This window comes from Galeopterus variegatus, unplaced genomic scaffold (genome assembly GCF_000696425.1).
Source record: "Galeopterus variegatus unplaced genomic scaffold, G_variegatus-3.0.2 Scaffold3212, whole genome shotgun sequence".
Lineage (NCBI taxonomy): Eukaryota > Metazoa > Chordata > Mammalia > Dermoptera > Cynocephalidae > Galeopterus > Galeopterus variegatus.
This window is the reverse complement of record NW_007729323.1, coordinates 43,243-187,421: the sequence shown is the minus strand read 5'-3', so window position 1 is coordinate 187,421 and position 144,179 is coordinate 43,243. Positions and strand designations below refer to the sequence as shown.

The 144,179-nt window shown below is 38.1% G+C and overlaps 2 protein-coding genes and 1 pseudogene across 3 annotated transcripts; 1 reads left to right on the top strand and 2 right to left on the bottom strand.

Moving 5' to 3' along the window:
* Positions 1-5,512: 5,512 nt before the first annotated feature.
* LOC103600069 (toll-like receptor 13) lies at positions 5,513-8,432 on the bottom strand. Its single transcript, XM_008584303.1, is given in 6 exon segments — positions 5,513-5,784; positions 5,787-6,259; positions 6,431-7,248; positions 7,250-7,548; positions 7,551-8,351; positions 8,354-8,432. Coding segments are annotated over 6 exon segments (2,742 nt in total).
* Positions 8,433-46,584: 38,152 nt separating this feature from the next.
* On the bottom strand, positions 46,585-119,430 carry ATP7A (ATPase, Cu++ transporting, alpha polypeptide). 2 transcript variants are annotated; one of them, XM_008584297.1, is made up of 22 exons: positions 119,293-119,430; positions 94,732-95,221; positions 93,468-94,193; positions 85,869-86,072; positions 82,328-82,491; positions 77,565-77,726; positions 76,182-76,258; positions 75,752-75,977; positions 74,615-74,848; positions 70,241-70,332; positions 69,113-69,240; positions 67,991-68,145; positions 67,631-67,765; positions 65,703-65,897; positions 63,748-63,930; positions 61,806-62,022; positions 55,049-55,195; positions 53,721-53,863; positions 52,270-52,473; positions 51,343-51,460; positions 49,695-49,797; positions 46,585-49,282 (listed from the first exon to the last, which is right to left on the bottom strand). In XM_008584297.1, the coding sequence occupies exons 1-22, from the start codon at positions 119,410-119,412 to the stop codon at positions 49,006-49,008; spliced, it is 4,500 nt and encodes a 1,499-aa protein (XP_008582519.1). In that variant the 5' UTR covers positions 119,413-119,430; the 3' UTR covers positions 46,585-49,005. The 2 variants fall into 2 exon arrangements, with proteins under 2 accessions (XP_008582519.1, XP_008582520.1); XM_008584298.1 differs by lacking the exon at positions 74,615-74,848.
* Positions 119,431-143,088: 23,658 nt separating this feature from the next.
* Positions 143,089-144,179, top strand: part of LOC103600064 — a 1,428-nt pseudogene continuing 337 nt past the window's right edge.

Genomic DNA, 144,179 nt, shown 5'->3' with positions numbered 1-144,179 from the left:
ATCACTCATTTGCCACTTTAACGACACATTGCCTGGCATTTTAGTTATCTTTTTATGTATATATGTGTTATCTTCTCCTAATTAGATAGCAAACTCCATTAAGCTAGGGACCATATCTTAGCCACTTTTGTAGCCTGCACAGAACCTGGCATTGAGCCTAAAAGTTGTAGCTTTTCACTAAATGCTTGTTAACATCTCTGATCTTAGGAAACAGTTCCCCCAGTTAGAACTCTGCCTGTGTCACTATATTTAGTGATTTTCAATTTGGAAAGATTCCCTTGAGAAATTTTTTGAAAATTACATAATTGTTAGGACTGGACTTACAGCTTCCACAATCCACAATAGCTTTATCCCATTACATGCTCACTTCTTAAGTAAGCATAACATTTGTGACTAGATCCTAAATGCTGTAGGATGCAATAGGCCACCCATAACAGGCTTAAATTCCTCCTGCAGGTACAATATAGTCACTTTTTTTTTCTGGTGGCTGGCTGGTACAGGGATCAAACCTGGACCTTGGTGTTATCAGCACCATACTCTAACCAACTGAGATAACTGGTCAGCCCTTGAGGTACAGTAAAATAAAATCAAAGATGATTGTATTAAGTGACATTATTGGGTCAAAGCCATCTTCTTGATATACAGACAAACCTTTACAACAGTCAGTGTCCAGACACTTCTGCAAACCTGTTTTTATAGTTCCTGAATTATGGGCCGACCCTGTGGCTCACTCAGGAGAGTGTGGCGCTGGGAGCGCTGAGGCCGCGGGTTCAGATCCTATATAGGAATGGCCGGTGCACTCACTGGCTGAGCGCGGTGCGGGCGACACCAAGCCAAGGGTTACGATCCCCTTACTGGTCACAAAAACAAAAACAAACAAACAAAAAAAAGTATAGTTCCTGAATTAATAGGTCTTCTACACTATTCTCACTTTTGCATTGTGTATCTGCATTTTCTTAGGCTAATTCTAGCTCAGTCAAGTTAAGTTGCTTACTGTTTTAAATGAACATATAGGTGACTTCCAGAGCCTCTATTTTTTTTTTTACCTCAACAATTAGAAAAAACATCATTTTATAAATAATAATTAAATATACCCAATAATAAGTATCCCTTCTGGGATTCTATGCATTATTGTATATTTTCATGCTTAGAAATATATCATCACAAATGCACCCAATCTCGTCTGATCTTGGAAGCTAAGCAGGATTGGGCCTGGTTAGTATGTAGATGGGAGAAATATATCCTCACTATATTCTTTTTTATCTCATAATTCTTATATCTTATGTCTATTTTGCACTCATAATTTATTCAGATTTCACTGTACCTATAGGTCATTCTTGGATTTTTCTTTTTTAAATTTTTTTTAGCAGCTGGCCAGTACAGTGAACCAAACACTTGACGTTGGTATTACAAGGCCACACTCCAACCAACTGAGCTAATTGGCTAGGCTTATTCTTGGATTTTTAAATGGCCTTTAGGAAATAGCAATACTGTATTGGTCTAACTTCATATTTATTGGTAGAATGCATTGGTTTAATGGGTCACTCTTCATAGAGGAATCAAGTCAGATCATAGATGTGAAAGTGCTCTGAAAACGGTAATAAACTATACACATGTAAAATTATATTATTGTTACTGTTATTATTTTAAGAAATATCACAAGAAGAGAAATCCAAAGAATATTTAATGATTAAATTTTGACCACTGCATCATCTAAGGGGAGTTAATATTTTAAGATAGAAGAACCTTCCCAGAGATTCCTCAATGTAGGTAATTGCTTAACCCAGTGCCTCTCAAACTTTCATCTGTGTAGGAATCTCCTAGGGTTCTTGTTGTCAGGCAGATTAGTATGGTTTAGTATGTCTGGGGTGGGCCTGAGATTCTGCATTTGTGACAAGCTCCCAGGTGATGCTGATGCTGCTGGTCTGTGGACCACACTGCAAGTGTCAAGGAATCATTTTGACTCTGCTTTTTAAAACCTAATCACTACTCCCATTATTAAGAACAAATGTGTGGTTACAAGGAAACATATATTCAGTAAGTAGAGACATTACCCCTTTCCCACCAATTCAGAAATGGCACTAAAACTCTGGTTTGGAAGATGAGCTTGAAATCATCCAGGTGGGCCCCATATGAATAATTCCTAACAGAGAGTTTTCTATCCCTTTTTTTTCAGTATTCGTAGGGAATAAAATTTTAGTTCCTTTTAATTAATTAAGCTTAATATATTTCTACCTTTACTGGCAAGAAAATTTCTCTTTTTCTCATCTAAATTTCTGTTACAATTTAACCCACTTGTTACATCAGATTGATTGGTAGAGAAATTAGCTGTATAATCATTTCCAAGTATTTTATATGTGTGTGTGTGTATATGTGTACATATACATATATATGTATGTGTGTGTTTGTGCGTGTGTGTGTGTGTGTGTAAAATTAGAGCCCAATGGCTTTGTTTAAAAATGTCTGGAGTTCTAGTAATTTAATCCATGAAATGAGTTTCTCTGTATCCTGGCTAAGTAAAGATTTGATGTGTATAAACATGTAATGCAAACCCTTGTATAATGGGTATGCCTTGAATTACAGCCCCGATCCCTTCCAAAACTAATACAACAGGAATGACAACAGCACCATTTTGTCTCTGATGGTGGTGTACTTTTTAAAAAAAAAATACCAACCACAATTCCACTTCTTTTCTTAGATGACCTCAGAGGCTAGAGAAATAATTTTGTTCAAGGAAATAATCATCCCTTTACTGAATTAATTGATATGTTCTTTGGGAAAATTCCAACTTGTTTCCTACTTATTTAGAGATTTAAGTTGTGAGGGGCAAAGTCGATGTTCCCCTGGGTGACAGTCACAAGCAGGGCCAGCTTTATAGGCATGTCACCAGTGCCCTCACACAAGGCCCTGCACTCAGAAGTTCCATGTGCTTGGTTTATCTGCCATCTCTGTCTGGAAATTCTGAATCATTTTTGAACAAGTGGCCCCCGCATCTGCATTTTATGCTGGGCTCTGCAATTTATGTAGCTGGTCCCAAGTACACAGATGAATACATTGTTCTTCTGGTTTCCTAGAACAGGCCTATACAATTTAATCTCTATTCCAGCATAATTGGCTCATCATTTCAAAAACCAAACCAGTTTGAGTTATTAATTATTCGCCTTTCCTGCCAAGAAGGACAAGAGACTTATGCACCTATGTGTACTTTCCTACTAGGCTTCAGCCATCACCCTCTTCACGGCGTTGTGCCCCTCACATCACACACTGTAGTTTCAAGGAACCCTAGACTGCCATTGATCGGCATGCTGACCAGTCAGTGATCTTAGTCTTCTAGTCATTTTCACTTATTAATTTCATGGCAGGATATTTATAGAGATGTTTATATCTTGTTTTCCCTGCCATGGAGGAATCAGAAAGAATGAGAACTATACCTCCCCCATCCAAAGGGAATGTGATCCTATGCCTGCTGAGCTTGTTTGAATACAACCTCTCTTGCTATCTTAGTTCATTGAGGAGATCATGCCAGGTTTGCAGGGAGGACAGAGAAGAGAGCAACTGGTGGGGTGGGGGAAGGTGTTGAAGCAGCCAGAGAATTGAAGATTATCCAAGACCAAGAGAGAAATGGAGGTCTGCAATTTCCTTTGAGTGGTGGGCACCCAAGACTCAATCCATTCCCAGGAAGGTATCAGGACTTCAGGAAGGAATGGCTGTGTCCAATCTCAGCAAAATTTCAGTGCCAGCAATTTCCTAGAAGCTGCAGAGTCATCACACTCCAGGGATCCAGCTTGGACAATGGGCATACAAGTGGTAATCGATGTGAACCAGACACTGGAGAAAATGCTGCAACTTTTTTCTTCATGTAAGAATACTAGAGGCCAGTAGGTGAGGGTGGGGAACCCAACAATGACTGACATTTAATTTTCCACCAGTGTAGCAGAACAGGACCTGAAAATCAGATTATCATTTGATTTGAAGAAAATTAAGTAATATGGTATTTCTTGCACATCCTAAGTAGTAGGTGCAAATTATTTCCTGCTGAAATGTAGTATTTAACCCACAAACACCTAGCTAATGAGTCACAATTTCCCACACAAATGCCCTTGGAGTTTTTTTGCTAAGAAAAGTCCTGTTTAAAACATGCCTCTCTGTGTACAGGGAACCATTTATGTTACAGAGAGGGCTGACTAGGGCCCATTGAAGCAAACATCTGTCTACCCCAGCCAATGAAAATTCAGCCCTTCAGCATCTTTTCCTCAAGAAAGTCCTCTAGAATCTTAAGGATAATGGGAAAACTGGAGAAAGATACCAGCAACAAAAGACAAAGACTTTCTGGAGAGACAATCAGAAAAAAGCAGTGTTGGTACCCTGCTACTCCCACTATAAGCTGATCTTATCTATGGTTCCTCTTGCTGCAGGCATTTGTAGCACTTTTGCCTAATGCCAGGGCCATGGTCCCTGTGCTGAGCGTTGGTTCCAATACTAAGGTACTTCAAAAGGTTTGTGGAAAAACAGAATTAAAGATGATACAAATCTTTCCATGAACATTTTGAAGATCCCGCATAGGCATTGCCTTCTACATGACTCTGGTTTGCGTCTGGTGCCTAACACATGCAGCCACTGGAATCTACACCCCTGTCTTAAGATGGCTGCCAAAAACTATTCTGTGAAGTCTGTTTTGTCCCAGTTGGGTGATAGTTCTGCAAGCATCATTGCTCTGCTAGCTCATCAAGGCTGCTTCCCACTCAGTAAATTGATGGATCCAAAGTAGGACTCTCCTAGCTCCTTGCACTATGACTTAGAGGAAAAGCTGACCTCTGGAATCTTTATGCCCTAAAGGAGAATACAAAAGAATCCTTTTTTTTTTTTTTTTTTTTTGCTTTTACCGAGTGATGAGAAATACGTGGTGTTTCTGTTGTTACAGTTTCTTAGAAGGAATACAGTTCAATCTACCTCAACAGGAACTGGTTTGGATAAACTAGCTGAACAATGTCCTTAAGCACATATGAGGGCCTTCCTGGTCCCCAGACTTTCAGGTGACTGGTGTTCCAAGCGCTCCCCTTATTAAAACAGATGTGTGGTCCAGTCAAGATGGTGGAATAGACGGTCCCCAGCATCACTCTCTCCCACAAATCAACCAATTTACAACCATTAAAAAGCAATGACAGCCAAGCTGGGGCCGCTAGAGCTCAGGGTAAGAGGAGGAGAGACCTATGGAGGTCATAAAGGCAGGAGAAACCACAATGAGAGAAAGAAAGGTCTGCTCCCACCATTTCGAGCCCCAGTCGCTTTAAGGCTGGCCCTGGTGAGCACATGGAGCAAGAGCTGGCAAAAGCTTCGGCTGTGCCCTTTGTGTGAAGTTGCTTGGAGACAGCAGGGGAGAAGAGGGCCCTGGTGGCCCCCAGGCCAGCAAGACCAGTTCCTGTGGACCCACATAGCAGCGAGGGGCCACAGACAACTGAAAAAAGGAGTCATTCAAAGGCCGGTGAGTCATTGCAAGAGTCCTGTGCATGGCCTATCCCATGGGAACTGTTTGGAGTGTGGGCAGTAGGGGAGACTTATAGTTTGGGATCTCTTCCAAGAAGATCAAAATAATAATATCCTCATGCTCATAGAACATCTTGATGATGGCCAACTGTACTTCAAGCCCACACCATTAACTGTGCAGGTAGTTGTTATTGACCACACACAAAGTTTTCTGGCTGGTGTTGATGGCATTCTGGATGTTCTCAAAGATGTCCATACCTGGTTCAAAGTCCCAGTGGTAAAGATAGAACTTAAAGGTGGGTGGCTCCCTTCTTCTAGGGCTGGAACAAGCTCTTCATATACCCACTGCTCATCAGTGGCAATGAAAGAGACAAAGGCACCATAGATGAACTCCTTCTCTGTCCTGTACCATTCATCTAGGCAACAGGCTCTAAATATATAGAGCCCATACCATAGAGATAAAGTCATCTTGGCACTGAACCAAGAGAATATCATGGTTGTGAGAACCAGACTGAACGAACAGAAGAAGCATATCTTTTCCAGGCCAAAATTACACATAGCCTCATTAAAATCTATCAATAAACTCTGGGTATTTGGCTGCTGACAATGGTAGCTCCAGAGGTAGGGGATATGAACATTTGCTGTGTTTCTAGACCAGTTCTTGAACCACACATTGTCACAGTTGAACTGAAGTTTGTTCCCAAAGAGATCAAAGTACCTCAGAGACTTTGGATTTTCCAGGTGACTTTGATTAATGACTTTTAGGTTGTTGAATCTTTTTTTTTTTTTTCTTTTTTTCGCAAAAGATGACCGGTAAGGGGATCTTAACCGTTGACTTGGTGTTGTCAGCACCACGCTCACCCAGTGAGCCAACCGGCCATCCCTATATGGGGTCCGAACCCACGGCCTTGGTGTTATCAGCACCGCACTCTCCCGAGTGAGCCACGGGCCGGCCCCTAGGTTGTTGAATCTTAAAGACAAGACCTGAAGGCTTGCTAAGCCAGAAAATATGCCAGGGGTCAGTGACTCTAAGTTGTTATTTTCAAGGCACAGCACTTTTAGTCTTCTGAGTTTTTGAAATAAGGAAGTATTTAAATAGAGACTTCGGTCTCCAGATTCTGTTCCTGATATATCTAACTCTGTGAAATTAATCAGGGGGTCAAATTGGAGATAGTCCAGGAATACTGTGGGATTTATTCCTAGGAGTAGTTCCTGCAAGCCATTCAGTCCCTGGAAGAAGTTGGTTGGAGCAACCTGAATCCCATGTATTTGTCCTTCTAGGTTGAGATGTTTCAATGACTTGAGGTTCATAAATGGAGGAAATGACAAGGTCCTAGTGGTTTCATATATAATTTTATTAAAACTGAGATCCCAAACTTCCAGATTTTCAAGGTCCAAGAAAAGGTCTGCATGAAAACTTGACAAGATATTATGTGCAAGATCAAGATTATATACGTAACTGAGGCCAGAAAATGCACTCTTCTCTATAGCTTTCAGGCAGTTCCAGGAAAGAATCAGAACTTGGAGCTTCTTCAGAGATTGAAAGGTTCTGTGCTTTAGAGTCCGAATACTGTTGTCTCCAAGGTCTAAGCTCTCTAGATTTGGAAACTGAGCAAAGCAGAATCTGTCAATTGTCACTATTCAGCACCCAGCAAAGCTGAGCTCTTTCAGTGAATATAGCCCATAGAAGGCCATATTATTGAGTTCTGTGATGGGGTTTCTAGAGAGAAAGAGAGGCTTTAGGTACCTCAAGAGTGAAAATGTCAAAATCTGGAAAACTTATGAACCTGTTGTGGCTCGGGTGTGGGGCTATCAAGTTCTGGAGGGAACTCCATGTCCTGTTGCTGACAAAGGAAAGTTGGCACTTGTTTAGATTCAGCCTTTGGAGGCTGGGCATAGCATTAAACTCACTGTCATTGAGGTGAACCAAATCACTGCTTTGGCTTAGGTCAAGGTACAAAAGCCTGGTGCAGTGGGCAAGATGCTTTATGCCCCCTGTATCAGCGGCATTTTTCTGAAAAACCAAAGTCTCTAATATGGGTAAATTTCTGAGGAGGTGACACAAGTGTTCAAGTTTAAGTGACCACCTCTAAGCTCCCAATTACTGAGGTCCATTTCCCTTATATTCTGCAGTTGTTTGGCTGAAAGTATCTCCAATTTCACCAGTGTTCCACTCAGATTCAAGATCCTCAGTTGGGGCAGAATTTCCAGATATACATTCTGGATGACTCAATGGCCATTCTGAGAGACACCCAGAGAGATCAGATTAGGCAGTGACAAAGCAGAGAAATTTAACCCCATTAGCTTGTTCCCCTGCAGGCTCACATGAGTCAGGGAGACCAATGACCTGGGGCTGTGGTCCAAGGTGATGATGCTATTGTTAGTACGATCAATGTATTCCAGACATGGAAGATGCTGGACTTCTTCAAGAAAATTGGAATAAGTGGTAACAAAGTTTTGAAATAGGCTTAAATGTTTCAATTTGACAAAAGGGACAAAGGCATTTTTGTGAATATAGGTAATTTGATGGTGGCTCAGGAGCAAGGTCTCCAAGTTGGACAGGCACTCAAAGGAGTTGTTCACACTTTGAAACTTATTTTCTACTAAATTCAAAAGGGTTAGATTTTCAAGTCCCCAAAAGGCCCCCTCACCAGTCTTCCAAATGGAGTTCCACTCCAGTCCCAAGTCCACCAGAGCAGACAAATTTGTGAAGCTACAGGGAGGAAGGACCTGAATTTGGTTCTGTGTCAGACTGAGGTGAGTGGTGTAGCCAGGGATGTCACTAATGACATCTGTCAAGTTGCTAATCTTTGGAATGCAGAACACATGGCGAATGTCCAATTCATACTGTGTGCATTTACTGAACCGTATGCCTCTGCCAACATCAGAGAAAGCCCAATGAAAATGAGCCAGAGCAGTTGAGGAGGCAGGAGGTTCTCTGAGCCCATCTTGTCAGCCCCAGGCCTCCAGGTTACTATAAGAAAAAAAATCCTTCCACATGTGTGATCGTTGAAGGAATGCCGTTTCTACTTTGACTGTGCTGCAAAGAAAAGAGAAAGTTTTTTAGTTTAAATTTCTCTCTCCTAGTAAATATTTCATAGGTGCTTCAAGGAAACTAAAAAGCTTTGCCCAAAGTTAACTTCCAAAACAAATCCATTTCCAAAGCACTTTCTGTGTGTAGACTACTGTTCTTTTTCCCACAACCAAAATTGTCAGTACATGGAAGCAGAGAAAGCAATTGATTACTTGATTTAATTTAGGAGAATTAAGTTCCCCAACCTTTCTCTCACCCCTACACAGTGAAACACCTCCCTCGCTGTTTGGGTTGATACTCGAAATTCCACCACTGGAGATGCATTTGGGGATCTATGGATCTCAGTCTAGTTAAGAGATAATCATCTACAGTAGGGACCAAAAAAATCAAGGTATACAGGTCACCTCTACTATAACATGAATGAATACAGGAGTCCTTGACTTAAAGCCACTCATTTTACCATAATTTGCATTTGCATCTCCCAGGCAATTATACCTGTTATCAGTATATGACATTCACAGTAAGCAGAAAAAAATACACCCATGATAAACTTATGTCTATCAGTCTACTTTCTGATGTGTGCTGCCACAGAGGAAGGAGAAAAACAGTATAGTTAAGTTGGGTTGTTTTCTTTCTTTTGTATATATTTTCATATGCACACAAAGATACATGATATGTTTTCTAGCACTGTTTGTAATTCTAGGAATCACAAAACAAATATCCATTACAGAAGCTGGCGATATATGTGTATATGTTGTAAAAGAAAAATCTGAGGAACGGCAAAATGTTAAAGAATTTGAGTAAGAAGCAATTCACGAACTGGGGAACACCAGACCGAAAGAGGTTTAGTGCTCCAGTGACAATACATCAGAGACAAGTATGTGTTGGGAAAATGCGGAAGCAAAGTAAAGAAATGATTTGATTGGTTTACGATTACAGAATTGCCCTTTTTTAGGTACCTCGTTGGAATGTTCCTAGTCACATAATCATGTTAGTTTGCTGCTTGTGATTGGTTGAAGTTTTATTTCTGTCTAACATAAATATTTATCAGAAATGACCCAAGTTAAGTTTAACTTATGTTGGCAACTTAAGCAAGATTTAGGTCACTTATGAGCCCTAACTGGTTTTGTGTGCTCAGGGATTCTTCAGGCCTGGTCTCCATTTTAATTTACTTTAACAATGTATACCCCTAAAAAATGGGAGTTTCTTGGATTGGTACATTTATGATCAGGGCCATATTACACTGGATAGAATCACAAAATGTGACTTTGAAAGGCTTTTATAAGTAATGTAAGCCACTTCTTGAAGTCTATAATATTAAGACTGTCAGGGGTAGTGCCCAAGAGGGCACGTCTGCTTACAAATTAGTAATTTGGTATTATCCTCCTTTATTTTTTTTTTTCCATTCTGGTGGTTTCAAAGTGATATCTCATTATCTTTTACTGACAATGAGATATCACTTAAATATCTCACTTTTTCCTTCTTCCTCCCCTTTTTCTTTTCTGTTCTTCCTCCCTCTTCTGCTATGTAACTGGAGAATGTGTTATGAGTTTAGCTGGACTGTCTGGCTACTTTTTTTACAGATGTTCCTGTCTCCCTTTCCCTCCTTCTCCCTTCCCCTTTTCTTCCTTCATTCTTTCCTTGTAGCACTAAGCATCATGTGGAAGCTTGAGAGAAACCAAAATTAGAGAAAGAGAGAGAGAAGGAAGAGGAGGAGAAGGAGGAGAAGGGACAACAAATAAAAACACACAAAAAGAAAAGAAAAGAAAACATGATGTGAGCTGGTGACCCATGAAGGCAGAGGGGGGAAGGAGGGACAGATAACCATTTTACCTGTGCCGAACCGAGCGAGGAATGGGGAAGCAGGAAGAGGAGGGAGGGAAAAGGAGGAAAAATCAGAAGAAATGCTAAGGGCAGAGGGAAGAGGGGATACAGAGACCACTTCACACCACTTGAGACAAGACAGCCAGGCCAGCAAGGTCCCGCAATGTGATATCTGGATACTTGTGATTTTGAGAATCTTTCCATATATTTGGTAACCATTTTGACTTTTCTTTCAGTAACCTGCTTATTTATATCCTTTTACCATTTTTCTATTGGGGTTTTGTTTTTTCTTGATGGTTTTTGGGCATTCTTATATATTCTGCAAATTAATCTCTGGCTGGTTTTAATGATTTAAATATCTTCTGTCACTTAACATTATCTATCACTTAACATTGTCTATAACGTCCTTTGTTGACCAGAAAATCTTAATTATAACATAGTAAAAACCATCTCTTTCTTGGTTTTATGGTTTTGCTTTTGAATTCCTGTTTAAAATATTTTTACCTGTGTAAATTACATTAGACACTGTACATTTAGCTTCACCATTCCCACTTATGTCTAATCCATCTAAAGTCCACTTTTATATATTGCATAAGGTAGGAATCCAGCTATATTTTCCAGTTAGAGAACTAACTCACTACAAACTAAAAAGCTATGTTGCCTCTCCAAATTTTTGAGAGGCATCTTTATCATATACCAAATTACCACACATGCTTGAATGTATTTCTGAGCTTTCTTTTCTGTTCCTTTGTGTACTTATCAGTTCCTATGAGGGTACCATGCCATTTTATTATTATAGTTTTAAAATATGCCTTAATATCTAATAGGGTGAATTATTTCTCTTTGCTCTTTTTTCTCATGTTGATTTTCAAAGTGATTAGCTATTCATGAAAATTTTTTTATTATACAAAGACATACAAATGACAAATAGGTACATGAAAAAATGCTCAAAATCACTAGTCATCAGGGAAATGCAAATTAAAACCACCTTGAGATATCATCTCACCCCAATTATACCGGCTATAATCAAAAAGAATAACAGTAACGAATGCTGCTGACGATGTGGAGAGAAGTGAATGCTCCTACACTGTTGGTGGGACTGTAAATTAGTGCAACCACTATGGAAAACAGTATGGAGGTTTCTCAAACAACTACAGATAGATCCTCCATATGATCCAGAAATCCCACTTCTGGGTATATACCCAAAGGAATGGAAATCGTAATGCTGAAGGGATACCTGCACTCCCATGTTCATCGCAGCTCTATTTACAATAAAGATATGGAATGGAACCAACCTAAATGTCCTTTGATGGAAAACTGGATAAGGAAAATGTGGTATACATACATGGAATACTACTCTGCCATAAAAAGAATGAAATTCTCCCATTTGCAACAACATGAATAAGCTTGGAGAAACTTATGTTAAGTGAAATAAGCAAAGCACAGAGGGATAAATACCATATGTAATCTCTCATAAGTGGGAGCTAAGACATAAAGAAGAAAGGAAAGAAAGACCACAGTGCTGCATTGGACTTGCAAAAGAAGAGAACATACCTAGGCATACAAAGTGGAGTGGGGGAAAGGGAGATGGGGAGGGAGGTCGGAGATAATTGAGGGGATAATTGGGTGGGGGACATGGGGTATAATCACAATTTGTGGTAATGGGCATGCTGCCAGTATGGATCTGGCCATCACATCTTAGGCACGAGTGGTGACAATTTGCTTTGTACTCCATGAATATTCTTAACCAATAAAAATAAAACAAAACATTAACATTTATATATATACACAATGTACTTGATTTTTGTGTCTCTTTACCAATTCCTCCTTTCCCTCCTCCCTCTCCCCCTCACCCCCATCAACATCATTATCTATTCACTTGTCTTAACAAGTTCAAGGCACTGTGATTGTTGTGTCTTCTTCCTCCTCCCCCACCCCATTTATTTGTTTCTATATTTATTTATTTTTAGCTCCCACAAATAAGTGAGAACATGTGGTATTTCTCTTTCTCTGCCTGGCTTATTTCACTTAATATAATTTTCTCTAAGTCCATCCATGTTGCTGCTAATGTAGTATTTCATTTTTTTTAATAGCAGAGTAGTATTCCATTGTGTAGATATACCACAGTTTCCTTATCCACTCATCTGATGATGGGCACTTAGGCTTGTTCCAACTCTTGGCTATTGTAAATAGCATTGCAATAAATATAGGAATACAGGTATCCCTTTGACATGATGATTTCCATTCCTTTGGGTATATACCTACCAGTGGAATAGCTGGGTCATATGGTAGATCTATGTGTAATTGTTTAAGTAAACTCGATACCATTTTCCATAAAGACCACCATTTTGCAATCCTGCCAAGAGTGTAGGAAGGTTCTTTTTTCTCCACATCCTCACCAGCATTGACCATTCTCAGTCTTTTGGATATTAGCCATCCTAACTGGAGTGAGATGGTATCTCAAAGTGGTTTCAACTTCCATTATCTGAATACTGAGTAATGTTGAGCATTTTTTCATGAGTCTGGTGGCCATTCCTATATCTTGCTTTGAGAAATGCCTATTCAGCTCTTTTGTCAATTTTTTAACGGGGTTATTTATTTTTTTGCTGTTAAGTTGTTTGAGTTCCTTGTATATTCTGGATATTAATCCTTTATCAGATGTATATTTTGCAAATATTTTCTCCCACTCTGTTGGTTGTCTTTTCACTCCTAATTGCTTCTTTTGCTGTGTGTAAACTTTTTAGTTTGACATAATCCCATGTGTTTGTTTTTCCTTTGGCTGCCTGTGCTTTTGGGGTCATATTCATAAAGTCTGTACCCAATCCTACTTCTTGGAGTGTTTTCCCTGTTTTCTTTAAGGAGTTTTATTGTTTCAGGATGTATATTTAATTCTTTAATCCATTTTGAGTTGATTTTGGTATATAGTGAGAGGTACAGATTTAGTTTCATTCTCCTAAATATGAATATCCAGTTTTCCCAGTACCATTTGCTGAAGAGGCAGTCTCTTCCCCAGTGTGTAGACTTGGTGCCTTGCCAAAGATCAGATGGCTGTAGGTGTATGGGTTGATTTCTGGATTCTCTATTCTATTCCATTGATCAGTGTGTCTGTTTTGAATGCCAGTACCATGCTGTTTTGGTTATTATAGATTTGTAATATAGTTTAAAGTCAGGTAGTGTTATGTCTTCAGCCTTATTTTTATTTATTTATTTTTTCCTCAGGAATGTTTTGGCTATGTATGGTCTTTTGTTATTCCATATAAATGTCTGGATAGTTTTTTCCATTTCTGAGAAAAATGTCACTGGAATTTTGATGGGGACTGCATTGAATCCATAGATCACTTTGGGTGATATGGACATTCTCACAATGTTAATGCTCCCAATCCAAGAGCATGGGATATCTTTCCATCTTCTTGTGTCCTCTTTCATTTCTCTCAACAGTAGTTTGTACTTCTCTTCGTAGAGGTTTTTCACATCCTTGGTTAACTTTATTCCTAAGCATTTTATTTTTTTTGGTGGACATTGTAAATGGGCTAGCTTTCTTGATTTCTCTTTCTGCATGTTCACTGTTGGAATATAGAAATGCTACTAATTTTTGTGTTCATTTTGTATCCTGCAACTTTGCCAAAATCATTTATCAACTCTAAAAGGTTTTTTGTAGAGTCTTTAGGCTGTTCTATATATATAGGATCATATCATCTGCAAACTGGAACAGTTTGAGTCTATCTTTTCCAATCTGGATGCCCTTTATTTCCTTCTCTTCCCTGACTGCTCTGGCTAGTACTTTCAACACTGTCTTGAATAGGAGTGGTGACAGTGAGCATCCTTGTCTTGTTCCTGTTCTTAAGTAAAAAGGGAAAAGCTTTCAACTTTTCCCTATTCAGGATGATATTGGCAGTGGGCTTGTCGTACATGGCTTTAATTGTGTTGAGATACTTTCCTTCTATACCCAATTCATAGAGAGTCTTTATCATGAATGAATGTTGAATTTTTTCAAATGCTTTTCCAGCATCTATAGAGATGATCATGTGGTTTTTGTCTTTGATTTTATTGATGTAGTGTATTACATTTATCAATTTGCATATGTTGAACTAACCTTGCATCCCTAGGATGAACCCTACTTGATCGTGGTGTATACTTTTATGTATGTGTTGCTGTTTTCTATTCGCTAGCATTTTATTGAGGATTCTTGCATGTATATTCATCAAAGATATTGGCCTTTAGTTTTCTCTTTTTGTTGTATCTTTGTCTGGTTTTGGTATCAGGGTAATGTTTGCCTTATTGAATGAGTTTGAGAAAATGGCCTTTGTTTCAATTTTTTGGAATAGTTTGTAGAGAATTGGTATTAATTCTTCTTTAAAGGTTTGGTAGAATTCTGCAGTGAAGCCATCTGGTCCTGGTCTTTTCCTTGTTGGAAGACTGCTGATAACAGCTTCAATGTATTTGATTGTTTTTGGTCTGTTCAGTGTTTCTATGTCTTCTTGGCTCAGTCTTGGTAGTTTGTGTGTGTCCAGAAATTTATCCATTCCTCCAGATTTTCAAATTTGTTGGTATATAGTTGTTTATGGTAGTCTCTAATGATTCCTTGTATTTCTGAGGTATCAGTTATAATGTCACTTTTTCATTCCTAATTTTTGTTATTTGGGTCTTCCCTCTTCTTTTCTTAGTTAGCCCTGCTAAAGGTTTGTCAATTTTATTTATCTTTTCGACAAACCAACTTTTTGTTTCATTGATATTTTGTATCATTTTTTGGGTTTCCGTTTCACTTAGTTCTGCTCTGATCTTAATAATTTCTATCCATCTACTAACTTTGGGTTTGGATTGTTCTTGTTTTTCTAGTTCTTTAAGGAGAAGTCTTAGCATTTAATGAGATAAATTTCCCCCTTAGTACTACTTTTGCAGTATCCCACAGGTTTGATATGATGTGGCATTAGTTTCATTAGTTTAAATAAATTTTTTGATTTCCTGTTTAATTTCTTCTTGGACCCATATGTCATTAAGTAGAATGGTGTTTAATTTCCATGTATTTGTACAGTCTCCTGAGTTTCATTTGTTACTGATTTCTAATTTTAATCCATTGTGCTTTGAAAAAATACATGGAATAATTCCAATTTTTTTGAATTTGTTGAGGCTTGATTTGTGACCTAACATGTGATCTATCTTGGAGAATGTTCTGTGTGCTGATGAGAAGAATGAATATTATGAGGTTGTTGTTGGATGAAATGTTCTGTAGATATCTGCCAAAAGTACATTTGGTCTAAAGTGATGTTTAGATCTTGTGTTTCTCATTGAATTTTTGCCTAGATGATCTGTCCAATGTTGACAGTGGGATTTTCAGATCCCCTACTATTATGGTATTAGTGTCTATCTCATTCTTTATGTCTAATAGAGTTTGCTTTATAAATCTGGCTGCTCCAATGTTGGGTGCATATATATTTATGATTGTTATGTCTTCTTGTTGGATAGATCCTTTTATCATTATATAGTGGCTTTCTTTATCTCTTTTTATGGTTTTTGGTTTAAAGTCTATTTTATCTGATATAAGAATAGATACTCCAGCTCGTTTTTCATTTCTATTTGCATGGTATATCTTTTTCCATCCTTTCACTCTTAGCTTATGTGTGTCTTTACAAGTGAGGTGAGTCTCTTGAAGGCAGCATATTGTTGGGTCCATCTTTTTTATCCAATCAGTCAGTCTGTATTTTTGGAGTGGGGAATTTAATCCTTTTACATTAGGAGTTATTATTGAAAGGTGTTGATTTGCTTCTGGCATTTTACTGATTTTTGTTTGGACGTCTTAAGTATCTTTTGTTCCTTTTCCTCTGACTTACTGTTTGTCTTCAGTGTTTGTTGGTTTCTTGGGATGGTAGATAAACTTTTTTTTCTCTTTATAATTAGAATTTTTATTTTACTGGTGGGATTTGTTCTTTCCTGAGTATTCATAGTAGTGATGTTTGTTTTTCAGGTACCAGACCCAGTACTCCCTTGAGAATTTCTTGTAAGGCTGGTTGTGTGGTAGTAACTCCCACAGTTTTTGTCTGAGAAATATACTATTGTCCTTCATTTTGGAAGGATAGCCTTGCTGGGTAAAGTATTCTTGGCTGGCAATTTTTGTCTTTTACTGTTTTGAATATATCATCCCATTCTCTTCTGGCTTTTAGGGTTTCTGATGAAAAATCTGATGTTATTCTGATAGGGGCTCCCTTATAGGTGACTTGATGCTTCTCTCTTGCAGCTTTTAAGATTCTTTGTCTTTGAGTTTTGCCAATTTGACTATAAAATGTCTGGGAGAGGGCCTTTTTGGATTAAATATGTTTAGGCATCTTTGAGCCTCCTGAAACTGAAGATTTGTATCTTTCCCTATGCCTGGGAGGTTTTCTGCTATTATTTCATTGAATATGTTTTCGATGCCATTTCCTTTTTCTTCCCCTTCTGGGATACCCATGATTCATATATTTGAGCATTTAAGGTTATCTGTTATCTCTCTTAGATTTTCTTCAATTTTTTAAATTCTTTTTTCTTTTGTTTGCCTGTGCTATTTCAAACAGGCCATCTTCAAGGTCAGAAATTCTCTCCTGCTTATTCTTGCCTTCTGGTTAAGCTCTTTGTTGTGTTTTTTATTTCATTGAATGAATCCTTCAGCTCCACAAGCTCTGCTACATTCTTTTTCAGGGCATTGGTTTGTTTGTACATTTCTTCTTTCAGGTCCTGTATACCTTTTCTCATTTAATTGTGTTGTCTAACTGAGTCTTCTTGTATCTCATTTAGTTTCCTTAGAATCATTGCTCAAAATTCCTTGTCAGTCATTTCAAGGACTTCCTTTTCTATAGGATCTAGAACTTGAGAGTTATTATATTCATTTGGTGGTGTCATACTTTCTTGTTTTTTTCTTATTTCTAGTATCTCTCCATTGGTGTTTACTCATTGTGGCAGAGGGTTTCATGGTCCACTTGTTCCACCCTGGTGTCTGGTCTGGATCCCACAGGGGCTGCCAATTTGGCGCTGCTGCCTCAGAGCATGGAGGTTGACATGTTGGGCCTCTCAGGGGCAGAGACTCGCCTGGCCTGAATACTGTGGTGGGTGCTGGTTCGGCACTGCTGCCTTGGGCGGGAAATTTTAAATGAAGGAAAACAGCCATCAAACAGTCCTAAGTGTAAATATTGAAAGTCATCCTAGTATCCCAATTTTCTGCCCTGGCAAAGGACAGAAGGGAGCAAGGCTTGTTGGTAGAGGTTCCATGGGGGCAGGGCTGATGGAGGAGGTTTCCTTTACCTGAAGCCACTGGTGGTACTGCAATCAAAGGAGCATCCAGAGCCAGTGCCAGACCAGGAATCTGAGACCTGTAAGCCAGAGAAGAGAAGTTTTTACAGATAGCCAAAATGAAGGGCTTCTGGAAGTAGGTGTGGAACTGGCTTCAGCATGCCAGGGAGATGAGAGTAGAGAACAGACAAGCAAGAGAGCATATAGGGAGGAATCTGTGTAAAGGCCCAAACAGAACTATTTTTTCCAGCTTGATTTCACAGGCCCATCACAATAATGTGATGCATGGAGCCTTTAAAAGGACAGAGCGGACATCATACCTTTTCCGGTTATAGCACTAAAAATTAGGCAAGGATTGTGAAGAAATAAGAACTTTCTACAGCAGAGTCTATATCCTATTTAACACAATTTTATGATACTGTTACTGTGTTGCTCTACCTAATTAATTTATATGCACTTTAAAAAATTTTTACCTAAAGCGACTATATTTTCTGAACCCCAAATCAAGACATGCTAACACATATTTATCTTACATATGGTTAGAATATATTTAAATGGAACTAGCTTTAAAAATTCAGGATGCTTTTTTTGCCATATTTATAAGGTTTAGTCGACAAGCATAACATTTATCACTTGATTAAATATGGTATTTGTGATGATTTTAATAAAAAATTTGGCATTTGACTTTCAGTTTAGAATGTAATCCCTTATTTCTAAAACTGTTTTTTATAAGAAAATAAGGTTTGGTCTATTTCACTTCAACCTAAAACATCTTCCCCTCAAATTTTATATGCCACAGCCTGGATAGCAGATTCTTTATTGAAAAATAATTTTTTAATTTTAGTTTAATTTTCTACAATAGGTGGTAGATGCAGATATATAAAAATTCAAACAGCTCAGAATTGCACACAGTAAAATGTAAGTCTCCTTCTCACCCCAAGCTCCCAGTCCTCCTCCCCAAAAGTAACCACTGTTATCACTTTCTTCTGTATCCTTCCAGACAGAAAATCTCTAAAATACCTGTAAGGAGAGAATATGAGCATACTGGACAAACAGGGCTGGGAGTGGAAGTCTTGATATGGGATAAAAGGTTACACAAAGGAGAGAGGCAAGGAGACCTGAAAGACAAACTTCAACTCATTTATAATTTTGTTATTATTCTACCCGTATTTAGAGAGCCCCAAGTCTAAAGCTTTACTTTCTGCTTGCAAAGCATTCTATATGGAAAGTATCCTGGGGCTGAGCTTCAGATTCCGTGTCCTTAATATTTTCCTCTACAGCAAAAAAAAAAAAAAAAAGGCACAAAAAATGTGTGGATGCAATCTAGCACTAAGCTGCTGTAGAAATTCTAAAGCTCTGCTTCTCAAAATACCTGGAGCTTGGCTTCCCCATAGTCATTTAAGGAGCAAAATATGTGAGAAGAAAAGGGGAAGAAACATCAGCAAATATAGAACATATAAGCTACCTCATTCAAAGGGAAAACAGGAAGTTGGATATTTTCTTCCTCAGCTACCAGATTCCATTCCTGATGCTCTTCTGTCCAATAAACACTCCTGAATCGACATTTGTGTCTGTGTCCTGGGCTATGCATTGGCCTCTTGACAGCCAGGGCACTCCTTGCCCCTCCCCAGTAGGATGCAGCTGCTGTTTTGGATAGGACCCTGTCAAACCAGCCTGTGGAACAAAGTCTGATACCCACGCAGAAGAAGGAGGAGTTGTGGTTCTCTCCTCACTGAAGCCAAGTCAACTAAAAGATATTGCTCTGACTTGCAAGGCTCCCCATGGTATGCCCACCACAGAAACTGCCAAAGTCAGAGGAGCCATTCAGAAAACTGCTCAACCAAGACTTTTTGAAGCATTTGCTGCTGTACATGTGCAGACAAGACTTGGTCTAAAATTAGTACCCTAAAGATTAGCACCCAAAATCCTTTGGTTTTCCTTCTCTTAATCCTCAACACTGTACTTCAGGTTAGAACATTTTAATTGGATGGGAAAAAAAAAACGTAATTACTTTTTCTTAGATTGCACTTTTTATTTCCAGGTAATTGAAGATTCACATACGGTTGTAGGAAATAACACAGAGAGATGCCTTGTACACCGTGCCTGGTTTTCCCCAGTAATAACATCTTGCAAAATCCTTATTACAACCAGGATAACATAATCCACCAATCTTGTTTATATTTCCCCAGTTTTACTTGTTCTTGTGTACAAGTTGTGTGTATGTGTGTGAATTTAGCTCTATAAAATTTTATCACCTATGTATGCTTGCATATCCAACACCACAATCAAGATATAGAACAGTTACATCACCACAAATAACCACTAATCCGTTCTGTACCTCTATAAATTTGACATTTTAAGGATGCTTTATAAATGGAAACATACAGTATGTAATGTTTTGGGGGTAGCTTCTTTTCACTCAGCATAATTCCTTAAAGATTCATCCAGATGGTTGCATACACCAAGAGTTCATTTCTTTTCATTTCTGAGTAGTAGTCCATGGTATGGATGTACCACAGTTGGCTTATTCATCATTCATGAGTTAATGGATGTCTGGGTTGTTTTCACCTTTTGTCTATCATGAATAAAATTGCTATGAACATTTGCTTGCAAGTTTGTATGGGGCATAAATTTTCATTTCTCAGTTATAAATACTAATTCACTTTTAAACTCTGCCTTTTTAGATTTAGAAAGACAAGTGATGTGAAAGTATTACACATACACTGAATTCACTTCTCCAACTATTTGTGTGAAAAAACTAGTCCACCTCTATCATGACTCTAAGTATAAACCCCTAAAAAATAGTGTGTTCAAGGAGGTGAAGTGGCTTGTCAAAAGAGAAGCCCTGAGAAGAACCCACATTTCCTGATTTAACATTGCTTTCACCTTCCACCAGGTTGTCCATGTAGGTTCTAGTCCCACATTGGGTAAAAAGGGCAATGAAAATCCCACTAGAAATGATGTTATTTTGCTAGAAAGATGGCTATCCCACAAACAGGTCTGGATACAAGGATTCCTTCAGGATAAGAACAGTAAAAGGAAACAAAAGGGTTACTCTCCCTTAACAATATCTTTGCCACACTACTTCATATATTTAATACTTATTCTAACCATAATCTCAGCAAATTGATACTGGCCAAAGGCTTAGAAAACTTCTTCCAAAAAGAGACTTCAGGACTTTATGGATTAAAAGGACAGTATATTTGTGGATTAGTCAAACATTTATAATAAAAACTAGTGCTAGCTTTTTACTTTATGGCTAACACAAAACACAAGACTTAGCTATCATTAAATTGTGTTTTTCATTCAGCAGCAAAAATATGTTTAATAATTACAAAAAGTAGTGTTAGGAAGCAGCCTCAGATATTTTTAGGCATAAAGTAACTGTTATTGTTTATACCTCACTTCACCTACAGAGAGGTAATTTAATACAGTGGAAAAAATATGGGCTTCAGAATCAGATTTGAACCACTGTTCTATGTAACATTGCACTAATCATTTAACCCCCCCAGAACCTTAGTTGTGGAAAATTTATAAGTTGAGAATTAATAATCAATACCCCACAAATTTATTTGAAGTATTAAATGAGATAACATTGGTGAAATTGCCTAACACAGGGCTTGGCATGTTATAGGTGCTCAATAAATGTTGATTCTTACCAAGCAGGAATTGAGTCTTTTTAAATTTTATTTATTTTTTAATTAATGTGTATTAATTATATATATATATGGGGTACAGAGTCATATTTCAATACATATATAGAATGTGTAGCGATCAAACCAGGGTAGTTAGCAAATTCATCATCACAAAAATTATCATTTCTTTCTGATGAGAACATTTAATCTCCTCTCAGCTGTTTGACAACATACAATAAATTCTTGCTAATTAGAGATGCCTAGCACTACCATACCAGTAGAACTTATTTTTCTTACCTAGACGTAATTTTGTGCCCATCAACCAACCTCTCATTATTCCGTCTCCTCCCTCCCCTTTCCCACTTCTAGTAACCACAGTTCCACTCTCTACTTCTAAAAGATCAACTTTTATTATTATCATTATTATTATTAATGACCTCCCACATATAAGTGAGAACATGTGGTATTTCTCTTTCTGTGCCTGGCTTATTTCACTTAACATGATTTTCTCCAAGCTTATCCATGCTGCTCTGAATGGCAGAATTTTGTTCTTTTTTATGACAGAGTAGTATTCCATTGAGTATATATATCATATTTTCTTTATCCCGTCATCTGCAGAGGGACATTTAGGTTGCTTCCAAATCTTGGCTATTGTGGATAGAGCTGCGATAAACATGAGAGTGCAGGTATCCCTTTGACATGATTTCCATTCTTTTGCATACATATCCAATAGTAGGATTGCTGGATTATATGGTAGCTCTATCTGTAGTTGTTTGACAAACGTCCATACTATTTTCCATAATGGCTTATTAATTTACATTCCCACAAACAATGTATAAGAGTTTCCCTTTCTCTGCATCCTCGCCAGCATTTGTTATTTTCTGTCTCTTTGATAATAGCCATTCTAACTGGGGTGAGATGATATTTCAATGTGGTTTTGGGGGGGTTGGTTGGTTTTGGGGGGCTGGCTGGTTTGGAGATTTGATGTGGTTTTGATTTGCATTTCTCTGATGATTAGTAATTTTGAGCACTTTTTCATACACCTGTTGGTCATTTGTATGTCTTCTTTTGAGAAGTGTCTATTCAGTTCCTTAGCCCATTTTTTAATCAGATTATTTCTTTTTTTACTATTGAGTTGAGTTCCTTGCATAGGCTGAATATTAATCCCTTGTCAGATGCATAGTTTGTAAATATTTTCTCCCATTCTGTGGGTTGTCTCTTTGCTCTGTTGATTGTTTCCTTTACTGTGATGAAGCTTTTTAGTTTGATATAATTCCATTTGTTTATTTTTGCTTTTGTTGCCTGTGCTTTAGAAGTCTTATTCATAACATCACTGCCCATTACTATGTTCTGGAGTGTTTCCCCTGTGTTTTCTTCTAGAGGTTTCATAGTTTCAGATCTTACATTTAAGTCTTCCATTCATTTTGAGTTGATTTTGGTAAATGATGAGAGGTAGCAGTCTAGTTTCATTTTTCTACACATGGATATTCAGTTTTCCCAGCACCATTTATTGAAGGGACTGTCCTTTCCCCAATGTATGTTCTCAGTGCCTTTGTCAAAGATCAATTGGCTCTAAATACATGGATTTATCTCTGGGTTCTCTATTCTGTTCCATTGGTCCAGGTATCTGTTTTTATGCCAGTACCATTGCCATTTTGGTTACTATAGCTTTGTAGTATAGTTTGAAGTCAGGTAGCATAATGCCTCCAGTTTTATTTTTTGCTCAGGATTGCTTTCACTATTTGAGATCTTTTATTGTTCCATATGAATGTTGGGATTGTTTTGTTTTGTCTTGTTTCTATTTCTGTGAAGCATATCATTGGTATTTTGATAGGGATTGCATTTAATCTGTAGATTGCTTTGCATAGTATGGTCATTTTGACAACATTAATTCTTCCAGTCCATGAACATGGAATATCTTTCCATTTTTGTGTCTTCTTTAATTACTTTCATCAGTGTTTTGTAGTTTTCATTGTAGAGATCTTCTACTTCCTTGGTTAAATTTATTCCTAGGGTTTTTTGTTTGTTTGTTTTGGCAGCTATTATGCATGTGATTGCTTTCTTGATTTCTTTTTCAGCTAGTTCACTGTCGGTATATAGAAATGCTACTGATTTTTGTATATTGATTTTGTATCCTACAACTTTGCTAAATTTGTTTATCAGTTCTTAGAGTTTGTGGAATCTTTAGATTTTTCTATGTATAAGATTATGTCATCTGCAAACAGGGACAATTTGACTTCATCTTTTCCAATTTGGATGCCCTTTATTTTTTTCTGTTGCCTAATAGCTCTGGCTAGAACCTACATTATTATGTTAAATAGGAGTAGTGAGAGTGGGCATCTTGTCTTGCTCTTGTTCTTAGAATAAAAGCTTTCAAATTCTCCCCATTCAGGATGATGTTAGCTGTGGGTTTGTCATATAGGACTTTTATTGTGTTGAGATACTTTCCTTCTATACCTAATTTGTTGAGAGTTTTTATCATGAAGAGACGTTGAATTTTATCAAATGCCTTTTCTGGATCTATTGAGGTGATCACGTGGTTTTTGTCCTTCATTTTGTTGATGTGGTGTATCACATTTATTGATTCACATATTTTGAACCTTCCTTACATCCCTGGGATGAATTCCACTTGATTGTGATGTATAATCTTGAATTCTGTTTGCTAGTATTTTGTTGAGAATTTTCACATCTATGTTTATCAAAGATATTGGGCTGTAGTTTTTTTTTGCTGTTGTTGCATCTTTGATTTTGGTTGCATCTTTTTTGTTGTTGTTGCATCTTTTTTTTATTGCATCTTTGATTTTGGCCTCATAGAATGATTTGAAAGAACTTCCTTGCTTTGATTTTTTGAAATAGTTTGAGAAGAATTGGTATTCATTATTCTTTAAAAGTTTGGTAGAATTCAGCAGTGAAGCCATTCTTTGTTTGGAGATTCCTGATTATGGATTCAATCTTGTTCCTCATTATTGTTCTGTTCAGGTTTTCTATTTCTTCTTGATTTATTCTTGGTAGTTGGTATGTGTCCAGAAATTTATCCATTGCACCCAGATTTTCAAGTTTATTGGCATATAGTTGTTCATAATATTCTCTAATGATTCTTCATATTTTTATGGTATCAATTGTCTCCTTTTTCATTTCTTATTTTTGTTATTTGGGTCTTCTCTTTTTTTCTTAGTCTAGCTAATGGTTCATCAATTTTGTTTATCTTCTCAGAAAACCAACTTTTTTTCATCAATCTTTTGTATCATTTTTTTGGTCTCTCCAATTTAGTTCTGCTCTGACATGTATTATTTCTTTCTGTCTACTAATTTGGGGGTTGGATTGTTCTCTTGTTTTTAGTTCCTTGAGGTGCAACGTTAGGCTGTTTATTAGAAATCTTTTCTGGGTTTTTTTGATGTTAGCAATTATTACAATAAACTTCCCTCCTAGCACTGCTTTTGCAGTATCCCAGAGGTTTTGGTAATGATGTGCTTCAATTTTCATTTGTTTCAAGAAATTTTTTGATTTTCTGCTTAACTTTTTCTTTGACCCATTCATCATTCAGGAACATATTGTTAGTTTCCATGTATTTGTACAGTTTCTAAAGTTTCACTTATTGATTTCTAGTTTTATTCCACTGTGGTCTGAAAAGATACTTGATATGATTTCAATTTTTTAAAATTTGTTGAGACTTGATTTGTGACCTACCATGTGGTCTATACTGGAGAATGATCCATGTGCTGATGAGAAGAATGCATATTCTGCAGTTGTTGGATGAAATCTACAGAAAAGGTTTCATCAAAGTTGGATTTGTGTTTTGACTGTTTTGACAAGACTGGACAACAGGGGACCAAACTTTTAATAGCTTACACAGGCCTAATACAAGTTATTTCCCATTCCATCTCTCAGCAGGAGGGATTGCTAATTACTTGCACATTGCTTGGACCCTAAGAAACTTGGAGACTTTGCATTCTCTAAAACCCGTCTAAAAATCCCAGGGGGAGCACCTGATCTTTTGAACCCTTTCCTTTCCTGGAAAATAAGGAAAAGGTAGGGAGGGGGAGTTATTGGGCTGACCTGACCTGAAGTAGGCTCAATTTTGAAGTCAGCAAAGCCTGGCTTCAAATCCCAGCTTTGTCATTTACCAGATGTGTTCAAGTTATACACTTGTCTCAGCCTCAGCTTCCTCATCTGTAACCTGGAATTCAATTGATGGCTCAATCATTGACAGAGTCACTCAGGCGAAAATCTTATTGCTGAGTGCTGAGCCACCAGCTTCCTGGCCAGCCCACAGCCTTCTCATATTATACCCATCAGATGGAGTTCCCTGTGCTCCTGGAGAAAAGTGAAACTGAACTGAGGGGCGGTGGAGCCAAGTGGAGAGTGGCATGGAAAAACTGGTCTGTGTTGCTGAGAGGGCTACAAAAGATCTTCTTGACCCTTGTTAAATAAAAATTATAGGAGGTCATGTTTTGAAGTAAGCTCCTGCACTAGGCCCCAGTAAACCAGACTAAAAATCAAAATGGAGACACTCATGCTGGGGTTCCACATCACCAAACTAAAATTGAGTTGTCATCTGACCTCTCCAGAAATCAGGAGAGAGAAATAACAGCCTAATTTCCCAGACCAGTTTCAATCAGCGTGATAATGAAGTTCCCTCTGCTTTAGTCCTTACAACAAAAACTAACCTGAAGTAACCTGATGTTAGCCAATCTATTACTTCTTTGTTGTTCTATTCCACTGTTCCTGCCTTACAAGGGACATAACTTTGAGAAGACCTTAAATAACAAGGTTATACAAGAGGCTGATACGGAAAACAGTGGTTTACATAATTCTCAATCACTAGGGAGTTTTCAGAGAAGGTGGGGCTCTGGATACCCTGGTCATTCCCATCCCAGAAGCTAGGCCAGCTGCTTTTAGGTGGGAAAGTGAGGAGTAGAAGTTGGACTCAGGCGGAATAGGACATAGGCTACCACTGCCCTTGATTTCTGCAGGTAGGGTTGGAAAACCCAGCTTGAGAAAGAGGGATCCTGAAATTCCACTAAGTGGGGCCTAGACTGACTGCCACCCATTTGCTCCTTTCCCAACAGAGATCAAGATTTTCTTGCTCTATGGCTTAATACATCCTGGGATCGTCTGCTGATCCCACCCCTAGATATAATCCACTGAACTTTGTTGGCAACCTCGCCTTAAAAAGTAGTTAGAGAATCCCAGACCTGGAAGGGACTTCCTGAGGTCACTGAGATTTTGAAGCAGGCCTATGCCTAACACAAGGCAGAAGAATGCTGAGCCTACTTGTCAAGGTCTCCAGGGAAGGAGAGTCTGCTATGCTCTTGGTGCTTCATAGAAGTGTTTGGTTAGTGGCTTTTCCTAGTCCTGATCTTTCAGCCTTGACTCTGCAATTTAAACCTATCACCTTTTGGCTTTTCTAGAAATGGAGAGAAACTATAGCACACATTACCTAGCATAAATGTAAAAATTACACATGACTATAAAAATAGTGTTATTAATGCAACTGAGGCTCATAAGACATATTAGGGACAAGAGGAAGGACTTCTTAGATTATGTTCTGAACAAGAAGAAGAAGGAAGGTGACATAAGAAGGATGATCGTACATAATTTATCAACCAAATCAGGACACTTTTGAAAGTGAAAGGGGCACCAAAAATAATAGGCATCAACTGAGCTGCAGCAGGCTGCAACATCTGGTCCCCCTGGATATATGTCTAAAAGATAACAAAGATAAACCCAGACTACTTAACTGTATTTTATTTGTAGCTTATGAATTAAAAAAACAACAACAACCAATGTTTTCAAGTTGGAGAGGATAGACCAAATATGGCTAAGAGAGAGCTGAATGCCAAGATAGTTGAAGTACTGGTAAGAGAATATATACCTGTTTTAAATTCATGCATTCGTTTGTTAGTTCATTTCATACACATTTGTTGCGTGCCTACTTTGTTTCAGCTACTATTCTAGGTGATTCTCACATCAGCAAGGTGTATAAGGTCCTTGATCAGTAACTATGTATGTACAGCTAATATTTATTGGTGCTATTTATTGTCTGCTACTTTGTCATGGGAGATCTCACTTAATCCTTATTACAACCCTATGTATAGGTGTTATAGCATTATTCCCATTTTATGGGTGAGGACTCTGAGTCTCTCAGAGTTTAAGTACATAGCCCAAGGCCATAAAGATAATAAACAGGGCCTACTTATTCATTAGGCATAGTAGGTATAGTGCCTAGTGCCTGCAATGCTTTTAGGGGCCCATAAAAATGTTTTGTTTCCCTTTAAAAGCAAAAGAAAAAAATGAGCCCTTGGGTTGAAGGAAATGTTTAAATACATAATATTAATATATTTACCTGTATACCAAAACAGTTGTAAAATCTAATTTCTTTTTTTTTGCCTTTTTGTCTTTTTTCGTGACCGGCAACGGATCGCAAACCTCGGTGTTGCGCCCGCACCTCGCTCAGCCAGTGAGCGGCTGGTCTGTATGTGGGATCCGAACCCTCGGCGGGAGCGCCGCCGCGCTCCCAAGCGTGGTCTTAAACATTATACAAAAAGCAAAACAGCCGAGGGAACCAAAGGAAGGCAGACTCAGAGCATGCTGGCTGTCTTTAGCTGTCTTTGGCTAGTTGAAAGGTGGCACTTCTATGCTCATTTGAAGTGGGATCCGACCCCTCGGCGGGAGCGCCGCCGCGCTCCCAAGCGTGGTCTTAAACATTATACAAAAAGCAAAACAGCCGAGGGAACCAAAGGAAGGCAGACTCAGAGCATGCTGGCTGTCTTTAGCTGTCTTTGGCTAGTTGAAAGGTGGCACTTCTATGCTCATTTGAAGTTTCTTTCCTGCCCATCTGCCTCAGCTGCGCTTGTTGAAATTTTACTCAAGCTTCAAGATAGAGCTGGGTTGTTACCACTTTTTACGATGCCTTCTCTGTACTCCTGCAGCTCATTTTCATATTTATAACATGTACCACATTCTGCCATGTGTAGTAGCCATTGTATGCATGTTTGACTCTTAAGAGTCTGTAAGGGACAGGAAACATGTCCTCCTTATCTTTGCATATAGCGAAATAGAATGGTTTGAACATAATATGAGCTCAGCAAAAGTAAGCTGTGTAATTTTCTTCTCCAGCTCAGTTTAAAAGTAAACTTCTTAACAATCAGAGATGGTCAATACTGGAATGATCTGCCTTTGAGATACTATGCTCCCAGCACTGGAAATGTTCAAGCAGGGCAGGGAGGGGATTGAGGGGATTCCTATATTGGTTGGAAGTTTGGACTGAAAGTCCATTAATGGCCTTTCCAACTCTGAACTGATAGTTTTAGAATTCTGCTTGCAGCCTCAAGGCAGCACAGTACAGTGGCTGAGAGTATGGGGTCTAGAGCCAGACTGCCAAGGTTTAACTCCTGAGTCTGCTGCCTACTAACTTCGTGGTCTTGGGCAAATATTTCACCTCTCAAAGCCTCAATTTATTCATCTGTAAAATGGGGATAATAATTGTACCTACTGCATAAAGTTGTTAGGAATATTAAATGCATTAATATTTGTCAAGTACTTAGAACAGTACATGGCACAAAATAAGAACTATATAAAAGCTTTTCGAATAAATAAAATAAATGTATTGATAATTCTTCTTTTCTACCTCATTAACTTTGTCCACTCATAGTTTGAAATCCAGAGCTGAAGCCTTAAAAAGCCTAGACCAGAAGATGGGGTAAGAGGTGCCTGGAGTATGTCCCTCCCACAGTAAAGGACCAGAACAACTAATAGGCAGCTAAATGTTGTGTGGAGCATCTATGGGAAAACACAGGAGTGCAGCAGGAGACTGGGAAATCTCTGGTGAGCAAGAAAGCCCAAGATGGCAAGAGAGAGGAGAGAGAGGCACATGGCCACAGGAGGGACTTTCCCTTGTGAGGAAAAGGTAGGCAGAGAGCCCACACCAACCCCCATCCTTATCACAGAGGCCTGCAGTTTCTATGGCAGGAGGATTCTACAGCCTTTGCAAGCCCAGAGCCAAGTGTGGGGAGCTGCTTAGAACACATGCACTGCATTGCTCCAGAACAGGAGCACATACTGTGCACTCCCCACCCCCCACCATCTTGAAACCAGAGATACTGTGGGAGCACACCCTGCCCTGGGACCAGTAGTCACTGTGCTTCCTGCCATTAAGGCTCTGCCATCAGCCCAATGCACTCACAAGAGGCTACAATGCCCTGATCCCAGTGGCTTCGAGCCTGGGCAGAGGAGTGGCTGTAACTCCAGTCATGCACATCTGGGAAGCCAACCCCAGGCCTGCTGAACTGACGCACCCGTACATCCCCAGCCAGACATCAGATAGGCAGATCCATCTGTGGTGGCCCATCCTACTTCCTGTCCCTCCCTACTCCCCCCACTCAAAACAGTAGGCAGAGTTCTGTGCACCAGAGCTCCCAACCTGGAAAAACAGACCATGAGTCCCTACCCTAATGAACACGCCTCCAGGTTGGCAGAAATAAAACACATCCACACCCTTCTCCAGAAGCAGCCAGGTGGTTTCAACCTTGACAGTCCCACGTAGTGGCCTTGCCTACTTCCTAAGAAGTGGGCCACCTCTCAGCCAGCCCACCTAGAAACCTGGCCCACTGCCTGAAAAGCAACTGGCTGGGCCACTTCTCTGCAGCCCTGCCTTGAGGCCTCACCCACCTTCGAAGATCAGCTGGCTAGGTCCCCTCTCTGTAGATGCACTTAGAAACCTCACCCACCCACTGGGAAGCAGCTGGCTTGGCCCCCTCTCTGTAGGCCCAACCAGTGGCCTCACCCACTACGTTAGAAGCCCTTGGCCAGGCCCCATTCTGCCGGCCTGTCTAGTGGCCTTGTCCACTGCTAAAGAAGCAGCTGGCCATATTCCTTCTCTGCAAGCCCATCTAGTGGCCTCGACCACTGCCTGAGAAACAGTTCAGCAGCCCTGCCCTTGGCAAACCCACTCCAAAACCACCGAGGGAAGCACGACCTCACACCTGACCCCAAGAAGTAGAGAAGTGGACCAGCCCCCAGCACACCCAAACCTAGCTAGATGAGCCAGTGTGCCTCTAGCCAGGCTCAGAAAAACAGCCCAGATGTCATACCCCTGAGTCTTTGAGCCCTCAAATGCACATGTATCCAAATGAGAAACAGCCTGGCTGATGTGCCCCTGGTGAGCCCACCCCTGGTCAGAAAATGAGCACAGTGACCCTGCCACTGGCAAACCAGTCATGGAGACCCTGACATGCCACACGCCCACACCCCCAGCCTGAGGTTCAATCTAGCAACCCTATTCTCAGTGAACCAGCTCCCAAGATGACTGACCCACACTGTGCACATGCAAACCCCTGGCCCAAAATCCAACCCAGCAAGCCCACCCTCAGCAAAGCTGTGCCACCACCACCACACACTTCCCATGAACAGGCCACTGTCGCTTGCAGACATAGCAAAAGTGGATTACAGCTAAAGAAAGTACACAGAGTCTACACTACTGCACCAATCCAGAACAAAGCCATTGTACTCTGGGCTGGCCAGTTAGCTTAGTTGGTAAGAGCATGGTAGTGATAACATTAAGGTCAAGGGTTCAAATCCCTGTATCAGCCAGCTGCCCAAAAAAAGCCATTGTACTCTACCCACTTGACAACCTAGGATGTATTTGCATGTGAAAGTCTTTCCCCATTCTAGCCACTCTACAAAAGACAAAGAGGTAGCTATTCCCCAGGTGCACAAATATCAACAAAGGGAAACAAAGAAAACATGACACCACCAAGGAAACACAATAATTCTTCAGTAAATGATTCTAAAGAATCAGAAATTACTGACTTGCCAGAAAAGAAATTCAAATTAATTATTTTAAGGAAACTCACTGAGATGCAAGAGAATAAAGACAAAAAATTCAATGAAATAAAAAGATAACTTATTATCTGAATGAGGAATCTAACAAAGAGGTACATAGTATTAAAAAATCAAACAGAAATCTTGGAATAGAAGAATTTATTGAATGAGATTAAAAATACATCTGACAGTCATAACAACAGACTAGATCAAGCAGAAGAAAGAATTTCTGACCATGAAGGCACCTGTTTTGAACTAATCCAGGAAGACAAAAAAGGGGGGAATAAAAAAGAATAGACAAAGCCAAAAAGATTTACAGGGTACTATTAAGTGAACAAATATTCAAATTATGGGCATTCCAGAAGGAGGAAAAAATGAAAAGGTATGGACAATATATATAATGAAATAATAGCTGAGAACTTCCCTAGTCTTGGTAAATATATGAACATTCAAATCCAGGAAGCTCAAAAGGTCTGCAAATAGATTCAACCCAAAAAGGTCCTCTCTAAGACACATTGTAGTCAAATTGTCAAAAGTTAAGGACAAAGAAAGAATTCTAAAAACAGCAAGAAAAAAACCATCATTAGAATAACAGCAGACTTCTCAGCAGAAGTCCTACAGGCCAGGAGAAAATGGGATGATGTATTTAAAGTACTGAAAGAAAAAAACTGCCAGCCAAGAATATTATACCCGGCAAAACTATCCTTCAGAAATGAAAGAGAAATAGTATCTTTCTCAGACAAGCACAAATTAAGGGAATTTATCATCACCAGACAAGCCTTACAAGAAATTCTTAGGAGAGTCTTACATCTAGAAGAGAAAGAATGATAACAACCATCATGAAAACACCTGAAAATATAAAACTTACTAGTAGAGTAGATACACAAATTAGAAAGAGAAAGGGATCAAACCTTTTCAATACAGAAAACCACCAAACTGGTATGATAAACAATAAGAGAGGAAGACAGAAACAAAGCATACACGAAACAATCTGAAAACAATTGATAAAATGACAGGAGAAAGACCTCACATATCAATAATAACCTTGGAGCTAGCTGGTTAGCTCAATTTGTTAGAGCTCAGCCATGTAACACCAAGGTTAAGGGTTCAGTTCCCCTTACTGGTCAGCCACCAAAAAAATAATAAAAAATAATAATAATGATGATAACTTTGAATGTAGTTGGATTAAATGCCCCAATTAAAAGACATAGACTGAAAGAATGTATAAAAAAAAAGATCCATCCATATGCTGCCTACAAGAAACACACCTTACCTACAAAGACACACATATACTGAAAGTGAAGGGATGGAAGAAGATATTCCATGCAGATGGAAAACAAAAGCAAGCAGGAGTACCTATACTTATATCAGATAAAGCAAACTTTATATCAAAATCTGTACAGAGAGATAAGAAAGGGCATTTTATAATGATAAAGGGATAAATACACCAAGAAGATGTAATAATTATAAATATATATGCACTCAACACTGGAGCATCCAGATATATAAAGCAAATATTATTAGATTTTAAGGGAGAGATAGATGCCAATACAATAATAATAGTTGGGGATTTTAACAACTCATTCTCAGCATTGTGCAGATCATCAGAACCGAAAATCAACAAAGAAACATAGGATTTAAATGGTTCCATAGACCAGATAGACCTAAAAGACATTTACAGAACATTTCATCCAACAGCTGAAGAATACACATTCTTTTCATCATCACATAATACATACTCCAGGATTGATCATATATCACGCCACAAAACAAGTGAACAAGTTCAAAAAAATTGAAATCATATCAAGTATTTTTACCAACTGTATTAGTCCATTTTTGTGGCTTATAACAAAATACCTGAAACTGGGTGATTTATAAAGAAAAACAAAATTTATTGCTTATAGTTTCTGAGGCTGGGAAGTTCAAAGTCCATCTGGTGGTGGTGACAGTGACTCAGGGGTCTCATGTAGCAAGATGGTGGAAGCAGAGAGAACAGAGAGAGATAGACTCTTCTCTTCTTTAAAGGCCTCAGAACCATGCCCCTGAGCACCATTTTCAATCCATTCACTATGGCATGGGGCGTGGTCTGACAATCCAATCACCTCTCCAAGTTTCCATATCAAGCATGACCAGCATGATATGTGCTGGTCATGCTAGAGATTAATAGAATTTAGTCTATGCCTTCCACAGGTAATAGATAATAAAAATGGGGAAATGCTACAATGGAAGTATGAATGGTGTGTTTAATTTCAAGAGATCAATCCCAAAAGTATAGTATTGTGGGAAACTGGCTTAACAGCAACCAACATGAAGAATACTTATGGGTTTTAGCTGATTGAAAACTCAACATGAACCAGAATATGACAAAGTTGCCCTCAAAAGCTACTGAAAATTGCCACTCTGCCTGGCATTGGTAAGCCCGTGATAGTTTGAGGGCCACATTTTAAGACAGAGTTTAACAAAATGGGCTTTACAGGAAGCCAGGCAGGATGTTAGAGGGTATGGCAATCACATCACTTGATGAACACTAGGGAAACAGGACACACCCGGTCAGTAAAAGAGACCTGTGAGGTGGGGTGAACACAAAAAGCAGTTTTCAAAAGAGCTGGTATGTAGGGAGAACTTATTCTCTTTTGTTTCAGAGATTTGACTCTACTTAACAAAGCTAGAGGTACACAAAAGAGGTGAAGGGAGATAAAAGTAGTTTTAATCTGATCTTTGTCAGAAATGACAACAACTGTAATAACAACAGAAACTTCCTCTGGCATTTTTAAATTTTTCATTAATAGCATATTCATTATTACAAATCATAACTTTTCTTTATGTCCTTTACCTGACGTATCACTCCCCAAACCCCCTCCCTCTCTCCCCCCACGTCGTCTCTGGTATCCTTAGGTTTGTTCTCTGCTAGAATTTTATTGAGGATTTTTGCATCTATGTTCATCAGAGATATTGGTCTGTAGGTTTCTTTTTTGTTGTATCTTTGTCTGGTTTTGGTATAAAGGTGATGCTGGCCTTATAGAATGTGTTTGGGAAAGTGGCCTCTGTTTCATTTTTTTGGAGTAGTTTGAAGAGAATTGGTATTAATTCCTCTTTATAGGTTTGGTAGAATTCAGCAGTAAAACTTTCTGGTCCTGGGCTTTTCTTTGTTGGGAGATTGCTGATTGCTTGTGATTCAGGTTTTCTATGTCTTCTTGGTTAAGTCTTATATGTGTCCAGAAATTTATCTATTTCCTCCAGGTTTTCAAATTTGCTGGCATATAGTTGTTTATAATAGTTTCTAATGATTTTTTGTATTGTATCCTTTTTCATTTCTAATTTTTGTTATTTGGGTCTCTCTCTCTCTCTCTCTCTCTCTCTCTCTCTCTCATTAACCTAGCTAATGGTTTGTCTATTTTATTTTTCTTCTCAACTGACTTTTCATTTTACTGATCTTTGTATCATTTTTTGGGTCTCTATTTCATTTAGTTCTGCTCTGATCTTAAGTATTTCTTTCTCTCTACTACTTTTGGAATTGGATTGTTGTTGTTTTTCTAGTTCTTTGAGGTGTAGTGTTAGGTAATTTATTTGGAGTCTTTCCATTCTTTTGATGTAAGCATTTATTGCAATAAACTTCTCTCTTAGTACTGCTTTTGCAGCATCCCACAGGTTTTGGTATGATGTATGTTTATTTTCATTAGTTTTAAGAAATTTTTTGATGTCCTGTTTAATTTCTTCTTGGACCCATAGGTCGTTCAGGATTCTGTTGTTTAGTTTCCATGTACTTGTATAGTTTCCAGAATTTTGCTTATTATTGATTTCCAGTTCTAATCCATTGTGGTCTGAAAAGATACTTGGAATGATTTCAATTTTTAAAAATTTGCTGAGACTTGATTTGTGAGCTAAAATGTGGTCTACCCTGGAGAACGTTCCATGTGCTGCTGAGAAGAATGTGTATTCTCTAGTTATTGGATGAAATGTTCTGTAGATGTCCACCAGGTCAAATTGGTCTAAGGTGTAGTTTAAATCCTGTGTTTCTTTGTTGATCTGTTGCCTGGAAGATCTGTCCCATACTCAGAGAGGGGTGTTCGGGTCACCTACTATTACCATGTTAGGGTCTATCTCTCTTTTTAGGTCTAAGAGTGTTCGCTTTACATATCTGGGTGCTCCAGTGTTGGTTGCATACATATTTATGATTGTTATGTCCTCTAACTGGATAGATCCCTTTATAATTATATAATGGCCTTCTTTGTTTCTTTTTATGGTTCTTGGTTTAAAGTCTATTTTATCCAATATAAGAATAGTTACATCTGCTCACTTTTAGCTTCCATTTGCACGGTATATCTTTTTCCATCCTTTCACTTTTAGTCTATGTGTATCTTAATAGGTGAAGTGAGTCTCTTGAAGACAACATATAGTTGGGTCTAGCTTTTCAATCCAATCACCAGTCTGTGTCTTTTGAATAGGAAGTTTAATCCATTTACATTTAGAGTTGTTATTGATAAGTATTGCTTTACTCCTGTCATTATATTGCTTTTTACTTAGATGTTTTAAATATCATTTGTTCCTTTCTTCCCCTTTTATTTTTCATCTTCAGTGTTAGTCGGATTGTTGAGGTGACACATTTTAGCTTCTTTCTTTCTTGTTTATATTTTGGTTTTAACAGCAGGTTTTGCTCTTTCTTGTGAATTCATGATAGTGATTATCATTTTTAAGATTCTGGATGCAGGACTCCTTTGAGAATTTCTTGCAGGGCTGGTTGTGTGGTAGTGAATTCCCATAATTTTTCTGTCTGGGGAATACACTATTTCTCCCTCATTTCTGAAGGATAACCTTACTGGATATAGAATTCTTGGCTGGCAGTTTTTTTCTTTTAGTATTTTGAATATATCATCAAAATATTTCTTCTGGCCTGTAGGGTTTCAGTTGAGAAGTCTGCTGTTAATCTGATGGGGACTCCCTTAGAGTTGACTTGATGCTTTTTTCTTGCTGCTTTTAGAATACTTCTTTGTCTTAAAGCTTTGTTAGCTTGACTATAACATGTCTTGGAGAGGATCTTTTTGGATTGAATCTGTTTGTGGATCTTTAGGCTTCTTGGATCTGAAGGTCTGTGTTTCTCCCTATACCTGAGAAGTTTTCTGTTATTATTTCCTTGAATAGGTTTCCTATGCCTTTTCTTTCTCCTCCTCCTCTGGAATACCCATGATTCGGGTGTTTGTGTGCTTGAGATTATCTGCTAGCTCTCTTAGATTTTCTTCATTTTAAAAAATTCTTTTTTTCTTTTTTTTTCTTTTTTTTTTTTGCCTGCCTGGGTTATTTCGAAAGACCATCTTTGAGGTCTGAAATTCTTTCTTCTGCTTGCTCTATCTTGCTGCTCAAGCTTTCTGTTCTGTGTTTTATTTCATTGAGTGAGTCCAGTTCTAGGAGTTCTGCTACATTCTTTTTTAAGGTATTAATCTCTTTGTAAATTTCCTCCTTCATATCCTGGATATTTTTTCTTGTTTCATTGTGTTCTCCAATGGATTCTTCTCTTAATTCTTTGAGTTTTCTTAAGATCAGAATTCCTTTTCAGACATTTCAAGGGTTTCCTGCTCTATGGGACCTGGTTCTTGAGAACTACCATATTCCTTCAGTGGTGTCATATCTTCTTGTTTATTTGTAGTTCTGGTAGTTTTTCATTGATATATGGTTATCTGGTAGGGCACTTGTTTCTTCTGTTACTCTGGAGTGAGCTAGTAGGGGAAAGCCTTCCTACTGTATTTGTAGGCTCTGCTGGTGACTCTTCTTGTATCAGTGCAGTTGACTGTGTTATGGGCTGCTTCGGATCCCACTTGGGTGGTGGGCAGGCCTCTCTGGGGCTAGGGTGGTATGGGCCAGCAGCAGCAGCAGCATGTGGGTGGGACTGGCACTCAACTGGTCCTGGTCAGGCAGTGGCTGGCCTCTCTGGGGATCAGGTAGCATGGGTCAGCAGTGGTGGCATGCAGGCAAGACCAGTGCTCATCTGGTTTCCTGCTCTGGTGGTGGGTGGCTCCTCTGGCATTTTCAACCGAATCCATGATCTCAACCAAACCACCTAAACAGTTGGCAATCAAATCATATGTTAAGAGCCCAGAAGATTTCAGGATTCTGCCATTTAGCTAATACATATTTCATTATTCTGCCATCTTCAGGAATATTGTTAATTATAGGTCCTTCTCTTTTAAAAACTCATTTGCTCAGTTCAGTTACTACTTCCCTGGCTGTTTTCTAGAATCAGCAAAGTAAAAAAAAAACCTAAAAAAACACCTACATTTCTCATGTTGGGGAGCAGTCTCTGGTTGGCAGGCATATATGGGTATTATGCTGACTAGTAGAAGGGAGCTTCTTCAGGTCATTTTCAGACAGCCCCTGCAGCATTCAGTTGATGACGACAGTGGAGCAGCAAGCAGGAAGGCCAAGCAATACATGTAGAACAGCCCATTAGAAAGTCATCCACTTGACACATTTACTAACCAGGCATTGTGGAGACGAATGGTAAAAGCACATAGCTTGAGCAGAGATCCCTTTCTTCCCAAGAAGAAGTTGACAGAAGTTTCTGTGCTTTGTCTTAAACTCATCTCAACCACTAGCTCCTGCATATCCCCATGGCCGCAGAAGAGGGGCACAGCATTATCTGCACCTTCATAGCTTGTTGGATGCTTACCAATTTGTTTTCTTAGGGAAATATTTTGGCTTTGTCTCTAAAAGTTGAATTCCTTTTTAAATAACTTTGTGCCTAGAACTGCTTTTCTAATGCAAAGAGCTACAGCTAACTAAGCCAATGAATTTCAGAGGGTAAAGATCTTTAGGTAGGATGACTAACTCCAGGAAGTTAAAAATCGGTTGCTGCTCATTTTCATCTCCCCACTCAGTCAGCCATAGGTTAATTACACTTCTGATTTCCAAGCAGCACAAAACAGAGTGGCCAACAGCCTGCAGAGCAGCATGCCCAAGTTTTATTTTGATTACTACATACCTCACCCATGACTCCATCTGTGAGAAAGACACATTAAGTGGAAGAAAACACAAAGAGAATGTGAAAGACTACTATCAGAAATGGATAGAATAGCAGGTTCAGAGCCTGGCTGACCAAACAACAGCTGCATATTTCAACAAGGAGATACCTCCTACTCCATTCGCTTCTCCTCCTGCTGCGTGGGCAATGATCCCATCTCCCTCTGTCTTCCAGGTCTTCCTCCTCCTGAGATGATTCCAGAGGGACCTGCTCCTGGAATGAGGTCACCTATGGGAGTTCACATGTCAATGATACCTGGGCCCCCAGTGATGAGACCTCCCACCCATCCCATGATTGCACTCACTCAGCCAGGAATGACTCAACCAGGCAGATAAGGATAGAGGGGAGGCCTTTTTATATCAGCTTTATACTACTTGTTCTAATTCACCAGGAGATCATGGTGCTGTGACTCTGGGTGTTTTCTAACAGCGTGACAAGGAAGAATTTCTCCCCATTCCTATGAAAGAAAGAATAGTTTCAGAAGGGAGAAATGGGACCAAAAAAAGTGCAGATTTCATTTATATTATGAAATGTGAAAATAAAATTGTCAACTTTTAGTTAAAAAAAAAATTCTGTTTAGCTTTATATGTGTGCAAAGGAAAAAACTGAAAGGACACATACCACAATGTTACTGTGGCTATCTCTAAGTGTTGAATTACGCATGGCTTCATTTGAAAAGAGTAAAACAGTAAGAAATCATCTGTGTACTTATTTAAATGTCATTTACGAGTACAAATGTTGAAGTCTTCCAATGGCAGCTTAAATAGAATGATCTCTGGATTCTTTCTCCCTAAGATTAGCTTCTTCCTTCACACTAGTTTCACAAACTTTATCTACAGCCAAAAAACTTCAGCCCTCAAGCCACTCTGGAGCCTGTGGTGCTTGAGAAAAATGTGACTATGCACATAGTCTCTAGAGCTGCTTGTGGAAAGTAATGGGCCTCTGGCCCTGTGTAATCAGGGCAACCAGCAGCCTTGGGTGAACATATCATTTACCATTACTGTTATTTCTAACCACCAGATCCTGATTTTTTACTTAATCCAGTAGAAACACTGAGCAGGCCACATCTGGTTTGAGCTTTTCTCACTGAGTCTCTGTAAAGCTACACGACTAGGTCAGTTGCCGGGTTGAGGCAACAGCTATGCTAATTGTATGGCTAGGCTAATTATATGACCAGCCAAAATGTTTCATTATTTTAGTTACACTAAGTTTCCATTTGTATTGTCAGGGCTAGGGCTCAGACTCTTCAAACCCATTGTACAGACTGGGTCACAGATCCGTCACATGCCAGGCTGGGTCATAGACCCTTCACACACATGTCCATGCTAGGTAATTGGGAAAGATACTGGGAGCCATTGCCAGATGACATGAGTTCAGTCCTCAGCAGTAACAGCAGCAGCTTACAGCAGCTGTAGCAGCAGAAGCAGCAATGGTGGTGGACTCTCAGGGCATCCTGGGTACACTGACAACAACAGCTTGCAGCAACAGCCTCCAGCAGCAGTAGTGGCCTCCTTGTAGCCCCCCAGGGGCATCCTGGGGGTGGGGAGGCACTGTGGATCAGAGCCACTCGTCCTTTATACTTATGTCGATAACCCAGGACACCTGGGTGCACATGCGCAATTATATTAGACAATAACCAAGGAAGACCTGGGCACATGTGCATATTTACATCAAATGCTCAGCAAGATTCTGAACATCTATCTGAGGGGCCCTGACCATTTTCCTTCAATTTCCCTATAATCTACCCCTTCAAAGTCCCTCACTGTACAATCTACACATTCAGAATCTTCTGCAACGCTCCCTTAGCAAGGATAACTGACCCTTGCATTCATATATTACATATTCCATCCCAACAGTCCCAAGTCTTTAGCTTGTTGCAGCACCAACTGAAAAGTCCAAAGTCTCACCTGAGACTAAAAGCAAAACTCCTTCCAGCTGTGTACCTGTAAAAATCAAAAAGTTTATCTACTTCCAAGATACAGTGGTGGGACAGACATTGGGTACACATTCCCATCCCAAAAGGAAGGAATAGGCCAGGAAAGAGGAAAAACAGGCCCGAAACAAATCTGGTACCCAAACAGGGCAAACATTAAGCACACTGGGGCATCTGGGCCCCCAAAGCATTGGGCAGCCTCGTTCCTACAGCTCTGCCAGGTGCAGGCCATTGAGCTGCCCTGGTGCCTGCTGCTTTTCCAAGCCAGCACTGCATGTTGCCAGCAGCTTCTCAGTTCTGGGCTCCTTGTGGCAGTCCCACTGTCCTGGCTCCACTAGACATTTCCCAAGTGGGGATTCTCTGTGGGGGCTCTGTCCCCACTTTTCTGCTCTATATTGCTTCAGTAGATGACCTCTGCAGCGGCTCCACCCTGCAGCAGGTTTCTGCCTTCTATACTGAAGTCTGGGGGGAGGCTGCCATGCCTCCACAGCTCTCATGTTCTGCTGGCCTGCAAACTCAACACAATGTGAATGCCACAAAGGTTTCCAGCTTGTGCTCTCCGGGGCACCTGCACGAATCACACTTGGGGCCGCCTGAGGCAGGGCTACTCCAGCCAGAGTGGCTGGGATGCAGGGAGCAGTTTCCTGAGGGCAGCAGAACCCCAGGTCTGTCCTCTGGAGAAACTCAGTTCTCTTAGGCCTCTGGGCCTATGATGGGAAGGGCACTCTCCTAAACTTCTGAAATGCCTTCAAGGCCTTTCTCCCATTGTCTTGGCTATTAGCATGTAGCTGCCTCATCCCTGGCTCTCAAACCTGCTCAGCATATGTTTGCCATTTATTCACAGTCTCAGGCAGTTCTCCAGCATTCACCTCACACAGTTCTAACAGCTGCATTTGCCCATTTCATCGAGTATTGGCTGCCCTGCCCCATGCATATCTGTGGCTATTCTGTTACCGCTGCCACAGAGACAGGTGCGTGGTAATGGAGGCTAACTTTACCAGGTAAAAACATACTTGAAGGGCTGGCCGGTTATCTCAGTTGGTTAGAGCACAGCCTTATAACACCAAGGTCACGGGTTCTGAGCCCGGGAGCGGCCAGTTGGAAAAAAAAAAAAAAAAAAAAAAAAAACATACTTGAAATTCTGCAGGGGCACCCGTCCTTGGGTCATCTGCCCACCTGCATGCAGCACTCTTTTCTCTGATTTATGGCACCCGGCGAGCTATTGGGTTTAAGTGGCACCCTCCAAGCCTTCTTGGGTTTAAGTGGCACCCAGCAAGACATTTGTGTCTGGACAAATACAACATGCGTTTACTACCACTTCGTCTCCAGAGCACGTTACACCATCCACCCCTAGGTCCCATAGCTGCAGCAGCCAGGGGCTCTCCCTGTTTCTGCTGCTTTACTGTCTCCCCAAGCCAACCAATTCAACCTGGGTATATGGGACATAGGTAGTGAATTGGGCCACCTGTGAGTTGCCTACTGGTCCACCCAGTCCCATAGGCTGCTCATGCTTCACTTTCTGATGAGCAGGTCATTCCAGGAGACACACAGTCTCCCCCAACTCACCATCAGGTTCGTCACTGTCCCCGGTGTCAGAAGCAGAAGTGACCTGTTGCTATACTTCAGCCTCCAGGGCATGTACTCCTGTTTCTAACCTGTTTGCTTTCTGCTGCAAGTCTTAAAGCTGTGCTGCTTCATGGGGTTTCTGGTCTATGTTGGCTCGCAGTACAGAGAGCAACAGCCAGACCCCAGTCAATAGGAAAGCAGCCACCGGGCATCACATACCCAAGGGTAGCCACATTTCCTCCCCTCCCAAGGGACTTTCTGCTACTTTACCTGCTTGGCATCCTACCCACGCCAACTGCCAGGCTCTTCTACCTGCCTGGAATCCTGCCAACTACACCAATTATAAAGCTACACAACTACGCCAGTTGTCAGCTTGAGGCAATAGCTACGCTAGTTGTATGGCTAGGCATTTCATAACTAAAGCCAAAATGTTTCATTATTTCAGTTATGCTAAATTTCCACTTGTATTGTCAGGGCTAGGGCTCAGACCCTTCAAACCCATTGTACAGACTGTGTCACCAGACCCCTCACATGCCAGGCCAGGTCATAAACCCCTCACACACGGGCCCACGCTAGGTAATTTGGGAAAAATCCCAGGAGGTGTTGGCAGACATCATGAGCTCAGTCCTCAGCAGCAGCTTATAGCAGCAGCAGCAGCATCAGTGGCCTCTTGGGGCATCCTGGGGGCAATGGCAGCAACAGCCTCCAGCAGCAGTAGCGGCCTCCCCATAGCCCTCTCAGGGGCATCCCAGGGGCGGGGAGCACTGTGGATCAGAGCCACTCGTCCTTTATACTTAAGTCCATAGCCCAGAACACCTGGATGCACATGCGCAATTACATTAGACAATAACCAAGCAACAGCTGGGCACATGCGCATATTTACAGCAAATGTTCAACAAAACTGAATATCTAAGGGGCCCTGACCATTTTCCTTCACTTTCCCTACGGTCTCTTAAGTCACTTTACTTCTCATTACCCATGTTTTCTCCATCAATATCAGTTAGCATTCAATCAGAGAAGCACAACTTCTGTAAGCGATATAGAATAAGGGATTTATTATAGGGGTCAGACCTCACACAGCTGCAGAGCTGGTGGAGCAATTGATGCAGGTTGTTGCCTCTGAATCTAGTGTTGAGTCTGCAGTGGCTTTAGTTCAGCCAGAATGGCAGTCAGAGAGAAAAGCTGGTTGTTAATGTGAGCAAGGACAAGCTGGGCAACCTGTGAGGACAAACTGAAACCCATGAGGACAACTGGAACCCAGGAGGACAAACAGAACCCATGTCTGTCTCTCACTTCTCCAATCTCAATGCCGTGGGTGACCATAGGAGAAACTGGCAGCCTTTATCATAAAACTGCACTTTGCACTTGGTTCTGGTCTTAGAGAAGCTGAAATAGGGGAGGTTTGGTGGTAGCTAACAAGCTGCAGGTTCAGGTGCTGTCCCCACCAGCAAGGTGAGCCAGGAAGTCAGCAACTACATGAGCAAGCTACCATGGTGTCTGGGGCTTCGCACCAACTTTCTGAGAGTAAAAAAAAAAAAAAAAAAAATGTCTGGCTGCAGGTTCACTTCTGCCTCTCAACTCTCAGGTAAAATGTCTTTTGTGGCTAATCCTAACCTGATCCATACAGGAAGGGAATTTTGCTAAATATAGTTCCAGTTTACCAAAGTTGGCACAGTACAAAGTCATCACATCATCTATGAGTATGAACCAAGAAACATTGTTTACTTTAGCTATAAACTGCAGATGATAAGGATTATTTTTTGTGAGGATAACAAAAGATATCAGAAAGTGTTTTGGCATATGAGAAATAAAATCTCACCTATTTAAATTGAAAAGTTTTGCATTTTTGAAACACCCAAATTTACCATTTCAGCCTAGACATTTTCCCTGAAATTGAATTTCATATATTCAGTTACCAACTTGACATCTCCTCCTGAATACCTAATATATCAAAATTATCTCTAAAACAAAACTTGTGACCTTTCTTCCTCTTCCGCCCACTCAGAATTCGTGTTTTGCAAATAGGTCTGGTGGACTCCAAAATTGATGTTCTTTCCATCACTATGGGGATGTGGTGGCATTAAAGAAATCATGGATACAAAAGTAGAAGGTAAAAAGCAAAAAGCTGCAAAGAAGAACAGCTTAGGAGAGCTGATCCTGGGGTCTACTTGCCCCCAAATAACCTCTTCCATAATGGCCTATGTTTTTCATTTCAATAGTTATAAAGTCATTTGTATTGGAAAGCACTCCTTTCCAATTATTGCAAATACCTCTGTCAAGATCTAAATGTCATTAGCACTTTAGGATGAATTGAGTTTTTCAGTTTTTGTCCTATACTTGGCAATAATAACCGCAATGAAAAAACTGGAGTTTTGACTGGGTGAGGTCAAGCAAGTAATTCTGAAGTAATGGCAGCACTTCAGTTTATAAACCAGGCTTGGGGAGCAGGAGAGGGTACTGACAATGAAAGGCTTGGGGTTACTTGAGGGCAATAGGTACAGTATGCCAAGGACTACTAAGCCTATTTCAAACTCTTCCAGAGAGAGGAATGACTGTATGGAAGTTTTCAGACTTCTTAAACTGCATGAGACCCTCTTTCTACTAACAACTTCACTTACACCTTGCCCTCAAGAGCCTTGCCTTTAGTCTGTCACTTGCAATTCATTTCTGCAACTAGTGTTCACACCTATGAAGATGAAGCTGTTAAGCAAGAAGGGCTGACTGGCCCTAGTCAAATTTGTGAAAGAGGCAGCTCTATTTCTTTTGTCTCTATTTGAATTCTAGCAGGGCTTTCAATGCCTTAACCTAGCAAGCATTCCTCAACAGGAAAGTTTATGATTTGTTGTTTTGTTTTGTGGATCTGGAAGGTTTTTTGTTCACTTTTTTTATTATTATTTTTTATTATACATACATGTGGGCTACAACGTTGATTTTCAATAATTGTGTGCAACACAATTGGTGGTTAGATCAGGATAGTTAGCTTATTCATCATTACAATACACAATCATTCCTTGTGTCCGTTGACCAATTCCTCATTAGCCGCCCTCCCTCTTCCCCTCCCTCCCCTTCTCCACTTTGTTTTCTAAAAGTTCAATGTATGACAGTGATTGTTGGGGTTTTTTTCTGCCTCTTTTTATTGTTCATTTATTTATGGATTCAGTTCCCACTTATGGGTGAGAACATGTGGTATTTCTCTTTCTGTACCTGGGTATTTCACTTAGCATAATTTTCTCCAGGCTCATCCATGTTGTTGCAAATGGTAAAATTTCATTCTTTTGTATGGCTGAGTAGTAGTCCATCGTGTATATATACCTGGGATGTTGCTATCACTGCACATCCTCTTCTGAGGTTAGTCAGGACACCAACAGAAAAGGGAGGGTGGCCAGCTGAATGGACATTTCCGGGTTTTTACTCATGTTCCCATTTCCAATCCTATCTCATCACCCTGGGTAATCCCAAGGATTTGGGGGGAAACGGAAATGAGTTTTTCCTTACAAATAAGTTTAAAACCTTTTCCTTAACTCAAAGGAGTGTTTGGTATGGGAATGTATCTTGGGCAGGATCTTCAAATACGCTTATAGGGCTCCACAAAGGCAAGAAAAGCTCTTTTCTCTGTTTAGCTCATTTGGGGTAGACACTCTATCAAGAATGTACTGTATTAGAGATTACAAAGGAAAGGAGGACAGTTATATTCCTTTGTTTCTCATCCTCTCTAAATTATATGGTAGGTGGAGTAGAGTCTGAAGGAAAATAGATTTCTTCCCTCTCACCCTTACTGAATGCATGGTGCTGTCTCCAATCCTGTCCCATTGTAGATTAACAGTTGAGAAAAAAAAAAAAAAAACTAAACTAAAAACACAACAACCATAGTTTGGAACTGCTGGTAGAAGGGGTTGGATGATTTAACAAAAAAGACACTGACAAAAAATTTTTTTACAACCCTATAATTATAAAGTTGAAGGCACATCCTTGGCAGAAATGTGATCAATTGCATGCTTATGGAAAAACAAACTATTGAGTATCTTGACACTGTAGATGAATATTGCACAACATCGTCCATTGCTGTTTTGGGTTCCAATCAATGTTTAACAACGTTTAGCTGAACATCTCTTTAACTAAAAACATAAGGCTGAGACGCCTGGTTTTGGCTACAAAAGGCATTTATTATCAATGCCATTAAAGAAGCTCTTTTTATTGAAGAACAAGAATTCATGCTTTGTCCATTATCTGGTTATTCAGACCAGATTGAGGAACTGCAGAGAGTTAGTATAAAAATAGGATAATTTGACATGAATCTATATATTTTTTTATATTTTGGTAAAATAATACTTTTGTTCTTTAAATATAGAAAAGAAATAAAACAAATCAAAAACCCAAAGAGAGTGATTCCAGAAATGTCTTTATTCTTTTAAAAATAACTAGTAACCAGATGCCTCACCCAAAGCAAATAACAAAATAGAGTAAAATAAATATTAAGAAAAATTATTTTAAAGCAAGATCCACAAATAATGGAAAAAATTTTCTAACATACATTTTTTATCTTAAGCTGTGTACAGAAAAGATATGCATGATTTTCTGGAAACATTTTATCTATGGTGCTATTTTAAACATGTACATCTGAATAAAGAATTTTTTAAAAAATTAAAGCACAATATAAAATTTGCTCACAAGGCATCAAATTTAACATTCTAAAATGTTGATACTAAAGTTGGAAAAATAACATTTCTATTTTCACAAGGGACAACCATACTTCTTTAGACTACAATACTAAATAAGCTAGTTGTATTTTAATCTTTGAAATTCAAAAGGCATCTTTGGATATTTAAGTTAATGGTGCCCCATGGTTGAGTCTGAACCAGTACTGGATATCACAATGTCCTTGTTATCTGAAGACTCAGGGCATGGTTGCTGAGTGAATACAGAAGAGTGATAAAGGAAATACAAATAAAGAACTTCAAATATTCAAATATCAAATTCAAATAAAAACCATCTTCCTTCTATATGTGTGTATCAATATGTGTGTACATATATATGTGTGTGTATGTATGTGAATAAACATATACACATACAAACACATTTATAAAATTTGTTCTCACTAGTAGCTAGTTACTTAAAGCTAGTTACTAACTGCAAGCAATGTTTTTGATCCTTCCATAAATCACCTCTCTCCTATGAATACAGCTTCTCTCTGAAGCTAATGGGAGTTCAAGATTGCAAAAGACACTTGTGGCAGAGAATTCAAATGTGGCTACAGATATTTAAAGCAGGACTCTTTCTAAACAGCATGTTTTCTGTTCTTGTAGTAAGAGCTGAAATTATATCCTTGATTATTCCCAGACTATAAGCTGCTACTCCCACACGTGAGGGCAGGAGGACAACTCAAACAGACACATAATAATAAAAATAGTAACTGGCTATGTTCAATTGCTAGAGAGAGAGGGAGAGAGAGAGAGAGACATGTTTCTTTTTTCAATTTGGCTCTAAAGTGAGAAAAATCTATTATACATTTGTCATATCAGCTGTTTCTTCTAGAAGAAACAAGTTGTGTTACGCTGGGCCACTGGAATTAAAATAAGAAACAAATATTAAAACTCAGACTAGAAGCATGGAAGATGGCATAGGCATTGGTCTAAAAAAAGAGCCTAAGCATACAGACTCATTCATATTTCATTAAAATGAGTTTGCCGTTCTAGATTAATAGCACCTTCATCAAAAGATCACAAGTTCCAGCTCTCTCTTTAAGTTAGCTGAGATAGAAATTAGATCTTTTCCAGATCTGAAAAGACAGCACAGAACAATGTTGTAAACGTGTGTGTGTGTGTGTGTGTGTGTGTGTGTGTGTGTATCAAAGGATAAAATAGACAGGGGTTAGGAGAAAAAGAACCTCATCCCCCACCCCAACCTGATTTTGGACTCTGTTCTATAAAAATGATTTTTTATTTTTATTACCAACCTCAAGGGGAGAAAATAACTAACATTCACTGAGTACAAATCCTATGTGCCAGGCATTGTGCTAGCTGCTTTACCTATGGCAATGGAAACAAAATATTAGGAATTTACTTATGAGTTCTCTTCATTTACATATTCTGCATATGAAATCCATCTTGCAATTAACAAGGAAATTTAAATAGTCATACAAGTACCAGATCTCTGACCAGTGTATTAGCTCCCAGACACTCACAGGGGAATTTGTAAATCCATGTGGCAAAGGGAACAAGCCCCTTAATTTGCCAACCATACAAACTAGGCAAGTGCAAATGTTTTAAACTAGAGAAAAGTATATATTTGGCCAAAAGGTATCATAACTTACGGAAATTCTAATTTCTGTATTACAATTTACTGTATTTTTTGGTAAAGGCAGATTTGTGTAATAACATTATTTTAAAATCATTTTGAGAGATTATCTGGAATACTAAAAGATAGTTAAAATCTATTATTAAATTATTTATATTAGCAAAGTGATTGTATTGTATCCAAAAAAAGACAAATTTAGTGAATCCAGGTAATTTTATATGACCCATATATGTTAAAGATAGTGTTAATCTCTGAAAATCTTTTGAGTAGAAGAGACTCAAAGTGTTAAGTTTCTGGACTGATACTGATAGACTGCACTAAGAATAACTTACAGATCAACTCAGCAGGAGTGAATTGAAATCTAGCACAGAGTTAGTGAGGTTGAAGGAAGAATTAATATATTTTTTACAGCAATGGAAAGATGTGAGGCAGGGAACCCTGCAGACCCTTAATGTCTTTTGAGCTACAAAAAAAAGGGAACAAGATATTGGAAAAGTTTTTGCCAGTTATTTTTATCAATGAAAAACCACCTAAACTTGGCTCACTCGAAAGAAGATAAAAGACACACTGGAGCATCTAAGAAAGCAACTGCAAGGACAAGGATGTGGGGAGAGCAGAGGGGAAAGAAAGCCTGCAATAAATAAGGCACATCTATTTTTGAACAGTTTCAACTGTTTCCCTTCTAAAACTACATGCTTTATACAATGATTTGAAAGTCATTGCTCCCCAATGGGGCAGGGATACAGGATCAAAGGTCATGCTCTCAAATCTTTAAATTTTTAATTATCCTCTTTTTGGGCTTTTTTTTTGGGGGGGGGGTCAAATAAAAAAAATATCTATCACTTAGCAGCAATTCAGCAATTTCTAATTGTAGGATTTGTTGTAAATCTCACTGCTCTACCTTATCTGTTGCTAGTGAAAACAAAAAGTACAAGAAATTCAGTTTAAATAAAGCTAGGTTCAGAGCTGATGCCCGGAAAAAGATATTTTTGCCATTAGACAAATGCAACTCAAATAGAATCCCTAATATAAGAGCGTAAGACCAACATAAAATTCTTCAACAATATTTTGAAAAGCTAAGGTGACTTCATGAATACTGTGTCAGTGCATAAGAAGTTAAACTAGCAGTGCTCTCAGCGGCCTTTTACAATGCGGTGTCATCATCTTCCCTGAAGTCTCCCACCAGGAGGGAGTGCTTGTCAGGTTCACTGGTAACAACACTGTTTAGGGAACGTTTATCAGACAACAGTGAGTTTATGGAGGCTCTGCTGTAATTAACAATCCGGTCCAGCAAACCCAATTTAGGAGAGTTTCTTGAGGTGTCATCTATTCCAACATGAACGCTGATTTCTGAAGGACTCTTCTGTCCTATCTGGCTCCGGGCATGCACTTCATAATTCTCATAACTTGGTTTTCTGTAACTGAATACATGCAAACACACACACTAGTTTGAAATAACCAAATGTGGACTAGATGCTTGTTACTCAGAACAAATGAAAGCAGGTGATTTAACTGATATAAAATGCACAAAGGTGGTCACTGCGGGGAAAGTAGCTCAAAATGAATTGTGTGGAGTCAGTCACATGATCAGAAATCCTACTTCTCAGAGCCAGTGTACTAGATTTTACCCCACTGAGTGCTTGTGGTTGCTATACATAAACTACATGAAGTGCGAATTACATAGGTAATTATTATTAATTATTAGCTAACAATAATTCTTATTACTAAGAACCGTTTGGGCTTATCATTGATCAACACAATAAAACCTACCAAGACTAACTATGGATATAAAAGGAATATGAAACACAAACATGAGCAAGCCATTGTACTTACAGTTTAAGGAAGAGAGAAGAAAGTACTACAGAAACAGATGAAGCAGCCATTGCTGCGGATCCCATCCAGGGCTGCAAAACCAAACCAATGGGCATAAAAACTCCTAGGAAACAAGTTTGGATTAGTTAGACAGTACTAAACAGATTATCAATGTGTTTTTAAAACATACATAGAAATCATTTCTGTTTGATATTTCTTCAGCATTTTATCCTCTTGATGGCAATTTATTTTGTTGCCAATTTGTCATTGACAGAGTGTTACTGTGAATATTCTTGTACTTATCTCCCTGTTCCTGTGTTTGAGAATCTCTCTAGGCTATATATCTAGGGGTAAAACTGCTGGGTAGTAACACGGGCACATCTTCAACTTTAGGTGGATGTTCCTCAGTTGTTCTCCAAAGTGGCTATACTAGCTTACAATCCCACCAATAGCGTACAGAGTTCATGTTCTACAAAGTCATCCACACTTGTTTTGGGCATATATTTTAATATTGCTCATATGATGGGAATGAAATAGATTTATTGTACTTTTAAATTTTTAATGTGCTTATTTGTATTTTTCTATCTCTTCTACAGTAATCATATATTACTTGTAGAATTTTTAAAAATCACTTGCTCCACAAATTAATCTTACGGGACTTAGATTGTTCTCTTATTTTTTGTCCTCTCAGCCTCTGTGTCCTTCTTGATAAACTGCTTTATAATTGTTCTCATGTCATTTCATGTCTTTCTTTGGCTCTCAAGCCAGAGAGAACAAGAAGAAAGTGATAGTTATTTCTCTTCTGTCATTACTAACTCCTACCATGTCCCTAAATTCAGGAGATTCTCATATGCATATTCAACAATTCTTCTTTTTTTTTTTTTTCCTTTTTGTCTTTTTTTGTGACCGGTAATGGGATCGCAACCCTCGGTGTCACGCCCGCACCGCGCTCAACCAGTGAGCTGACTGGTCTCTATATGGGATCCGAACCCTCGGCGGGAGCGCCGCACTCTACCGAATGCGCCACCGGGCCAGCCCAACAATTCTAAGTTGCTTTTTCTTGGTCATATTCCTTTGCTCAATATCTCTCTCATCTGCTCTATCAACCTAAGAAAAATACCTGTTGAATATAATAGAATATTAAGTGAAGAGCAGAAAATTCTCAGTATGCTATAATCACAACTACTTAACAAGACAAAAACTGATGCAGAATAAAAAAACTGGAAGGAGATATACTGAACACTAACAGTGATTGTGTTTGGGTAGTGAGATTAAAGGTAAATTTTTTCTCTTCAGCAAAAAAAAAAAAAAATGATTACATAAGTAGATACAAATGTGTGTGCAAGTATATGGAACAACGTGGCAGAATATTATCAACTGGTGAGTTCAGGTGAAGGGTATACAGATTTTCCAATGTACCATTTTTTCCAATGTTTATGTAAGTTTATAAATATAAAGTTGGAGAAAAAAAGAAAAGAAACCCGGCAGGATGCTCATACATGAACACTGCTGAAAATTAAAATTATTGATTTTAACATTACCTGTCACTACACCAGCAGTCTACATATAAAAACTAAGCTCAAAGCTAATAATAAGAAAACTGAAACTTCCAATATGGTAGGTCTCTAATAACTTCAGTGGAAAAAGCCATACTAGTTAAGTCACATACCAGCAGCTATGGGAATTCCAACCAGATTATAAATTAGAGCAAAGACAAAATTTATCCGAATCCTCTTGACTGTCTTCCTTGATAAGTCAATACTTGCCACTACATCCAGAAGATCATTCTGAGAACAGAAATATTTATGATATTAGTAAAAGGCTAAATTAACTAGTAACTTTTGCATTTGATACTCTGCATATTGAAGATTATGTACACTTTCAAGTAATATGTGAATTAACTATGTATCTCAGCTATTGCTAAAACCTAGAGTCAGCTTTGGAAGATGATTTTCAGAAAATTTTTCTCAGGGTTCTGAAAACACTTTTAGGGTTGTATGCTGGAACAGGGATTAAATCTCAGCAAATATTTGTCAAAGATAATTTTATTATAAATACATTCCTAAATCTTATTCTTCCCTTCAGAAGCTTGTAACTCTTTTTTTTTTTTTTTTTTTTTTTTTTTTTTTTTTTTCGTGCCCGGCAATGGGTCGCAACCCTCAGTGTCGCCCCCGTACCGGACTGGGACCGGCAACGGGACCGCAACCCTCGGCGCTGCCCCCATGCCTCGCTCAGCCAGTGAGCGGGAACTGGTCTGTATGTGGGATCCGAACCCTCGGCGGGAGCGCCGCCGCACTCCCCAAGCGGCGCACTAGCGCAGTGCGCCACCGGGCCAGCCCTTGTAACTCTTTTTTTAAATTTAATTTATTTTTTATGTAACAGAGGCTTGTAATTCTCATCACTTGCTTAGCTGGGTTGAGAAAGTCAGGAAGTAACTAGTAAGACTTCCCATACTGCCACCCCAGATTCTCACAGTCTCGATGGTTGGGAACATGGGAATTAGGGCAGCATCGTTGTGCTAGATATACTTTATGACACTACCACTGATGGTGTAGGGCAGTCTCACACTCCTCAGAGATCAGAATACACGACTTACCCTTATTAAAACCACATCGGCTGCTTCAATGGCTACATCTGTGCCTGTGCCAATGGCAATTCCAACATTAGCCATTGCCAGAGCTGGGGAGTCATTGATTCCATCTCCGACCATTGCTACCCGTTTCCCCTCCTCTTGAAGTTGCTTCACTTTAGCAACCTTGTGGGAAGGTAGAACTTCTGCAAAAACTTTAGAAATGCCAACCTACATGAGAAAAATAAACTCAATTTGTTTCAAGAAATGATACTGAATACCTGAAACATAACTAAGCAATAATGAACCATCATTTTTCAACCACCAGATGTCCACATTTTAAAAGACTGATAATATCCAGTGATAGCAAGGATGTGGAGAAATGAGCTCTCTCACACGCCGTTCGTGGATGTGTAAATTATACTGTTTTTTTGGAGGGCATTTGGCAGCATCTATTAAAGTGTGCACATCATTTGGTCTAGCAATTCCACTTCTAGCTACATTTTAAGCAGACTTATACATATACAAAAAGACACACATCCAAGGATGTCATTATTGCCCTGTTTGCAACTACTAAATTTTTAAAACTGCCTAAATGTCCATCATTAGGACAATGATTAAATAAATTATTATACATCCATACCATGGACTTTCAGGCAGCAGTATAGAAAGAATAGAATAACTTTATATGTTCAGACATGGACAAAGCTCCAAGGCATATTGTTATGTTAAAAAAAAAAAAAAGCAAACTACTAAACAATCTGTACAAAATGGTCCAATTGATGTTGAAAATACCAGAACTATGCATTTGTATATGAACATACATGCATATGAAAAATGGGGGGAGGGGGTTAGGACGAGATAGGAAGCATGGGAAAAGGGTGACAAACATTTTACTTTATATCTTTCTGTATTTTTTATGCAAGAGTGTATTCATATATTTCTCATGTTATTTACTAGAAGAGGGGAGAAGGCATTCCAAAGTAGAAAAGATTGAAAAATTTTGGAGGTAAGGCAAATGTGGGAGTCAGGAGCAGAAAAATGGCATATCAAGGTGGTGCCTTAAGAAAATGGTTCCATCAATGGCTTTCAGGGTGGACTAGAGAGGGACGTGTGTGGAGCTACTGCCGTATTTCAGGCATGAGATCACGAGAGCCCGGCTTAGGCTGGCAACACTGGTGTAGAATATGAGCAACATTTTTAAAAGGAAGCATCAACAGAAACTGATGCACAGTGTCACTCAAGAATCCCATGAGCTAAGCAAATACTTTTTTACTTAGACTAGTAACACACAAAGCCCAAAGTCCTTCCAGCATAGCATGCTAATTCTTCCTTAAGGAACCAGATAGGACTACTCAATGTAATGAAAATAATAGGTACTGTGAATTTCTTAGCATCTGAAGGCAAGAAATAAAATGTGTGTAAAGCATTAGAAGTTACCACATACCCCCACCCCAACAATTAAGTAAACCAATTACCTGAGAAGCAATAGATCTAGCTGTTTTACTGTTGTCTCCAGTCATCAGAACTACTTCTAAGCCCATAGATTTCAGAATATGGACAGCCAGTTCTGCTTCAGGCTTCACTGTATCAGCAATGGCTATCAAGCCACAAAGCTCATCTAATTTAGGAGAAGCAGAAAATAAGAGAGTTTGGAATCCGGTGAAAGCAGAATAATATTTTGACTTAAAATTTCAGAAAGAAATGAATTTTAAGTAAAGTTATTCAGGACTTGACTTAACTCAAAATATCTCTAAGCCCACACAGACTTTAGGCCACAAACCCTGTGACAAACCTCTATATTTGGTTACGAAAATTTCACAGAGTAAAGTAGGGGTTACCAATAATGAAGGTGGTAATAGGAAAATGAAAAGAGAGATCTTACTGGATACTAAAAGACATTTTTTCTTTCCTTAGACAGGTATTTGCCAATGGCCCCAAATACTTTAGCTAATTTAAAGGCTGAAAATGAAACTGAAAACCAATACTTTTTTCTTTTTAATGTGTGTGTGGGGGGGTGTGAATGGAGACAAAACTGGCATTTTATACTGGGAAAAAAATTACTGCAAGTATTTATTTTACTCCTTTTAAAAAAACAAAAGTAAAATGGTATTCTCTGCTTCTTCCTGGACCTAAAAAGGCCATAGTAAGATACTGCCTTCTTACTTAACAAGGATTATAAATGTTGAGTAATTAATCTCACAAGTAGAAATTTACCCTAAGAAATAATTTAACAAGAGAAAGCACCTAAAGCTTCAAAGATGTTTATATAGCAACATAGGAAAATATTTATTATTAAGTAAAATAAAGCATGATAAAATAGCATGTGTAAGAGGAATTTTAAATTTTTATTCAACTTTTGAGGTGAAATTTACATGCAATAAAATGTACCCATTAAAAAATAGTATACGTACTACTACTATAATTTTGTAAATATAAATCAACAAAACCAGGAATGGAATATATGCAATTAAAACTGACACTGTTGGGATGATAGGATTATGAATATTATCTTATTTTGCTATTATTTAATGTTATGTTATTTTTAGGCTTTAAAACAATTCTTTACTAGCTTTCATTTAAAACATAGGCTAAAAATAAATAAAAACAAAAATACTAAAATAAATAAATAAATAAAATAAAGCTAGGCAGATACAAGAGAATTTTTAATCAATCAGTAAAAATCATGTGTTGCTAACATTTTCACTTTCCATTCAAGCTGCTTTTGAATTACCTTTTTCAAAACTAATTTTTCTGAAGTTTCTCAAAAATACACATAAAATAATAACTAAGTGGAAAACCTTACCGTCAACTGCCACCAGTACAGCAGTCCGACCTTTTCTCTCATGTTCAGTCATGAAATCATCTATGTCGTTACTAATGATGAGACCATTTCTAATCATCCACTCCCGGTTCCCAATGAGGACTTTGTACTGCTGAGCATTAAGAGCATCTGAAAGTAAGTACAGAAATAACATTCAGTGAGCTCATTTCATCTTTATAATAACCCCATGAGGCAAGTTCTTTCTATCTAACCTCGTACAGTCTCTACACTGTAGTACTGGTAGAACACAGCCTACAACAGTGATTTTCAAATTTTCTAGGAACATACTCTGCTCTGCCATGCCTCTGGGCCTTTGCATATGTTGCTGCCTTTACCTGAAATGTCCTTACCCCTCCTCTCCAAATAGCAAATCCAGTATATTCTTCAAGAGCCAGTTCAAATGTTACTTTTTTGGTGAGGCTTCCCCTTGGACTTCCATAGCAATTCAATTAAATTCAAAATAATTATTGTGCATCGGTAGATGTGGTTGGACAAAAACATACAACCATGTTGATGTCTCATTTTAAACTAACTTTAAGTGGGCCCTCAGTGTTCTCTGGCAATTTGACTATATTTCCCTAGTCCATTCCTTCTCCATTTCTTCTAGATGGCTATTTCATACCTTCTCCTCTCCCTTCAAATCTCCAACTTCTCCTCCCCCATTCTCATACCAGATGATGACTATGCTTCCTACTTTAGAAAGAACATAGAAACAATCAGAAGAGAACTTCCACAAACTCTCATTGCCACATCTACCCAACTACATGTGCCTGCTGTGTCCATAATCTACCTTCCCTTCTGTTATTATAAACTGACCCTGCTCCTATTTAGGGCCAACCTTTCCACTTGTGCACTAGATCGCCCTCCTTTGCCTATTCTAGAACATCTTTCCAACAATTCTACCCTTTCCTGCATAATCAACATTTCTGTCTCTGCTGTACATTGTCCTATCTTTAAAACAAAACTCTCTTGATCTCACCTACCTCTGTAGCTACATTTCTCTGCTTCTGTACTTAGCAAAACTTCTCAAAAGTGTTCATATCTTCCCAGTCCCTTGTGACCCAGTCCAATATGCTTTTGTCTCTACTACTCCAATGAATTGTTCATACAGCATAAACAGTGATTTTTTTCTTTTTTTGGCGGCTGGCTGCTATGGGAGTATGCCAGTGACCTTTACTTTAATAAACCTAATGGTTATTTCTCAGCCTCATCTTACTTGCCCTATTAGCACCATTTAACACAGCTGTTGACTCTTTCCTTCTAGAAACACTTTCTTTGCTTGGCTTCTAGGACACCACATTCTTATCAGTTACCTTTTCACTCACCACTTCTCGTCCTCTTTGCCTGACCTTGTAATTTATAGTGCTGCCTCATCTCCCTGACCTTGTAATTTATAGTGCTGTCAGGCTCAGTCTTTAACTCTTATTCCCCCCTCTATCTACTCTCACACCTGGGGGGTCTTCTCCAGTCTCATGGCTTTAAATACCATCTATACCAGCACTGTTCAAGAAAACTTTCTATGATGATGGAAATCTGCTCTACTTAATACAATAGTCACTAACACACACATGTGGCTATTGAGCACTGATATGGGACTAGTATGATTGAAAAGCTGAATTGTACATTAAAATAAATTTTAATTAATTTAAATTTAAATAGCCACATGTAACTAGTGGCTACTATACTGGACACCATAGATTTACAAACAGATGCCTCCCAAATCTATATCTCTGACCCAGTCTGTTTCCTGGAACTCTAGACTTGTGTAGCCAACTGCCTACTTGATATTTCCATTTATATGACATCTCCACTTGGATACCTAGTAGGTACTCAAACTTAACATGTACAAAACTGAACTCCTGATCTTTTCCCCAATAATACCCCTCCTATAGTCTTCCTCATCTTATTTAAACGGTAACTCCATCCTTCTAACTGCTTAGGCCACAAACCTTGGCATAATTCTTGACTCCTGTTTCTCTCATACCCCATATATCCAGTCCATGAGAAAATCTGTCACCTCTCCCTTCAAGACACACCTAGAATATGACCACAGGCCCCATTGTCTTGCAGCAGGATTATGGCAACAGCCCGCTAACTCATCTCCCTGCTTCTGCCCTTGCTCCCAACCCCCATCTCCACAGTGTACTTTTACCAGAGCAGCCAGAGAAGCACGTTTAAAGCATTAAGTTAGATTCTGTCCCCACTCTACTCAAAACCATTAAATGACTTCCCATCTCAGGGTAAAAACCAAAGTCCTTTCTATGTCCTTACATGACATAGTCTCACACTACCTCTCTGACCTCGCCTGTTACCCCTTTCCCTCTAATTTACTCTGCTCTTGCCACACTTTTCTCCTTACTGTTCCTCAAAGAAGTCAAGCACACTCCCAACTCAAGGCTTCTGTACTTACTATTCCTCCTGCCTGGAATGTTCTCATCACAGATATTCACATAGCTTTTTCCCTCAACCCCCTCAGGTCTTTGCTTAAACACCACCTTCTCAGAGAAGCCTACACTGTTCACCCTATATGAAACGGACCCACTGTTCCCAGAACTCCCTATATCCTTTCCCCTGCTTTATTTTCCTCCATAGCACTACCTCCATCGGACATACTATATTTTCTTATTTATTTTCTCACTGTCTTTGTGTTCTCCCACCAAGAATGTAAGCTTCATGAGACAGAAACTTTGTCTAACCTACTCACTCCTAATGCTTTAGTTCCTTGAATGGTACATGGCACATAGCAGGTGCTCAATAAAAGTTGTCAAAAGAGGAGATCCAATCAAGATGCCAGAATAGACGGTCTGCAGCGCCACTCTCTCCCACAAATCAACCAAATTTACAACTATAAAAATGTAACATCAGCCAAGCCAGGGCCGCTGGAGCTCAGGGGAAGAGGAGAGACCAACGGAGTTCATGAAGTGGAGAGAAACCACGATGAGAGAAAGAAAAAGCTGCTCTGAGCATTTCGGGCCACAGCTGCTTTAAGGCTCAGCTGATGAGCGCATGGAGCAGGAGCCGGCAGGAGCTGCAGCTGTGCCCTTCAGATGGAGTTACTTGGAGGCAGCAGGAGAGAAGAGGGCCTTGGTGGCCCCCAGAACAGCAAGACCACAAATAGGGTTCACGTGGACCCACGCAGGAGCGAGGAGCTAGAGCAAATGAAAAAAGGGAGCCATTCAGAGGCCGGTGAGTCATGGCTAGGGACCAGCGCAGGGCCCATCCCATGGGAAGTGTTTGCAGCACAGGTGGTGGGGGAGACAGGCCCACCGGGAGAACACTGGGACACAGCAAGGACAGCTGATCTGCCCCCCAATCAGCACAGGACCACTCAAAGGAGACTGGTCAGGAATGCAGAATCGCATGCGGTGCAATTTGATGAAAAAACTCAGGCCCAGATCAGAGATTCTACAGAACACAGATCCACCAGGTCTCTAGAGAACCGGAAGTACCTATAAAGTCAACCATTAAACCCTGAGCTGCACAAAAAGCCTTCCCTAGGGAAACAGCAGCAAAGTAGCAATTTAAACAACCACACACTCAAGTACTGGTTCCCACAGGAAGTTCCCCCGTGTTAGAAGCAAGCAAAGGACAAAAAATTAGTTCCGGCCCAGGCACACCAGCAGCACCTTGGGGACTGCCTGGGAACTGGAGGCTTGGATCTGAGGACCGGACCCCATTCTCACTTCCAGGCAAACTGCACCAGTGCCTCAGGGCCAGCCTGGGGACCTGAAGCATGGAGAAGGGGACTGGACCCCCCCCCCACAACCAGGCACACCACACCAGCACCTTGGGGCCTGCCCAGGGACCTGAGGTATGGAGCCAGGAACCAGACCCTCCTCCCACAACAAGGTACACCACGCCTTTACCTCAGGGCCCACCCAGGGACCCAAGGCTAGGAGAAAGGGACTGGACCTCTCTCCCACAACCAGGCACACCATGCCAGCACCTTGGGTCCCACCCAGTGACCAGAGGCATGGAGCCAGGAACCAGACCCTCCTCCCACAACAAGGTACACCACGCCTTTACCTCGGGGCCCACCCAGGGACCCGAGGCTAGGAGAAAGGGACTGGACCTCTCTCCCACAACCAGGGACACTGTGCCAGCACCTCAGGGCCCGCCCGGTCCAGAGGCATGCAGAAGGGGACTGGACCCTCCTCCCACACCAGGCACAAAACGTCAGCACCTCAGCGCCCACCTCAGTACCCAAGGCATAGAGAAGGGGACCAGACCCTCCTCCCACAACCAGGCACATGGCGCCAGCACCTTGGGGCCTGCCCAGGGACCAGAGGCATGGAGAAGGGGACCAAACACACCCCACAAGCAGGCATACCGCCAGTGCCAAGGAGCACGCTAAAAACAGCACCGCCACGTGGGTGGCCCACCACAGCCACCACAATAACCATGGCTGCTGCAAAAGCGGCTAGACGCCACAGCCACCACACTGAGGGTCCGCCAGCCACTGGAGTGCATTCACATGAGTCACCAGCAGAGACAAAGAAAAGAAGAGGCTGTCTCTTTCCAAAAAACCCATTTCAGAATGACAGAAGCAGCATCTACTACTCTATGATAATATTGGGGGATCTGATCACATCTCTCAGCATTGGACAGATCATCTAGGCAACAAGTTAACAAAGTGACCATTATTCTTTCAGAAGGAGAGAAGAAATCTAGGGCAATTAGAGGGGGGAGGGGAAGGGAATGGGAGAAGGAGAGATGTTGGACAAGGGGCATAAAGAATGATTACGATTTGTAACAATATATATGCTAGTAATATTGATTTAATCAACATATCTCAACGTTCAACCCCCAAAATATGTATAATCGATTCTGATTCAATGAAAAAAAAAAAGTTGTCAAATGAATTTCCTATGTGTCAGTGTGCTTGATATTATAAGTTCATAGACAAATAAAGAAATCACAGACTAGTAGAAACAAGCAGGTAAATAATTATCACGCAGTACGCCTAGTACACTAATAGAGATTAAGTATGGTTATTAACTCAAGAAGAAGAGCAAACATCTCTACCAGCATATGTCAGTCAGTGAAGAGAGATGTGAGCTGGGTCTTGAAACATAAGTGTAAGTTCACAAGCCATTTTTGGACAAGAATATTACATAGAGAAAATAGTAAATGAAATAATCTAATAATCAGGAAATGGCACACTGTAAGGAAAAACTGTAAGTAGTTTGGTATGGATGGAACACAGAGTACCTGTGGGGCAGTGGAAAAAGACAAGATGGGTGATGTAGGGAGGCAGGAGACATATCATGAGGAACAAAGTTCAGAGAAACTGAACTTTGTCCTGCAGTAGAGAGAGAACCATTAAATCTGGGATCCTTAACAGAGACCCATAGATGGACTTCAGGACATATGTGAACCTTGTGAAACAAAAATGTTCTGAAGGGTGGGTCTGTAGCTTTCATCATATTCCTCCAAAGATCCATGATTCAAAAATAGTTTATAAGCCACAGTAATAAAAGGTATCGATCAGAAAGTGACAGGATCAGATTTGTATGTTAGCAAAATCACTCAGGCACAAATGGGTAGGGAGGTGCTGGAACACTTAGGTGGGTAGATCATGTTTTGGGGGTAGACAGATTGACCAACATGAAGCCCAGGAAACAGGCCTTGGCTAGAGATATGGATTTTGGAGTGGTAAGTGGACAACTATGGGTAGCAGAATAAGTGATGAGCATGAGATCACATAGAGAGAGTATGCAAAGTGAGAAAAGAAGACAACAAAACCCTGTGGACATCCAACATTTAAGAGCAGGAGAAAAGAGGAATCAAAGGTGAATGAGAAGGATTAGCCAGGGACGTGAGAGAAGAATCTCAAGAAAGCAGCATCATGAAATCAAAGGAGAAAAGAGTTTTAGAAAGGAAGAAATGGTCAACACTGTCAAATGCCTTAGTGAGGTCATGCAGAATGAAGACTGAAAAGTGACCACTAGAGAGGGCACTGAGGTTCATCAGTGGACTTAGAATAGCTTCTATAATATGGATGGGGCAGAAGCCAAACTGCAGTGAACTTAGGCATGACTTTGCAGAGATTAAGTGAATTCAGCAAGCTTAGACTACTCTTTCTAGAAGCTTAGATATAAGGGAAAAGAAAGAATCTAAATGGGAAAGGACAGAATCCAGATGAGAATATAGTGATTTTCATGGAAGAAATATTTATACATTTAGGAAAAGAAGCTACTTCAGAAAGAGATGAAAAATAAAGCAGCAAGGGAACATAAGAGAAAGAGGGAGGTCCCTGAGGAATCAAGAGAGGGTGGGATCTAGAGCAAACAAGAAGAGATTCATTAGGCAAGATGAGGGATACCTCTTCTCCTGAAAAAGGAATAATTCTGGGCAAAAAATATTTAAAAGAACACACGCCCAAGAACCCTAATTTTCTATATGAAAAATAAACAAGGTAATTTACAAAGGCGATGAGGGAGAGGATCACAGGATCTTGTGAAAGATATAAAATGTTGGGAGTAGTTGTAGTGAGAAAAGAAGGACCGTGGAAGATCAGCTAAGGCTAGACATCATCACCTATAGTGGTATCAATGAGCACAATTGGGAAATATTCTCGAGTAACTTGAGTGAAGTGATCAGAAGGCATATGGTAAAATTCAGTTGAGAATGAAATCCTGATTCCAAGTTATGTTTCTTATATAACAGTTCAGGGTTATAAAGTTAGACATCTGTTTGTAACTGCCTCATAATTGGTACTAAAAGTAAATTAGCTTACTTGAGAGCTGGGCATCAATAATCATGGAAGACGAAGTTGATGACTGTTCATTACTTGCATCAGTTTGAACCAGGGATGCATTTTTAATATTATTTTCCTCTATTTTCCAGTTATTCTTATGCAGCAAGCCTTCGATATTGGTGACTTTACAGCTAACACCACAGCCTGGCACAACCTGGAAATCTATGCAGGTACCCAAGGTTTCTGTGTCCAGCTCCTAACAAATAGAAACAGAAGTACTTCCTCTGTTGTTTTGAGAATTCAAGGTCATCCACTAGCAAGATCAAAGATTACTTCTGGTTAATTCTAAATGTTTAGACACATGCTATATGCCTGGTTAATTCTAAATGCTTAAATGCTTAGAATAAAACCTTCACTTATCCTTGCCTACTTGACAGTGGATTTTGATAAGGATGAAGGAATAGAGCCTTGAGCATGACATTCAAAGTTACAGGAGAGCCTCAGAATCCTTTGTTTGAATTGCACTCTCTAAAATTTATAGAAAACATGAAAGGCTTACCAATATTCTCTGCCCTTTCCCGGAAAAAATTACAAGTTAAATTCTTAATTCTATAGTCAAGTTAGGTTTTCTATTCAGTACAGGGCAAAGGGTAACAAAGAATAGGGCCTTTAGTTACCAGAGGGCTCTCTAGTCTGATTCTGTGTTCTTAGTAAGCCAAAGCATTCTGAAGGTCATCACTGTTTCCTGGCTCTTTATATCTTCATCCTTTCTGTTGTGTGATTTGGGTATAAAGAAGCCAGGTCAGTAACAGTTAATACGTAAAAAGGAAAAAAAATAAAGAAATGGTAACACCAATAGTAGAAATTGCCACATATTAAGTGTAAAATTAATGTGAGCTAATTCATAATGAACTTATATAAGGACAAACAACCCTATTGAAAAATAGGCAAAGGATACAAGCGGACAAGTTAAAGAAAAAGAAATTCAAATGCCCAATAAACATATAAAAAGGGACTCAACCTTACTCATAATTAAGGAAATGCAAAGAAAACCATCAACAAGTAAATATTTTTCACTTATTAAACTGGAAAAACCAAAGTATTGGTAAGAATGTGGGGAAATGAACACCTTTTGGTGCAAGTATAAACTGGTATAACCTGTTGTATGGGTGCTGGTAAAATTCATCATATGGGCATTATTAATATTCATCAAAATTTAACTGCATGCATCCTTTTATTAGCAATTGCACTGATAGGCATTTAATATAGAGATAGACTTGCAAAAGCTGACAAGGATGTTCAATGTACATTGTACAAGCCAAAAAACCAATCATACAACAGAATACAATGCAGCCATTAAAAACAATGAGGCAGCTCTGTATTTCCTGATATGGAAAATTAATTTAATAAAATAAAAAAGCAAGGTACCAAAGACTGGTCACTGTGTGACCTTTCTGTGTAAAGTTTAGAAAATGATAAATACATATATGTTGGTGTATGCCTTAAAAACAGTTACCAGCTATGCACTTTTGTGAGTATACTAAAAATTATTAAATTGTAAACTTTAAAAGGGTGAACTTCATAGTATATGATTATATTTCAATAAAGTTGTCATTTAAAAAGACTATTAACAGGTTAACAGTTGTTAAACTTTGGAGAGAAGAATTATGGAAGGGGGCAGGGAGTGAGGCATTATGTAATTCTCTGATCTGAATTTTCCTGCCATAAACATGGATTACTTCTATTTTAAGATTTATGCCAACAGGAGTTATCTGTGAAGTAGGATTACAGTTCATTTCTGTTTTTATCTTTAAATTTGTCTGTATGAAGAAACTGATATATAAAATTAAATGAGAAAATACAAGTGTCTTTAGCCTCATACCAACCATATATGTAAATCATAGCCAAATACCAGTATAAGTCTGATCTGGGTGATTCCTACAGGACATGACTACATTAACAAACAAGGAAAAAAATGTACCTGCTTGCAGTATTTGGTTATAGCTGCTCCTAGAGGGTGTTCACTGTTACTTTCAGCAGTTCCCACAATGGCTAGAATCTTCTTGCGTGATATTCTGTTACTTTCCACTAGAACCTTTACTTGATTCACTACTGGGGTTCCATGAGTAATGGTTCCAGTCTTATCAAATACCACTACCTTTACCTGTAAGAAAATTAAAATACAATACAGCTCTATCACTTGATAATCCTTAACATCACCTTTCCAGAAATGAGAAAAAGGTTTGCTTTGACAGACTACTACAGGTTGAGCATCCCTAATCCGAAAATCTGAAATCCAAAATGCTCCAAAATCCAAAACTTTTTGAGCAATGAGATGATATTCAAAGGAGAATTTCAGATTTTGGATTAGGGATGTTCAACTAGTTATCTGCAAATATTCCAAAATCTGAAAATAATCCGAGATCTGAAACAATTCTGGTCCCAAGCATTTCAGATAAGGAATACTCAACCTGTATTTTGTTTCTTAATAAACTGACTTTTGACTTAATTTGACTTCATAAACTGACTGTCTTTGGGAGAACAAAAGGAAGAACAAGAAAAGAAATATTCACCCCCTGCAAAAGTTCAACTGTTTAATTATGCTAAATGACTGAATATATTTTAAACAAGTAGAGCTAATTGTTAAGGGTTGATTGTTAATAGAAATTAAGAGATACCTCTAATGCCTTCAGGGAAAAAGGAAAGGCTGTCAAATACTAATGGATTATAGATTCTTGGGGAAATCTGAGTAGTAGGCAGACAAGAGAAAAGGTAAGTAAGTTGAAGTGAACACCAGATAAGACCTGCTGGGTTGCTTTGGCTTTTGGTCTAGGTTAGAACTTGGGCTAAGAAGAGACAGCTCAGGGAACCAATGTGGTAACCTCAGCCCAGATAGGAAAAAAGGAAGTCTGGAATTAGAGAACAGTCACCTCACAGTGAATTTGGAATAAGAAACTTGAAAAATTAATAGCCCAAGGAACTGAGATGAAAGAGATAATGACAACTAAATACAAAGCATGATTCTGGACAAAAGAATAAATAGCTATAAAGGACATTATTGAGACAACTGAGGAAACTAGAACATGGGCTGTAGATTAGATAACAGTATTATATCAATCTTAATTTTTTGATTTTGAAAATTGTATTCTGGTTACATAAGAGAATGTCCTTGTTCTTAGGAAAGAAGCCTGACAGCTGTATACAGAAGGGTGTACAGTTCTTTGTACTAATCTTGCAACTGTTCTTTAAATTTGAAATTATATCAAAATTGAAAATTTCTATAAAAATTACTAGCCTGCATTCACTGGCTAGATGAGGTTCTAGATTTCTTCTAAGCTATGTTTGTTTATAACATGTATCTGAATATAGTTTATATCCTCATAATAAGAACATACTAGTAAGAACATACTAGTAGGAACATGGTTTTAGTTGAAGTCAAAGTAGCCTTAATTGAGACTGTTATGGAAATCCTAATATGAGAGAGATCAGCAATAGGATTATATTCCTGAATCATAGCTGCAAACTGCCAGCTGGTGGAAGCAAAGGCAAAGACTGCACTGTAATTGCAGGCACTAGTTCCAATAAACACAAATAGGTTAGAAGCCTCCTAAACTATATAAAATTTTCCTGGGCAAATAACTATTCTGTCTTCCTGCCTTGAGGTTGGGTTTACTCTGAGCTTGGACAGGACTCCAGGTTTTCTACAACAGGATCTGCTCTGAGAGGGTAGGCCTGGAATAGTTTTAGGGATCTTAGATAACTAAGACCAATCTGGAGCAGAACCAAAATAACACCTTTCCTACTTCAACCCTCAGGACAGTATCAGATGAGGCTCAGCTTATGAACCACATGGAAATAACTTCGAACTCTGTTTCTCAATAGGGGTGCTGTTGCCAGTTTGGATGGGACAATTCTTAGTTCTGCGGACCGTCTTACCTTATGAGCCGTCTCCAATGGCTCTCCACCTTTGATTAGTATGCCATTTTGAGCACCTACTCCTGTACCCACCATCACAGCAGTTGGTGTGGCCAGTCCCAGTGAACATGGACATGCGATACAGAGAACTGTGATAGAGGCTTGGAAAGCAAAGCGTATTATCGTTTCTGTTCGGGATATACTTCTATTGTAGCCCTTTAGAAGAAAGGCATACATTTTGGTTATTGATTTAGAGCTGTACAAAACAAAAGGAACAAAGCTTAACCCTATTTAAATGAAAACACGATTTCAAACTCATATATCCTACTTAGCTACCAACACGCATGTCTTGTTACTAGTAAGAAAACACTTCTTTTTCCTTTACGAATACAAGAAATTGTGACATAACTGGTAAATAAATCATAGTCCTAAATCCAAATTTCAGTTTTGATGGTTCCAGAGTTAGAAACTATGGAGTGAATGTACGGAATATCAAATTCCACTTTTTCTATTTTTGGTCCCATGTTGAGAATAAGTGTTTTATTTGGAACTTTCATGAATAGTTGCAAACCTGGGACATAATTCTCAACAAATTTGATCTTGAACAAATGGAACTCCGAATCTTTGCATACTAAGACCATAAACTTGCCTTTCACAGTATTCTTCAAAGACAATGAAAAAAAAAAAACACCCGACATGTAAGGGGAGCTTAATCATATTTCAACAAAATTCTTTCAGATGTAACAATGTGAACCATGCATATCTGCTAGTTAAGCTTTCACCGACACCAAGTGTTTGTTCATGTGGAGAAATATGATTGGTAGTTTTAGGGAAATCTCCTAAGACCCCCTGAACTTGTGAGAAAAATTCCTGAAGGACAGATGTTCCAAAATATTTCTCAACAGTCCTCTTGTTCAATATGTACTTAACCGAAACGAATCATTTAAAGAAACTTTTTCATATCACAGTAATGACCATAACCTGGAATAGATACACACTTGTTATGATTCTACTTGCCCTTTAACTGAAGGAACAAACAGTGTGAAACAGTGTACAGCATGGAATTTTTTTAAAATAAAGAAACACAGCAAAGACTTTCTTAGTAGTAATGGTTTTACAATGCTAGGTTCTTACTAAGTTCTCAAATACTTAAATGTTCATCTAAGAGTTATACACCTATATGGAAACAGAATAAAAAGGGACTTACATAGATAACTAGGCTTATGCTTTCATATACGTCATACGTGTATGTCTTATGTATGTTGTATGCTTTCACCTATACTAATTCCAATCCTGTAAGCTAGGTATTATCCCTGTTTTACAAATGAGAAAACTGAGGATAAGAGAAGTTAAGTAACTTAAAGGTTATTTATCTATTTTGAGGCACAGTCCAGGTCTACTTTACCACTTTATGATACCATACTTTAGAGACCATCAAAGTCCTAGATGAATAGGCAGTAACATTATCTTACATTTGTAAAGCATATAATAAATTCCAAAGTGTTTATACTATATTTTCTAATCTTCACAACAACTGCAAGTTATGCAGAATGGGTATTATTAAAACCTCTCTTTGTAGGTTACGTAACTGAAGCTCAGAGAACAATTAAGTGGTCTAAGATCACACTGATGGTAGTAAATGACAGAACTGCATACTGAGGTTTTCCTCAATATATCTATAGTCCTTTGTGAAAGCAAAATGCTGAAAATGAGACTAAGCATAAAATGTAAAAGTTCAGTAGTTGCTTTTGGCAAATCACAAGTTATCGTAAAAATTTTTTTCAAAAGGAAATCTTATATTAACAGAAATGCAAATGTTATTCTTATCACCCTCTCACTCCAGCACTTTAAAGATACTGGCAATTATTAAAGTTATTTCCACTTACTTATGCAAAAGATTCACAACCTAAAGTTTTGCATACAGTAAAGAGTTGTTACAAGTTACTTACAGGAAAGTAGGTTTCCACAATTTCAAAATTCAGAAATCCAATTACAATCCATACCAAGAGAGTAGCAATGGAAATAAAAACGATAAAAGGAACAAAGTAGCCACTGAGTTTGTCTGCAAACTGCTGGATAGGAGCCTAGAATTAAAAATAATAATTGTGATAATAATATGTAACAAAGCCTCCTTTTCTGATATTTAATACAGAGTATATTTGGTACTTAGCACAAACAGAAATATTTTAATAAACTCCATATTAATGCAATTAAAACTAATCAAAGGAACACATAAAAACTAGATCGATATTTATACTGAGAAGGCTTTAAAGAAAATACTTTCTGATTTTCCTAGGGAATTAAGTTACCTTTGATGTTTGTGCCTCCTCCACAAGTTTGACAATTTGAGAAAGGGTTGTGTCTGTTCCAACGTGGGTTGCGCAGATAAGCAATGACCCATTCTGGTTAATGGAACCAGCAATCACTGTGCTGCCAGACTTCTTAGCCACAGGCATTGCCTCCCCTGTATGAAGAGTAAACATAGATTTAGGGAGCATAATGATCACTATCTTGAAACATACCATTATTTGTCAATTGTCACAAATGCCTAGATGAAATTTGCCCTCCCTTTTTTCCTTATGTCACTTCTAGGCCAAACCCAGGGATATACCTTCAACTGGAAAAATCTAATATGTTAGCTCGTATTGGCAAATACTTTTGGAGCTTCACCCTAGTCCTACCACAACTGGTTCTCAACCTTTCTTCAAGGAGCATTTAAAAATGTGGGAGGGAATTTTTGTTTGTAATAATGACCGGGGGGAGGCATGGGGTGCTGCAACTACAATTTAGTGGGCCAGGGTTGGGAACACTAAATTGCACTACAGTGTGTAAGACAGCCCCCCAGAACTCAGAACCACTCCAAACTGAAAATAGCACCCCTATTCAGAAACACAGAATACTAAGTTATTTCCATGTGGTTCATAAGCTAAACCTCTTCTGATACCATCCTGAGGGTTGAGATAGGAAAGGTGTTATTTTGGTTCTGCTCCAGATTGGTCTTAGTTATCTAAGATCTCTAAAACTACTCCAGGCCTACTCTCTTAGAGCAGACCCTGATGTAGAAAACCGGGAGCCCTATCCAAGCTCAGAGTAGACCTGTCCTTAGGGTAGGAAGACAGAATAGGTATTTGCCCAGGAAAATTTGCCAAAATCTATCAGGCTGTACAGGAGACTTAGACAACTTCCTTTGGTTATATATTCTAGTAATTAACCTTCAAGAGAAAAGAGCCTTCAATAGCATAACTAAAACCACAAAGTAAATCTGAGGAAACTGATTTAATACAGTATTAAAAAGAACTCATATTCTCTGCTCACAATTCAGTCATTAATAGTTTCTACAAAAGTGCTTCACCTTTCATGCCTATTTTTCATTAACACTTTGGATTCACTTCTCTTTCGCATCATGCTCCTGCTCCTCTGAAAGAACATACCTGTGATAAGAGACTCATCTACCATAGAATGTCCTTCAATAACACGACCATCCACTGGAAATTTGCCTCCTGGAACCACTTTAATGATGTCTCCACGTTGTACGAGTTCCACATCCACTTGTTCTTCACTGGATAGGAGTTAATATGAAAAGCATCATGACAATATGCTTCTTACCCTGACCTCTCCATGCAAGCTTATTAATGTATGTGAAGTTTCTAACTCCATAATTACTCCCAACAGAAGCTCAAACCAACACTTAAGCTAGGAATTGCTATGTCGGTCTTGCTCACTGTTGGTGAATGGCACAGTACCTGGCACAAAGTAGGCACTCTAAATATCTGTTGAACAGTTATTGAACAATTAAATCAAAGCTGTAAAAATAATGTAATGGGCTTTATTTAACTAAACTATTTATTGTGTAAATTTGCCTAAACAATTGTGTGAGTATAAAAATGAGAAATACAAAAAAATGAAATCTAATCAAGCCTTTAGCTCTAACTTCCAACTTACAAGTAACATAAGAGTTATACAACAAGTTAAATGACACAACAAAGAAGCAAAGAGACAAATTCAGATTGAGGGATATTCTACAGAACAATTGATGGATGTTTCTTCAACAAGTCAATTGTATTGGGGGGAGGAGGGAAGAAAAGAGGGAGTAGTTATTCTAGATTAAAAGAAATGTAAGACACATGACAGTCAAATGCACTGATGCATGGACCTTGTTTGAATTCTATTTCAAACAAAGAGACTTAAAACACTTTGGAGACAACAGGAGATAGGAGAATATGGATTGGGTATTAGATGACATAAGGAATTATTGCTCATTTTGTTAGATGCAATATGGTAGTATAGTTATATAAAAATACAGCAATTCTTTAGAGGTACTACAGAAATATTTAGCAGTAAAAGGATATTACTGGGATTTGCTTTAAAATACTACTATAACAACATAAAGAAAGATAAAATGGAGAGATGAAGTAAAGTGTGGCAAAATGTATAGGTAATTGTTAAATGTGGGAGATTTTGTGGGTTCATGATACTCTTCTCTCTACTTCTGTGTGTATTTGAAATTTTTTCATAAGAAGTTAAAAAAAGAGAGAAGGGGGATAAAAGATGATAAATACCTCAGGAGGATATTATCAGAGTCAAGAGTTACAATAGTTGCTTCTGTAGCTTGTAGGGAAATTAGCTTTGCAAGAGCCTCTGATGTTTTCCCCTATAAATTGAAACAAACACATTGACAATGCTAAGAAAGAAAAAGTTCAGGTCTTAACTGAAATAAAAATATAATCTTAAACATTTACCCAGAAGACGGCTTTAGGAATATCAGTTTGTTCAAATCAGAAAATCTTCTACTTCAAAAATATAAAGTACACAAATATAAAAAACTATTATTAGGTATAATTCATGAAGAAATAGTGTAAATTAGTAAGAAAAACATCAAAAACACAATAGATACACAGGCAAAGGACACAGTTGGGAAAATATAGGAAAATGGTCAGGGCCCCTCAGACGTTCAGAATCTTGCAGAGCATTTGCTGTGAATAAGTTGTGTGTGGCCGGAGTTAGCGCACCTGCCTGGCGCCAGCCACCTTGGCTGGAGTTTACTGCCTCGGACAGCCGCTGCTGCACAAGCGGCCATGCCTTTCCAACCTACGGCTTCCAAGGACCTGTTTGCTGGTTACCTAGCTCAAAGACCTGCGTGTAAAGGGTCTGGTGACCCAGCCTGGCATGTGAGGGGTCTGGTGACCCAGCCTGGCATATGAAGGGTTTGTGACCCAGTCTGGAACGGGCCTGAGGGGTCTGTGAGCTCCAGGCCCAGCCTTAGCTCAACAATCAGCCCAGTCAGGGCAGGATTACCAGCAGGTAAAAGAGCCCGACAACTGGTGTGGTCATGTAGCTTTACAACTGGCATCACGAACAGGATTTGTAGCTCCACAATTGGCAACATCGGCAGGATTCTGACATTAGCCCAAGCCGGAGCACCACCATTGGCTAAGTCAGCAGGATTCCAACATTAGCCTAGCACTACAATTGGCACAGTCTGCGACAGGATTCTGAGCAGGTACAGGAGCCAAAAGCCCTTGGAAGAAGGAGGAAATGTGGCTACTTGTGAATATGCCATACCCTATGGCCACCTTCCTGTTGACCAGGATCTGGCTGCTGCACAGTGTACTGCAAGGCAGCATAGACCAGGTACTACAATGGAAAACCCCTTGGGAAGGGGAGGAAATATGGCTGTCCTTGAGCATGTGGTGCCCAGTGGCCACCTTTCTGCTGACCAGAGCCTGGCTGCTGCTCACTATGCTGCAAACTGATGGAGATTTGTGGCAGAAAGCAGAATTGTTGGAAGCATGGATAAATGTCCTGGAGGACGAAGTGCAGCAACTGGCCACTCCTGCCTCTCACACCAGGGAAGTCGACCAACCGAGTGGTGAGTTGGGGAAACCGTGCGTCTCCAGGCACAACCTGTTGTGCATGAGAAATTGAAACAGTAAAGCAGCAGAAACAGGGAAAGCCCCTGGCTACTGCAACTATGGGACCTAGGAGTGGATAGTGTAAGGTGCTTTAGAAACAATTTAGTAAGTGTATGTTTCATTTGCTTGAAGGCAAATGGCTTGAAGGGTGCCACTTAAACCCGATGGCTTGAAGGGTGCTGTATAAACCCGGGAAAAGAGTGCCACATGCAGATGGGCAGATGACCCGATGACGGGTGCCCCTGCAGAATTTCACGTATGTTTTCACCTGGTGAAAAGGTGGAAAACTTAGTCTCCATTACTACATGCCTGTCTCGGTGGCAGCGGTTACAGGAGAGTCACAGATATGCACAGGGGCAGGCAGCCACTCCTTGATGGACTGGGAAAATGCAGCTGTTTGAACTGTGGGTGAACACTGCAAAAACTGTCTGAGACTGAGTGAATAGCCAGTATAAGCCTAGCTGATTGAGGTAATTCAAAAGCCAGAAAAAAACGCAAGGATAAAGCAGATAAACTGTTTGCTAAAGACATTATCTTGGCTCTTGGCGGTGAGGCAGCCAGATGCTAAGAACCAGGACAATGGGGAAAATGCCCGAAAGGCATTTGAGAAGTCAGGAAGGGTGCCCCACCCATCACAGGCCCTGAGGGTGTTTGAGAAGTGCCCCTCCCATCCTAGAAGGATTGAGTTGTCCCGAGGGGCAGACCTGAAGTGTCATTGCCCTCAGCAAACTGCTCCCTGCATCCCAGCCACTCTGGCTGGAGTAATCCTGCCTCAGCACCTCCGAAGAGCAAAAGCTGAAAACCTTGGAGGCGTTCACGTTGTGTTAAGTTTGCAGGCCAGCAGTATGTGAGAGCAGTGGAGGCGTGGCAGCCTCCACCTAGATTTCGGAAGATGTATAAAAAAGCCAGGGCACTCAGGTGAAGACCTGCTGCAGGGGTGGAGCCACTGCGGAGGACATATACGGAGCAATGTGGAGCAGAAAAGTGGGGTCAGAGCCCCCACAGGGAACCCCCACTGAGGAAATGTCTAGTGGAGCCAGGATGGTGGGTCTACCACCAAGAGCCCAGAACCATGGGGCTGCTGGCAGTGTGTAGCGCCAGCCTGGAAAAGCCACAGGCACCAGGCAGCTCAATGGGCTGCACTTGATGAGCTGTAGGAGCGAGGCTGCCCAACGCTTTAGGGGTCCAGGTGCCCGAGTGTACTTAACGTTTGCCCTGTTTGGGTTTTGGATTTGTTTGGGGACTGTTTTTCCTTTCTATTCCTCCCTTCTGGAATGGGAATGTGTACCTAATATCTGTCCCACTGTGTCTTGGAAGTAGATAAACTTGTTTTTGACTCTTTACAGGTTCACGGCTGGAAGGAGTTTTGCTTTTGGTCTCAGAGGAGACTGGACTTTGGGCTTCTGAGTTGGTGCTGCAACAAGCTTTTGGGACTGGGATGGAACGTGTAATGTGTGAATGTAAGGGTAATTTATCCTTGCTAAGGGAACGTCGTGGAAGATTCTGAATGTGTAGATTATATGGTGAGGGACCCTGAAGGGGTGGATTGTTGGGAAAATATAGGAAAATGGTCAGGGCCCCTCAGATGTTCAGAATCTTGCCAAGCATTTGCTGTGAATAGGTTGTGTGTGGACAGAGTTAGTGCACCTGCATGGCACTGCCACCTTGGCTGGAGTTTACTGCCTTGGGTGGCCACCGCCGCACAAGTGGCCATGCCTTCCAATGTGTGGCTTCCAAGGACCTGTTTGCTGGTTACCTAGCTCAAAGACCTGCGTGTAAAGGGTCTGGTGACCCAGCCTGGCATGTGAGGGGTCTGTGACCCAGCCTGGCATATGAAGGGTTTGTGACCCAGTCTGGAACGGGCTTGAGGGGTCTGTGAGCTCCAGACCCAGCCCTAGCTTGACAATGGCCCACTCGGCAGGATTCTGTGACATTAGCCTAGCCTGACAGACATGAACAGGCAAATCATTCAAGAAGAAATTTAAATACCCAATGTATGGAAAAATGTTCATTGCCACTACTAATGGAAGAAATGCAAATTAAAGCAACCCTGCCTACTAACATAGCAAGAATTTAGATAAGATGCAATGCTGATGAAGTTGCAGTAAAACTACTTCACTGATATATCCTTGCTGACAAAAAAATGTTACAATTTATGGCATTACAAGCCATAGAAAGATTTATGCCCTTTGGGCCAGCCCATGGCTCACTTTGGAGAGTGTGGTGCTGACAGCACCAAGGCCACGGGTTCGGATCCCTATATAGGGATGGCTGGTTAGCTCACTTGGGAGAGCGTGGTGCTGACAACACCAAGTCAAGGGTTAAGATCCCCTTATCAGTCATCTTTAAAAAAAAAAAAAAAAAAAAGATTTATGCCCATTAACCCAGCAATAACATCCTTTCTAATTTCTCCTAAGACAGTAGCTCAATGGAAATGACTATTAGACATGAATATGTTTAATGAAGGATTATCAAAAATAAAAAATTGGAAATGATCTAATTAAGAACAAAACCAGAATGGTTTAGTAAATTAAAGCATATTGACTTGACAGACTATTCAGAAATATCAAATAATTATCTAGACTATGAAAACAGGGGGAAAACTTTATAGTGTTAAGGGTACAAAGTGGTATGACTATGACTGCAACTCTGTTAAATATAAAGATAGGTGGAATAGGATTAGAAAGTGATTTCATTATAGCAGGGACTCTGGGTGAATTTTTTCCATCATTATTTTAAATGTTTCAATTAATAACATGATATTAATAAATAAATGACAAGTACTTCTCAAATGTCTCTCGTAAAATAAACATGGACATACTGTACTATCTACAGTATTTCATAAATTCGGTAAATCTTATAAAGGAATATTTAACTTAAAACACTGAGAAAACAAAAATACTTCTTTCAGTAAATGGTTAATTACATAAATCAACATATATTTCCAATAATTGGTTTAGAAAATATTATGGTCATTTATCCACCCCAGACTTTAACAAATGTCACCGTTTCTTACTTTACCTTTGCTATATGTTCCAGCCATCGGCCTAGTGCAATAAACACAAATAGCATAGGAGGTGTGTCAAAGAAAGTAATAGGGTTCACTTTGGCCCTTTCATATACTGCAACCAGAAGAATAACCAAAGAGTAGGCAAATGCAATGGTGGTTGCCAGCACAATCAGTACATCCATATTTGCTGTCTTATGCTTCAGTGCTTTGTAAGCCTGAATGTAGAAGTACCAGCCTCCAAAAAACTGCAATACAAGAACAATAATCATTGAATTTTTTAAAATGCTGAAACTCACATATGTTTGCATATGTGAAGTAACTTAACACAGTATCAGTATTCACTTACCTTTGGCTTTCAGCTAATCTGTGAACACTAAGGGGAGATTTTAAACTGAAACAATAGTGTTTGTATTTTAGCAGATGTGTATGCAAAGGGAAGGATTCAAATTGCTGTGCAAACCCCTGGGGGCTGTCCTCTATGATACAGTAGATATTGTATAATAGAAAGAAAGTCAGATGGTTCTTGGATTTTTCTTTTTGAGGCTATCAAAAACAAAACCTAGGAAAAGAACTACACTTTCTTTCAAGGATTTTTTTTATATAAAATTCATCCCCCTTTACAAAACTCAACTTAAGCGGTATATCACAACCTATTGAATCTGCTGGCTATTTTTGTTGGTAAAAATAACTGTAAAGCTTATTTTTCATTAGTGTAGAGAAACATAGTAAGATATTTTAAAAATCACTATTGCCTTTTATAAGAATCAGATAAAGGAACAGATTAGATGGAAGTGTTCCATTACACAGTAAAAATTTATCTCAAAAGAAGGGTTGAAAACATACAGAAAGTAAAAAACTGAAGTGCCAGGGAGAAGTAACAAATACAAAGTTATATTCGGTAGCAGATATAAATACCAAATCCAAAAAACTTGACCTCTTGTTCTCTGCTTTGTCATTAAACAATATTCTTAGGGGTTAAATGTAATCTATTATCTACTTTACTCAGTTTAAGATTACTTTGTAAAGCATGCAGCATAAAATGATCAGAACTCTGGCAAATATCTGTTTTGCCATTGAAAATAACCTTGTCTGCCACATTTTGGTTATTTTTCATTATTAACAAATATACTTTCTAACATTTCACTTGCCTGTACAGGAACACACAATAAAAAAGACAGCAAATTCATAATGGACAATCCTGGCAGGATCTGGCGCTCCAGGAATATAGAAGAATGAATGTTGACCATTTCCTCTTTACTCATGTTTTGCGTATGGTGAAGAGTTGCAAGGTGGTGGTCTATAACCATCATATATATCATTAGCCCCATTACAGGAACACAGAAAAATAGGCTCACAAGGAAGGACCGTCTCCATCTTATACAGAAAAAAATAAGAAGAGAAAAATCATTTTAGCAAGTAGCTAACAGTTAAAAATTTTATGTACTATAGAGAAATACAGGTTGTGACCACTCTACCCAGTATAAGGATGATATTGTAAAAACTGACATGCTAACAGGATGATAAATTTGTAATGAGGAGTCAAAATCTGTTTTTTACTGACACTCCGAAAGTACTTACTGTCTTATTTCTCGTTTATGGTCTAGGTGACTTGCTGACCGATCCTTCTTGACCAAAGAAGCTTCAAAACCTAAACTCTAAGGAAATTCATGAGAAAAAATTATTTCACTAAATGTATAAATATTATGCAGAGAAATTCTAAGCCATGGTATGTATTGTCATTAAGAACAATTTAGTTCAACTACTGAGTGCAAGTCTCTTGGGAATACAAAGATGAAGACATGCTTCCTGTAATCAAGAGGATTGATTCCTAGAATCAATTCGTTTCTAATCTACCATCAGGGAAATAAATATTTCCTTAATTCTAGTTATGTCTATCCTACTGTTCTCAAATTAACAATTTAACTCAAGTGTAGTTGTCCTCAGTAGAGTTTTTCATTAATATGCCACTAAAGACTGCACCATACTAAATATATTATTCAAGGCCTCACGTATGCAGTCTTTACTCTTGTTCTATCAGAAAAACACAAACAAAACTCACTTCCCCAATAAAACAAAGTATAAAAAGGAAACTACACCTAAGTAAGATCATTTGAACATAGTAACATATACTACCTTTTTGAAAACTAGGGAAAATGCCACCATCTTACATTTCTTAGCAGTGTAGCACACTGAACAGAGCAAGCATGAGGTTTGGAGTCAGAGTGATTAGGCTCAAATCCCAGTTACAACATTTACTGGCTATGTGACTTTGGACCAGTAACTTAACTTCTCTTAATCTGAGCTGCCTCATCTCCAAAATGATGATGATGACACTGCTGTGGGAATAACAGTTAAAGCTTTGCAAACTTGGTAACTGGCAAGTCATAGGTACTCAATAATGCTAGCTTCACAAAGATGTTAATGGCATTGTTATCTATACTAATAGGACCTTATCTGAACTGTTAATATGCTTTAGGTCATTAGAACACCAATTTTATACCACATTGAAACTTTTAAAGTGCTTTCACATGCAAAACTGCTTAAGATTTACTGAAGAACACAGGATGAATTTGTCACAAAGAAAAGGGTTTGGTCTTACTTTAACTTAAAAATAGGTCTTTGGCTTCTACAGGATGCCTCATGTTCTTAGTGAATAACATGAATCTTACTCATAACAAATTGTACTTTATTTCCATTTTCTAAATGTTTTTAAGTGATTTATGGTTCTAACTTAAATCTGCTAGTGATTAATAGTGCAAGTGTACCTTTGCCTTACTTTCCCTGACAAAGACCAAGAAAAAAAGCAGACATGTTTACACTAAATTTTGAGACAGATCTTGTCTAGAGTATTCAAAGGGGTCACACCTTTCACACTGTCTCTATCTGATGCAAACCAGAAGTGATTCAAGGGAGTGCTGTTTAAATATGTAAGAACCCAGAAATGTAAGTCTTGGCACTTACTTCAATTGTATGGATGATATCTCTGGGACCAATAATTTCTGGATCATATTTAATATGTGCTTTGTTGGTTGCCAGGGCCACAGAGCAGTAGAAGATCCCTCTGTGTTTTGTGAGAGTAGACTCTATTTTATGTACACAGGAGGCACACGTCATTCCTCTCACCTGTTAAAGACAAAGCCTTTGTTATTCAGAAATATACTTTTTCCTCCATGAAACATGAGTTATTACTTTTAACTAAAAGGACTCTTATAACATGCAAGATCTTATCTGCACTATTAGTGTGCTTTAGATATGATCGATAGAATACCACTTTTATATTACATTGAACAAAGATATGGTCCCAAGTGTAACAAGTTAGATAGAAAGGGATCTCATTAAAAGTCTCCCTCTTCTTGTCACTACTACTCAGTGATAGAAGATATGACATCTATCGTTGTTTCTTGTATCCAATATCTTGCCTCCCTCTCCACATTTTTTCATCCCACTGAAGTATACAGCCTTTAGTTTTACTTTTAGTGAAAGTTAATAGATAGCAAAAGTATTCCAATTCTGTATATCTAAAAATGTATTTTCCGCTGTATCTTGAGTGGGTTTATAGTTTAGTTGGGTTCTAATTCTAAAATGGATGGGTAGGATTTCAGGAATGACTGACAGAGGAGCTTGTCAAATTCTTTCCTCAAAAAGGAATGATAAAACTGACAAAAGTGTCAAAAACAACTATTGAAATACTGTAGAAATTGGCCCAAGGCCACATAACAAATTAAGAAGGATTTGCTCAAGAATATCTACTGAAGAGATGGATATCAGCAAAACTGATTCAGTAAGGACCTCTGAAAATTCTCTCCTCCATAAAAGCAATAAGAAAACTGGCAAAAACTGTCCAAACCAATTTTTTCAGCAATCTAGAAATAAAACAAAAGCCTGCAGCAATCCAGGAAGCATTTATTCAAGAAAATCAGATGAATCCTGATAAAAACAGCTAGCTCTGTGGCATTATAATTTGCCCTATTTCCATCCCCTCCTCTCCAGCTATGTGGTAACCATGAAAACCAACATCCCACAATCATGGTGAGAAACAGCCACAGAGCAGCCACTGGGGAGGGTAGAAAAGGGGTGGAGCTTCTTCAAAGTCTCATTCCCAGAGAACTGTCATTACTTTACCTGTTTGATGATTCCCTGAAATTTACAAAAACAGGCAAAAATGCATGTTTGCCCTGACTGGAGCTCAGTGAGTGCAAAAAGCCTTTTCCCCATGAGAATTTGTGAAAAACAATTAGAGGCAATTATTTAACTTCATGGCTGCCTGAGAAGACAGATACAGTTGGGGCAAACAATAGGCTAACCAAAAGCCTCAAAGGAAAAGCTGGGAAGCGAGATGTCTAACAGCTCCAACATATTCCTAGGAATCTAGAAAACCATGCACATGAGTAGGGCTGTGCACACACTCAGAAAAGACCTAAAAGGCCCTAACCTCTCACCTCTGGCTGACCTTTAGACTGTGCAAACAGAAGGTGAAGGCCAAGGAAGAATATGGCTGAGTGTTAAAGGCATGCTCTAACATGTACACAGAATCCCTTGGAAAAGACTGGAAGACTTATTTGTTTGAAGCATTTAAGGAAATCACTGTCCAATCATTAGCTGACCACTAAGCCAACCAAGCAGAGACTTCAGTGGCCACCACAACAAAGAATATAGACTTTACAGAGTTAGTTCAGAAAAGTCACTAAACCAACAACAATGACAAACACCACCAACAACAAACCTGAGCAGGGAGAAGAATCTAATTTCCAGAATTGCCAAATCGTATTTTCAACAGAATAATGACACATGTAATTAAATAAGAAAGTATGGTCCATACACAGGAAAAAAGCAATCAGTAGAAACTGTCCTTGAAGGAACCCCAGACATTGGACTTACTAGACAAAGACATTAAATAAGCTATTTAAAAATTACTCAGTGAACAAAGAAAACCATGTCTAAAGAATTAAAGTGTGAGAAGGATGTCTCACTAAACAGAGAATATTAGTAAAGAGATAGAGATTACAGATAGATACAAAGGTCCAAATGTAAAGTCTGGAGTTAAAAAGCACAATAAATTAAATGAAAGCAGTGCCCAGAGGGAAATTTATAGCTGTAATTCCAGTATTAAAAAATAAGAACAATTTCAAATAAATAACCCAACCTTCTACCTTAAGACACTAGAAAAAAAAGAAAAAACTAAGACTAAAGCAAGTAGAAGGAAATACAAAAATTACAGTGAAAATTAATGAAATAGAAACTAGAAAAACAGAGAAAAATCAATGAAACCAAAAGTTGGTTCTTTGAAAAGATCAACAAAATTGACAAACTATTGGCTACATCGACCAAGAAAAAAAAAGAAAGAAGACTCAAATCATTAATCCAGATATTAATCAGTAATGCAAGAAGAGACAGTGGTAATCCACTGACCTCCAGAAGGAAAAAGAATTATCAGTGAATATACCATGAACAATTGTATACAAAAAATTAGATAACCAACATGAAATGGACAAACTCTTAGAAAGACACAAACTACCAAGACTGACTCAAGAAGAAACAGAATATCTGAACAGACCTATAACAAGTAAAGAGATTAAATTAGTAATCAAAAAACTTTCCACAAGGGAAAACCCTGAACCAGATGGCTTCACTGGTGAATTTTAGCAGATGTTTAAAGAAGAGTTAATACCAATCCTTCACAAACTCTTCCAAAAATAGGAGAAGGGAACACTTTCCAACTCTTTCTATGAGGCCACTATTACCCTGATACCAAAACCAGACAAAGACATCACAAGAAAAGAAAACTACAGAGCAATATCCCTTATGACTATAGATAACAAAAATCTTCAATAAAACAATAAAAAAAAACCAATCCAGCAACAGAACCATGACCTCGTGGGATTTATGACAGGAACGCAAGGTTCGTTAAGCATACAAAATTCAATCAACTTAATACACCATATTTAATAAAAGACGGAAACCACGTGAACATCTTAATCAACACAGGAAAAATATTTGACAAAATGTAGCACCTTTTTATCATAAAAACACCCAACTAACTAGGAATAGAAGGGAACTTCCTCTATCTGTTGTAGTAATCAAGACTGTGTGGTACTCGCATAAGGATAGACAAATAGGTCAGTGGAATACAACTGAGGTCTGGAAATAAATCCTTACCCTTTCAGTCAACTGAGTTTCAACAAGGGTGCCAAAACAATTCAATGGAGAAAAGAACAGACTTTTCAACAAATGGTGTTGGGATAACTGGATATCCATAAACCAAAAAATGAAGTTGGACAAATACTTCACACTTATATAACAATTAACTCAAAATTGATCCTCAATCTAAATGTAAGACCTAAAATTATAAAACTCTTAGAAGAAAGCATTGGTTTAGGTAATGCTTTCTTAGGTATGACAGCAAAAGTACAAGCTACAAAAGAAAAGTAGAAAAAAATAAATTGGACATCATGAAAATTAAAAAATTTTGTGCTCTAGAGGACACCATCAAGGAAATGAAAACACAATGCCAGAATGGGAAAAAATATTTGAAAATTATGTATCTGATAAGTGACTTGGATCTAGAATGTATAAAGAACTCTTACCACACAGTAACAAATAACCAACCCAATTAAAAATGGGCAAACAATCTGATAGCGTCTCCAAAAAAGGTATATGAAAGGCCAATAAGCACAAGAAAAGGTGCTCAACATCATTAGTCATCAGAGAAATGCAAACCAAAATCAAAATGAGATATACTACTTCACTCCCACTAGGATGGCTATAATCAAAAAGATAATAGCAAATGTTAGCATGCACATGGAAAAATTGGTACAAGGTTCATTTTTTGTTTTAATTTTTTTAGTTATACAAATAAAACTCGAATAAATTCTAGTTTAAAAATTTTAAAACAATATTGAAAAGATGCAAGTTTCTCTTTGCTCTTGTCCCCCAATCCCACTCTCTTCCGAAGATAAACACTGTTAATCATGTATATAAATCAGTCCTTTCTCTAGGTGTTTATGTACATATTTATTATATAAGCATGCACACATATGGTTTTGCATTTTTCAGTTAAACAGTATTATACTGTAAGTATTGTAGTGCAGCTTGTTCTGTTTAACCTAATAATATGTCCTAGACATCTTTACTTGTAGTACTGATCTATTTTATTATTTTAAATAGCTGTATTGTTTTTCATAATATGTCTATAAATTATCTAACCATTTCCTATTAAAGGATATTTAGGTTGATTCTAAATTTTGCTGTTAGAATTATATAATATATGTAACCTTGTGTGTGCTCATATTTCTACAAGAAAAAACCCTAGCAGTTGATTTGTTGGGTTGGAGAAAATGGCCATTTTAAACCATTATGCCAATATGCCTTACACCTGGTTGTATGATTTCAATCACAAAATATAAGTCTTTAATGCATCTGGAATTTATTCTTTTACATGCTACTAAATAGGAAGCACACTATATTTCATTTATTCATTTTCATTTATTCATTCAAACCCAGTTCTTCTTTCTTGGTTCTTAATAGAGATATAACAATTGTCTTTTTTTACATTCCATGTTTGAAGACAGCCATTAAGTCATATCTTATCCTTCTGTTTTCCAGTTTCCTTCATTTTCATTATAAGTCCTACTTTCCCAATTTTTAATTATCTTTAGAGCTCTTCTCTGAACCCTCACCAAGTTTTTCCTGGAAATTTTATTAATCACACAAAAATTCTTACTTACCACAAGTTCCAAAACACCATCCCCTTCATCGGCATTTTCTATCACAGTGGCTCCAAATCCAAGCTCTCGGATGAACTCTGCTATCATTGGGGGTTGTATGACAGTAGGATTATACCTTACTTCTGCCTTGCCAGCCATCAGGGCCACGAGTACAGAATATATTCCTAGGAGCATTGATTAAAAAAACAGAGTAATGTTATAATTACTTTTTAGTATTTTTCATTTAACTGTGAAAGGATTAAAGTGAACCTGAAGAAATTTATTACTTAACTTTTATACAAGCTTTGAACCCAAACTAAATAAAACTATTTGAAAAGGTGGTCTTATTTTCTTAAACTTTTTATTACACATAGATATGTATATATGTATGTATTTGTGTGTGTGTGTGCGTGTGTGTATGTGTAGAACAACATAATAAACTTGGTGTACCCATCACCCAGCTTTAACAATTATCAATAATACTTGGCTAATTTTATTTCATCTATATTCCTACTCATTTTATTCCCTGTCTTCTACCTAGATTATGTTGAAGCAAATCCCAAACATCATATCATTTCATGTGTAAATATTTAAATATGTATCTTTAAAAGGTAAAGACTTTAAAAATAAACATAACATCATTTTCACACCTAAAATTAAATAATTCTTCGATATCATCAAATATCCAGGTAGTATTCACATTTCTACAATTGCCTTATAAATGTTTACTAGTTTAACAGTTTTTTGTTTGAATTGGGATCCATACAAGGCCTATTAATTGTTTTATACACGAGAAGGCCTGACATATATGCCTTATATTGTATAAACTGCAAAAAAAAAAGGCCTATTAATTGCAATTGGTTGAGACTGTACCATGTAAACACAAAGGATTTTTAGAAGCTAATAAGACAGAGTCCTAGAGAAAAGAACTCATGTACTTAGGAAATCATCACAGTTACAGCAAAGAATTTAAGAACGTACTAACATATATATTATCAAATAGTCATTTCTTAAAATCCTCAAGTTTTACTGTCTGGTACACACTAAAAAAAGCTCTTATTCCTAGAAAACAAAGTACCACACAACTTGTTAAAACAAGAGTTTATTTTATGGAGGTCATGCTGTTCAGTGGTGCAAACCTTTGCTTAACAACTGTTCTACTTCTCTAGGCCAGCTATTGTTGTCATTGCCAGGAATAAAATTAATTCCACATAGCAGAAATAGCAGCCCATTCTAGGAATCTGTGGCACTTGTTGACTATCTGACAGGAAATGGGGATCAATAGTCCATAGGTCAGCTCTGGATAGAATAATAAAAAAAGGACAGACATTAATTTAATAATAGTTTTTAATAAGAAAACAAAGTATCTAATATCATATAAGTTTTCTATATAAAGTGCTTACATTTTGGGCTTTATGGGAACCAGATAATTCAGATATCAGTTCAGGAAAGTGTCAGTAATAAGAAAAGGGCATAGAGAAAGTGGGTAAAACCTTTTTGATTCAGTTGAATGTAATCTATAGCTAGGCAGAAATAGAAGGGAAAACACGATTTTTCAAATTTCAAAAATATAAGTGTAATACTTATACAAATGATAGATAATTTTTAAAATTCTTCAAACTATAATTAGAACTCTTTCTATTCATGTTTAGAAAGGTAATGCACACTAAATCGAGGGAAGAACACTGCTACTCAAAAAGAAAAAAAAAGTATAGTGATCCCAGCTAGGCTAACAGTATTCCTAACTGGGTTAAGAGGTAGTAAAAGGGGATAGTATGGAGTAATTGAAAGAACCAACTTGATGGATTAAAAGGAAAAAAAAGATTTGTAATTGGCATAGGCAATGCTTGTCTCATGAAAAAGGCTATTTCTGAACTGCCCAAAAATAGTCAGTTCTCAAATTAAATGGGAACCTTGGAAGGTTCTTTTTGCTTTCATTTGCTTGGCAACGTCCTCCTATTCTTTTATAATTAATCAAACAAATGGTAATATAAACTTTAGCCTTGACTGCATTCCACTTAGAAATAATAGAATGATATTAAACTGAAGATGGCTCTGTATACCATATTTTGCTACAATAATGTTCTGGCCATAATATATAAGGTGATGTGATTACTACATACACTTTGAGTTATTTCCCCTTACTTCCTTATTCAGCCCTTCCAACTAATGGCATGTGTCATTAAGACATCTAAGGTTACGGCAGCCTCAGTACCAATCCTATGACTTTGGTCTCATTAAATATAATCACATATCTGTATGGTTAATAAATCTATGTTATACTGGGAAGTCTATAAATATAAGTATAAATTTATAAGCTGAGTGTAACTGAATAAAAAAAAAACTGTTGTAGATTTTCTAAAATTTTGTAACCTAAAATTAAAACTTGTAGATGTCAGACGGTTGGAGTGTTGTGCTGATGACACCAAGGCCTAGGGTTTGATCTTTGTACCAGCCAGTTGCCTGCCCCCACCAAAAAAGATTGGGCTGGCGAGTTAGCTCACGTGGCTAGAGCTTGGTAAAGGAGTTGGATCTCCTTACTGCCCAACCGCTAAAAAACAAACCAAAAAATACTTGTATACAATATTAAGTAACTTTTTTTTTTTTCCTTTTTGTCTTTTTTCGTGACCGGCAACGGATCGCAACCCTCAGTGTCGCGCCCGTACCGGACCGGGACCGGCAACGGGATCACAACCCTCGGTGTTGCGCCTGCACCTTGCTCAGCCAGTGAGCGGGAACCGGTCTGTATGTGGGATCCGAACCCTCGGTGGGAGCGCTGCTGCGCTCTCAGGCGGCACACTGCAGCAGTGCGCCACCGGGCCGGCCCGATATTAAGTAACTTATATATATATATATTTTTTTGTCTTTTGTCTTTTTCCGTGTCCGGCAACGGATCGCAACCCTCAGTGTCGCCCCCGCACCGGACCGGGGACCGGCAACGGGATCGCAACCCTCGGTGTTGCTCCCGCGCCTCGCTCAGCCAGTGAGCGGGAACCGGTCTGTATGTGGGATCCGAACCCTCGGTGCCGGCCCGATATTAAGTAACTTATATATATATATATTTTTTTGTCTTTTGTCTTTTTGTAACTTTTGAACATTTTTACCACAAGCAAAGATCAGAGATCAAACTGTTAGAGAAGAACAATATAATTCTAAACAAACTTGGTTTTGGTCTGGTGCTTGGTCCAGGGATGGTAATACTGAAACTCTTAATAGATTCTAGTTGTCAGTTGTAAACACAGCTTTAACAGAAAATTTATGTTTCTTAAAACCCATTGCAACCAAGGTTCATAAAGAATAGTAATCGTGTATATCCTTTCTATAAATTTCATTGACATGAAAATGAGATCATGAGGTAAATGAGACAGACACTTTATCTAAGGGAGAGAACAAAACACTAAAAAAACTGGCTGTCAGGAAATCAGGATAGTCCCACACATCACTGATAATCTTTATGAGGCCTTCGCAAAATCAAAAACATAGTTACAAAACACATAGGAGAACAAGAAGGACAGAGTCCCTAAACTGGTACATAAAATAATAACTTTTAAGAATGTCTCACCTTCTTCTCGTCTTAAATTCCGTTCAATGTTTGCTACACATGAAGCACAAGTCATGCCAGTGACCTGTATGTAACACTTAGATGAAGTCTTTGGCTCCTCGTCGTGAACCGGTGTCATCATTTTAGGATAAAATTCATTAGTTGAGGTCAAAAGTGGCATTTCCAATGAGGGCTGAGCTATTACTACCAATGGCTCACTTATGCCTGGTGGAAAGGGAAAGATTCTTTTCATTTGCGGTATTGATCATTCTCCATCTGTATCTTTGTCATAAATCACAATCCACACCTCCAGGCATGGACAATCCATTCCTTTAAAACCACCAAGGTTCTACCAGGTCCCTCAGCAATATGTTATCTTTAAACTTTCCCTGCAGTAACTTCCAGTTTCAATACTGCCCACCCCAGTTCCCAGGAAAATTTAAGCTAACTGAATAAACAAAACTTTAGTTATATGAAGTTCTTCTAGCCATTAGCTCCACCTCCTACCGCAGGTAGAGAGTAGTTTGTTAACAGATAGTCCTTATTTTTATAATTCACTTTTATCATCATGTTGATGGTTTGCATACTGGTATTAAAGCAATTCACGTATATTAAGTGGAACAAAAAGCAACTTGCAAAATAGCATTGCAGTATGATGTGATTTAAAATTTTTTGAGTGTATGCATATATACGAAAATGCATAAGAAAGCCTGGGATGCTACCTACCTATTAACAGTGGCTACTTCTGGGGCGTAGGGTTAAGGCAGGAATTGAATGTCAGACAGATGAACAAATTTCCACTATCAACACTTCTGTATTGTTTTAATTTTTAAATTAGAGACAAATATATAGTATTTTTTAAATTTACAATGTCTTTGTGGACAGTGGAAGAAGAGGCAAGGAATAAGTCAGCAGTAATCTTCATTTTGCACAGAGTATTCAGAGAATCCCTACATAGAATATTTATGAACTGTGGAAGCTCCTATCATCCCAAAAGCTCCCTTGAAGTCTCACAAAATCTATTGTTTCAGTATAGCCATTGCAGCATTAAACACCTCCCAAAAAGGAAGAAATTATTCTAACACATGTCTACACCTGCAAAAAAGCCAAAGATTTTTCTCCTCTTCTGCAGAGGTAAGGAGTAAAAGAGGTGATGTGGAAATTTCCACTAGCCTATCTAACTTGTTCTTTCTCCCTCTTGAACAAAATACCAGTTCAGGTCTATTTGGCTAGCCCACAAAGGAACCTTTGCACAGCAGAATAGGTTTTCAGGATGCTGAAGAAGACCATTTCCCTAAGGAATAATGAGTAGATTTCTTAGATCAGTATAGTAATGCCTCTTAAATTTTAATGCACGATCACCTGGGAGAGCTTATCAAAATGCAGATTCTGATTAAGGACATCTAGGGTGGAGCATGAGATTCTGTATTTTCATCAAGCTCCCAGACAATGGCAATGTTGCCAGTCTGAGTATAGCAATAGACAGTTTGAATAGTAAAATTCTCCTAAAGTAGCTAGTCTCTGTTCTTAAGTGAATCACTTTAGAAAGCTATTTATTCAGACTGTGACAGCATTATTTAGAACACAGAGGGCAAAATTTATCAAATAGTGCCCACTGTTATCTTAAAGAACTCAAAACGGTGGCTTACTTGCCAAAAGGAAATTGCTTTGGGTTTAAATATAACCATTATTTTAATCTAGTCAGAAGCTTCCTTCATTCTCTCATAATTATTATCAATACTTAAGTATGAATTTGGAAAATGAAAGAAAAGTTTACAATGCCAATAACTTTATGACTTGTTCCAGAGCAATTTAGTTATGTTAGGTACCAGAGGTAACCTGAAATAGCTTCTACAAATTTCACACTTTGGAAGTACAGTATTAAATTAAAATAAGTCATGGAGGTAATCTTTTAGCCACCTAAGCATGAACACTAAAGAACGATCCATAAAATTGTGACCTTTACCACCGTGAGTGTGGCAAGCAAAAGAGGAAAAGCTTTTATCTTCCACAAAGGCAATGAAGGTATTGAAAGTCCACAGTAAATGAATCAATCAATCAATCAATGATGCTAGTTTCTTTCAGTTAGTTTTTCTATAGGCTATAAGAACACTACATATGCTTAAATGAACTCAAAGAAAAGTTGACTTTCCTGCACTTGAAGCAACTATTAGAAATGATTCCAGAAATTTCAAGAAAAGATTTCCAATCTGATACTCAAAATTGCTAGGAGGTTCAGTGTCTGGTCTAATGTGCAGAACAAAAACATAATCTGAAGATGACTTCAAAACAATTATAAACATCATGTTTGCAACTCACTCTCAAATAGTAATAGTTTTATCTATCACCATGTGTGTATACATGTGTGCAACAGATGTAGGGCACATAATAGGCTCCTGATCATTACTTGTTGAATAATTGATTCCCATGGCCCTTAACAATAGTAGGTTGAGGTAAAAGATATTGTTAAGAGTTAAGGAACATGCTGCATTTGTGGTTCCTGAGGACTAGGTAGATGCTATAAATGGTGCCAGAGACTGAACAAGTACTCTTGAATTCCACTTACTAGTCTGAGCAAAATTTCTCCTGTTGCTTAAGTGCATCTTTGAAGCCACCTAAGGCAACTGGAAAGTTGCTTTTGCTCTGCTCACATTTGTTATATAAGACCTCATAAAATGCTAGCTATTTTAAATTATATTATTTGATATTATATTATTATTGCATTAAATCAAGGTTCTGGACTTGTTTGTGTAAACAAAGTTAATATCGATTTAATTCAGAGATTTTATTCACAGAGGTCAATACAACAAATTATTTAAACCAGTGTTCACAAACTTTAATGTGCATATAAATCACTTGGAGAGAGATTTTAATCACTTTATCATTTTAATCTACATTAAAATGTAGATTTTAATTTAATGGGTCTGCAGTGGGTCAGAGAGTCTGTATTTCTAACAGGCTCCCAAGTGACGCTGGTGATGCTGGTCTGTGAATCATACCTTAAGTTGCAAAAATATGGACCCAAGTGACTAGGAAAGATTCCCTTTTTGATTCCAATCTGAAAGCTTGTGAGGCCGTTGCTTACTGCAATGAGAGATACCAGATTTGAATGTGAAAATATTTCAGTTTTATACCATATGTGACATAAGTTGATTATATTTGGGTTCCTATATGTAAGAAGCATGGGAATATTATAATGTAAGTAAAGTTGTTTTAATGATATTGATGTAAACTAAACTTACTTATGTGGTATCCATCACTGAGAACATAATGAATTATACATGCCAAAGTATTTCAATTTAATAGAAACTCTAAGAAGTAATTCAACATTATGACATAGTGAACTGTGACTGAATATAATTTCAGACACTGCCATTGTGAAAATTTTTAAGTGGTGATAGATAAAACTAAATTTTGCTGAAACAAATTTTAGTCATTTTTATGGCTACCTGATACAGTTGCATTTCTAATACTTCTGATTTAAATTTTTCTTCTGGTTTTATAATTATTTCCTCTTGCAATTATGGATTTCCTATATTTTGTTCAGATCGTACCAGAGGCTCTTTAACATCTTAGTATTCTGTATGAATTTCCTAATAGAGAACAAGATTTCCTAAAAGAGAACAAGATTCTTGTGCTCTAAAAAAGATTTGAGAATTCTAGGTGGGAATGCAATATGGTGCAGCTACTTTGGAAAACAGTCTGGTAGGTTCCTCAAATATTTAAACATAGAGTTACATATGACCCAGCAATTTCACTCCTAGGTATATACCCAGGAGAAATAAAAACATATGTTTATGTAAAAACTTGTAGACAAATGCTCATAGCAGCATTATTCATAATAGCCAAAAAGTAGAAACAACCCCATCTCCATCAACTGACGAATAAAGAAACAAAAATGTGGTATATCCATCTGATGGCATATAAAAAGGAATGGAGTTTTGATACGTACTACAATGTGGATGAGCCTTGAAAACATCATGCTAAATAAAAGAACAGAGACACAAAAGGACAAATATTGTATGATTCCACTTACATGAGGCACCTAGAATAGTCAAATTCCTAGAGACAGAAAGTAGAATAGTGGTCAGGGGCTAGGAAGGGGAAGGAGAAATGGGTAGTGACTGCTAATGGGTATGGAGTTTCTTTTGGGGGTGAAGAAAATATTCTAAAATTATATAGTGGTGATAGCTGCAAAACTCTGTGAATATATAACCACTGGATTGTGCACTTTAAAAGGGTGAATTTAATGGTATGTGAACTATATGTCAACGTTAAAAAGTGAGAATTCTATAATTCTACCATTTATCATCAATATGAAAATTAAGAATGTTTGGTATGTCTCTGGGGCCTCACCCACTGGAACTTATCTACCATAATAATGCGAGTGTGTTGAATAAAATTTTTGGTTCGGTTTTAGTGAACTTAAAAAGGTAATATTACAATTTGGTATTCTTCATTTTAACCGGAATACCAAAGATTAATGACATTGTCTGGAAGTTAGCTATATAACTTTTCTACTGTTACTTAAAGCAAGACATTTTATTAGTGCACTTTAAGTTTAATTCAAGGCCAGGTTCAATTCCAGTTTGAAACAAGTTCATACAGGAAAATTCCATTAAATATACACTTTTAATTTCAGTTCAAAAATATAAGCTGTCAGGAAATAAGAGACTTTAGGACAGCTCTGGAGTTAGTTTAATTGAAATGCCTAAATTTTAAACTACAGTTAAGCTTCCGGTCAAGATGGCAGAACAGATGGTCACCACAGTCACTCTCTCCCACAAATCAACCAATTTACAACTATTAAAAAGCAATGACAGCCGAGCTGGGGCCACTAGAGCTCAGGGAAAGAGGAGGAGAGACCTACGGAGTTCATGAAGGCAGGAGAAGCCACGATGAGAGAAAGAAAAGATCACTCCCACCATTTCAAGCCCCAACCACTTTAAGGCTGGAGCTGGTGAGCACATGGAGCAAGAGCTGGCAAAAGCTGCAGCTGTGCCCTTTGTGTGAAGTTTCTTGGAGGCGGCAGGGGAGAGAAGGGCCTTGGTGGCCCTCAGGCCAGCAGGACCACTAACAGGGTTCCTGGGGATCCACATAGGAGCAAAAAGCCACAACAACCGAAACAAGGAGGCACTCAGAGGCTGGTGAGTCATCACAAGGGACTGCGCACGGCCTATCCCATGGGAAGTATTTGGAGTGTGGGCAGTGGGGGAGATGGGTCCACAGGGGGAACATCAGGGCACAGCATGGACAGCTGATCTGCCCTCCAATCAGCACAGGACCACTCTGTGTAGACTGGTCAAGAATATAGCACTGCAGGGACTGCAGTTTGCTGAAAAGACTTAGGTCCAGACCAGAGTTTCCACACAACCCAGGTGTACCAGATCTCAGGAGAACCAGAAGTACCTACAAAGTCAACCATTAAAACCTGAGCTGCACAAAAAGCCTTCCCCAGGGAATCAGCAGCAAAGCAGCAATTTAGCTCAACCACAGGGCTCAAGTGTTGGTCCCCACAGGAAGTTCCCCCATTTTAGAAGTAAGCAAAAGACAACAAATTAGTTCCAGTGCAGAGTTTAAGTAGTTGCAACAGCAAATAATCCAACACAGAACTAAGAGAAAAAACAAAATACCCACAGACCAGAGACAAAGTTTGATATTAACTAGTAAAGGTCTCACTTCACCAAAGAACACCTATAAAATCTAGAAGGACCGGAAGCCCCTTGGCCCCTGAGGCAGGGAGAGGAGAAGGCCAGGGGCCTCAGCCATGCTCCCTGACACTGCAATCAGCCCAGCAAAAACCACCAAGCTGCTGCAGGAAGTGCCCCAGGCTCCTTAGTCAGGCAGTGGGGGACCAAGGACCTCGGCCATGCCCCCTGACACCCACACCCAGCCCAGCGATGACCACCAAGCCACTGCAGGAAGTGCCCCAGGCTCCCAAGCTGGGAAGTGGGAGGCCAAGGGCCTCAGCCAAACACCCCCAACACCTGCAACCTGCCCAGCAATGACAACTGAACCACCATTGGAAGCCCCCTGGTTTCCCATGCCAGGGCGGTGGGGGGCCAAGGGTTTCAGCCACACCCCCCTGACATCTGCATTCAGCCAAGCAACAACCAAGCCACCACTGGAAGCCCCCTGGTCTCCCTTGCAGGAATGAGGGGGATGCCACACGCCTCAACCATGCCCCTCCTCCTTCCTCTTTCTCCCACCCTTTTTCCTTCGCCCTTCTCCTGTCCCCCTCCCACCCAACTGCTCCACAACACCTTAGAATGTAAAAACAGATGGAGCCAGAGACCGACCCCTCCTTCCGCAACCAGGCATGCTGCCACTGCCACAGGTCCCACCCGGCGTCCTGAGGCATGGAACCAACCCCTCCCGCAACCAGGCAAAGAGCATGCCCAAAACACCACTTCCATGTGGGTGGCCCACCACAGCCACCACAATAGCCACAGCTGCTGCAAAAGCAGCCAGATGCCACAACCACCATGCAGATGGACCACTCAAGTGTAGTGACACAAGGAGAGTCACCAGTGGGGACCAAAGAAAAGAAGAAGATGTCTCTCTCCACAAAGCCCATTCCAGAGTGACAGAAGAAGCATCTGCTCTACGATAATAGTGGGGGACCTGACTACACCTCTCTCAGCACTGGACAGATCATCTAGGCAACAAATCAACAGAGTAACTGCTACTCTTTCAGAAAGACAGAAGAAATCTAGGTTATCGGAGATGGTAGGGTAGAGGGAAAGGGGGATGGGGAGAGATTGCATAAGGGGCATAAAGAATAAGTATGATTTGTAATAGTATATATGCTAATAATATTGATTTTATCAACATACATCAACATGAACCCAAAAAATATGTATAATCAATTATGATTCAATAAAATAAATAAATAAAAATAAATTTTAAAAAAAGGAAAAAAAAACTACAGTTAAAATCCTATTATTTATTTCTACCTTTTTTTCTTTTAAAAATTACATTTGCTTTCCCTATTATATAAAGACATACATACATATATACGTCCTTGCAAAAAAAAAAAACTTATACAGGAAAACACAGTGGAAACAAGTCACTTTTATCCTACCACCCAAAGATAACAACTGTTAAAATCTGACCTCAATTATATAAGTAATAAACCTTTCCATTATAAAAAAAAAAAACCCACAAAACTTTGGCTCATGTCCTACCAGAATTCTTATTCATTCATATACTTAAATAACATACCCATGGTATAAATTCATATACATTTGTTTATAAAATTTTAATCATAGTACATATACAGCTTTTCAGCTTGCTTTTCTTTTTCCATTTAACAAAATATCTCAAACACTTTGCTGCAGCATTAAGTATCTTTAATACCATATCTTTTTATGGCTTCACAGCATTTCATCATATGATTGAAACATAATTTATTTATTGTTTCTAGTTTACAATATTATAAATAATGATGCAAGCATCCTTATGCATCTTTGTATACATCACTGACTATCTCCATAGGACTCACTGGCAAAAAGTGGAATTGTAGTGCCTATGAATCATTTTTATTAATAAAAGCCAAAAGATACAGCAAAATGGAAATAAAAGAACATTAGGGGGAATCAAAGAAAAAGTGATAATTACCTGACAAAGTAGCATCAAATCCCATGTCTTCTATTGCTTCTCTCAAGGTTTCTGGAGAGGTTAGTAGAGGATCATACTCAACAGTCCCCTTGCTATTTGCAAGGGAGACTTGTATGGATTTTACACCTGCCTTTTTTGATATGACACCCTCAATAGACTGCACACAAGAATTACAAGTCATACCATCAATGTTTATCACGGTTTCTTGAGTCAGAGGCTGACTAACTATGTTCAAAGGAACCCTTTGAAGAGACGGGCTGGAGGGAGAGTTCAAGGTACTCTCCACTTCACTTTCAATACTAACTCTATATTGCCCTGGTGATACGGCCTCTATTGCTTTTCTTAGGGTTTCTGGAGTGACTGAGCTTGCATTGTATTTCACAATGGCAGACCTATTTTCTAAGGAAACTACTATGCTGCTTACATACTGGAGTGTAGATAAAGCACTTTCAATATTTGACACACATGATTTACAATGCATGCCATCAATGATAAAAGTGGCTGTTGAATCATTGGTATCTGATGGACTCCTTTGCTGTGATCCTTCTGAGGATTTGACTGGTGTGTTCTTTAGACGCTCTACATCAATAGCTCCCAATTTGAGGTACTTGGGCTGTTTTTTAATGAATGCTGGAAAACCCACAGCTTCAATCTGCTTTTTTATTTCCTCTACTGTGATAAGATGAGGTTGATAAACAATGGTAGCTTCTTGGTTGTCCAGGGAGACTATGAAATAAAAAGAAACATAATTCTTTAATTCAGTTATTTCTGGGCCACTTCAGGCACTGTTTTCTGAATCATTAACCACAAATAATTGTTTCTCCCTCATTCTTATCATCATCTTTTCTTAAAATAATTTTGTTATTTGCAGAAAATGTTATTGACATAGACTGGAAACAAGTAAAAGATATGACCACTGTAGCTGTGATCTACAAGTTTCTGCATGCCTGAATAGAAATATAGTAGAGGTAACAAGTACCCCAGCACATGTTTTGATAAGAACCCTGAACTCCATGAACTGCCACCCCAGCTGCCTTTTCTGATAAACTTCAGTTCAAGGCTCATGTAACCTTTAATTATAATCATTAACTTTACTGACATTAATCCTGGGAATATTCTGTACCTCTAACTTCGACGAAGCAGTAAGCATTCTAGTCCCATACATTCAATACCCATGTTTAAGAAGAAAGCAGAAAGTTAAAAAATCAAAACAGAAAACTCAGCCTTACAAAAACAATCAAACAAATAACACCAGATATATTACCTTTAATTCGCTGAACACCTTGCAGTTTCCCAATTTTTCCTTCAATGGTGCTAGTGCATGAATGGCAGGTCATCCCTTCCACTTTCATCTTCAGCATGACTTCACCTGCTTGATCCATACTGTGATCTTCACAAGTTCCCGACTTTTTCTCCAGTGTTCCAATATCTAAACTGAGATCTGGAACCAGCTCTGTTATCTGATTGGCATTCACTATTGAAGGGATTATTGTCACTACTGCAGTTCTTTGCTGAGGGGAAATTTTAACGTCTGTCACACCCTTGGTCTTGAGCAATGTACTTTGGATATAGTCCCATGGTGGAGCCAGTGAAGCAGTTACAGTCAGAAACACAGTGTCAGTTAAAACAGGGAGAGGGTTAGGATTATGGAGAATAGTATCAAAGCCCATGTTATCAATAGCTTCCTGTAGGGTCTTTGGAGTCTGTAGTTTAGGGTCATAAATAACAGTTGCATTTTTTTCTTCCAGAGAAACCTTTTGGAAGGAAATTTCAGAAATCAGTTTAATTAAATTATATGACACTGGACTTAAAAATATCAATCATTGCACCACATTCAAGAAGAATGAAACAAATAACCCAACCTAATATAGTTTCTCTTTTAAACCTAATATAGTTTCTCTTTTAGTTTTCATCTTTACTATTCTCACTAGAAAGAAACACAAGATGTCTTGTGTACTTACGTGAATGGTAAAGCTATATGTAAGCGTACGTGACTGTGGTACTGATCAGGCATTTCAAACGTGCAGGAGGAACACACCTTAGAATTTCACAACAGACCACAAACTACTCTTTCCTACCATTTCCTTTCACAAATTACTCAAACACTTCAGTCTAGCAATTCAAAAGGTTATATAAGAAACAGGATCAGCTACAGAACATAAAAAGTAATATGAAGTTTAATCTTTAAAAATGTTCAATTAAGATAACTTTGTTGGCAAGAAAAGGAATAAACACACTGGTTTATGAGCGAAGGCAGTATTCATAGACTTCTGGAGTATATACTCCTATATCCCCCTAAATTACTAAGCATAACATTAATTTTTGTTTAAAATAAGAATATATTTATTGTTTTGCCTAATTAGATTATAAAACAATGATTATATTCTTAAAGCTCAGCTACTGCATATAAATTAACTACTGCCAGGCCATCTCTTTGGCTGACATCTTACAAAGATTTATGATGAAGATACACACACCCAGACACACACACACAGACAAATACTGGGTGGGGAGTCAGAAGATTTGAGTTTCAGTATCAATTCTCCACTAATTAGCCAACCACACTCATTAGTTATACCATCTGAAAAATGGGAAAATATTTCCTATTATCTTCCAGGGTTGTTATGAGGATCATATGAGTAAATAAATAGAAAAGTGTTGTCTGTAGCACCAATGAGTTATATAAAAGTAAACACTGAACAATTAATATTTATTGAGCACTTATAATGTATACCAGGAAGTGGGATTCTCAGGATACAAAGACAAACATGACATGGTCACAGGGAGCAATGTTAGGACAGAGAATACAGAAAAGGTATACCCATTTATTCCTGGGAATATGGGTCAGAAAAGGCTTCTTAGAGGAGAAAATAGCTGAGTGTTAAAGGACAAACAGGAATCAGCTAGAATATATGAGGCAGGGGATTCCAGACAAATGAAAGCAAAAAAGTAAAGAAAGATAAGAGGCTCAAGAATTAGGTCACTACTCTATTATGAGGTCTTATATGCCAATAATGGTTTGTAATTTATCCTATAGGTAATGGGAAGTCATGGAAAAGTTAAACAGGGGAATGACATGATTAGATTTGCATTTTACAGAAGAATCATTTGGAGGAAGTATGGAAGATGATATTTGGGTGGGGTGGAGTCATACACGAGGAAGGAAGATCAGCTAGGAGGTTATTGCAACAGTGGTGCAATAGAAGGCTTGAATTAAGGCATGAACTCTGGGGTAAAGAGAAAAGAGGCAGTTTCAAGATATATTAAGGAAGGCAAGGCCTACTAATGAGATACAGAGGGTAAGAGAGCTGGCTATAATGACTTACAGGTTTCTGGCATGCGCCAGGAAATAGATAGTGTCATCATTAGCTGACATCAGAAAGAAAAGGAAAACAGGAGGAAGTTAAGAAGTTGCAGTGAAGGGGGCAGGCCCGGTGGTGCACTGCTACAGTGCGCCGCTTGGGAAGTGCAGCGGCGCTCCCACCGAGGGTTCGGATCCCACATACAGACCGGTTCCCGCTCACTGGCTGAGCGAGGTGCGGGTGCAACACCGAGGGTTGCGATCCCGTTGCCAGTCCCGGTCCGGTATGGGTGCGACACTGAGGGTTGCGATCCGTTGCCGGTCACGAAAAAAGACAAAAAGGAAAAAAAAAAAAAAAGAAGTTGCAGTGAAGGGAAAGGAGATAAATTTAGTTCTGGACCTGTTGATTTTGAGATAGCAATAGGATATTAATGTTCAAAAGGCAGTTAAAAATATGTGCATTATTATTATTATTAATTCCTAGAGAAAAGCCTTGTTCCATAAAATAAAAACAACTCAAAAATGTAAAGTAATTCAGAGGAGGAAATCCCATTTTAAACCATCTATAACAGTTATATAGTTAAATCTTTCACTTAATAAACTGCATATTTTTATTTCTTCCCTTAGTTTGGTAATTCATGACTATGTATTTGGTGAAAACCTGAAATGTGTCCATGGCATGGAAAGTTTCTAAGACTCTGATCATTCTTGTTGGTTAGCTTGTTCTTAGTTATGAACAAAATCACTAGAATAAATGATCCAAAACAGAAGAAGTGGGAAAATTGTTATATTTGGTTTTGGATTACACTATATAACATTTTCCATGAAAAAACTGCAGAATTAGCCAAACCACATAGAGTTGAGACATATACTTTTGAAAGAGATGCAGTAACCGTAGCCACTATCGAATGAAGGCTTTTGTGTCTTTGTGTTTTTAAAAAGATCCTCTTTTAAACTTTAATTTCATTCCTCTGAGGGCAATGATTTTCTGATTAAGAAAATGACTTTAATAATTTAAACATTCCAACTAAAGGAGATGAAGAACAGATAAGTGGTTTCCAGGGGTAGGAGTGGGGAACAGCGTATGAGAGGGTTGTTCAGGGTGATGGGACTGTGCTATGTCCCGATTGTGGTGGTGGGTAAATGAATCTATACATGTGTTAACATTCACAAAACTAAAAAAAAAATTTCATAGATCTGTAGACCCCCCAAAAAAGTCAATTTTACTGGATAGTAATTTTTTAATAAAAACATTAAATAATATTAAAAATTCAGTTCTCAGTTGTACTACCCACATTTCAAGTGTCAATGGCTAATGTGGCTAGTGGCTGCCATACCAGACAGATCAGATATAAAAATTTCCATCATCACAGGACATTCTTGGACAGCACTGCTCTAGATACTACTATACTTTTCCTAATAAAGAACTAAAAGGATTCTTTTCCCTTTAGGTTTAAATACATTGTATCTTGCATATCTTCAACAAGACCTGGTTTTGAACTAAATTTTTTCCCCAAAAATTATCAATTTACCAACATACCCAGTGAGAAATTGTTCCTGTTTTAAAAGCAAAAACTACTTTGTCACTGGATGGTTTGCTATACTTTCTACTGCTTTAGCCTATCTTTTATTTATAAAAGACATAGGAAACTATATATAAAATACTATGCAAAAAAGAAGTCATTACCCTATGCAATTTTCATGCAGCAGATGGGAAAACACTTCCTTATTTAGTAACTTCTATTTGTGTGTTTTAAAGCTGGCCAACCACATTCAGCACAAACAAAAATGTTCCCCTTTGGGGTAACAGCATTCAACTTTTCCTCTGAATGTTAGATATCAAAGAGACTTTTCAATCCTAAGGTCTCAAGGAAACAAAATTAAACAGCACCTTATTTTCTTTTAAGAGGAAATTCACACAGTAATTATAACAATATAGTTATTGGTGCCAAAATCCTTGGGCAGGAAGCAAAAATGGCATTTAGTTACTCAACAAATATTTATTGAGTGTCTATTATGTGCCTGGCACTGTGTTAGCTGCTAGGGAGACAATGGTGAGCAAAATCAGGCACAAACTCCATAGAACTGGAAATTGTTGGTAGCAGTCTGATTCTGGGTCTGCGCTGCTCTCCTTTCACATGTTCCCCTCTCTCCACATTGTTCCACAATTTCAACAGCTTGTCTTTTCCCCAGAATCTTTCATTAGGAACCAATGCTGTTATGTGTATTTTCAGAGGAGCTATTTTTCCATTATATCAATAGTTCTTCTGAAAATAAACATAATGGCCTACAAATTATGAACATGGCTCATAGAAAGGACTCAAGGCGAAACACTATTCACTGTATTTTAGATGAAGGCAGTAGTAGTAAAGAAGAAAGAAAAATAAACCAAATGTATTCTGTGGCCTCAATAGCATTAACAGTGGTGTAGAAGGTGCTGACTGTCCACGAAGACTGTAAAGATTCTTTATTTTAATGCTTATAGTGTTCCATGTCTCCTGGAATGTCAAATATGAAATTTGGGCACAGTATACTTTATCTGCATATGATTTCTGTATAATTTCCATAAACATACAAAGGCTATTATTTTCTATTCTCAGACAACAGGAAACCTAGGACCTTAGACAAATCATCCTACCAGTGAGGGCTTCAGTTTCCTGAAAGACTGGACAAAATAATCCTTTTTATCTCTAATTTTCTATTAAAGCTAAAAGCTGCATAACTACTTTTACTTTTTTGGGTTGTCATTAGTACATTTTTCTCTTTTGCATTCTTTCTTATTTGATAATGAAAAGTGCTATTGTCTGAATGTGTCCCCCACCAAATTTGTATGTTGAAATCCTAATAACCAAGGTGATGATATTAGGAGGTGGGGCCTTTGAGAGGTGATTAGGTCATGAGGTCTGTGAACCAGGAAGTCAACCTCACCAGATACTGAATTTACCAGCACCTTGATTTTGGACTTCCCAGTCTCCAGAACCATAAGAAATCAATTTCTCTTTTTGAATAAGCTACCCAGCTTATGGTAATTTGTTACAGCAGCTTGAACGGACTAAGACATTCATCACCACCAAACCAGACTTACAAGAAATGCTCAGGAGAGTACTACAACGAGAAGAGAAAGAACAATAACAATAATCATAAAAATACCTGAAAATATGAAACTTACTGGTAGAGTAGATACACAAATTAGAAACAGAAAGCAATCAAAACTTATCAATACCGGGCCGGCCCGGTGGCGCACTGGATAGTGCGCCGCTTGGGAAGCGCGGCGGCGCTCCCGCCCGAGGGTTCGGATCCCACATACAGACCGGTTCCCACTCACTGGCTGAGCGAGGCGCGGGGGCAACACCGAGGGTTGCGATCCCGTTGCCGGTCCCCGGTCCGGTACGGGGGCAACACTGAGGGTTGCGATCTGTTGCCGGACATGGAAAAAGACAAAAAGACAAAAAAAAAAAAAAAAAAAAAACTTATCAATACTGAAACCCATTAAACCTCAAAGGCAAACATTAAGAGAGGAAGAAAGGAGCAAAGGATAAACCAAACAACCTGAAAACAACCAACAAAATAACAGGAGTAAGACCTTATATATCAATAATAACCTTGAATGTAAATGAATTAAATGCTCCAATTAAAAGACATAGACTGAATAGATTTTTAAAAATGACCCATCGATATGCTGCCTACAAGAAACATACCTTAACTACAAAGACACACATAGACTGAAAGTGAAGGGATGGAAGAAGATATTCCATGCAAATGGGAAGCAAAAGCAAGCAGGAGTAGCTACACTTATATCAGATAAAACAGACTTTAAATCAAAATCTGTACTAAGAGACAAAGAAGGGCACTATATAATGACAATATACAATTACAAATATATATGCATGCAACACCAGAGCACCCAGATATATAAAGCAAATATTATCAGATCTAAAGGAAGAGATAGACACCAACACAATAATAGCTGAAGACTTTAACACTGAACTCTCAGCATTAGACTGATCACTGAGATAGAAAATCAATAAGGAAACATCAGATTTAAATGGCACCATAGAACAGATGGACCTAACAGACATATACAGAGCATTTCATCCAACAGCTGCAGAATACACAATCTTTTCACCAGCACATAGAACTTTCTCTAGGATTGATCATATATTAGGCCACAAAATAAGTCTCAACAAGTTCAAAAAACTTGAAGTCACATCAAGTACTTTTTCTGACCATAATGTAATAAAACTACAAATAAATAACAAGAGAAACTTGTGAAACTACACAAATACATGGAAATTAAACAACATGGTTTTGAATGACCAATGGATCAAAGAAGAGATTAGAAGGAAATAAAAAAAATTCTTGAAATAAAGATAGAAACACAACATACCAAAACCTATGGGATATACAGCCAAAGCAGTATTAAATGGAAAGTTCATAGCAATAAATGCATACATCAAAAAAAAAGAACAGAAAGATTTCCAAAAAAACAGCCTAACAATGCACCTCAAGGAACCACAAAAGCAAGAACAAACTACACCCAAAATAAGTAGAAGAAAAAAAATAATAAAAATCAGAACAAAAATAAATGAAATTGAGACTAAAAATACAAAACATTGATCGAACGAAAAGTTAGTTCTTTGTAAAGATAAACAAAACTAACAAACCATTAGCCAGACTAACCAAGAAAAAAAGAGAAAGGACCCAAATAAAATCAGAAATGCAAATGGAGACATTACAACAGATAGCACCAAAATACAAAAATCAATACAGACTATTATAAACAACTATACACCAATAAATATAAAAACCTAGAGGAAATGGATAAATTCCTGGACACATATGGCCTACCAAGACCAAATCAAGAAGAAAGAGTAAATCTAAAGAGACCAATAACAAGTAAAAAGATTGAATCAGTAATAAAAAGTCTCCCAACAAAGAAAAGCCCAGGACCAGATGATTTTACTGCTGAATTCTACCAAACATTTAAAGAAGAACTAATACCAATACTTCTTAATCTATTTCAAAAAATTGAAGTGGATGGAATTCTTCCAAACTCATACTATGAGGCCAGCATTACTCTAATACCCAAACCAGGCAAGAACACAACAAAATAGAAAACCACAGGCCAATATCCCTAATGAACACACATGCAAAAATCCTCAATAAAATACTAGCAAACCAAATCCAACAGTACATTGTAAAGATTATACAACATGATCAAGTGGAATTTATCCAAGGGATGCAAGATCATTCAACATATGCAAATCAATAAACATAACACATCACATCAATAGAATAAATGAAGAAAAAAAAAACATATGATCATCTCAATAGATCCAGAAAAAGCATTTGATAAGATTCAACATCCCTTCATGATAAAGATTCTCAACAAATCAGGTATAGAAGGAAAGTATCTCTATACAATAAAGACTATATATGACAAACCCACAGCTAACATTATACTGAATATGGAAAAGCTGAAAATTTCCCACTAAGAATTAGAACAATCAAAGATGCCCACTCTCACCATTTCTATTCCACATAGTACTGGAAGTCCTGGCCAGAGCAGTTAAGCAAGAGAAAGAAATGAAGGGCATACAAATTGGAAAGGAGGAAGTCAAACTGTCCCTGTTTGCACATGACATGATTTTACATAGAGAGAAACATGAAGACTCTATGAAAGCATACCTAGATCAGATAAACAAATTCAATAAAGGGTGCAGGATACAAAATCAACATACAAAAATCAGTACCCTCTCTATACACCAACAATGAACTTGCAGAAAAAGAAATCAAGAAATCAATCCCATTCACAACAGCTACCAAAAAAAAAAATACCTAGGAATAAATTTAACCAAGGAGGTTTAAGATATGTACAATGAAAACCATAAAACACGAATTAAAGAAATTAAAGAAGACACAAAAAAATGGAAAGATATCCCATGCTCATGTAGCAAAAGAACCAATACCATTAAAATGACCATACTACCCAAAGTGATCTACAGATTCAATGCAATCCCCATCAAACTACCAATGACATACTTCACAAAAACAGAAAAAACAATACAAAAATTCATATGAAACAAAAAGACATCACTGAATAGGCAAAGCAATCCTGAGCAAAAAGAACAAAGCAGGGAATATCACACTCGCTAATTTAAAAATATACTACAAAGCTATAGTAATCAAAACAGCATGGTAATGGATGTACCATGACCCCTGGAACAGAATCCAGAATCCAGAAATAAATTCATGTACCTACAGCCAACAGATTTTTGATAAAGGAGCCAAAAACACACACTGGGGAAAGGACAGACTCTTCAATAAATGGTGCTAGGAAAACTGGAGATCCATATGCTGAAGAATGAAATTAGACCCCTATCTCTCACCATATACCAAAATCAACTCAAAATGGACAAAAGACTTAAATGTAAGACCTGAAACTGTAAAACTTCTAGAAGAAAACACACAGGAAATACTTCAAAACATAGATCTGGGCAAAGAGATTTTATGAATAACACTTCAGAAGTGCAAGGAACAAAAGCAAAAATAAACAAATGGGATTACATCAACCGAAAAAGCTGCACAACAAGGGAAACAGTCAACAAAGCATAAAGACAACCTGTGGAATGGGAGAAAATATTTGCAAACTATATATCTGAGAAGGTATTAACATCCAGAATATACAAAGAACTAAACTCCATAGTAAAAAAATATAATAATCTGATTTAAAAATGGGCAAAGGAACTGAATAGACATTTTTCAAAAGAAGACATACAAATCACCAACAGGTATACGAAAAGATGTTCAACATCAATAATCATCAGAGAAATGCAAATCAAAACCAGAATGAGACATCATCTCACCCCAGTTAGACTGGCTATTATCAAAAAGTCAGAAAATAACAAATGCTGGTGAGGATGTAGAGAAAGGGGAACTCTTACACATTGTTGGTAGGAGTGTATATTAGTACAGCCATTATGGAAAATAGTATGGAGATTTCTCAAACATCTACAGATAAAATTACTACATGATCCAGCAATCCCACTATGGGGTATATATCCAAAAAAAAAAAAAGGAAATCAACAAGTTGAAGGGATACTTGCACTCCCATGTTTATTGCTGCTGCATTCACAATAGCCAAGAGTTGGAACCAACCAAAATGTCCTTCCACCAATGACTGGATAAATAAAATGTGGTACATATGCACAAAGGAATAATACTTCACCCTATAAAAGAATGAAATTTTGTCATTTGCAGCAACATAGATGAGCTTGGAGAAAATTATGTTAAGTGAAATAAGCCAGGCACGGAGAGAGAAATACCATGTGTTCTCACTCACATATGGAAGCTAAAAAAGCTGATCTCATGGAAGTAGAGAGTAGATTTGTGGTTACCAAAGACTGGTGGAGGCAAGGGGAGAGGAGAATGGGGAGAGGGTGGTCACTGGATACAAAATAGTAGAGAGAGAGGAAGAATGGGATCTAGATGATCCCATTCTAAGATGATATTCCAAAATCAATATAAAAATTCAAAGATCAAATATTTTTAAATGAAAAAGATGCAGAGATTTTGCTAGTTTTTTAAGTTGTAGCATTATTTTTCATGAACTAAACTATCTTTAAAGAATGCTTTGTCAGAATTTTCATTTCTAATATACTTTCATCTTACTTAAAAATTATACGGCTAATGCATGATTATTTGTTATTAAAAAGTTAAATACAAAAGTATACAAAGGAAGTAATGAAAGTCCCTCTTCACTCTGTTCCTCCACTGGTAGGTTTTTATCTTGGATTTCACATTTCTTTGATTCTTGGAATAGAGTTCAACTAAATCAGAAACCTAAGCTTTTTGTATAGCTTATTCTACATCTTCACAGACTGATGATTATTACCTACAAATTTATAATAATCAAAATGCCTACATTACGCTAATACAGTGTTGGTGAGAGAGCATCAGTGTGAAAAACAGAACGTTCAATGAACTGTAATTTGCCATAGAAAAAGTTAGGAAACCATTTTTTAGAAAAAGTCCCAAATAGAAATTAAAAGATTAGATGGTTTTTATATATTGATATGGAAAAATATAATATATCTAATCTAAGATATGTTTGATAAATGAAATAAGTGAAGTTCAGAATAATATGTATAGTATGCTTCCATTTTTATAAAAAGGAAATACACACATCAAGGAGATAAATATATGTACATGCAAATAATTTTATGCTCATAGTCTTTCTGGAAGGATACATATACATAGGATAACTGGTTCCCTTTAGGAACGGGATTTTACTCTGTGCATGTGTTACTTTTTTAATAATAAAAAACTAGTTAATTTTAAGGGGAGAAAGAAATCTATTTATTGATCCATAGCAGGAATTTAGTAACTGATAACACTAGTGGTCACTTTTTTAAAGGATAGTCTGTATTAAGAGAATGGACTGCAGCCTTTATCTGAGTAAAGGGGAAAAGGCACTCAAAAAGTTAGTGCTGTAAGTTTCAGGGACAGTGTAATTTGTTAATAAGGCATTAACCTTTGGAGTCATTCAGTATTCGTATCTAATTAAATTTGTTTTTCCATTTCCACTTTCAAAAAGGCCAAATAATCCCAGATAAAGATCTTTACATTATCTGCCCATTTTATTTTTCCCTTGAACAGACCACTGGGGTGATTAAATTAAACTTCAGGTTAATCCCTTTAAAGTCTACAGTCTTAACGTTGGCAGGACAAACAAGAATATCAAATTCATAATTTAAGACACAATTCCCAGAACGTTTTTAAATGCTAACACTGCAAAGGGAAAAAATCGTATTCTTTCTATTTATCCCAAAATTAGAGACTTCTTGACTGTTCACTCTTCTTGCGTTCCACTCATCTGTTCTGTTCCACTGTTGCATTTTTAAATAAAGCAAACTCACTCAATTTTTTATATTTCTTTAATTATTAGCATATTCATCATTACAAACCATAATACTTCCTCCTGCCCTCCACCCAACCTATCACTCCTCAAACCCCTCCTTCCATTCCTCCCATCACTAGTATCCTTAGGTTTACTCTCTCCTTCTGAAAGTTCAACGCACTACTGTGGTCTTTCCTTCCTCCCTTCATTCCTTTCCTTCCTTTTCTTTCTTTCCTTCATTCCTTCCTTCTTTCCTTCCTTCTTAGCACCCATTTATGAGTGAGAACATGCAGTATTTCTCTTTCTGAGTCTGGTTTATTTCTCCAGGCTCATCCATGTTGCTGCAAATGGCAGGATTTCATTCTTTTGTATGCCTGAGGAGTATTCCATTGTGTATACATACCACATTTTCCTTATCCAGGTGTCCGTCAATGAACATTTAGTTTGGTTCCATAGTTTAGCTATTGTAAATAAAGCTGTGATTAACACAGGAGTGCAGGTGTCTCTTCGACATGATGATTTCCATTCCCCTGGGTATATACCCAGTAGTGGGATTGCTGGATCATATGGAGGATCTATCTGTAGTTGTTTTATCCATACTGTTTTCCATAGTGGTTGTACTAATTTACAGTCCCACCAACAGTGCAGGAGTGTTCCCTTCTCTCCAAACCCTCGCCAGCATTTGCTATTCACCAAATTTTTTACTATAGCCAGTCTAACAGGGGTGAGGTGACATCTCAATGTGGTTTTAATTTGCATTTCCCTGATGACTAGTGATGTTGAGCATTTTTTCATGTATCTATTGGCCATTTGCATGTCTTCCTTTGAAAAATGTCTATTCATCTCCTTTGCCCATTTTTTAGTTGGCTTATTTGTTTTTCTACTGTGTAATTGCTTGAGTTCCTTGTACATGATGGATATTAATCCCGTCGGATGCATAGTTAGCAAAAATTTTCTCCCACTCTGTAGGTTGTCATTTCACTCTGTTGTTTCCTTTGCTGTGCAGAAGCTTTTTCGTTTGATATAGTCCCATTTGTATATTTTTTTCTTTTGTTGCTTGTGCTTTCAGGCCCATGTTCATAAAGTCTGTGCCCAGACCTAGTTGCTGAAGTGTTTCACCTATATCTTCTCTTAGTTATTTTACAGTTTCAGGTCTTATACTTAAGTCTTTAATCCATTTTGAGTTGATTTTAGTATATGGTGAGAGGTGCATATCAAGTTTCGTTCTTCTGCATATGGATATCCAATTTTCCCAGCACCACTTTTTTTTTATTTGACCTACAATTTTTTTTTATTTTATCAATATACAATGTGGTTGATTATTGTGGCCCATTACCGAACCCTCCCTTCCTCTTCCCGCTCCCCCTCCCTCCCAACAACCTCATATCTGTTCCCAGCAAAATTTATTGAAGAGGGGCCGGCCCGGTGGCGCACTGGATAAGTGCGCCGCTTGGGAAGCGCGGCGGCGCTCCCGCCCGAGGGTTCGGATCTCACATACAGACCGGTTCCCGCTCACTGGCTGAGCGAGGCGCAGGAGCAACACCAAGGGTTGCAATCCCGTTGCCGGTCTCCGGTCCGGTACGGGGGCAACACTGAGGGTTGCGATCCGTTGCCGGACACGGAAAAAGACAAAAAAAGACAAAAAAAAAAAATTTATTGAAGAGGCAGTCTTTTCCCCAATGTAGATTTTTGTTGCCTTTGTCCAATATCAGATGGCTGAAAACCCAGGGGTGATATCTGGGTTCTAATCAATTCTGCTCCACTCATCTGAGTATCGATTTTTATTCCAGTACCATGCTGTTTTGGTTATTATAGCATTGCAGTATAATTTGAAGTCAGCTATTGTTATGCTTCCAGCTTTATTTTTTTGCTCAATATCGCTTTGACTATTTGAGGGTTTTTGTTGTTCCACATGAATGTTAAGATTGTTTTTTCCATTTCTGTGAAAAATGTCATTGGTATTTTCATGGGGATTGCGTTGAATCTGTAGATCACTTTGGGTGGTATAGACATTTTTACAATGTTCATTCTTCCAATCCAAGAGCATGGAATATCTTTCCATCTTTTTTTGTCCTCTTTAATTTATTTCAGAAGTGATTTGTAGTTCTCATGATACAGATCTTTCACCTCCTTGGTTAAATTTATCCCTAGGTATTTTTTGTATGTGTGACTATTGTAAATGAAATACTTTCTGTATTTCTCTTTCTGTTAGTTCATTATTTGAGTATATAAATGCAACTGATTTGGGGGTATTTATTTTGTATCCTGCAATGTCACTGAAATTATTAACCAGCTCTAGGAGTTTTTTGATAGAGTCTTTAGGTTTTTCTATATATAGTATCATGTCATCTGCAAATAGGGATAGTTTGACTTCATCTTTTCCAATCTAGATGCCCTTTATTTCCTTTTCTTGCCTGATTGCTCTGGCTAGTACCTTCAGTAATATTTTAAATAGAAGTGGTGAGACTGGGCATCCTTGTCTTATTCCTGCTCTTAAGGGGAAAGACCTCAGGTTTTCCCCATTCAGAATGATACCGGCAGTAGGCTTGTCACAAATGGCTTGTATTGTGTTGAGATACTTTCCTTCTATAACTAATTTGTTGAGAGTCTTTATCATGAAGTGATGTTGAATTTTGTCAAATGCTTTTTCATCATCTATTGAGATTATCATATATGGTTTTTGTCCTTGAGTTTGTTGATGTGATGTATCACATTTATTGTCTTTCATATGTTGAACCATCCTTGCATCCCTGGAATGAATCCCACTTGATCATGGTGTATAATTTTTTTAATGTGTTGCTGTATTCATATTGCTAATATTCTGTTGAAGACTTTTGCATCTATGTTCATCAAGGATATTGGCCTATAATTTTCTTTTTTTGCTGTATCTTTATCTGGTTTTTGTATCAGAGTTATGTTGCCTTCACTGAATGAGTTTGGGAGTATGGCTTCTGTTTCAATTTTTTGGAATAGTTTGAGGAGAATTGGTATTACTTCCTCTTTAAAGGTCTGATAGAATTCAGCAGTAATGCCATCCAGACCTGGACTTTTCTTTGTTGGAAGACTGTTGATTACTGTTCAATCTCGTTGCTTGTTATTGGTCTGTTTGGATTTTCTATCTCTTCTTGATTCAGTCTGGGTAGTTTGTATGTGTCTAGAAACTTATCCATATCTTCCAGGTTTTCATATTTGTTGTCATACAGTTGTTTATAATAGTCTCTAATGATTCTTCAGCTTTCTGTGGTATCGGTTGTAATATCTCCCTTTTCATTTCTGATTTTTGTTATTTGGGTGATTTGTCATCGTTTTTTTTTTTTCTTTTTTCTTTTTTTTTTTTGTTAACCTACCTAATGGTTTGTCTATTCTATTTATGTTCAAAAAAAACCCAAGTTTTTGTTTGGCTGATATTTTCTGTTGTTTTTTGGGTCTCTATTTCATTTAGCTCTGCTCTGACCTTAATTATTTCTTTCCATCTACTACCTTTAGGATTGGATTGTTGTTGTTTTTCAAGTTCTTTGAGGCATAGTGTTAGGTTGTTTATATGATGTCTTTCTGTTCTTTTGATGTAAGCGTTTACTGCAATAAATTTGCTTCTTAGTACTGCTTTTGCAGTATCCCACAGGTTTTGATATGATGTATCTTTATTTTCATTAGTTTCAAGAAATTTTTTGATTTCATGTTTAATTTCTTCTTGGACCCATAGGTCATTCAGGAGCCTGTTGTTTAGATTCCATGTGTTTGTATAGTTTCCACAGTTCTGCTTATTTATTTTCAGTTTTAATCCACTGTCATCTGAAAAGATACTTGGGAATATTTAATTTTTTTTTAATTTGCTGAGACTAGATTTGTCACCTAATATGCGGTCTATCCTGAAGAATGTTCTATGAGCTGATGAGAAGAAAGTATATTTTTTTCTTGCTGGGTAAAATGTTCTGCATATCTACCAGGTCCAGTTGGTCTAAGGTGTAGTTTAAATACTGTGTCTTTTTGTTGATTTATTGCCTGGAATATCTGTCCCATACTGAGAGAGGGGTGTTCAGATCATCCACTGTTAATGTATTAAGGCCTATTTCTTTCTTTATATATCTTGGTGCCCCAGTATTGGGTGCATATATATTTATGATTGTCATGTCTTCTAGCTGGATAGATCCTTTTATCATTATATAGCAGCCTTCTTTGTCTCTTTTTATGTTTTTTGTTTTAAAGTCTACTTTGTACACTATAAGAACAGGTATTCCTGCTCATTTTTTGTTTCCATTTGCATGGTATATCTTTTTCCATACTTTCACTTTTAGTCTGTGTGTGTCTCTACAAGTGAGGTGGGTCTCTTGAAGACAACATACACTTGGGTGTAGCTTTTTAATGCAATCAGTCAGTCTGTGTCTTTTGAATGGGGAGTTTAATCCATGCACATTTAGGGTAGTTATTGACAGGTATTATTTAATTCCTGTCATTTAATTACTTTTTTGTTTAGATGATTTAAATATCTTATAATCACTACTTCCCCTTTTATTTTTCTTCTTCAACATTAGTTGGAAATTTAAGGTGGCATGATTTAGCTTCTTTCTGTTTCTCGCTGGCATTTTTGTTTTAATGGCAGGTTTTGCTCTTTCTCGTGTATTTGTGATAGTGGTCATCATTATTCAGATTCCAGATGAAGGATTCCCTTGAGAATTTCTTGCAGGGCTGGTCATGTGGTGGTGAACTCCCACAACTTTTGTTTGTCTGGGAAATACACTATTTCTTCCTCATTTCTGTAGGAGAGCCTTGTTGGGTAAAGAAGTCTTGGCTGTCAAGTTTTTTTCTTTTAGTATTTTGAATATATCATTCCACTTTCTTATGGCTTGTAGGGTTTGGGTTGAGAATTCTGCTGTTAGTCTGATGGGGACTCCCCTATAGGTGACTTGATGCTTTCCTCTTGCTGCTTTTAGAATTCTCTCTGTCTTTGAGCTTTGCAAATTTATCTATAACGTGTCTTGGGGAGGATCTTTTTGGACTGAATCTCTTTGCAGACCTTTAAGCTTCCTGGATCCAAAGGTCTATATCTCTCCTTATACCTGGGAAATTTTCTGTCATTATTTCCTTGAATAGGTTTTCAATACCTTTTCCTTTCTACTCCTCTTCTGCAATACCCACTGCTTGGATGTTAGAGTGCTTGAGGTTGTCTGCTATGTTTCTTAGATTTTCCTCATTATTTTTCATTCTTTTTTCCCTTTTCTTTTTTGTCTGCCTGGGTTATTTCAAAAAGACCACCTTTGAGATCTGAAATTCTTTCTTCTGCTTGCTCTATCCTGCTATTCAAGCTCTCTGTTGTGTTTTTTATTTCATTCAGTGAATCTTTCATTTCTAAGAGTTCTGCTACACTCTTTTTTAAGGTATTAATCTCTTTGTAAATTTCCTCCTTCATATTCTGGATATTTTTTCTCATTTCATTATGTTCTCTAATTGAGTCTTCTTTTTCTCTTCGAGTTTTCTTAAGATCATTGCTCAGAATTCTTTCTCAGCCATTTCAAGGATTCCCTGTTCCATGGAGTCTGAAATTTGAGCATTACTGTATTCCCTTTAGCAGTGTCATATCTTCTTGTTTGTTTGTAGTTCTAGTATTTTCTCATTGACATTTGGTCACCTGGTAGAGGATTTACTTCTTCTATTACTCTGAGGTTGGCTATGAGGATAAAGATTTCTTCCTCTATTTGCAGGCTTTACTGGTGACTCTTCTTACATCAGTGTAGTCAAGTGAGCAGTAGGTTATCTGTAGAGTGGCCCTGGCTGCTACTGTGGTGGTGAATTGTCCTTGCATGACAGTAGGTGTGGTAGTGGCTATATTCCAGCACCTTGGGTCCTGTTCTGGAAACTGTGGCCGTAGAAAGAGTCCCCAGCACCATGCTCGCCTCTGTACCTGCTGCAGCTGTGGGCACTTCCCTCCAGGCCCTCTGTCATTATATTTTGATGGGTATTGCACTGAATCTGTAGAGTGCTTTGGGTAGTATGGGCATTTTCACAATGTTAATTCTTCCAGTACAAGAACATGGTATGTCTTTCCACCTTTTTGTGTCCCCTTTAATTTCTTTCAGTAGTGTTTTGTAGTTCTCATTGTAGAGATCTTTCACCTCCTTGGTTAAATTGATTCCTAGGTGGTTTTTTGTTGGTTTTGTTTTGTTTTGTTTTGTTTTTTTGGCAAACTATTGTAAATGGGCTTGCTTTCCTGATTTCTCTTTCTGCTAGTTCATTATCAGAGTACAACAGACACAAACAATGACTGCATATTGTAATGATGAATAAGCTAACTAAACTGATCTAACCACCACACATTCCATACAATTATTGAAAATCAATGTTGTACCCCACATATATGTATAATTAAAAAAAAAAAAAAGAAAACATCCACCCATAGGTTCATTACCTAGCAGTAAGGATCTGGAAAATGGTGAAAGTAAATTGAATTTATCAGAAAAAAAAATCAAAAAATAAAAATGCTACTGATTTTGGGGTGTTGATTTTATATTCTGCAAGATTACTGAAATTGTTAATCAGCTCTAAGCGTTTTTTGGTAGAGTCTTTAGGTTTTTCTATATATAAGATCATGTCATCTGCAAACAAGGACAGTTTGACTTCATCTTTTCCAATTTGGATGCCCTTTATTTCTTTCTCTTGCCTGATTGCTCTCACTAGCACTTCCAATAATATGTTAAATAAAAGTGGTGAGAGTGGGCATCTTTGTCTTGTTCCTTTTCTTAAGGAACATCCATTCAGGATGACATTGGTGATTGGTTTGTAATATATGGCTTTTATTGTGTTGAGGTAATTTCCTTCTGTACCTAATTTGCTGAGACCCTTTATCATGAAAGGATATTGAATTTTGTCAAGTGCTTTTTCAGCAGCTATTGAGATAATCATGTGGTCTTTTACCTTGAGTTTGTTGATGTGATGTATCACATTTATTGACTTTTGTATGTTGAACAACCCTTGCTTCCCTGGGATGAATCCCACTTGACAATAGTGTATAATTTTTTTAATATGTTGCTGTATTCTGATTGAAAATATTTGGTTGAGAATTTTTGCATCTAGGTTCATCAAGGATATTGGCCTGTAATTATCTTTTTTTGTTGTGTCTTTATTTGGTTTTGTTGATGTGGTGTATCACATTTATTGACTTGTGTATGCTGAACCATCGTTGCATCTGTGGGATGAATTCCACTTGATTGTGGTTTATAATTTTTTTTGATGTGTTACTGTATTCTGATTGCTAATATTTTGTTGAGTATTTTTGCATCTATGTTCATCAAGAATATTGGCTATTGGCCTGCAATTTTCTTTTTTTGTTGTATCTTTGTCTGGTTTTAGTAGCAAGGTGATGCTGGCCTACCTCACTCAATTTAATAAAACAATTGCATTACTTCATTCCAAACACTATCAAGATTTCATTGACTTAGTCAAAACACTGCTCTCCTCAAAGCTGGTTTCTAAATTGACTATACATTAGTCTTAAATATAATCTCAGAAATTATGCTCCAAAAATGTTAAACCTTAACATTCTTTAAAAAGTGGTCAATACGTATGTACGAATATGTTGAGCTACATTCTCAATATAAATTATGTTTGGACAAGGACAATTTCCTATATGGTCCTAGAAAGAGGTCATCCACATTTTGTGGCCTCTGAAACTTAAACAATTTGAGGGGCCTTCTTTAAGGAATTACAAAACCATAAATAAAATTCTGTACAAAAGTAAATATTTAGAATACATAACAAAATCACAAGTTATAAAATTTTTAAAACTAACATACCATAAAATCCATAAAAATACAATTTTTATTAGTAATGCCTGATACATCTCTCTAATACTTTCTTTTCCTACATATTTGGCTGTATATTCTTTGATTGGTGCTTTATTTGACAATTGCTTTGTAAAATCATTTCTATACAGAGAAAAGAAAGATAACTCAGTCTTTCCTCTAGATCAAACTGTTTTTTGTTAATGACAGTTAAGAAAAGTTCCTTTCAACATCACAGTTGAACAATTAGTAAATTTTTAGAGCTATTGTCAAATTTGGGAAAACTATTGAGTTCTTTCATATATGAGCTATTAGATTTCAGGGCATTACAAGTTTATCTGTGCAGTGACTCATCTTATATACTCTTTGAATCAATAACACTCATTTACTGGTTTTACATTGGGCCCTACACCTTGACATGACACTGAGTGAGCTGGCACCACAGGAACTAGCGGTACTATTGGAAGCCATTCCTACATCAGAATTCATAGCAAAAACTTCACTATACACAGAAATTATTAAATACCACATATAGCCAAACAGCCTACTATCCCTAAACTAAACATATCCCCAACTCAACCTCCCTTATTCAATTCTCCAAAATGCTCATGGCTACTCCAATACTACCTAACACAAAGGGGAGTTGAAGTGGAAATGGAGTTAAAGGATTGTGGTTAAAATATTTTACTTTTGCAAATTATACAAAAACACATGACCATAAGGACACATTGCTAAGATTCCTTCCAGGGTCTTAGAAGGAGGTCAGTACAAATGAGGGGCTCTAAAACTTAAGCTTCATTAACTTCACAGTAAATCTGTCTCTGGGTCCAGGAGACCTAACACTTAGTAACATATTTTTTAAAGGAAGGAAAAAAGAGAAAGGTCACTAATACACCCTGCATCATAAGGGCTTTTGACGAAAGGAGGAGAGGCAAAGCTGGAAAAGGCAAAAAGTATGTTTCCTTTTATTTTAGCAATCAAATTATGAATGTGCCCTGGAAAATATAGCCTTCAGTGTCTGTCACTGGGATTCATACAAATCACTGTTGATAACACAAAGTGCTTTCACATTATATTGCTGCTATTCTTCCTTTACAATGTAACCAAAATTGAATTGCATTTATCTGACCTTAAACAGACTTTATTAAGCAGTAGTGAATTCTGGGAAGAGGCAGTGGATATAGCAGCCTTACTTATGAATGGAGTGCAAATAGGCTGTTTTGGGAAATAGGAGTGTACTTTGAAATATCAAAGCAGAATCTATTCCTTTAGGTATACATGATCTGTTGACAGAAACAAATATTCACCTAAAATAGTCTGCTAGACAAAGAGTTGGGAGTTTTGGAAAATACATTAGTTGTCAGTAGACAGTAAGTACATAAGTCATTTGGAGAAAAATTATGTGAACTAGTTTCTAGATGGTTAAAATATTTTTAATACAATTAGCACAGACACTACTATATAATTAGTAAGATTCAGCTTCTATTCTGGCCCCCAGCACCAGCCCTACCTTAGATCAAGTGGAGGAGGTTTAATTGGTTTCATCTGAGGATAAATCAAGTGAAGGTATCATACTTATTACTCGCTAAAATTAAACAACTCATTACTCAAGCTGTAGAACTGAAGGTTGCAGAGCTACTTTTGCTATTGTTTCATAATCAACAAACTGCAAAATATTAATCTAGTTTTTTCATAGTTATGATTAGTGAAAAAATTACAAAATGTTTTTATACATTTGAATATTTAGAAGATAAACTCATTTGAGAAAATCTGCAATACAGTAAATAAATAAAATAATTACCTGTCACCTATCAGTTTTTCCAACTTGGCTCTCTTCCCAAAGCAAATTAAAGGCAACTGCATCCTTGTTGGGAGGTGTGTGGGGGAAGAAGCAATGCAGGGTCCTCTAAGACTGGAGTTATGACAAGGTAAATGGTAAATACAAAAGAAATTTCTCCTTTTGGAGCATGTGAAAATTTAAAATTCATATCCAAGTATTCACATGGATGCCTATAGGATGGAAAACTTAGTGGAGGAGGTTTAATTGGTTTCATTTGAGGATAAATCAAGTGAGGGTAAATCAAGTGAAGGTATCATAGTTATTACTCACTGAAATTAAATAGCTCATTTTTCAAGTCGTAGAACTGAAGGCATATTACACTATGTAAATAAAGCTTTTCTAGCCACAGCTATCATCATGGTCTTAGCAAATCAGCGTATAATCAACAAGTGAGAAACACTGCTTTCCCCCCAGATATTAAGATGGATCCAAAGTTGACTTTATCCTCTTTCACCAAGATGAATATGAAATTCAGACATGAGAAAAATCACCTACAGTTTCAGATTTGGAAAAGAATTTCCTACATATTAGTACCACACTTCACATGACTCTTGAATTAAGGAAATGTATCAACTCATAAAGAATCATGATATGCCAATTAGCCAATTTTTTTCTAATAAAAATCAGGCAAACTGAAGCCAATCTACTCAAGATCTTATGAGAAGTCAGAATCATAGACAAAAATACTGTAGAGACAAGAAAGTATAAATCCTGTACTTCACTGAAAAGCCAAAACCATTCTGAAATCTCTGAAGCATAAATGGATAGAAATTAATGTTTAGCTTAAGAATAATTTAAAAGCAAAGCTCCCATAAGTATCTGATCTGCAGAAACACAAAATATTCATGTTCTATACACTTAAAAATATAATGACCTTGTGATAATTAGAAAGAATTCATGGGATCCCTAATTTTAAATCTCGTGCTAAATCTGACATGCAGTTGGACAAAGCTCCCTTTCGAATATTAATATCTATTCTGGGTAGTATGTCTAAAAACATATTTTTTGCATGTGGATCTCAACTAGTCATGGAAAACCATTCTAGGATTGATGCAAACTGATCAAATTCCAAAGTGACATTAGCTTTCCACTATCACTGTAATGAACATTGCATAAAAGCAAAATTACAGAAAACCTCAAGCAAATAGAACCACCACCAATATAAAGCTGTTTTAATGAAGGTGAAAATTTAAATAATATATTGAAATGATTAGTATATTACACAAATGAGAACATAACTCAGCCAAAATGACACATCTTAGGATTGATTCATTAAGCCCTGGCAGTGAAAATAAACATGTTCAAGAATAAGTAACTCATAGTATATAATATTTAAGAAAAAGCTGCCATATATTATTGTCATTACAGTAGGAATCCTCAAACTTTTGGCAAGAAAGTGATATTGTTAATTTCTTTGGAACCTCAGATACAAGTTGGAGAGAAATTGGGGAGAACAGGCGTGGAACCAAACTGAATGAAGCATGGGAAAGAGGGCTAAAATTGGCTACACTACAGTCAGTGCCAAGAACCACAGAGTAGCAAGGGAAAGTGGGGGGAGGCAGAGCAGCAAAAAGGCTTGGAAATGGCAACTGGTGTGGAGATGTACTAGGAAATTCCAATCCATTAGTCAAAGACCTCTACCTGAACAGAGTATCCAATAGGCAGGAAGGCCTGGACCTACTCTTAGAAGCATAAGCAAAATACATTATCAGATCCATTTGATGAGAATGTCATGCAAATGAATGGCAAGGATTCTCCTGGGTGATGAGTATAGGGAGGTTCCTCATAATAGTCTTTCCACTTTTGTGTATATTTGAAATTGTTAATTCAAAGTAAGTATTCTTTGATCAAGTGGGACTTATCCTGGGAATGAATGGCTGGTTCAATATTTGAAAATCATGCCCCAGGCTCCCAAGTCGGGGCAGTGGGGGCTCAAGGGCCTCAGCCACACACCCCCAACATCCACAACCAGACCAGCGATGACCACTGAGCCGCCACAGGAAGCACCGTGGGCTCCCAAGCTGATGTATAAAACGAGGAGGTTAGACTCTCTAAGTCATATCTAAGATCTCTTGCAGCTTTAACATACTATACCTAGGTCAATAAATGAGCACAGAAAACATTAATATTCATTTTTACAGAATATGAGAGAGGATGATACCATTATGTTCCCTTTGGGATAGTCTTGTAGTGACCTTGGTACTTTGGGTGCTTGTGTTTAGGAGGTGCCAAGATGTTTAGCTTTTCTTATTTATTTATAATAATTATATGAGTAATTCATGCTCATTGCAGAAAAATTAGGATGTGCAGACACGAATTATAGGAGATGTCTTATGATGGCTTAACAAAAGTCAGGATGGATAAAGAAGAGATGTTGCCACATGTACTATTTGTGGCAGCCTATCAGTACAATAAGAAGTTCAAGTTCCACAATAATAGTCGGTACTTTGAAGTATGTGTTAAGAATTCAATAATGATGGGCTTGCCAGTTAGCTCACTTGGTTAGAGTGTGGTGCTAATAACTCCTAGGTAAAGGGTTCAGATCCCCATACCAGCCAGCCACCAAAAAGAAAAAAAAAAAAAAATTCAGAAATGAGTATTGCTTCACAATATTTCTGTGAAAGATGTAGAACTATCAACATAATTTTGCAGATGAGGAATAGGCCTGACAGAAAAGTGGCTAACAAATGAGCCATTCAGAAACTTACTTTGGTTGTAGTGTCATTTTCATTTTTTATTTTTGTGAAGAAATTCTGCTGTGATGAGATATTCCATTTTAAATTTTCTGATTTTTCTCACTGATGCTTTCCTGAATGCTGGGAGGATTGTGATGAATGCTTACTCTGGTAACGCTGACATATAGTGTATTCTTCTGCACTGCCCTAGTGTTGTTGTATAACAAACAATGTTTGGAGCATCTAATTTAATAACAAAATAATCTATATTCCACTGCGCCTAAAAAGCACTACATTCAAAGTCCATTTCTCTCTCTCTCTTTTTTTTTTTTTGGACATGATGGGTGTGCACTGGTAATAAAAAACAAAATGCTGCAATCCAGTGATATGAGTGGCACTCAAGGCATGTTAAATTGTAACTGTATCACTGTGCTTTGTACTGTGGCAAGCAGCAGTTTGAAGCAATGAGAGCACCACATCTCTGTTGTAGTGAAAAAGCAGCCATAAACAATACATAAACTAATGAATGTAGCTACATTCTAATAAAACTTTACTTACAGACACAGAAATTTGAATTTCATATAATTTTCATGTGTTCTTAAATATTAGTCTTGATTTTTTTTCCAACCATGTAAAAATGTAAAAATCATTCTTAGCTTATGAGCCATATGGAAGCAGGTGGCAAGCTGGATTCAGCCTACAGGCCATCATTTCCCAAAACCCTGCCATATACACATGAAAATTCTTAAGATAACCACAGGCACCTCCTGCAGTCTCCATAAGGCTTTTTTATAATCTGAACTGCATCTTCACCACAGTACACTTAGAATGCTGTTGATGCATAAGGAATGTTAAATGATAATGTAGTCTTCCTTGGCATACTGTACAAGGTGTACCAGTTATTTTCTAGACATTTTCACTTCAATTTTTAGTTGCAAAAACAATAATTGCCGTGCTGTAAAGGAGAGAGTAAACCACCAACTCATTCTCTGAAGACATATTTTAGTTCAGTATGAGATTAAGAATAACAAAAAGTATGAGTATGTAAACATTTACACACCTATAAAATATAAACCTATAAATATACAACCACACTATGTCCAAAATTCCATGTTGATGATGTTTTTAAATTGAAAAAATATTTTTTTTCTTTTTTCTTTTAAAGAGAAATTAACAGGCCAAAGAAAACTTATTTAGCTTTAGGGTTTGAAGTGCAATAGTCTTTATTGCCAAATGTGTCGGTGTGTCTGCTTCTATCCCAGTGTTAGAAGTAATTTCCTAGCAGAATTCTAGTCAATGGCATTCAACTTCACTAATTTCCAAAAAGTAACTTACTTTAATGTGATGTATACCATTCATTTTTCCAATCTGTTGCTCAATGGTCCAAACACAGGAATTGCATGTCATTCCTTCAACAGAGATGGTAACAGAATTCACACCCATACTTGGATCCATTTTGACTTCTTCTTTACATTCCTGTTAGAAACAATAAACTCATTGATGTCAGCCATGGAAATAATATTTCTTCAACTTCTCTCCCACCTCCCCAACTGAAAATGTGCTAGTAATAAAATATGGTCAGCATTCTTTTTCACTTGTTTAGGAAAAAGTTTTCTTCACCTTTGATGAGGTAAAGGAAAGTTGTTTCTATGACTATACTAACTTTTCTTTTGTTGCCGCCATTCATTTTTAAAATGTAAAAATCAAAAACATTCATCACTAGGCCCACCTCTCTTGGTCTTAATTTCAACTAGCACTAATTCTGAAATGATTGTAATTTATAATGTAACTTGATCTGAAATAGACCAATAATTATTGTCTATTTGTGTTACTTACCTTTAAAGTTATGGCTAAAGCTATTCCAAATACAATAAATTCAGTTATATCCACTTCTTAAGAAACTAGTGTTAAAAGTATTACCTATCTTTACATAGAAACTTACATTATCTATTCAATATAAAAGAATACATTTTGTCCACTTTTTATTTTGTTGTTTTTGGTTTTGGCGGCTGGCCAGTATGGGGATCCGAACGCTTGACCTTGTTGTTACAGACAGCGTTCTAACCAATTAAGCCAACCAGCCAGTCCACCACTTTTTGTTTTTAATGACTTGAAGCAGCCTTTATCCAAGGTGAAAAAATCATAAACCACACTGGCAAAGATTATCATGTTCTGATAATCTATAATTTGCAAACAATCTATATGTAAATATAAACTATCATTGCTCTGAGAAACTCCATCTTCCTTTACTCAGAGCATTAGGACAAATCTGAATCGCTGAATTAATCTTAGCAGAATAAGGGAAGAAGTAGTAGAAATGAATTAGTTTAGAGGAGCTAGAAAAAATTACTCCAGCTCAAAAAAATTTCTCTATACTGCCTGACTTTTCTACTGCACAAAATTTCATGATTTAGATATTATTTATGCTAATGTATATCTCCCCCTTTTCCCAAATTTTTATTACAAAAAATTTCAGCCATACATAAAAGCTGAAATAGTATAATGAACATCTGTATATCCTCTCATTAACTCCACAGTTAACACTTTGCTATATCTGCTCTATTTTTTTCTAAACTATTTGAATGTAAGTTTTAGAAATCATAATATTTCAGCATGCATTTCCAAATAAGGACTCCTATATAACCACAGCAGCATTATCACAGCTAAGAAAATTAATAATTAAACATTATATAACGTCCATTTTCTATTTAAATTTCCCCAAATGTCCAAAGAATAGCCATTACACCTTTTATTTTTCCCAGTTCAGGATCCAGACAAGGTTCACACATTGTTTTTGTCGTTATGTCTCTTTTGCCTCATTAAATCTCGAACAGCCCCCTCCATATCTCTTTTATCCCATGAAATGATTTTTTGAAGAATCCAGTCAGCTGTCTTGATAGCCATTGTATCTTCTTTTAAACATATAAATTCTTCTTTCATAATTAGGTGACTGACAGTTGTAATTATACCTCTTAATACTGCTATCTACTGCTATGGTTTGAATGTGTCCCCTCCAAAAGTTCATGTACCAGAGCTTGATTCCCAGTGTGGCAGTGTTGAAAGGAGGGGCCTTTAAGAGGGGATTGGAATGTGAAGACTATGCTCTCATGAATGAATTAATCCTTTCATGGAGTAATGGGTTAATGGATGAATGGTTATCATGGGAGTGGCACTAGGGGTTTATAAGGAGAGCAAGTGAGCACCTGCTCTCACCCAGCCCTTGTGATATGACACCCTGCTTTACCACAGGACTCTGAAGAGAGTTCCCACCAAGAAGGCCCTCACCAGATGTGCCCCCTTGGACTTTGGACTTCCCAGACTCCAAAACTGTAAGAAATAAATTACGTTTTCTTATAAATTACCCAAGTTCAAGTATTCTGTTATAAGCAACAGAAAACTAACACATCTACGTAAGGTCAGTTATTAAGAGAGAACAAAAGCCCAGATAGGACAGAAAAGGCAGGTAATTGTGAGCAAAGGACACTCGGGATGAAGGGACTAAGATGGGCCCAGGTGTAAAGTCCAAAGTGGGTTTACTTAAGGCAAGCATAAAGGTATTAGGGGCTTGGGAGAGGGTCACGGGGAATCAGTTCAAAGGTATGAAAAGGGAAGCAGAAGAATGTCTATAACAAACAGATCCTATCAAAATTTTGCCAAAGGCTGGTTCTATGCCTAAGAAAGGAGACTTCCTCATTCTTCTTGCAGCACGTTCCTGCCTGCCTCCAGGACAGCACTCACAGTTAGCACTACATAGGTCCCATATCTTAGAAGTCAAATGGTGCTTTTGAGGGCTGATCTAGGAATATTACCAAAGTTGACTAAATTGTTTTATGAGAAAAATGTCAAGTTCAAACAGTAGAATTGGTAACAAACTTTTGGAATATGATACATTCAGCAGATGAAGGCTAGTTTACCTGGGTAGTTAAGAAGGTAAGATTGAAATAGTTTTATTATGGGGTATGTCCCAAACCAAAGTACTGGAATATCTCTTAGGATTACTGAAGAACTGAGAAAGACTACTCAAACAGAAAGGCATTTTTAAAATAACTTAATAATTTACCTGGGAAGTACATATTGGGGAGGCCAGAATATCTGAGCACAAAAATTACATTAATACAGCCAGTTTTCTAACTACATCCTAACTTAAGCATGTAAAATCAACCACCGATAAATATATGCATATTTTCTTCTGCTTTCATTGCGTTGTTTTTTCAAAACTCTTTAAATTAGACCTTACATGCAAAACCTCAGAGAATTACATCTCACTCTTACTACTCTATTACATACATACACAATTCTAGTTGATTTTGTAATATACGTTATGTCCATCTTTTTAAATTTAAATGTCTTAAATATAGGTACCAAACCAGGAACATCTTTTGTAATCTCCCATTGCATGTAGCAAAATGACTCAGAAAACAGAGTAAGAGCATAAACAGTTTCATATGGTGTGGGGAAAAAAATGTAGGCTTCTGGGAAATCACAATATCAAAGAGACAAGTCTGGCATGCAGCTATTAGTAAAGGGTAACTCTAAGAACAAGAGCATACAGCACTGAGGGAAAGAACTTCTAGTTATTAAAGTATTTTGAACCACTCCCTAAACACAGATGGTAATCTCCATTGTTGATACCATTTTCTAAGAAGAGGAACCATACTATGACTAGATAGATCATCATCTCTGGTTTGGAAACAGAAACTGAAGAAGTTGAGTACAAAACATGGCATACATATAAAATCTGATTGCTCAAAACCACTTCTTAAACCTGATCACAGAAACTCAAACATCATTTTAAAATTCCCTTAAAATAATTCAACCTCATAATCTAGGAAAGGTTTCTGGATTCTTAATAAATTATCATACAGTAAAATTTAAATTTTTTGGATACAGTTATATATGGATAATTTTTGATCCTTGTGGTAATCAAGGAAATGCAAATTAAAAACACAATGAAGTAATTTACCCCCCATGAGGTAGAAAAGAATTTCAAAATCTGACAATATCAAGTATTGGTAAGGATGTGGAACACAGGATCTCCCTTGCTTAGCTGGTTAGAGTGTAAATTAGTACAATTAGGTAAACTGCTTGGTGATAGCTGGTAGAGTTGAAGATATGCACATACTAGAACTCAACATTTTCACTCCTAGCCATATTACCTCTGAGAGAATTTTATTCATGTGCACAAGAAAACATGGACAAAAATGCTCATTGCAACAGTTTTCCTAACAGTTAAAACTTTGGAAATAACCTAAATGTCCATCAACAAAAAATGGAAAAATAGGTTGTAGTGTTCATATAATAAAGCATGACACAGAAGTTAAAATCAATGAACTAAAATAGATGTTCTCACTGGGAGGATGGACGATTTCACCACCAATAGGACATTTGGTAATGTCTGGAGATGTTCTGGGTTGTTATCAACTTGAGATAGGGAGGAGAAGTGCTACTGGCATCTAGTGGGTAGAGGCTAGGGATACTGCTAAACATACTACAAGCCACAAGAAACCTCCTCACAACAAAGAATTATCCAGCCCTAAATATCAATAGCACCAAGGCTGAGAATCCCTGAACTCAAACTACAAGTGGCAACAAGTATAAATCCCATAAACATATTTGAGGGAAAAAAAAGTTTTAGGATACAAAAGTTTAAAAACATAAAACAATGCCACCCATATATTGTTTCTGTACACACATGTATATAGTAGTGTTAGTCAAGATATAAAAATATGCGTAAGAATGGCAAACTCCATATTTAGGAGTATGGGGAGTGGGGAGAAAACGGTGCAATTCAAGAGGCACACAAAGGAGAAATTCAACTATATGTATAATGTTTAACTTCTTAGGCTAGATAATGGATACACAGGTATGTTATTGGGTTCCCTATACTCTTTGCAGGCTTAAATTAAGTCAATATAACAATTTTTAAAAGAAGAAAATCCTAGCCCATTGTAAGGGGAAATAAAGAAGAAAAAATAGGGAGTATGCAGAAATTAAGAGAAAAGTTACCAAAATTGAAATCATTAAGCGAGACCTATGATAAACATATAAAGAGCCCAAATCACCCATTTCTATTATACCAGGGCTATAAAAACACACCTGTTTTTTAAATAAATTGATTATTTCTAGCTATGCAAACAACATTGAACTACTTGCCTTTAGGGTATCTATATATTTTCAAATCAATTTAATTTATTCCTACCTATTTGCTTTTATTTAAAATCATTACTACCTGTAAAATGAAAACAAAATGGGAAAGCATTAGCTTCTTTATTTTTTATATAATGCATCCCTTTCTTTTTAATTGTGTAAGCCTTTAAAATGAAAATTAATCTTATTACTCAACCTGCTTTCAAAATACTGAATGTCTAATTTCTTTCATCAGACAACTGTCATTATATAAACAGAGTACCAAGATTCTATATCAACCAGCTGGAGTAGACAGGTGCATGCTTTAAAACATAATTGTTCTTTTCATTTGACCATTCCTAAAAGATTAGGTGGCAATATTTAAGACATATTAGTAAAGCCAAACAGGAACTGAACATTTAAATTAAGAAAAGGCAATGTGCTTTACTGGCCATTTTTGTGACTCCTGAGCTAGTCACAGCATCTCTACAAATAAGTTGTCCTATGACAACAATACAAATACTTAAGATTCCTATAGCATTGCACAGTTGACAAATTTTCATATACATGAATCTCACAACAATCCTGATGTATAAATATGGTGGTAGCCTCCTTTTAAAATTAAGGAAGATAAAGCTCAGCCTTGCTGATGCCTGTACAGCCAATTCAGGCTGGAGTCCAGAGCTAATAGCCTCAAAAGGATTAACTTGATAGGGCAATGTTTGCAAAAGGCATAAAGTAAAACCAGCCAAAGGAGGAGGTGGTGTGGAGAGAATGCTTGAAAAATTTTGAAACCCTGTAACACAAGTTCCCCAGAAAGTGAGAGATTCTTCAAGTATCTATGTATCTTTCTACCAGAGGCTGAACAACTGTTGCCATGTCAATAATAGACTAGTGAAAAAAATCATGTTTTTAGTTTGTATGAAAATTTTCTTGGCTTAGACAGGGCAGCTACCATTATCTCAGGAAGGCAGAGGAAAGTTGGATTAACCTATTTGACATTACAAATGAGTCAGTTACTTTTCAACCATGTTATGGGTTAAATATGGTCTTGGTACAGTAGTCAATCTCAGTCTAAAAACACAGTTTGGTGGTTGGAGTGCTCTTTTTTCCCCTATCACCATAATCACCTGATTCAAGCTTGTCAGATACAATTTGTCGGTAAATCAAGTACCGCCTGTAATGCTATAGCTTTCTTCAAAAGGAAAAATACATCCTACAATTTTAGTTCTAACACAAAATAATGCCCAAAACCACTGATGTAAAAACATTAAATATCTATAAAAACTAAACACCCTGTCAGTATTTAACGATTTATATGGAATAAGTTAAAAAAACATTTACTTTATATTTGCTATAACTGGTTAAGAACAAGTAAACTATAAAAACAATAAAAGTTTGGTGAGGCTGAAGATGACAACTTAGTTTGACCAAACATTTCAAATCTGTCATTAATTTTATTTAGCAAAGCCATCTCTGAAAGAATAATGATGCTAATTACCCTACCAGACATTAAAATGTCTTTAAAAGTTTTAATAATGAAAAAGTCTTGTCTTAAGAAAACAACCCGATCAAAACATGGGCCAAGGACCTTAACAGACACATCACTAAAGAAGACAGACAGACAGTAAATAAGCATATGAAAAAATGCCCCACATCATATGTCATCAGGGAAATGAAAATTAAAACAACAATGAGACAGCACTACACACCTATTAGAATGGCCAAAATCCAGAACAATGACACCACCAAATGCTGGAGAGAATGTAGAGCAACAGGAAATCTCATTCATTGTTGATGAAATGCAAAATGGTACAGCCACTTTGGAAGACAGCTGGGCAGTTTCTTACAAAACTAAACATATTTTTACTATACAATTCAGCAATCACACTCCTTGGCATTTACCCAAAGGAGCTGAAAACATGCGCACACCAAAACCTGCACACAGATGTTTACAGCAGCTTTATTCATAATTGCTAAAACTTGGAGGCAACCAAGTTGCCCTTTAGTTGGTGAATGGATAAACTGTGGTACAGCCAGACAATGGAATATTATTCAGTGTTAAAAAGAATGAGCTATCAAACCACGAAAAGACACTGAGAAAACTTAAATGCATATTACTAAGAGAAAAAAGCCAATATGAAAATGCTACATACTCCATGATTCTATCCATATGACATTCTAGAAAAGGCAAAACTATGGAGACAGTAAAAAGATCAGGGGTTGCCAGGGGTTGGGGGTGAGGGATAAATAGAGCACAGAGGATTTTCAGAGCAGTGAAAAAACTGTATGATATTATAATGGTAGATACAAATCATTATAAACTTGTCCAAACCCATAGAATGTACAACACCAAGAGCAAACCCTAATGTAAACTGTGGACTTTGGGTGATAATGACATGTCAGTGTAAGTTCATCAGTTGTAACAAATGTACCACTCTGGCGAGGAATGCTGATAATGGGGGAGGCTGTGCACGGGTGGGAGCAGGGTGTATATGGGAAATCTCTGTACCTTTGGCTCAATTTTGCTGTGAACCTAAAACTACTCTAAAAAATAAAGCTTATTAAAAAGAAAGTCTTGTACTAATCAGAATAGACAGAAAGATCCTTGCAAAGAACGGAAAGTTCCAAAACAGATATACGTGTAAGGGCAGCATTTCAAATCACTAAGGGAATCAGTAAGTGGTGTTGAGATAACGTGCTAATCATTTGAGGTAAACATTTTTAGACCCCATCTTAAAATCTTACACCAAAATTAATTCCAACTGAGTTAAAGACTGAAATGTAAAAACAAAATAGAAAATGCTAGAAAGATATAATATAGAGATATTCCTTTTCTCTGTACACTTGAAGCAGAGATATTGCTAAGTGATTCTAGACTCAGCTGGTCAGATGCTTCTACCAAGGATTTTGAATCCTGAGGAAGTGACACAAATACACAGAAACAGATCAAGAGAATTCATAACACAGGCAGCAGCAGAGTCAAGATGCTAGCAGCAGCAGTGGCAAAAGTCCTGAGAAAGCCAATGCCAGTGAAGAGGTCCTCATCAGACTGTTCCTGGGGTGTGACCTTGGACTGTTTTAGTCTTGTTGGGTTCCTATCCATTTTCCCAGTCTGGTTGACCATCCTTCCTGTTGACTCTATAAGCAATCTAATAGCCTACCAATAAATTCCTTTTCTGTTTAAGTGAGTCAGAACTGCTTTATGTTGTTTGCAAGCAGGAACCCAGCCTAATATATATAATAATAAATATCATGTGGCCATCAAAAACAATGATGCAGATCTCCACTTTCAGACAATAAAAATGTTTAGGATACGGTAAGTGAGAAAAAGCAAATTTCATTCTACAAAAAGCTCTCTTAACCAACCTCTAATGGGCTGATGGTCTCCCTTCTATTACTAAAATAGTCAGATGCCCACAGCATGCTTACTACTTGTAGCTGGTACTTGGATGTCCACTCTTTGTTACCACCAGTAGAATTGTTGGCATACTGAGATTCAGCTGTGTTTTACTCCCAAAGTGTTTATGCCCACTGAACTCAAAATCATGTGATTTAATTAAATATTATGCAAACTGATGAAATAAGAGCATAAAAGAGAGTTGTTCTTTCTATGAAAACAAAGGTGAACGCTCAATAAAGGTAAGTAGTAAAGTCACTGCTAAAATAGCTGCACATGAAGCAACTTTAATAGATTAGAGGGTAATCATAAAAATCTAAAAGAATTCTAGTCTCTTAAGTTTATCCTCTATTTTAATGAAACCAAACTAGAAATTGGAAATCTGGAAATCTGGAATGAAGTAATATGGGGGTGGTTTATGCAAGAAAGAAAAAGAGGAATTCCGAAGGACCCATATGCAAATAAAAGACCTTGGTCATACATATAAATATTGGAGAATAAATGAACATATGTTTTAGGTTTTTAAAAAGTGACTAGATTCATAACCAAAAAAACAAAAACTTTAAAAAATAAAATAATAAAATAAAAAATGACTAGGCTATATATACATTATTTTTATGATTCTCTTCTTCAACTCACCAACCACTGGATTGTTAAGAGAGTTTCTACCATGTTTCCATCGTCTGTGAGAGAACACTGTACTATACCACAGAACAAAGAAGAAAAAAATACTTAACTCTCATTTTGCTCTTCCCATCACTGAATTTCCCTCATGTTTGTCCTATAAAGCCATGAAATGGAATAGCCTATTATAAATTGATATGTCCAGGGTTACAGTCAAGATGGCAGAATAGATGGTCCCCAGGGTCACTCACTCCCACAAATCAACCAATTTACAACTATAAAAATCTAACAACAGCCAAGCTGGGGCCGCTGGAGCTCAGGGGAAGAGGAGGAGATACCTAGGGAGTACAAGAAGTCAGGAGAAACCACAATGAGAGAAAGAAAAAACTGCTCAGAGCATTTTGGACTACAACCGCTTTAAGCCTGGAGCTGCTGAGCACATGTAGCACGAGCTGGCAGAAACCTCAGCAGTGCCATTTGGATGGAGTTGCTTGGAGGCAGCAGGGGAGAAGAGGGCCTTGGTGGCCCCCAGGACAGCAAGACCACTAATAGAGGTCCTGTGGATCCACGCAGGAGCGATGAGCCAGAACAGCTGAAAAAGGGAGCCATGCAGACGCTGGTGAGTCATCGCAAGGGACCAGCACAGAGCCTGTCCCATGGGAAGTGTCTGGAGCACGGGCAGTGGGGGAGAGAGGCCCACCAGGAAAACACTAGGACACAGCAAGGACAGCCGAAATGCCTCCATGATCCACGCAGGACCACTCAGAGGAGACTGGTCAGGAACAAAGAAGTGCATGGGGTACAGTTTGATGAAAAAACTCAGGCCTAGATCAGTTTCTACACAACTCAGGTGCACCGGGTCTCTGGAGAGCCGGAAGTACCTATAAAGTCAACCATTAAACCCTGAGCTACACAAAAAGCCTTCCCTAGGGAAACAGTAGCAAAGCAGCAATTTAGCTCAACCACATAGCTCAAGTACAGGTTCCCACAGGAAGTTCCCCTGTTTTAGAAGTAAGCAAAGGACAAAAAATTAGTTCTAGCCCAGGCACACCACCAGTGCCTCAGGGCAGCCAGGGGGCCTGAGGCATGCAGCCGGGGACCAGATCCCCCCACCCACAACCACACACACCACCAACACCTTGGGGCCCACCTAGGAACCTGAGGCTTGAAGCCAGGGACCAGACCCCACTCCCACATCCAGGCACACTGCCAGTACCTCAGGGCACACCCAGGGGCCCAGGGCATGGAGCCAGGGACTGGACCCCCCCCACCCACAACCAGGCACACCGCCAGCACCTCGAGGACCCTCCTGGGGGCCTGGGGCAACAAGCTGGGGACCATACCCCCCTGCCCACAACCAGGCACACCACCAGCACCTTGGGGACCCTCCCAGGAGCCCAGGGCAACAAGCCAGGGACCGGATCCCTGCCCACAACCAGGTACACTGAAGCACCTCGGGGCAAGCAGCATGCCAAAAACACCTCCATGTGGGTGGCCCACCACAGCCACCACAACCACCACAGTAACCACGGCTGCCACAAATGGGGCTAGATATCACAACCACCATGCAGATGGTCCACCAGCCACTGGAGTACATTGATACAAGAAGAGTCATCAGCAGAGACCAAAGAAAAGAAGAGGATGTCTCTCTCCACAAAGCCCATTCCAGAGTGACAGAAGAAGCATCTGCTCTATGATAATATCGGGGGACCTGAACACAGCTCTCAGCATTGGAAAGATCATCTAGACAACAAATCAACAGAGTAACCACTACTCTTTCAGAGAGAGAGAAGAAATCTAGGGTTATCAGTGGTGAGAGAGGGAGGGAGAGTGGGATAGGGAGAGATTGGACAAGGGGCATAAAGAATAAGTATAATTTGTAACAATATACATAATAGTAATATTGATTTGATCAACATATGTCAACGGTGAATCCCAAAAATATGCATAATCATCATGATTCAATAAAATAAATAAATAAATAAATAAACATAAAATATAAATAAATTGATATGTCCAATAGGTTATGCTGCCATTTTTTAAGTTGTTGCCACTTAGAATATTCAATGGAAGTCAGAGATGATTTTCCTCACACACAGTTTTATATAATGTTTGTTCTTTCTCTAAAGATATTTATGGGCTATGGAAAAATTACTATTTCCTGAGAAAGGCAGATTTTTTAATTATTTTAATTTTTAATTTTATCTTATTTTTAAATTTTTTATTGTGGTAAAACACACATAACATAAAATTTACCATTCTAATCATTTTTAAATGTATACTTTAGTGGTGTGAAAGTTAGTTATATGAATTGGGTCATTCTTGTTTTACCTAAACTAAAATTGGAGTTGAGGGGCCAGGTGGAAGAAACACTTGGGGCACAAAGCATCCACTCCAAGAAGTTTCTAAAAATCCAGCTATTGAAACAGCCTGCTATAAGCCTATGACTAGTTTTTACCTAGTAGCTTCTGGAATGACCTGGCATGACCCTAAGACTAATTTTACCTACTACCATGACTCACCAATCAAAGCTTGCCAGCTTCCCAAAACTTCATTAGTACCAATGAGCTTTCTTTCAAAACAATACATAGGATTTGTCTCTCTAAAACTCCCAACCGGAGCATACACGGACCAGAGTAGTTTCTGGTATATGAAGAACAAAGAAAGGCTTTAGATGTTTTCCTTAGAGATTCACCTCTATATTATTTTTAACTTCAACACGGGTATTAAGTACTTTCACACTGTTTTGCCATCATCACCACCATCCATCACCAGAACTTTTTCATCATCCCAAACTGAAACTCTATACTCATTAAACATTAAGTCCCCATTTCCCCTCCTCCCCAGCCTCTGGTAATCATTGTTCTACTTTCTATCTCTATGATTTTGATTATTCTAGGTACAACATATAAGTGGAATCATACAATTCCTGGCTTATTTCACTTAGCATGATGTCTTGAAGGTTCATCCATGCAGTATTATATGTCAGAATTTCATTCCCTTTTAAGGCTGAATAATATTCCATTGTATGAAGATACCACTTTTTGTTTACCCACTTAACTGTTGATGGACATTCGGGCTGCTTCCACCTTTAGGCTATTGTGAATAATGCTGCAATGAACACTGGTGTATAAACACCTGTTCAAGTTCCTGCTTTGAATTATTTGGGGTATATACCCAGAAGTAGAATTGCTGGATCACATGGTAATTCTATGCTTAATTTTTTTAGAAACCACCATACTATTCTCAACTGTCACTGGACCATTTTACATTTCACCAGCAATGAAAGGGGACTCTAATTGCTCCACATCCTCGTCAACACTTGATATTTTCTGGGGTTTTTTTTTTAGTAATAGCCATTCTAATGTGTATGAAGTGGTAACACACTTTTTTGTATATCAAAAATTTCAATGAAGAATTGGAGAATCAAAACTAAAATATGAAATAAATTGAAAGATACAACCCTTCATTATCAGACACTTCCTGGTTATTTTGAAATTTTATTTCATTTGTAATGTATTCTTTATAATTTTTCCTGGCAATTTCCCTTCTAGTCTGATTTTCTGGCAAGAACTAGTCATAATACAAGGGTACTTCAAAAAGTTCATGGAGGAGAGAGAGGTCGAGATGAAGGACTAGAGGTGCGCCCAGCGTGCAGTTCTCCCACAGAAGAGATCCAGAACAGAGAGTGGACAGCAGAAATCAGCACAGGAGAAATTCTCCCTCGAGTACTCAGCTGGAGTACTTTGCAGCAGTAACCCCCAATTGCTCCTGCCCTAGATCGCCCTCACCACCGTAGAGGTTGCCGGCACCATTGTGTGGCCCCAGGGCAGGGATCAATCTCCCCTTACGGGAGTTCCTCTTTCTCCCTGCAGCAGCCACCAGTGCACATGCTGCACAGCCCATGCCACCTAAAGCTGCAGCGCCAGCTGCTGGAACTGCAGGCCAGGCAGATCCAGTCATGGCCACTGTGCAGCCCCTAAACCCCAAAACCAGAGTGCCACACTACCTGCCGCAGCCATCAGAGCCCCAACCCATGAAGCTTCAATAGCAGGAGGCTGGAGCTGGTGGGCAGCAAACCCTGAAGCCCCTCCCCTTGAGTCTTTCACCACTAGAGACCAGAGTGGCTTGGCCTCAGCTCTGGGTGCTCTGCCCTGTGCAACTCCCACAGGGAAAGGCCTCGATGGCTTGGCAGCAGCCCCAGGTGCCTCCCCCATAGCGGCTCCCACCGGGAATGATCCAAGCACCTCCACACCGGCCCCAGGAAGCCACCCCCAGTGGCCCTGGCAGAAAGAGGTCTCAGTACCCTAGCAATAGTATCGAGAACCCCACCACTCACAGCTTTGTCTGGGAGAGGCCCCAGCAGCCTGGCACCAGACCCAGGAGCCCCACCCCTGTGGCTCTTGCTGAGAGTGACTTGAGAGATTGTAAACCAGCCCCAGGAGCCCCTCTCTCCACAGCTCTTGCCAGTAGAGACTTAAGCACCTCTACACCAGCCCCAGGAGTCCTGCCCCTCAGGGCTCACACCAGGAGTGACTTGAGGTCCTCCACATGGGCCCCAGGAGCCCTGCCTCTCACGGCTCACACCAAGAGAGGACTCACTGGGCTGGCAACAGTCCTGGAAGCCCCAGCCCTTGTGGCTCCTGTGGGGAGTGACTTGAGTGCCTCTACACCAGCCCTGGGAGCCCCGGCTCCCATGGCTCAAGCTGGGAGAGGCCTCAGCAGCCTGACACCAGCCCTGAGAGCTTCACCCCTCACAGCTTTCACCAGGGAAGGCCTGAAGGGTCCTACACTAGCCCTGGGAGCCCCACCCCTCATTGTTTTCCCTGTGAGAGGCCTCAGAGGCTCAGTACCAGCCCAGAAGCCTCACCCCTAGCAACTCCTGCCCCAGGAAGCTTCAACTGATGGACAACAACCCCAAAAGTCTCCTCTCCACTGTGTATCTTCCACCATACAAGCCTTGAGCCTCCTGGCAACAGCCTCCAAAGCCCTGCCCCATGTGCTCTCCACCATGGAAGCCTGTAGCCACCAGGGAGCTGCCACAAGAGCACTGCCCCATGTGGTATCTGCTCAGCTGCACCCTCTGTAGTCCTGTCCCACAAGGTTAAGTGACAGGAATCCTGCACCACCAGGCCACAGCCTCTGGAGTGTCATCTCTCACAGCTCCCACTAAGGAAGCCCAGTGCTGCTAGGCTACAATACCAGGAGCCCCACTCCATGTGGCCCCTGTCACCCTCTATTGCACCACACATGTCAGCACTCCCCAGTCCACTGACTCTACCTGGAACATCTGAACGTTCCTGAAACTTCTGGAACTATAGAGTCTACCTGGAATCAAAACTGAAACATCCCACCCAATGGGCAACATAAAACAAATCTTCAGGAGAGATTCTCCCTCCTCAAAAGAAGCTCGAGTAACTGAAGAAGCAACCGCTCCACCACATGAACAAACATCAATGTAGTGATACTAGAAATATGAAAAAACAAGCAACCATGATGCCCCAAAGGAATGTAGTAACTCTCAAATACAAGATCTGAATCTACAAGAAACCCTTGAAATGTTTGAAAAAGAATTCTGAGCAACAATCTTAGGAAACTCAGTAAGATACAAGAAGAGTCACATACACAACATAAAGAAACAAGAAAAACAATCCAAGATATGAAGGAGGAAATCTACAAAGAGATTAATGCTGCAAAAAAAAGATGTGGCAAAACTCTCAGAACTGAAAGACTCCTTCAACAAAATAAATATGACATTTGAGAGCTTCAGCAGCAGGCTAGAGCAAGCAGATGAAAGAATTTCTGATCTTGAAGACAGTGTTTTTTAAATAACCCAAACAGATAAAAAGAAAAAAGAATGTAAAAAAATGAAGAAAATCTTCAAGAGCTACCAGACAGCCTCAAGTATACAAACATCTGAACTATGGGTGTTCCAGAAGGGGAAGAAAAAGAAAAAAAAGGTATCGAAAACCTATTCAATGAGATAATAGCAGAAAACCTCCCTGTTATCAGTAGAGAAATGTATTTCCAGATTTAAGAAGCTCAAAGATGCCCAAACAGATTCCATCCAAAAAGGTCCTCTCTGAGAAACATTGTAGTTAAACTGGCAAAAGTTAAAGACAAAGAGAGAATCCTAAAAACAGCAAGAGAAAAACTTCGTCGCCTATAGGGGAGACCCCATCAGACTTCTCAGCAGAAAACCCTACAGGCTAGAAGAAAATGGGATGATATGTTCAAAATACTAAAAGAAAAAAACTGCCAGCCAAGAATACTATACCTAGTAAGGCTATCCTTCACATATGAAAGAGATATAGTTTATTTCCCAGATAAACAAAAACTATGGGAATTCAGCACCACATGACCAACCCTACAAGAAACACTCAAATGAGTTCTGTACCTGGACTCCAAAAAAAAAAAATAATTACCACCATGAATACACTAGGAAGAATAAATCCCACTGATAGAACACATAGGCAAATGAGAAAGACAAAAAAGTTATACCTTACCACTTCAAAAAACCAACGAACTCCATAGTCAAACAACAGGGAAAGAAAAGAACAAGAGATACTTAACACAACCACCCAAAAGCAATTAAATGACAGGAAGTAGACAATACCTTTCAATAGCAACACTAAATGTTAATGAATCAAACTTCCCATTCAAAAGATATCAAGTGCCCGGATGTATTAAAAAACTAGACCCAACTCTATGTTGCCTACCAGAAACCCGCCTCACCTGTAAAGACTCTCACAGACTAATAGTGAAAGGATGGAAAAATATATATCATGCAAATGGAAACCAAAATCAAACAGTAGTAAAACTATAAATAGAGACCAAGAAGGCCATTATACAATGATAAAAGGATCTATTCACCAAGAAGACATAACAATCATAAATATATATGCTCCCAACATTGGTGCAACCTGATTTATAAGCAAACATTATTATACCTAAAGAGAGAGAGACCTCAATACTGTAATAGTTGGGGACCTGAACTTCACCCTCACAGCATTGGACAGATAATTTAAACACAAATCACAGGATAACAAGGAATTAAACTACATTCTAGGCCAACTGGACTTGGTGGACACATATATAGAACATTTTACCCAACAAGAGAATATATATTCTTCTCATCACCACATGGAATATTCTCCAAGACAGATCACATATTATGTCACAAATCAAGTATCAACAAATTTTTAAAAACTGAAATTATTTCATGCATCTTCACAGACCACAATAGATTAAAACTAGAAACCAATAACAAATGAAACTTTGGACATCACACAAATACTTGGAAATTAAACAACATGCTCCTAAATGACATATGGATTAAAGAAGAAATCAAACAGGAAATCAAAAAATTTCTCGAAACTAATGATAATAACACATCATACCAAAACCTATGGGATATTGCAAAAGCACTACTAAGAGAAAAGTTTATTTCAATAATGCTTACATCAAGAGAATAGAAAGACTTCAAATAAACAACCTCACATTACACCTCAAAGAACTAGAAAAACAAGAACAATCCAATCCCAAAGTTAGTAGATGGAAAGAAATAAACAAAATCAGAGCAAAACTAAATAAAATAGAGACCAAAAATATGATACAAAAGATCAACAAAACAAAAAGTTGGTTTTTTGAGAAGATAAACAAAATAGACAAACCACTAGCCAGACTAAACAAAAACGACAAAAGACCCAAATAACAAAAATCAGAAATGAAAAAGGGGATATCACAACTCATACAAAGAATCATTAGAGATTAGTATGAACAACTATTTGCCAACATATTTGAAAACCTGGAGGAAATGGATAAATTTCTGGACACATACGAACTACCAAAACTGAACCAAGAAGACACAGAAAAACTGAACAGACCAATAATGAGCAACAAGATTGAAGCAGTAATCAGAAATCTTCCAACAAAGAAAATCCCAGGACCGGATGGCTTCGCTGCTGAATTCTAACAAATCTTTAAAGAGGAATTAATACCAATTCTTTCCAAACTATATCAAAAAATTCAAACAGAAACTATTCTCCCAAACTCATTCTAATGAAGCCAGCATCACCCTGATACCAAAACCAGACAAAGATACAACAAAAAAAGAAAACTACAGGCCAATATCTTTGATGAACTCAGATGCTGAAATCCTCAACAAGATACTAGCAAACAGAATACAGTAACACATCAAAAAGATTATATATCTCATGATCAAGTGAGATTCAACCCAGGAATGCAAGGATGGTTCAACATATTCAATTCAACAAATGTAATACACCACATCAACAAAGTCAAGAACAAAAACCATATGATCATCTCAATAGATGCAGAAAAAGCATTTGACAAAATTCAAAGTCCTTCATGATAAAGACTTTCAACAAATTAGGTATAGAAGGAAGGTATCTCAACATAATAAAAGCCATATGTTGTTGGAAGCAGGGAGCTGCCCTGAATGCAGGGGTCCCCTAGGGGGCACAGCTCTCGTCCAGCTGCATCCAGCTGATGAAGCTTCATGAAATCAAAGAGAATTGTTTTGAAAATAGCTGGAGATGTTTTTGAGGAAGTCTAGACTTTTGACCTTGGAGCATTCCTGAGAACCTGGGAGTGTGTGCTATTTCTGTAAACTCCCACATCCTGTTGCTTACACAGAACCTGTAACCCTTTGTTTAGACATGCACTTAAAAAAGTATATAAAGAGAAATGCCTGTTGAATAAAGCGCAGCAGCTCCTCGAGACTGTTTGTCCTCCTGACCCCATCTTGTGTCTCTTGTCTCTTTTCTAATCCTGCGCTCGCCTTCTCGCCCCGCCATCGCCAGCTGGCTTCCGGCTATATGTGAGAAACCCACTGCTAATAACATCCTGAATGGGGAAAAACTGAAAGCTTTCCCCTTAAGATCAGGAACAAGACAAGGATGCCCGCTCTCACCACCCCTATTTAACACAGTATTGGAAGTACATGCCAGAGCAATTTGACAAGAGAAAGAAATAAAGGGCAACCAAATAGGAAAAGATAAAATCAAACTGTCCCTGTTTGCAGATGACATGATTCTATATATAGAAAAACCCAAGAGACTACCAAAAAACTCTTAGAGCTGATAAATTCAGTAATGTTACAGGATACAAAATCAATATACAAAAATCAGTAGTGTTTTTATATTCCAACAACAAACTAGAAAAAAAAGAGATCGAAAAAGCAAGCCCACTTACAATAGTCACCAAAAAATAAAATACCTAGGAACAAATCTAACCAAGAAGGTGAAAGATCTCTACAGTGAGAACTACAAATCACTACTGAAAGAAATTAAAGAAGACAGTAAAAGATGGATGGAAAGACAATCCTTGTTCAAGGATTGGAAGAATCAATGTAGTAAAAATGTCCTGACTACCCAAAGCCATCTACAGATTCATTGAGATCCCTATCAAAATATGAACAACATTCTTCACAGAATAGAAAAAGCAATCCCAATATTAATATGGAAAAACAAAAGACCCGGAATAGCCAAAGCAATCCTGAGCAAAAAAAAATAAAGCTGGAGGCATTACACTTCCTGACTTCAAACTATATTACAAATCTATAGTACCTAAAACAGCATGCTACTGGCATAAAAACAGACACATGGGCAAATGAAACAGAACAGAGAACCCAGAAACCAACCCACATATTTACAGCCAACTGATCTTTGACAAGGTCACCAAGAACATATATTGGGGAAAAGACTGCCTCTTCAATAAATGGTGCTAGGAAAGCTAGATATTCATATGTAGAAGAATGAAACTTGATCCATACCTTTCACCATATACCCAAATCAACTAAAAATGGATTAAAGACTTAAATATAAGACCTGGAACTTTAAAACTCCGAGAAGAAAACATAGGGGAAACACTCCAGGATTTAGGACTGGACAAAGACTTTATGAATAACACCCCAAAAGCACAGACGACAAAAGAAAAAAATAAACAAATCAGATTGTATCAAACTGAAAATCTTCTGCACAGCAAAGGGAACAATCAATAGGGTGAAAAGACATTGTACAGAATGGGAGAAAATATTTGCAAAGTTTGTATATGACAAGGGATTAATATCCAGAATATACAAAGAGCTAAGACAACTTTACAGCAAAAAAACAAATAATCCAAGTAAAAAATGGGCAAAGGAGCTGAATAGACATTTCTCAAAGGAAGACATACAAGTGGCCAACAGGTATATGGAAAAAATGCTCAACATCACTAATCATCAGGGAAATACAAATCAAAACCACTTTGAGATATCACCTCACCCCAGTCAGACTGGCTATACTAAAAATGACAGAGAATAACAAATGCTTGCGAGGATGTGGAGAAAGAGGAACCCTTCTGTATTGTTGGTGGGACTGTAAATTAGTACAGCCATTATGGAGAGCAGTATGGAGGTTCCTCAAACAACTACAGATAGAACTACAATATGATCCAGCAATCCCACTACTGGGGATATATCCAGGGGACTGGAAATCATCAGGTTGAAGGGATACCTGTACTCCCATGTTTATTGCAGTTCTATTTACAATAGCCACTCAATGGAACCAACAAAAATGTCCATCAATGGATGACTGGATAAGGAAATTGTGGCATATATACACAATGGAATACTACCCAGCCATAAAAAAGAATGAAATTGTACCATTTGCAGCTGCATGGCTGAGCCTGGAGAAAATTATCCTAAGTGAAATAAGCCAGACAGAGAAAGAGAAATACCACATGTTCTCACTCATAAGCAGGAGCTGAATCCATAAATAAACAAACAATAAAGAGAGACAGAGAAAGAGAAGGAAAGAAACAACAATCACAGTAATACACTGAACTTTTAGAAAGACGGAAAAGAACTGTGGTTACTAGAGGTGAAAAAGGTGAGGGGAGGGGAGAAGGAGGGCGGCTAATGAGGAATTGGTTAATGGACACAAAGAATGATTGTGTGTTGTAATGATGAATAAGCTAACTATACTGATCTAACCATCACACATTGTACACAACTACTGAAAATCAACGCTGTACCCGCCATATATGTATAATAAATTATCTTTAAAAAAAAGTTCATGGAAAAATAGAATTAAAAGACAATGCAAATCTTTCCATGAACTTTTTGAAGACCCCTCATGTATACTGTAAATGTTAAACACTATTGCCTTAAATTCTGTTTCATGAATGATTAGCTTAATGGTTTAGTACAATAACTTGGAATGACTTCAAAGGAATCAGGATAAGAATATGTAACAACTGGTCATTAGTGGGTGTTCTTGGCTCATCCTGTGTTTATTTTTAGAGTGGATATAAAAAAGGAAATGGGAATTTCCTTTACACCGGTTTTTCAGAAACCTAGCATTCAGATTTAAACACATTTCTCTAAACCTTCACCGAAAAGTAGTAAGAATATACTAAAGGGATAGATACAATATTGTGTTTGTGGCACTATAAATAAATAGCTAAGTAATAATGAAGCAATACTGGTCACAATTACTACAACAAAGTAGACTAACTAGTTAAGATGATGTGGGCAATATCCATAATCTAAGAACACATTATTCTACCATCCTGAAAAACCTGTTTGTTGTTATCTGTTTTAGAAAATAACATCAGAGGAATTGAATTCTATCATTAGGAGTTATTTATGCCCTCAACCCACCTAAGCACTTATAATAAATGCTTCCCACACAAGAATGAAAAAATTTGTAATACATTTCAGACCAATTAAACTATGAATCTCAGGAAAATTTAAGTAGGACACTATGCCTATTCTTAACTAAGCAAATCCATATAAACAAAATCTGGCTCTAGTTGTTGCTAAGTAAGTGTTACTTATATAATATGTATTACTACTACATAGTAAAAAGGCAGAGATTAATGGCATAAACCAAAGTCACGTATACTTGGCCAAAGTAGACCTAAAAATAACTTTCTTGGATTCTCCATAGGGATTCCCAAATAGTTGCAGATACCAATGAAAACCGCAGCATAGACATGTGCCTCTACTTTTCACCCTCTTACTTAGAGGAAAATCATCTATCCCAAATCTGAATTAGGGGAGAAAAACAGATTGAGAGGGGAGTGAGAGAGAGACACCCAAAGCAGTTGTTCAATAAATATTTTTCTGTTCAGTCAGATGGTCAATGGATAGACAAACAACCTCTCAATTCTCCTGTGAGATGAGAAAGCTGCAAGGAGGAAAGCGAATTCTTGTTCAGAAGACCAGAAATGGTGAGAAACTACTAACATTCTGAGATCTTTGCCAGATACTGTATACTTTTCCCTTCACTGCAAGATGAAAACTCAAGAGAACAAAACTCAAAGTCCATCTTAACCCATTGATCAATACTGGTGTCACTAATAGTGGGACAATCAGGCATTTTGTACCTCCTATGCACTACCTATGAAGTATTCTCACCAAAAATCTTTAACCTGTGTCTAATTAAGCCTTTAGAGCTAACTTCCAATTTACAGGAAACAACAGGGAATAAAGGATGAAATTAAATGACAATATGCAGAAACAGAAAAATCCAGAAGGTGGGACAAGAGCAGCACTGTCTAATAGAACTTTCTGCAATAAAAATGTTCTATATCTATGCTGTCCAATATAGTAGCCACTAGCCACACATGGGTATTGAGCAATTGAAATGTGCCCTGTTGAAAATGAGATGTGCTATAAGTAAAAAACACATAATAGATTTCAAAGACTTAATAGGAAAAAAGAATGCAAATTATCTCAATAATTTTATATTGATTAGATACTGAAATGACAATAACTTTGATATACTGAGTTACGTAAAATATATTATTAAAATTAATTTCACATTTCTTTTTACTTTTTTACTGTGGCTATTAAAATTTTTTTAATAACAAATGTGGCTCAAATTATATTTCAATTGAACAGTGTTGTTCTAGAATCACTGTTACTTTACCTTTTACAATTTAGATCTATGATCCATCTGGAACTGCTTTCTATGTGTAGGATAAGGTAGTAGTCAAGAATCATTTTTTCCCATATGAACATTGCATCAATGAAAGAGATTTTTCTTGTCAGGTTTTGGTATAAAGGTTACACTGGCTCCATAAAAAGAACTGGGAAGTGTTTACAATTTTTCAGTACTCTAGAAAAGTTTGATGTTAGATTGGTATTATTTCCTTTAAAATCTTCTTAACAAGTTCTGCTCTGAACTGCATTATTTGGTCCATTTACATTTAATAATGAGATTACTGATATATTTGGATTTATATCTGTCATCTTGCTATCTGTCTTCTATTTGTCCCAAGTGTTCTTTTATCCTTTTTTCTCCTTTCTTGCCTTCTTTTGGATTAATCAAACGTTTTTCTTTTTGTTGTTGTTGTTGTTGTTTTCTTGTTTTTTGTTTTTTGGGGTTTTTTTGGTGGCTGGCCAGTACCAGGATCCAAACCCTTGACTTTGGTGTTACAAAACCACACTAACCAACTGAGCTAACCAGCCAGCCTCAAATATTTTTCTTCATTCCCTTTTAGCCATGTAATAGCTTGCTGTTAAACTTTTTTAAAAAATATGTTTTAGTACCCTAGAGATTACAACATGCCTCCTTGATTTATTACAGTCTACCTTATATTAGAACTTTTACCTCTGCCTGGACAATGCAAAAACTTTAAAACATGTTAACTGCGTTTAGTGTTCCCTTGTGTTGCTGCTGTAACAAATTACCACAAATACAAATGTAGTACCTTATAATTCTAGAGGTCCGTAGTCCAAAATGGACTGGGCGAACTAAGATGAAGGGAGCAAAGTCTACCTTAACACAGTGATCAATATTAGCATCACTAATAGTGGAACAAGAAGGCATTATGTGCCTCCTATGCACCACCTGTGAAGTAGTCGCACCAAAAATCTTTAACCTGTATCTAATCAAGCCTTTAGAGGTACCTTTCAACTACAGAAAATGACAGACTAAAGGATTTCATCTTGCAGTCAAGGGAAAAGTAAAAAATTAAGGTATTGGCAAGACTGTGTCCCTTTCTGGAGGCTCTAGTGGAGAATCTATCACTTTGATTTTTCCAGCTTCTAGAGGCTGCTGGCATTCCTTGAATTGTGGCCTCAGTCACATCACTCTGATCTCTGATTCTGTCCTCAAATCTCCTTCTCTGACTCTCCTGCAGCTGTCTTTTACTTATAAGGACATTTGTGATTACATTGGGCTCACCCAGATAACCGAGGATAATGCCTCCATCTCAAGATCCTTAAATTAACCACATCTTCAATGTCCCACTTGCATGTAGGGTATTCACAGGTTCCAGGATTAGGACGTGGACATCTTTGTTTTGTTTTTTGTTGTTGTTGTTGGCTGGCCAGTATGAGATGTGGACATCTTTGGAAGGGCACTATTCCGTGTATACATTCCCTCCTACATTTTGTGTTAGTGCCACCACATATTTTAATTAGACATGTTTACAAATGCTTCAGAAAGGAAAGCTCTACCTCACCAAAAAATGCCAATTAATAAGTGAAGAAAGAATAATGAAATTAGAAAATCACCATTCGGCAAGCATCACAGTAATAACTGTTTGAGGAGAAACCTCATTAATGAATGTTAAAACTAATAAAAAAAGTTTCATAAGAGGACATTTATATAATCTTAAAGTACCACCCCACAAAATACTTACTAATTACTAATAAATAAGTACAAAATACTAATTAATTAACTTTACAGTAAAAAAAAAACTTTTAAGCAAATAATACACATTATCATCACAATTAATGAGACAAATTGACATTCCATGCTAACTATATTCAAAAGAAAGCTGAAAGGCTATATTAATATATAAGTAGATTTCAGAGCAAAGAATATAAGCAGGGATAAAGACAGGTATTTCATTTCATTTCATTTCATTTTTTTTTCCCCCCAGAATAGACAAAACTCTGGTGACAGTGAGTGACACAAATAAACCCCTAGATTCCTTGGCTCCCACCAGCACTAAGGGTCACAATGTTGTACCTGGAGGACTATCGGGAAATGACTGAGCAGCTTCTGATGAACCTGCAAGACTGCTTCACATAGATGCGCAAGATGGATCTGTAGGTGCAGACTGCAATGGATCAACTAGAACAAAGAGTCAATGATTTCTTTATGCATACAAAGAAAATAAACCTGGCTGGAGAGAAGAACAAATAGCATCCATCAAAAAAGACTACTGCTATAAAGCTTTGGAAGACACAGATGAGAAGGTACAGTTGGCAAAACATATATATGACTTGATAGATCAACACTTGAGAAAGCTGAATCAGGAACTAGTGAAATTTTAAATGGAGCTGGAAAGTGATAATGCTGGAACTAAAGAAATATTAAAGAAGCAATCTTTAGAATTAGATACCTTCACAGCTAGTAAACAATCACCATGCCTCATTCACATATACCAGTGGAAAAAAGGAAATATAATCTAACTTCTCACCATATAACAGACTATATTCTGAAGAAAAATTTAAATCTGAAACTCTTCTATCTACCCTTATATCAGATGCCTCTAAGGACAATACGCTAGGTTGTTGAAATAACAATTCTACAGCCTCTTCCAACAATGCTTACAATGTGAATTCTTCCAAACCTCTGACATCCCGTAACATTGGCTCATTATCTTTAGGAACTGGTACAGGGGCAGTTACCATGGCAGCAGCTCAAGCAGTTCAAGCTACAGCTCAGATGAAAGAGGGATGAAGAACATCAAGTTCAAAAGTCAGTTATGAAGCATTTAAGAATAATGACTTTCACCTTGAAAAAGAATTTTCAGTGGTCAGGGAAACAGCTGGCTATTCACCATCTTCAGCATTCACAAGAATACTAGCTAAGAATAAAAGTTCATGGGGCCGGCCCGTGGCTCACTCGGGAGAGTGCGGTGCTGATAGCACCAAGGCCGCGGGTTCGGATCCCATATAGGGATGGCCGGTTCGCTCACTGGCTGAGCGTGGTGCTGACAACACCAAATCAAGGGTTAAGATCCCCTTACCGGTCATCTTTTAAAAAAAAAAAGAATAAAAGTTCATCAGTAGTCAACTCACAGAGTGGTCAAAAAAGCAAAAACA

Excerpts from the sequence above, each read along its gene's own strand:
- ATP7A (XM_008584297.1), bottom strand. The coding sequence starts at position 119,412 with ATGGATCCAAGTATGGGTGTGAATTCTGTTACCATCTCTGTTGAAGGA. Across the intron at positions 63,931-65,702 it reads CATTGGAGACGGCTCATAAG|GTAAAGGTAGTGGTATTTGA; the intron begins GTAAGACGGTCC and ends ATTTTCTTACAG. Across the intron at positions 53,864-55,048 it reads TGTACTGGTGGCAGTTGACG|ATGAGCTTTGTGGCTTGATA; the intron begins GTAAGGTTTTCC and ends CTCCTAAATTAG.